Source organism: Prunus persica, chromosome G8, assembly GCF_000346465.2.
Source record: "Prunus persica cultivar Lovell chromosome G8, Prunus_persica_NCBIv2, whole genome shotgun sequence".
Taxonomy (NCBI): Eukaryota; Viridiplantae; Streptophyta; class Magnoliopsida; order Rosales; family Rosaceae; genus Prunus; species Prunus persica.
Window position 1 is genome coordinate 19,318,396 of NC_034016.1, and position 122,216 is coordinate 19,440,611.

The 122,216-nt window shown below is 37.8% G+C and overlaps 24 protein-coding genes, 1 long non-coding RNA gene and 2 pseudogenes across 33 annotated transcripts; 17 read left to right on the plus strand and 10 right to left on the minus strand.

Moving 5' to 3' along the window:
- On the minus strand, window positions 3,115-6,757 carry LOC18767163 (3-ketoacyl-CoA thiolase 2, peroxisomal). The gene is made up of 14 exons (XM_007200942.2): window positions 6,294-6,757; window positions 6,023-6,099; window positions 5,824-5,908; window positions 5,580-5,706; window positions 5,392-5,490; window positions 5,249-5,316; window positions 5,058-5,165; window positions 4,895-4,972; window positions 4,691-4,823; window positions 4,448-4,544; window positions 4,054-4,177; window positions 3,853-3,961; window positions 3,551-3,634; window positions 3,115-3,434 (listed from the first exon to the last, which is right to left on the minus strand). The coding sequence occupies exons 1-14, from the start codon at window positions 6,396-6,398 to the stop codon at window positions 3,325-3,327; spliced, it is 1,404 nt and encodes a 467-aa protein (XP_007201004.1). The 5' UTR covers window positions 6,399-6,757; the 3' UTR covers window positions 3,115-3,324.
- Window positions 7,010-14,281, minus strand: LOC18767493. Its single transcript, XM_020553705.1, has 9 exons — window positions 14,012-14,281; window positions 10,510-13,771; window positions 10,340-10,426; window positions 9,351-9,503; window positions 8,865-9,028; window positions 8,634-8,781; window positions 8,129-8,251; window positions 7,953-8,040; window positions 7,010-7,510 (listed from the first exon to the last, which is right to left on the minus strand). Exons 2-9 carry the CDS (start codon window positions 13,339-13,341, stop codon window positions 7,305-7,307), a joined length of 3,801 nt encoding a protein of 1,266 aa, XP_020409294.1. The 5' UTR covers window positions 13,342-13,771; window positions 14,012-14,281; the 3' UTR covers window positions 7,010-7,304.
- LOC18768799 (sterol 3-beta-glucosyltransferase UGT80A2) lies at window positions 16,537-22,220 on the plus strand. Its single transcript, XM_007201666.2, has 14 exons — window positions 16,537-17,007; window positions 17,220-17,410; window positions 17,555-17,797; window positions 18,012-18,123; window positions 18,312-18,482; window positions 18,816-18,879; window positions 18,999-19,056; window positions 19,175-19,352; window positions 19,773-19,903; window positions 20,479-20,581; window positions 20,731-20,807; window positions 21,111-21,158; window positions 21,249-21,398; window positions 21,799-22,220. The coding sequence occupies exons 1-14, from the start codon at window positions 16,854-16,856 to the stop codon at window positions 21,964-21,966; spliced, it is 1,848 nt and encodes a 615-aa protein (XP_007201728.1). The 5' UTR covers window positions 16,537-16,853; the 3' UTR covers window positions 21,967-22,220.
- On the plus strand, window positions 22,991-24,506 carry LOC18766790 (protein LATE FLOWERING). Its single transcript, XM_007200759.2, has 2 exons — window positions 22,991-23,512; window positions 23,604-24,506. Exon 2 carries the CDS (start codon window positions 23,606-23,608, stop codon window positions 24,236-24,238), a length of 633 nt encoding a protein of 210 aa, XP_007200821.1. The 5' UTR covers window positions 22,991-23,512; window positions 23,604-23,605; the 3' UTR covers window positions 24,239-24,506.
- Window positions 28,580-33,359, plus strand: LOC18766891 (probable pectate lyase 8). Its single transcript, XM_020570335.1, has 7 exons — window positions 28,580-28,838; window positions 28,937-28,990; window positions 29,587-29,652; window positions 31,590-32,232; window positions 32,327-32,430; window positions 32,535-32,673; window positions 32,878-33,359. The coding sequence occupies exons 1-7, from the start codon at window positions 28,717-28,719 to the stop codon at window positions 33,091-33,093; spliced, it is 1,344 nt and encodes a 447-aa protein (XP_020425924.1). The 5' UTR covers window positions 28,580-28,716; the 3' UTR covers window positions 33,094-33,359.
- On the minus strand, window positions 33,785-36,995 carry LOC18767518 (putative kinase-like protein TMKL1). The gene is made up of 2 exons (XM_007201652.2): window positions 35,352-36,995; window positions 33,785-34,710 (listed from the first exon to the last, which is right to left on the minus strand). The coding sequence occupies exons 1-2, from the start codon at window positions 36,775-36,777 to the stop codon at window positions 34,070-34,072; spliced, it is 2,067 nt and encodes a 688-aa protein (XP_007201714.2). The 5' UTR covers window positions 36,778-36,995; the 3' UTR covers window positions 33,785-34,069.
- LOC18766776 (pentatricopeptide repeat-containing protein At5g48910) lies at window positions 38,347-40,735 on the minus strand. Its single transcript, XM_007199688.2, has one exon. The coding sequence runs from the start codon at window positions 40,474-40,476 to the stop codon at window positions 38,569-38,571; it is 1,908 nt and encodes a 635-aa protein (XP_007199750.1). The 5' UTR covers window positions 40,477-40,735; the 3' UTR covers window positions 38,347-38,568.
- LOC18767052 (alcohol dehydrogenase) lies at window positions 40,838-43,945 on the plus strand. Its single transcript, XM_007199882.2, has 10 exons — window positions 40,838-40,991; window positions 41,190-41,326; window positions 41,741-41,787; window positions 41,980-42,305; window positions 42,407-42,489; window positions 42,584-42,659; window positions 42,768-42,829; window positions 42,926-43,021; window positions 43,305-43,466; window positions 43,566-43,945. The coding sequence occupies exons 1-10, from the start codon at window positions 40,955-40,957 to the stop codon at window positions 43,680-43,682; spliced, it is 1,143 nt and encodes a 380-aa protein (XP_007199944.1). The 5' UTR covers window positions 40,838-40,954; the 3' UTR covers window positions 43,683-43,945.
- On the plus strand, window positions 44,940-47,194 carry LOC18767103 (annotated as a pseudogene).
- Window positions 47,278-48,106, minus strand: LOC18767846. Its single transcript, XR_002272907.1, has 3 exons — window positions 48,060-48,106; window positions 47,873-47,961; window positions 47,278-47,587 (listed from the first exon to the last, which is right to left on the minus strand). It is a non-coding gene; the product is annotated as an uncharacterized LOC18767846 (long non-coding RNA).
- Window positions 49,764-50,876, plus strand: LOC18768465 (alcohol dehydrogenase). The gene is made up of 4 exons (XM_020570336.1): window positions 49,764-49,849; window positions 49,950-50,045; window positions 50,311-50,472; window positions 50,578-50,876. The coding sequence occupies exons 1-4, from the start codon at window positions 49,841-49,843 to the stop codon at window positions 50,692-50,694; spliced, it is 384 nt and encodes a 127-aa protein (XP_020425925.1). The 5' UTR covers window positions 49,764-49,840; the 3' UTR covers window positions 50,695-50,876.
- LOC18766308 (alcohol dehydrogenase) lies at window positions 51,576-54,464 on the plus strand. The gene is made up of 10 exons (XM_007199821.2): window positions 51,576-52,121; window positions 52,281-52,417; window positions 52,549-52,595; window positions 52,754-53,079; window positions 53,179-53,261; window positions 53,359-53,434; window positions 53,543-53,604; window positions 53,684-53,779; window positions 53,898-54,059; window positions 54,153-54,464. The coding sequence occupies exons 1-10, from the start codon at window positions 51,989-51,991 to the stop codon at window positions 54,267-54,269; spliced, it is 1,239 nt and encodes a 412-aa protein (XP_007199883.1). The 5' UTR covers window positions 51,576-51,988; the 3' UTR covers window positions 54,270-54,464.
- LOC18767227 lies at window positions 54,569-57,106 on the minus strand. Its single transcript, XM_007200537.2, has 4 exons — window positions 56,805-57,106; window positions 55,550-55,611; window positions 55,315-55,419; window positions 54,569-55,025 (listed from the first exon to the last, which is right to left on the minus strand). Exons 1-4 carry the CDS (start codon window positions 57,034-57,036, stop codon window positions 54,876-54,878), a joined length of 549 nt encoding a protein of 182 aa, XP_007200599.1. The 5' UTR covers window positions 57,037-57,106; the 3' UTR covers window positions 54,569-54,875.
- LOC18768605 (LRR receptor-like serine/threonine-protein kinase RCH1) lies at window positions 59,073-62,966 on the plus strand. Its single transcript, XM_020570665.1, has 2 exons — window positions 59,073-62,163; window positions 62,344-62,966. The coding sequence occupies exons 1-2, from the start codon at window positions 59,190-59,192 to the stop codon at window positions 62,850-62,852; spliced, it is 3,483 nt and encodes a 1,160-aa protein (XP_020426254.1). The 5' UTR covers window positions 59,073-59,189; the 3' UTR covers window positions 62,853-62,966.
- LOC18767963 (B3 domain-containing transcription factor ABI3) lies at window positions 63,730-68,611 on the minus strand. 4 transcript variants are annotated; one of them, XM_020569778.1, is made up of 7 exons: window positions 67,687-68,611; window positions 65,423-67,278; window positions 65,193-65,285; window positions 64,971-65,071; window positions 64,763-64,809; window positions 64,593-64,669; window positions 63,730-64,484 (listed from the first exon to the last, which is right to left on the minus strand). In XM_020569778.1, the coding sequence occupies exons 2-7, from the start codon at window positions 67,256-67,258 to the stop codon at window positions 64,326-64,328; spliced, it is 2,313 nt and encodes a 770-aa protein (XP_020425367.1). In that variant the 5' UTR covers window positions 67,259-67,278; window positions 67,687-68,611; the 3' UTR covers window positions 63,730-64,325. The 4 variants fall into 4 exon arrangements, with proteins under 4 accessions (XP_020425367.1, XP_020425366.1, XP_007200956.1 ...); XM_020569777.1 differs by having other exon boundaries at window positions 64,763-64,815; XM_007200894.2 differs by having other exon boundaries at window positions 65,423-67,577.
- LOC18767024 lies at window positions 74,815-77,235 on the plus strand (annotated as a pseudogene).
- LOC109950562 (glycine-rich protein 23-like) lies at window positions 79,627-80,461 on the plus strand. Its single transcript, XM_020569733.1, has one exon. The coding sequence runs from the start codon at window positions 79,720-79,722 to the stop codon at window positions 80,206-80,208; it is 489 nt and encodes a 162-aa protein (XP_020425322.1). The 5' UTR covers window positions 79,627-79,719; the 3' UTR covers window positions 80,209-80,461.
- On the plus strand, window positions 82,089-82,505 carry LOC18767933. The gene has a single exon (XM_007200763.2). It carries the CDS (start codon window positions 82,089-82,091, stop codon window positions 82,503-82,505), a length of 417 nt encoding a protein of 138 aa, XP_007200825.2.
- On the plus strand, window positions 83,599-84,048 carry LOC18766895. Its single transcript, XM_007199163.1, has one exon. It carries the CDS (start codon window positions 83,599-83,601, stop codon window positions 84,046-84,048), a length of 450 nt encoding a protein of 149 aa, XP_007199225.1.
- LOC18766253 lies at window positions 84,754-85,191 on the plus strand. The gene has a single exon (XM_007200002.2). The coding sequence runs from the start codon at window positions 84,754-84,756 to the stop codon at window positions 85,189-85,191; it is 438 nt and encodes a 145-aa protein (XP_007200064.2).
- On the plus strand, window positions 87,141-87,629 carry LOC18768730. The gene has a single exon (XM_007201050.2). The coding sequence runs from the start codon at window positions 87,141-87,143 to the stop codon at window positions 87,627-87,629; it is 489 nt and encodes a 162-aa protein (XP_007201112.2).
- Window positions 97,930-98,370, plus strand: LOC18766344. Its single transcript, XM_007200609.2, has one exon. It carries the CDS (start codon window positions 97,930-97,932, stop codon window positions 98,368-98,370), a length of 441 nt encoding a protein of 146 aa, XP_007200671.2.
- Window positions 100,656-103,758, plus strand: LOC109950645 (26S proteasome regulatory subunit 4 homolog B). Its single transcript, XM_020570311.1, has 6 exons — window positions 100,656-101,221; window positions 101,644-101,889; window positions 102,577-102,746; window positions 102,829-103,045; window positions 103,147-103,287; window positions 103,433-103,758. The coding sequence occupies exons 1-6, from the start codon at window positions 100,739-100,741 to the stop codon at window positions 103,514-103,516; spliced, it is 1,341 nt and encodes a 446-aa protein (XP_020425900.1). The 5' UTR covers window positions 100,656-100,738; the 3' UTR covers window positions 103,517-103,758.
- On the plus strand, window positions 104,482-106,915 carry LOC18768643 (zinc finger HIT domain-containing protein 3). Of its 2 annotated transcripts, none has more exons than XM_020570736.1 (7): window positions 104,482-104,728; window positions 104,842-104,873; window positions 104,981-105,025; window positions 105,315-105,401; window positions 106,220-106,342; window positions 106,452-106,502; window positions 106,632-106,915. In XM_020570736.1, the coding sequence occupies exons 1-6, from the start codon at window positions 104,655-104,657 to the stop codon at window positions 106,457-106,459; spliced, it is 369 nt and encodes a 122-aa protein (XP_020426325.1). In that variant the 5' UTR covers window positions 104,482-104,654; the 3' UTR covers window positions 106,460-106,502; window positions 106,632-106,915. The 2 variants fall into 2 exon arrangements, with proteins under 2 accessions (XP_020426325.1, XP_007200166.2); XM_007200104.2 differs by having other exon boundaries at window positions 106,220-106,308.
- On the minus strand, window positions 107,150-111,496 carry LOC18768438 (transcription factor PIF1). 2 transcript variants are annotated; one of them, XM_007201646.2, is made up of 9 exons: window positions 111,193-111,496; window positions 110,984-111,102; window positions 110,097-110,904; window positions 108,921-109,019; window positions 108,747-108,812; window positions 108,539-108,604; window positions 107,959-108,345; window positions 107,793-107,868; window positions 107,150-107,505 (listed from the first exon to the last, which is right to left on the minus strand). In XM_007201646.2, exons 2-9 carry the CDS (start codon window positions 111,070-111,072, stop codon window positions 107,501-107,503), a joined length of 1,596 nt encoding a protein of 531 aa, XP_007201708.1. In that variant the 5' UTR covers window positions 111,073-111,102; window positions 111,193-111,496; the 3' UTR covers window positions 107,150-107,500. The 2 variants fall into 2 exon arrangements, with proteins under 2 accessions (XP_007201708.1, XP_020426324.1); XM_020570735.1 differs by lacking the exon at window positions 110,984-111,102.
- LOC18766770 (chaperonin CPN60-2, mitochondrial) lies at window positions 115,131-119,270 on the minus strand. Its single transcript, XM_007201642.2, has 18 exons — window positions 119,078-119,270; window positions 118,934-118,958; window positions 118,712-118,843; window positions 118,371-118,530; window positions 118,105-118,280; window positions 117,915-118,010; window positions 117,661-117,765; window positions 117,408-117,494; window positions 117,235-117,324; window positions 117,048-117,128; window positions 116,867-116,935; window positions 116,681-116,758; window positions 116,480-116,575; window positions 116,227-116,326; window positions 116,037-116,140; window positions 115,776-115,881; window positions 115,582-115,660; window positions 115,131-115,474 (listed from the first exon to the last, which is right to left on the minus strand). Exons 1-18 carry the CDS (start codon window positions 119,113-119,115, stop codon window positions 115,369-115,371), a joined length of 1,728 nt encoding a protein of 575 aa, XP_007201704.2. The 5' UTR covers window positions 119,116-119,270; the 3' UTR covers window positions 115,131-115,368.
- LOC18766766 (two-component response regulator ARR22) lies at window positions 119,714-121,007 on the minus strand. 4 transcript variants are annotated; one of them, XM_020570763.1, is made up of 4 exons: window positions 120,775-120,937; window positions 120,578-120,698; window positions 120,232-120,490; window positions 119,751-120,139 (listed from the first exon to the last, which is right to left on the minus strand). In XM_020570763.1, exons 2-4 carry the CDS (start codon window positions 120,592-120,594, stop codon window positions 119,960-119,962), a joined length of 456 nt encoding a protein of 151 aa, XP_020426352.1. In that variant the 5' UTR covers window positions 120,595-120,698; window positions 120,775-120,937; the 3' UTR covers window positions 119,751-119,959. The 4 variants fall into 4 exon arrangements, with proteins under 4 accessions (XP_020426353.1, XP_020426352.1, XP_007201589.1 ...); XM_020570764.1 differs by lacking the exon at window positions 120,578-120,698 and having other exon boundaries at window positions 119,714-120,139; window positions 120,775-121,007; XM_007201527.2 differs by having other exon boundaries at window positions 120,614-120,937.

The window sequence follows — 122,216 nt, forward strand, 5'->3', positions numbered from 1 at the left end:
AGATGGTAAATTTAAAAGTAATGTTTTTCTGATGGTCCTGCATTACAATTTGATGGATGGAAAGTCATGGTTTTCTTTCAACAACATATCATATGATTAATTTGGCTAAACATCTCTAACCATTTATGGGGTTAAGCTTTTCTGGGTTGTCTTGACGGCGTGAAGGCTTGAAGCCTCTTACTATTTTCAGTTGTAAAAAATTCTCTTTATTTTATGGGGTTTTATAATAACATGTGAGCTGATGGCTTGAAAGATTGTACATGGACCTGTGATGGAAAACAACTGACAAGCAAACAAGGCCAGTCAAAAAAGTCACAAGGAATTCACTTGATTTGGTGGAATTATGGTGATGGTGGAACTTGAGTTAGAAAATTAAATTGCTAATGGCTAATCTGAGAGGTTCCCAAGAGCCAAAGACATGTACTAGTCATTTTTAACCTAGAAGCTGCCCTTTGTGGTAGTTTTTGCCATATGTGACCTAGAGCTTGGAGAAGGCCAATTAATCTGGGTCCCTCTTGACAAAACTGTTGGGATTTGGAAAAAATATGGAAGACCCTGATAATTAACCAAGGCACTAGTAAAGTTCTTTCTGACTTTCAAACCAATCTTCCCTCCAAAAAGAAAATCTCATGACAATGGTATCTTTCTTTCTATGAGAATATGACGTTGTTGAGAACGTGCTTGTGAAAAAGCGGTTTTTCATACAAGTCATGTCACGGCACAAACAATTTGGTATCTTTCTTTCTGTAAGGAAAAAGGTCCAAATGCCAATGCATTCACATCGTATAGGCCAGGCAGTAGATGAGATTTACAATGGTAACTATTCAATTGCCAGTGCCACACACACATGACGCTACCCAAAGCAATCAAGCTGTTTTCCACTCTCTTTTTTTCTTTTTTTTTTCTTTCTGGTTTTGTTGGATTAGTGTCCTGCTCAATTCCTCTTCTTGATTTGATTTGATTAGGTGTATGATATGATCCCATATATTTACTATAATATTCATTAGTATTGAAAAAGAAAAAAAGAGGTATAATGTATTAATGTTCAAGAGTTAAGTTCATTAGCATGCATGAGTGTCAACTGTCAAGCAGCAGCAGCAGCAACTAACACGCAGAAGGTCCAATTTCATCCAGACCTGTCACTCTGTTCTGCATATCTCTGTAGCTACTAGCTGGCGCCTAAAGGATGATGTCCCAGAGCAATTGCAGACTTTGATCACATGTATCACAACAATCCAGTCCAGTCCAATCCAAATGATCATGATTAAACTAAAAAATGGTACCATTAATTTAGAACTCTCTGCTTAATTTATTTGTTTTGATGGCTTTGTCCACCTAATTAAAGTTGAATTTCACAAATCCAACCCTTTCCAAAAACTGGTTTCCTGGGTTGCTTTAGTTTTATATATGAGAATTTTATTTTATTTTTTATTTTGGGTGTGTATCTGTCTGATATGGGCTTCTATGAATCTCATCGAAAATTGATGCACATTTTGTTAAAAACCAGTGAATCAAAAGCGACAAGTGTTGACACATTGAATCATTTACTAAAAGCAAAGCAAGAACAATCAGACCGTAGCCACAAAATACTATCAAAAGCAGAGACCTTGAACTATTAAATTAAAAACAGAGTCGAAAAGCCAAAAACAAAGAATTAAGTGGACTTGGAAAGAGAGAGCAAAAGAGAAGGTGCTAAATTATATGTATTACAACGGGTTTGGTGGGTAATGGGTATGTGATTAATTGTTCTTCTTTGGTGTTGGTGGTGGTGGTGGTGGTGGTGTTTGGTGTTTTAGGCTTGTGGGGTTTGGGAGGCCACTCCAACCGCTGATGATGAGGAAGGAGCAGAGTGAGAAACCACAGAGCCAAAGTAGACTACTAAACGATCAAAAATCATGCGTTTCACTGATTTTCTCTTGGCGGGAAATACACTTGCAGCTTTTGGCTTGAACCATGAGAGTTGGTGTGGCTCTTCCAGGACCATGATCTTCTTCATCTCCACTTTCTCTGTTGTGTCCAGCTTCAACTTCACCATTTTCTCTGCCTCTTTCTTGTTTTTCCCATCTGGGTTCTTCAGCTTGATCTTCATCAGCCCCTTCTCTGCCCCTTCAATATTTGCCCTCACTGCCATTTTGCTCTCTCTCTCTCTCTCTCTCTCTCTCTCTCTCTCTCTCTCTCTCTCTCTCTCTTTCTTCTTGTGTGTTATGATGTGATGTGTATGTGTTTTTGTTTGTGGGTGGTCTCTGTCTCTCTGTGTGTGTTTAAATAAAATAATAAAGAACTGTAGGTGAGAGGGAATTGGTGAAATCGGAAGGCAAATCCAAGATCAACTCAAGAAAGAACATACATGGGAATGAGGCAAAATCACTTATCCAAAATGAAATGGGATGTGGGATGTGGGATGTGCAGGTGACACGTGGTGTTGGTCGTCCACTTCCCATATTTTCTCAACATTTTCTGGCACTACCACTTGCCTAGATTGATTGGTATTGATTGGTATTTTCAAACCAACTTGTCTCTGGAAAAGTTAGAACTAAAAAGCACATGTCAATAAGAATATATGGAAAGAAAAATGTGGTTAAAGTCAGAGGAAAGTTACACTTACTATACTTCACATGATATTGATTAGTGAAAAATGGTCATTGATTTATATCTTTATTGATTTATTGTGTATCAAAATGAAGCTTGAAGAATGTTGACAAGTTTGAATTGATTCAGAAACATTCTTTTGACCAAAGAGGAAGCTTCCTAGACATTTCACCATTAAGGTATACTAAGAATTATCATGGTTGATAACATCTGAAGAAGTCATTGACTAGGTCCTCTCTTCACTTTTTTATTTTCTTCCTCCATCTTCTGAGTGATTTGCTTTATGACCATCAAACCAGTCTCCTGTCAATTATGAACAATGATTTTGATAAACATAGGAGAAAAGTTTTTCTTAGTGACTGGTTATGATTTGCTCTGCTCTGTTAAGACCTGCCTTTGATTAGGGTTATGGAAAATTGGACATGTCACTAAATAGAATAGAAGTGTAGAACAGTAAAAGCTGGTGCTTCTAGTTTTTCTTTTTTGTAATTTGTATGAGCTGAAGGGAAAGTAAAAAAGAAAGATGATTCAAAGACAGATTAGTTAGACAGCAAATCTAACTGCGAAAAGGTTTATTAAAATACTCATAACTTGACATTTTACAATCTCTCTCATTCTCATCATAGTTTTTTCCCTTTGGTTTGTGAGGAAGATCCATACATACTCTCGGAAACAATTTATTTTGATGATTCAACAAGCCAATAGCCCAAAAGTAGCAAGATGCACTTGAATTATCTACCTAGCATCATTTGATAAAAGATTGTTCCTTTCAACTGTTCTAACGTTGCACAGCTCATCAACTGAGTCCCCTCTCTCAAAAACTGCAGCAGCCCCCATACCCGAGCCTGCAACAAAGGACACACTCTCAGTCACGTCTTATATTATCACAAGCTCTCAGTAACCAGGAAGAAGATGTGTGTGTGTGTGCGAGAGAGAGAGAGAGAGAGAGAGAGAGAGAAACCTATGCACATGGATATCACACCAAAGCGGTGATCCTTGCCACGACGCTTCATCTCATTCAATAGAGTTGCAACACAGCGAGCACCTAACACACATAGATATCACACTTCTATTCACCAAACTTATAGAAAAATAATAATGTGATTGCATTTCCTCTTTGTTCACTAGTTATATTAGTAATTAAACCAGATGATAGCATTAAAGGAAATGTACATGCCTGTTTGTGTCATCACATATCCACTTGAATTCATAGCTTAGCAGCAAAATATGAGGGAATGTGTAATTTAAGACAATTTAATATACCTGTAGCGCCCAAAGGATGCCCTAGAGCAATAGCGCCTCCATTAACATTGACTTTTTCAGGATCAAGCTCCAATTTCTTGCAACAATATACATATTGAGATGCAAATGCCTATAGGAAACCAATTAAACAGCATAGTTAAGATAATTCAAGCCATACCATATTTATCATGAATGTTATGGAAATCATTAGCACTATACTACCTCATTTATCTCAAATAGATCAATATCATCAAGCTCCAGACCAGCAGATTTCACCGCAACTGGAATTGCAGCAGCTGGACCTATTCCCATGACAGCGGGGTCAACACCAACAGCAGCAAAACTCCTGCATGGAAAGGAGAAAATTGTAATCCAAGGTACAAATCACGCTTCTGTTAGTTCACGAACAAACTTATCACAAGGAAATAACACCAATTAACACTGACAAGAAAATTAATAAATGACCAAACCTCAAGCAGCTCATCTCTCCACTTATGGTTCATTAATTTGCTATGATTTTTTTGTTTCGATATTATAGTCATTTCAAGAGGCATAATAATCTTCAAAGTTTAAGTGATGAGTTAAATGTTATTTCACGGAAGTATAAATTTCATACCTGAAAACACCAAGAATAGGAAGCCCCTTCTGCATAGCTAAACTTCTCTTCATGAGGAGAACTGCTCCAGCACCATCACTCACCTGGCTAGCATTTCCTAAGAGACAAAAACAATGAACTGATTCACAATGCTTGATACAAGTCAAAAACATCTCACTCAAAGGAAAAGTTGTGTACAATTAAATGAAGATACTGTCATGGTTTACAAGCAGCGGGCATCATGAAAATCGAGTGATTAAATACCTGCAGTTGTAGACCCATCTGCTTTAAACGCAGGCTTCAGCTTTGCCAAATCATTCATGTTTGCATTTGGCCGGATCCCATCATCCACAGAAATTGTAACAGGCCTCTCCTCTCCAGTTTTCGGATCCACAATCTATGCATACAAATAGTTAATTACAGAAAAATGAAAGACAGTCACCCAGGAGACCAAATTTCTGTGTTTACCTTAGTAGATACAGGGACAATTTCATCTTGGAATTTGCCTGATGCTGTTGCTGCAGCAGCACGGCTATGAGATTCAACCTATACAAATAAATTCATGAAACTACAGCTTCAGCATTATGAGTTTATCAAATAGCTAATGCCTGTCAACAGATAGAAAACTCACAGCAGCTTTGTCTTGCTCCTGCCGTGTCACACCATATCGCTGTGCAACATTTTCAGAGGTAATACCCATGGGAAGAAGGCAGTCACGGGCTTGTGCAAAGATATCTACCTGTTAACAGCATATATTCATCTCAAAAGAACATTCTTCATGTAAAACAAATTATAAAATAAACAACTAGAGATGGAATATACTTTAGGGTTAATTTTGTTCATCCTGCCAAGTTTATCAACTGACATGGACTCCAATCCAGCTGCAACACCTGCATTCAAAACAAAGGTCAATTCCAATGATGGAGACCACCTAAAATAATACTTAATCCAGAATATTCTCTCACCAATTTCATAGAATCCGGCTTTTATAGAAGCAGCTACATCAGCAACTGCCTGAAGGCCTGATGAACATTGCCTGTTGACGGTTCTGATGGGAACCGTATCTGAGCAAAACAGAGGAATCATACAACTTTAGACTAAAACAAATATATAAATAAATTACTTAAAACACCAAATATAGTCTAAAACTTACCAGGGAAACCAGCATAAAATGCAGCCATCCTGCATTCAGTTGCTCTAAGTGAGCCAGGTGCCATAACCGTACCAACAACTATATCCCCTACTTCACCTGGGTTCAAATTTGTCCTCTCAATTAGTGCCTGCACAAAAAGTAAAACGAATGAAAATTCAGAATAAGATAACTACCACATAATTATGATGGAATTCAAAGAAACATATTCATTCCTCTGGAATTCAGTTGAGAAGTGTATGCTAACCTTTAAAACAGGAGCCAGTAAATCATCAGGTGAAGTATCCTTAAAGCCTCCTCGCTTTGCTTTGCAAATGGCAGTACGGTAGGCTCTATTTAACATGATTTTACAGCAAGGTTTAACATAGAGAAGGCATAAACTCCACCCAAATATTCAAAAAAAATAAAGGAATTAAAGAACTTTCTCAGATCAGTTAATTACTCACGCCACAATCACTACATCGTCTCCAAAAGCAGCTGTTCTGTGGTACGCAGCGCTATCCCCAGCAGCACATATTGAAGCCTAACAAACAAATTATGAAGAAAAAAGAATCAGCTACATAACATAAAGCAAAATTAGGTACAATCAAAGTTTCTATCTTTTTTTTATGAAACTGAAAAGGAAGAGAATTGAAGAGAAAATAAGCTGGAAACAAGAACACCAAGTAAAGAGTCACTACAATTAAATCCGATTATCGAAAATGGATATAAACTTACAGACAGGGCAGCAGATTGATGGGTTTCAGGAGGAGCAGCGGAAAAAGAACAATTGGGCAACAGATGCTGAAGCAGAACACGCTGTCTGTTATGCGCTTTCTCCATCTCTCTCTCTCCAAAATGAATTGCAGAAAGCTCTTTCAATCAATCAGACACTGTGGAGCAGTAACACATTAATCAATGGTTTATGCGTTTTTATAGTTGAAATGAGGTTGGCCTCTTGAATTTCCAAGTAAATATTGACCACAAGACGAACCCACTTAGTCAACTGCAAAGGGAAAGGCACTGAAACATTTGCTCGGTGGCTGCCACTGGGGAAAATACGAGGAAACAATACCCCACGTTTTTCACAGCAACCAAACGTTTGGCTTGCTCAGTTGCTGCTTCTCTCTCTAGTCTCTACCAACTTTTTATTTTATTTTTTTGTGGTGCCATGCCATAATCTTTTCATTTCCATTTGATTGGAAAACCATACGAATTCCCATTTGAGGCCACTTTTAAAACCATTATGAATCCTTTTCTTTTCTAGTAGAAAACAAAGCAAAATCATTGACTGAAGGCTGCGCTGCAAGTTCGCTTCTTTTTCCTTTATTTTCGCCTTTTGGAGACATCATTATCAAAGGTTGGTGAACGCAGGTCTTCGGTGACCAGATAATTTCCGATGCGCGTTTCTTTTTTTTACACTGAGCATCAATAATAAGAAAAGAAAAGGGGGCGGATAAACCAAAGCTCTATGAATTTCTGTGTATATACATATGGACAAACGTTTCTCCAGCAAAAAACATGGACACCAAACTTAGCAGAAAACTGTAGATGGTCTCTTGCTTGCATGCTAGTATGACCCGGTGTTTCTTTTACAAAAGAATAAAAAAATATGATCTCTTTATCAACAGAAGAACGAAGCAATCGACCATCAAATTGTGAGGATAAACTGATCAGCCTCAAAGTTTTGTTCCTCAACCATGAGGGTTTCCATTGGAGATACTAGAGAAACCCAATACCTGAAGAACGTCAAGCGTTGGGCTTCATATGTCTTGTCTGATTCTGAGGTACCTTTGCCTGAAGTGCATTAGACATAGCTCGCAATCTGTTAGTTATCTCAGTGAATGATGGCCGGATTTCAGGATCAGGTGACCAGCACTGTTCCATCAGATTCCTCCACTCGGAATCACAACGTTCTGGAATAGGAGGTCGAAGAGTGTTCTTCACGATTCCCCCTGTGTTCAAAAGTTTCCAAATCAGGTGAAAAAATTAAAATAAAGATAAATAGAATCCATACTAATTGTAATTTAAAGCAAGCGGAACATGCAAAAATAGAAGAAACTAAGTCTGCGGGCGTCAATGTTATGTTTGCTATTGAATTTAAAAATTACTAGCTCGAGGTGTGGTTGGAAGATATGTTCTACCTTGAGCTAAGAGACACATGAATTAATATCCTGATGCATACAGCAACAAATGGTCCAAATGGAAGCAAGGATTTACAGCACCAAGCATAACATTTTTGAAAAGGTAAAAAGAAAGCTAAAACTTCCACCAAGAGATTTTGAATCAACAAAATTTCTTTTATAAAAGAACTCATTTTATTGCCCTTCAGTTATCACATGGGACTTCCATTCAAAATCAATACTAATGATAAGAAGGTCCATGACATAATCTTACCAATGATGGCACCACAATGCATATTCGCGTATGGTTCCTCCCCAGTCAAGATCTCCCACATTGAAATTCCAAACGAGAACACATCAACCTGTCAAAAAATAATGCCAATTACATTAAAAAAAACAATCCGTTTTTGCCTTCTATATTACAGCACCAAGCATAACAGTTCTACTAACCTTCTCAGACACCCGGCTGCTGCTACCATTTAATAATTCTGGTGCCATCCAAGGAAGAGTTCCTCGCACACCACCAGATACCAAAGTATTGCGTTTGATTCTCGATAAACCAAAATCTCCAACCTAAAAGCATGCAACCCCAATCATCAGTATTAAAGGAAAATCCAAGCAATAAGTCTCCTGGGAAAACCTCAAAGAAAGAAAGAAACGTGATATTTGGCTGAACTTCCACATAAAAGGTCACACAAAGGATACATGGCTGTATAATTATGACTTTCCAGCCTCTTTGTGAGGGAAAAGAAAGCTCCCACTGGATCTCCCCAATTTCATGATGAGGGAAACTGTTGGCATTGAAATACTTACTATATGGTTTTGCTAAAATTTGCAGTTCTTTTAAGGCATTTCACAGTCTGGAATTGTATAAAGACTACAAAGAAAAATGCTTTCCTATGAAGTGCATTTATGTCAGCCCTTGAATATGAAACTTGGTTTCAATCTAATTTACCTTGCATATAGGTCGTTGAGAATCCCTCAAGTTGACTAGCAGATTGTCACACTTCAAATCAAAATGGACAATATTCTTTGAATGCAAGTATTCCATGCCGAAAGCTGCATCCATTGCAATTATAAGCTTTCTACGACGGTCAAGTGATCTGCATAATGAATCCTCATGTTCTAAGATATGCAGAAAAAACTGTAAGAAGCAAATAAAGCAAAGAAATGATATCAAAATTACCTGTCCTTTTTAAGTAGCGCATGCCTAAGTGACCCATTGACCATGAATTCAGCTACAGTTGCCAACGTACCACCAGCTCCATCGGGTACTACCCCATAGAATGCAACCACATTTGGATGATGAAGATTTGAAAGGATCTGCGCCTCTCTCCAGAAGTCTTTTGTCTGGTACAGCCAAATTCAACTATCAACTTCACATGTGTGTCAAATTACGATTAAAATTATTTGTATTCATAAAGAATTCAAATTATCACTGAAATTTATAGATAACTACTTGGCTGTCTATAAGGTATACAACATATTCCAGATTTAAATGATACCCTGTTTTAGGACAGGCATGTATAATATAACAAATGCCAGAAGCCAAAGAATCTTTGAATTAATCAAAATTTCAATGTCACGGCTTATTGTCCAAGGAAGAGTTCTAAGATGTTGACTTTCTTCAACACCAATGATGCAGGAAATGAGAAAGAATAAACGGACCCACCAGTCGATCTTGCTCTGATGATCTCCCTGCAAAACAGCTCTTTTTAATTCGCTTGATCGCAACATCTGTTCCCCGCCATTTTCCATGATAAACAGTTCCATATGTACCAGATCCTAATTCCCGTAATTCTTCCAGATCAGCATTTTTTATAATCTGGACATCATATTCAGAAGATTCAGTTGCATGAAGAAACCAAACTTCTATGAGTACCCACAAAGGACAAAATGACAGGAAGCTGGTCTTTCACAAAAGAGAGGGCATTTCAGTCATACAAAAGGAGCAACACACACCCCATCTAAAACAATCAAAGACAGTATGAGAATTTACACATGCATGAGTGATTTGTTGTTTCATGAGTAAGCAAACTGCACCACACATCCCTTTGTTTATCAGTGAATATAGTTCTCTCTCTCTATAGACTACACACACACGCATAAATATTATCAAGTCAGAAACTCGACAAGAACTTTTGTCACTGCAGCAAAGTATTGAGCTCTGTATCCCTAAAGAAAAATTGACCACAAGTCAAAACTGTATACTCCAAATTAAGTGGTTATAGGCGAGAGATGCAAGAACCATCTCTTCTTATTAGGCAAAACACAGTATTAGGAATTTAGGAGGCATGAGAAAGGTTGATAATGAGAATCATTATATTTACCAGGAAGATAATCTCATCATATGTAACCATCAGATTCTATAGATCTTTTTTAGAAAATAAAAAAGTAAAGAACTCCCTCTTCTTTAAAGAAATAAATAATCAGTTTTACACTTTCCAATCAACACAATTATTAATGTCCTTGGTGTTCACTGACAAGGCCAAGAAATCTCGTCAAAACATGTTATATAGCATGCTGCATCGTACGCTGGAGTGACAGAGGCTCCAGTCAGCAAACATACAATTTTGCCAAACATGAAACAAAATATGCATTTGCAATATGTTAAATGAAAACATGTCCTAATCAGGAAAAATTAAGACATTGGAGGAATACCTGCAAGCCATAGATGCTGGCTTCCATTTCAGCTATCATTGCGTCACTAAATGATTCATTCTTGTCTCCCTCACCGGCCCTATCATCCTACAAATAACAAGCTGGAATTCAAGCCCACGAGTAGATACATAATTTACAAAATCAGTTCCAGAAAATTTAATCAATTCTACCTCATATTCAGACTCTGGAATGATGCTCTCCACCTCTGTTGCAGTAGGGGACATGAGATCACCAATGGGTTCATCCACAGAATATGGGGAAACTACTGATGAAAACTGGATGCCAGGAGTAATAGTGTCGGTTACGTCTTCCACAATTATCACTGACTCCAACTGCTTTTTATCATTACTCAATGTTAGGGGTTTTGGTTGTCTCAGAGCAACATTTTCAACAACATTCGAGCTCAACTTCTCAGCATTCTCATCAGGGCAATTTACAAAGTCATCATCAATGAGAGAGACCCCTCTTTTAAATGCAGCATCTTGGATTGGGTTCTGCAACACCCTATGGTCACTGTCTTGCAACTCAGGGTCATCAAGAACTGTCAACGGGTACATCTTTGCAGAGTGTATTAGCAGGGGTTCTTGGAAACCTATATCATTTTGACTTGCAACAAGTTGCGGACGTGCAGATTCATGGTAGTTTGGGCCATCGGACAACCCTGAGATGAGATCTGCCAAAGAATTTTCATTACGAGAATGCTGTCTAGTACTTGGAAATAATCCTGCAACTTCAGAATTCCTGGCCCCTGAAACATCCTGTCCTTGTTCACCATTTGCAGTCCCTGTCAAAGCACAACCTTGATCATTGGCAGTTCTTGGGCTCGTGACAAGAATATTGACAGGGGTTTTGTCATGTTGGAAGTTCTTAGGTTCCTCCATCTTGTTATCTACCAAAGGTTTCAAACTAATGGCTGCAGGAATGACAACCTCAGACGCAAAACTAGATGTTGGGTTGGGATTTATATTAGGCAATCCATTCCGATACTCAACACCAGTGGCAGGTGATCTTGTCCCATAAAGGGTCTCATCTTGATGAAGGAAAGGATCCTTTTCATTGAACTTCTTTGTCAATTCCGAAGGCAAAGAATCTTTCTTTTTAGAAGTCCAGTATTTGTCAGGAATATCACCATTACCTTTGGAAGCATGTTCATTCCTGCCCAAAGATTCTAAACATGGAGAAGAATTTGGCAAATCCAGTCTTCTCTGCAATCCAATCGACTCCTTACCATGTAACTGATTTTGCAGCTGAGGATTGAAAGATTCGATATTGTCATGCAGTTGGGTTGGCTTTTCTTGTGAGGCACCTGAGTTCAGCAGCAATGACAATTGAGCTTTTGGGAAGTTTAAGGGGGAAGATGGGCTCATGCCTTCTTGTGAACAGTATATAGACCTCCCTCCATTCTCTTGCAGTTTTGAATCAGAAAACGCATGTGGTATGCCATGATGACAATCAATGGAATCATTAGATCCTGACAACATAACCTTTGGATGTTCTGGGTGTGAGATAGGCCTGTCAGGAGGAGTTAATGTTTCCTTATAGACTGGCCTCTCATGAGAAAATCCATCAAAATCACCTTCGTTTTGACCAAAAGCTAAAGCAGATGCGGCATCTTTGCTGGGATTGCGGTTGTGACTATGTCCTCCATAGTGTTGGCCAGGTTCCATAAAAGTTACTGTCCCCAGTGGATGATTTTTATAACCTGCAGTGCTGATGCTAGAGTTCTCTGGTGGTGGTTGAGAACTAACAAAAGAACTGCTGCTCTCATTACTACCCTGGCATGAGTTAACCCCACGTGATTGTAAATGAACACTCTTGGAATCTCCTCGTTGATGTGTAATTGGAGAAAAAGAAGGAGATTGAATGGCAGACCTAGCCATATTCTGGGATTCACTCAAAATTTGATTAGGATGCAAGACTTTAGAATCACTCTTAATCTCCATAGGAAATAGCGAAGTCTTGGTTCCCTGTTGACTTGCTTCAGTCAAATTCTGCCCTCCACCGTTTTTCCTAGGACTAGGATCTATCATGCCATTTACAGCAGCAACATATTGATAATCAGGGTTGCTTTGTTGTATGCTATCTGCCTCAAAGGAAGATGTATTTTCAGATTCACCTAAAGGAATCAAAAAGATCCGTGGTCTCTGAGAACCCTCATGCCTTTCAAGCCCATGGTACTCCTCTATCATATTTTGAAGATCCTCATCAGATGACACAGATATAAGAGCATCAAGATCCTCACTTGGGAGCTGGTACTTGATCGTATGAGGTTGGTTGCAAAAACCAGAAGTTTTTTCCACAAGCTCTTCCCACGAGATATTCTTCCTGAAGGAAATAATCCGTGTCTCCCCCCCAACATACCTGAGTTTCCCATCGCTAGGCCTGGGCAAAATTTTTCCACCAAAGCTGCAAAGAAATTTCATCTTCCCAGATTGAGAACCATCCAACACTCCTGACCCATTAAGGTTGTTGGAATGAGGGGACTCAGACATATAAATAGGCAGGGTAGTTGGCCCAAAACCAGCCCGGTCAAAATTCAGTTCTCCAAAAGCCTTCCTTGATCCTTGTCTGCTATCAACTTCCTCCCTGTTGCATCTGCTTAACTTGTCAACACAAATGTCGTTTTCAATCTCTTTACACGACCCTTTCACCGAGACAAAATCAGATGTATCAGATGCACACTCAGAATCCATCCTCCTCAACCCCAGAATACCAGTAAGATCCTGATAGCCCAGCTGATAATTCTGATTATAATTCAATCCAACCTTATTTTCACAATTCTCAACCCTATCAGTCACAGCAGGAACTCTTCTTGCTGCAAAACGATCCTGAAGAAACTCCATGGAAAATTCCTCCCCTGTCTGTACAGATACATGATTGTGTACATTCTTAACCTTGTTTGGAACAACTAAGGTTGCTTCTTTCTGGATCCATTGACCTGATGGGCCAGGCAACTCATTGGTCATGGTATCAAAAAAATGCTCGGACCTGCTTAGCTGCATAAGAACGGTGACTTCAGCTACCTGAGCTCCTATAACCCCCTATCCTCAAATTGGCAAATTAAGAACAGGCATACAAGTCACTCTTCATACCAGCAAGCCTCAACTCCAATACTTCTTTTCCACAGTCATCAAGAAGCTATCTTTTCTATTAAAATAACTTTCGTGGCAAATCACGATCAAGTTCATAAACCCTGTACATCTTCCTCCGGTTACTGATGCAGTATTTTTCTATGATCCGATCACCAAACCGGAAACTACCAAAGTCCACCGATTTCTACAGAAAAATAATCCCTCTATCTATATGTGTTTGTTCAATTGCAGCCTATACAATCACAAACATGAAATGAATATCATTTACAGATTGGACTAGTAGAAGCTGAGACCAGCAAACAAGAACAATCGAAGTCCAATTTCTTTAGCAAATCGTTTCCTGCACAGTCACAGATCCATAAAACAATTTCTCTAAGAACCCATCACACAAAATCAAAACCAACAACATATCGTCCAAATTACCATCAACATTTTCAAAGCGGGGCTAAACATATCACACACGGCATAAAACCACAAAATCAAAAGCGAATTTCAAGTGGGCATGCTTAATACAGAGATGGGTATCGATCAAAATGGAAAGGAACAAAATTGCAGAAGAAAAATTGAAAATTTCAAGTACCTGATGATGGGTGCGAAGGGGGGTGCGTTTGGCTCTGTCTGTGTGTTGCAACTGGGTTTTGGAGCTGGGAAGCTGTCATTGGGTGTGAAGAGGGAAGAAGAAGAATAAGGGAAAATTGGGAAAAAGAGAAAGAGAGGGGATTTGGAGATGAAAAGGGAGCGTGGCTTACGGCTACAGGTTCAATCTCGGGCGTCGGAGAGCGACATTGCCGAGAATTAAGCGGCATCGACCCACCCACGGTATTGCCTTTTTACTGTATCAATAACAAATAACAATATTATTTTATTTTATTTTATTTCATTTCATTAGTTTATTTGTTTTAAATATTCATCTATATCCTACGTGAACCCCCAATTTAAAATCCAAATTTGAAGTTTTTTTCCAGAATAATATTAACGATAATACCAATGATAACAAAAAAATAAAACAAAACGAATCATTAGTTATAAATTATAACAAATATAGCTTCTTTCTATATAAAATTTCATGATTCACTCATGAATATAACAATCACCGTTATATGATAAAATTTGCGTATATATGTAATTATGTGTGCATAAAAATACCTAAATTTAAAATTTGTCTCGTATTTACTCTAAGTCAGTTTATGAATATGAAATTAAACCATATATTAAAATAAGGTGGTTTTCGTATGTTTTTAAGGGAAAAAGAAATGTTACATGTGGGCCCTAGCCTCTTGCCACTAAAATCACTCTTCACTAATCAAAAGGGACATTTACCTTCTTTTTTTTTGTTACAACATTTACCTTTTTTTTGGTGTTTAATTTGCATGTAGTGTGGCGCTTGCCTGCATTGGCAACAATATATGGCAAAAATATTAACCAATTAGGGGAGGGGTGTGTATTAAATATGGTTTTAGGTTGTCAACGGTGCCTTTTGGTTGGCAAGACAGCTAATGGCTCCACCATGGCACCATGGCACCATGGCACCATGACAACATGACAACATGTCAACACTCAACACCGACTTCTTCTTTTCTCAAAGTTTGCTAAGTTTGATATTTGTGTTGACTTGTCTGTTAGCCGTTAGTTGTTGTCAAACATTCATAGACTCCTTCCTCTGCCGTCAAGATCATTGTAGCCCACTACTTGCAGACTTAGAGGTACCTATACGCCATGGATTTTGCTAGAAACAGTCCAGTGAGTGACTCATAGTCCTTGGTACAGTGAGAGCTATACATGTATCAACAATTTGAAATTATTCGATTGTCCGTAGAAGAAATTCACTTATTCGTTAGTAAATAATTGAGAATCACTCACGCACATATACAAATAAACACTGCCCACGTATTAATAGCGACTTTGATTTTGATAAAGACCAACCATGTGTTGAGTGCACAAATGTGACACCATATTATATATATATATGTGTGTGTGTCCTTATTGACTGTGGACATACATTGTCACCCAAATATTTGCCATTACTCCGAGTTACCTGCATATGGCAAGAAGAGTTGGTAATTGAAAAGGTGAGTAGGCAAATGGAGTGACCATTTTGTGGCATTGAAATCCCACCACGTCAAGCGGAAGTGTTGGTAATAATAATCACTAAGACAATAAAATAAAAACTCCATTGCTTGGGTCGAAAAGTGTCATGCTCATGCAGTTGAGAGTTATTGTCAGGTTCTCAGTGCAGTGAGAATATAAAATATAGCCGTAGGGGCTACTTCAATAACAACATTCGAAGTATCGATAATTCGTTATTTCAACAATATGACGAGTGTAGAATGTGACAAATATTAGAATAAATTAATAAATACGAAGTATGTGGAATGAGAGCGACAAATTTCTTTGAATGTAACCGTCGCGTTGTCACGTAATGTTACTAATCCACTTTTTTATAAATAAAATACAAATGTTATAATAATTCGTGTTAGCATTATCGTCACATTGAAAATTTATTAATGATAGTGAATTGTCCTGAAGAAAAGGGCGAATGTGTAATTAGCAAATTTCCTAATATTATAGATAATGGACTGGGCTACCATATGCCTCGATTGGGCAAGTAGCCCAATAAATTATTTGTATCTAGTTACTTGGACCTTGCGTACATGTAGAGTTGGGTTTGAAAGCAAGACCCGGTCTCCAAATCATCAACATGGCTGGTTCATTTTCACTTGGAATTATAATACGTACTCAAAAGAGAATTATTTCCTTAAAACCGAACTTACTAACTAGCATGCCAAATTTAACATCAATTGTGTTTTACTAAATAAACAATAGTATTTTTAATAAATAAATTAAAAAGTATATAGGGAGCCATTTCGATTAGCAATAGTATTTAACATCTATTTTTAAACCAAAATTACAAGTCAACAGTAAATTAACGTAAAAATCGTTTCCAAAATCGGGACGTGAAAATACTTTTGAGCAAGTCCCGTTAGCATTTTACGTACCACGGTAGTAAAATGAAAGCGTGAAAATTGTGTTTCTTGCTTGTCCTTTGGAAAAAACATCTAAACAGCGTGGCTGAGAAAAAATACAGGTCACGCGAACAGTTTGCATACGTGTCGCGTACTCAACGAAACGCACAACACAATCACCCCTTGCAGCGATTAACAGGAAGCAAAGCACTTCCACCCACTTTTTTCGAACGTGCTTTTCTCTTTGTTTTTCCTTTCGCCTCCTCAGCCTCGGCCTTGTGTTCCGGAGGACAGGAGAGCGTAAGATTCTCGCTCTCGGGAATCTTGGAAGACTTTCTCGGAATCCAAACACGCTCTACGCCACTCTCTACTCAAGTTTCAGCCTTTCTGTGAGGTTCGCCGGATCTGGATCACAACGAGCCACGCCACCCGGACTGCTCGCCGGATTCGGTGGCAGTCATGGCGGAGCCGACGGACAATAGACGGAGCTCTTCGGGGATTTCTGGAGAGGGTCCGGTGAGAATCGAGGAAGAAACTGGAGGCGGAAGTAGCGGGAATAGTGTAGAATTGGAGAGTACAGTGGCCAGAGGCCACGGTGGCAGTAGCTCTACAGGTTTGTAGGTTTCGCTCCAAATTTAGATTCTGTTTGGTTTCTGAGAAAATACAGGAAAATTTATTAGAATTTGCGCACTTACTATAGTGCGGAGTAAAGTTGAAGTTTATGTTTTTATTGCGTTCTAAACAAGCAATACTATAATTCCGGAGATTTGGTGTCCAATTTACAAATGCATCATCTGATTTTTTTTTACTCTCTTCTCAACTTAGGAATTTCTAGCGAGAGTTTGTCTAAAGGGAACACATTACCGGTGGAGATATCATCGAAGACTGAAAAAGTAGAATCAAATTCAGGTCCGCCTAAGCTAGAAAGATCAAAAACTGACAGCACCAGACATCAAAATATATTGCCCAAAGACGCGGCAAGGATTTTTAACGACAAAATTTCGGTACACCAGAAGGTATGAGTTATTATCAGAGATGATGTTTTTATTTTGGTTCCTTGTATCATTTGAAAATTGCAGGCTTAAGCTTGTTCCAGTGTTAGTCACAATTGATGTGTAGAATGAGGCAAATGGGATTACAATGCGTTGTTTGTTGTGCAGCTTAAGCTATTAAACAGAATAGCTACCGTGAAAGATGATGGGACCGTAGAATTTGAAGTTCCAGGGGATGTTGAACCTCAGTCTCTTGGTGGTGGGTACAAAGCTGCTCCTACTGAAGCTGCCGATGATGAACCTCTTGATGAAGCAAATCTTGAATACATACCGCCAATGCAAATAGTAATGCTTATTGTCGGGACGCGTGGAGATGTGCAGCCATTTATTGCAATTGGCAAACGTTTGCAGGTCACTGGACTTTTTATAAATGTCTTTTCATTTCTGAGACTAATTGTCTAAAGTGGTGACCATTATTATAACATGATTAGCTTTTATAAACTCTTATGATCTTAGTAAAAATAATTTGTGACTAAGAGTTTGATTTTTGTTTTGGAAAGTTATTGCTATTCAGGATGGTCATGTGCACATATTCAAACTTGTTTATGAAATAATTTTTGTGCAGGACTATGGCCATCGTGTAAGACTAGCTACTCATTCAAATTTCAAAGAGTTTGTCTTGACTGCTGGTCTGGAGTTTTACCCTTTAGGCGGCGATCCAAAAGTCCTTGCTGGTTGTATGTACCGAAATGCCCTATGTGTTGATTCGTTTGGTGATTTTGAGCAATCTATGTTTAGTCTTTTAGTATGTATTGACGTATATTGATTGTCTTGTACGAGTAAACTTGAAATATTTGTCAAAGCTGAATATGAATTCCATTTATAATTTCTGTGTAACTGGTTTACTTCTACGTTTCTTGAGCAGATATGGTTAAAAATAAAGGCTTCCTGCCATCAGGGCCTTCTGAGATTCCTATTCAGCGTAATCAAATAAAGGAAATTATATATTCCTTACTTCCAGCTTGCAAAGAGCCTGATATGGATTCTGGCATCCCTTTTAAAGCTGATGCAATCATTGCAAATCCCCCAGCATATGGTTAGCTCTCGACACTTACATAATTTAAGTAAGCATTTAAATTCTTTTGGTGATATAAATTGGATTTTTTGGTGACAATATTTGTCTCTGCATTTGGGCAATGGTAGGTGGGATCTTTGGTTGTAAATGTTATTTCCAGTTTTGTAACTCTATTAAAACAATGTTCCTTTCCCCACTTTAAAGAGTTTGTGGATTCTGAAGTGATTACACCGTCATCCCCTAATATACATGTGCATGTTATTGTTATATTGAAAGTTATAGTTATATTCCGTTATATTTCAGAAAGAGTACTTCGATTGCTTTTTTACCACTAACCTCACAAATGTTCTTTAGGGCATACTCATGTGGCGGAGGCACTAAAAATACCTCTTCATATATTTTTTACGATGCCATGGACGTAAGTCTCGTTTGGGTAATGGAATCTTACTGGGTTGTATAGCTTGTCAATGTTTTGTCATTGTTGTCATTCTTTAAAGTTTAAATATGCATTGTGGATGTTTTACCTTTTCCTACCAGGCCAACTAGTGAATTTCCACATCCTCTGTCCCGCGTCAAGCAATCAACTGGATATAGGGTGAGTCGTGTGAATTTCAACCTTTCTTTATTCTTTTTAAATGTTTATGAAAATTATATCCGATTTCCACTTTCATATTTATAATAAGTTCTAACTTTTGGCGTACGCAAATTTTCAGCTTTCATACCAAATTGTTGACTCCTTAATTTGGCTTGGTATACGAGACATGATTAATGATGTTCGGAAGAAAAAATTGAAACTAAGACCTGTCACATATTTAAGTGGTTCACAAGGCTCTGATTCTGATGTGCCACATGGATATATATGGAGTCCCCATCTTGTTCCTAAACCAAAAGGTACTTTAGTTCTATTTTATTTGCATGTTGTTCTTCTTCCATTTATAGTCATTTGGAGTTCCTCAGGTTAATGAGGTAGGGTTGTTTTGGAAACTTGTTGGGTTCAAAAAAACTGTGGCTGTAGGCTGAGTGACAATAATACACAGAGTGTTGTCTAGGATAGTGTATCAGACCCCTGCATCTATAGGGCATATCTCTTTTCTTTCTTAACATGTTTTTTTAAATCACCCCTTCAAAGCAAGTAATTGATTTAAATGTGTTTGTTTTCATGATATATACTTATATCTGTTCTCCTCAGTTTTCATTCAGTTTTTTCTGTTTAATTGACTAAGTAGAAAACAGTGGCTTAAGAAGGCATGAATCTTGGGAAGTATGCCAATGTCTGTCAGTCTTTTCTACTTAATAATACTTGGTTTGCAGATTGGGGACCTAAGGTTGATGTGGTGGGATTTTGCTTCCTTGATCTTGCATCAAATTATGAACCTCCAGAACTACTTGTGAAGTGGCTTGAAGCTGGTGACAGGCCTATATATATTGGTTTCGGTAGCCTGGTGAGTTTTTTTTATAAATCTTTTTAATCATTACTCGTTAATATACAATATATATGTTGAAGCATACTTGAGAAGCCTTGAGACTTGCTTCCAATCTTGAGGATGGACTCGATAATTATCCATCTATGATAGAATAATTGACTTTCTAAGGACACCATTAATTCACTTTAAAGTTGAGATCTTCTATGAGGAGAAATGCATTGCCATTTTCAATCAATTTGATTCTATGATTATATTGTATATAACATGAAATGATCTTCGAAAAACCTTAAGATACGCAATTGGGATTGCTATTTGTGGTTAGTTTACTGTGAGCTAAAAGATTAGATCTGGTTAGTAGACAACGGCAAATTATTTACTGTCTCGAGGATAAATAAAACTAGTGTTTTTCAGTAGACATTCTTTTACATTCTTTTTCAGTCACCCATACACTTATGCAGATCACATGCATGGACACGTGTACACACAAGTGCGCGCACACACACAATCGCACATTCGTATATATGAATGCACATACCTACATTCATGCATACAAATGTAGCTTTCTGTGACCAGAATTTACTGCCTTGCGTCAGCCTGTTCAAGAGCCAGAAAAAATGACCCAAATAATTGTGGAAGCATTGGAAAAGACAGGGCAAAGGGGCATCATCAACAAAGGCTGGGGTGGCCTTGGAAACTGTAAGTTTTTAGTTCCCACAAGCTTAGTATGATTTCATGGTTATTACAAGCGTGGTGCTATCCTAATTTTTCCCTTTTCCATTTTATTGCCTATCTAGCTGACTTCTGGAATGCACTAATTTATTTCACTTGATTTGGTTTCTTCCCAGTGGCTGAACCAAAGGACTTCATATACTTATTGGACAACTGCCCTCATGACTGGCTGTTTTTACAATGCAAGGCTGTGGTGAGCTGAATACCTTAGTTTTGTAGTTTTCATTCTGTAGTTTTAAACTGAAGAAAAGGGAAAATAGAAAAAAGGAACATCACCAATGAGTTCCATCTTTTATTCTTAGTATGATTTTGAGATCTATAGGAGAACGTTGTGCACTGGGCAAGAGGATGTGAAATATTAGGATGGTGGCTTTGTAACGTTTAAAATTTTATTCTACAATCTCTTAATATTTCCAGGCTTCAACTCTTTGTTTCTCGACATGCTTTAAAGTAGTTTTAGATCTTAGACAGTTCTTATGGTTTGATTTGGCTTCAGGTGCATCACGGAGGTGCTGGAACAACAGCTGCTGGTCTAAAAGCTGCAGTAATTGTTTTGTAACCTAATTTATTGTTGAGTGCTTTCAGCTCATTTGATTTAGTGTTTCCCTAAATGTACATTGTTTTTCTATCTTAGTGTCCAACAACTATTGTTCCTTTCTTCGGAGACCAACCTTTCTGGGGAGAGCGAGTACATGCCAGAGGAGTGGGCCCTGCACCCATTGCTGTTGATGAGTTCTCACTTCCCAAGTTGGTTGATGCAATAAAGTTTATGCTTGATCCGAAGGTAACTTTTTCTCTCTTTCCTGAGAAAAGTTGGATTTGCGAACTGACTGCATACATTTGAACATCTAGATTCTAAAATGAGTGACAAGATTTGATATGCAAGTTTGTAAATCTAGAATTTGTTGCCAGATGCATCCCAAAAGTTTTCAATCCAGCTGCATTAAGATATACGAAAAGGTTTTGTTTAAAAAAAAAAAATACACCATTATCAATGTTTCTATTTTAGAAGTTCCAGCATATAAGAACATCCAGAACATCAGTACTTATGAAAGTACAAGCAAGCCTTAACTTTTTTAGTTTGGCTCTAATAAGAAATCTTCATGAAATACTAAGAAGGTTTATTATCATGGTGGATACTGGGAAGAAAAGCACGTAATGAACTTACCCAAATATTATCCCAGGTGAAGGAGCGTGCTGTTGAACTTGCCAAGGATATGGAGAATGAGGATGGCGTAACAGGTGCAGTGAAGGCCTTCTTTAAGCATCTTCCTTGCAGAAAGCCTGACCCCGAGCCAGAACCAGGGCCATCAAGCCTTTTCTCTGTAAGCAGATGTTTCGGTTGTTCCTGAAAGTCTTTCTATGGCATTTTTGACTAGCCATTCAATCTGTTTATCACAGCATAGCATGAATAGATGTCCTGACTGCTTACAAAGAAATAGAAAATTCAGGCCCCTACTCATAGTCTTGTTCATAATTCTCGACCCTACTTGAAAATTTGTAATTATTTATTTTGTTCACTTTCAACATTTATTCAGAGAAAGCCATGATTGTTCTAATTTCTCCCCAAGGATTAATTGTACATTTTTTAATGCTGTTGCTTCCACCCTAATTTGCAATTGGAAAACTCCTTTTTTTTTTTTTCCCAAAGAAATATTCACTTGGAGGCCAAAGCGCGAAGAGGTTGTCTGTCTGCTGTCACAAGCAGTTCTAGGCTATAAAATGTTTAATTTTTATATATAATTATATTATGAAATGGTTGTTTGGCATTCAAGTTCTGTTCTGTGGTTCCGAGTTTGGACAATAAAACAAAACAATGGTTTGATTCTCACAAACCAGAAGATAACGTGGCATGGAACTCTGACGCAGTTCTGGCTATTTTCAGCTACTGGGTTGGTGACACGTGTAACAGAGACGTGCTGATTGGCAAGTATTGGATTCTCTTATTGGGCAAGTGACAGTGTGACGTGGGATTGCAGTGGAGGATTGCATGCAAATTAAAATGGGATTTAATGAAAATGACCAATTACAACATGGGATTGGCGGTGGAGAATAGAGAAGAGAAAACTAGTGGCCGTTAGCCCCATCACCATTTATAGAAAAAAGCAGAGGATTAATTTAGCAGAAGAAGCCATTTCCCCATCTGCATGCAGAGAGAGAGAGTCTCAGAACAAGTGGGGGACTGAGTTTAGCTTTTAAGTCACCCAATCGTTCCATATTGGCCTTTGGAGATCACAAACCTGATCATGTAAGCTTAGCTACTCTGACACTCTGTGACTTCTTCCATTGCTTCTCTCTCTCCCCCCCCCCCCCCCTCTCTCTAATTAATTAGCCACTTGACTTTCATTAATCTTGGGTTTTCTTAAAATTGTCAACTTGGCTAATTACCAAAAACAGAGTTGGTGAAGATAAGAAACCGCTCCACTCAAGAGTTGCAGGTTGTATCACACTGGTTTTGATTGGGGCAGGGCAGCACTGTCTTTTTCATAAATGTAGGGGACCTGATTAGCCAAAACCTTAATTGGGGAAAGTAAATTTAATTCAATTCAATCCAAGTTGCTTTTGCATGCTGAGGGTCAATTGAGTGATTGTTTAATTACAAGAGATGATTAAATTTGGAGTTGGGAAATGGAATCTTCTCTCTCTCTCTCTCTCTCTCTCTGTTATCTCTTCTGTTCCCAAGCCCATACACCCCTCTGTTTCAAGCACTCTATTTAATAATTATACTGACTCTTCACATTTTCCAACTCTTTGAGAGAAGTTGGCTTCTGAACTCCCTTATTTTCACTTTTTGATCAGATATACCACATTTTTTTCCATCTTTCTCATTCTTTCCTCTGTTCTCTCTGTCACTTTCTTCTTAACCCAACTCAACTATTTCTTCCACACTTTTTCAAGGTTAGTTCCTCGACACTATTTGGTTTTCTCAATTGGGTTTTTGTTCTTTTCCATTTCTCTCACAACATCAGTTTTTAATTTTTGTTTGCAGCCATGGAAGACGAGGATCAGAAAGGCACAACCCATGTCGATCAAGAAAGCAATGAAGAAGACAGAGATACAACAACCACCTCAAGAGTTTTTCCATGTCTCTTCTGTTCAAGAAAGTTTTACAGTTCTCAAGCCTTGGGAGGCCACCAAAACGCTCACAAAAAGGAAAGAACAGCTGCAAGAAAGGCCAAACGAGCTTCTGAATATGCATCCTCAATGAACTTCCCAATACTTTCACACACTACACAACCGCCAATGGTTTTTGCTCCAAACCATCATCACCCTCTAGGCCTCCTGCATCCTTCAATGTATATAACTGCTCATGCAGCCAACCTCAGATACTTTCCCAGCCCTCAGCAATTCTCATCCGACGGTTTCGGATCCAACGGTGGAGCCAAGTTTGAGAATTTAGCGTACTATGGTGGAAATTGCTCATCAAGCAATAACATTAATGGTTATAAGTGTGAGGAGGATGAGCAGAGTTTCTTGAATTGGCAAAGGAGCACAAGGTACAATGGCTTCAGTGGAGGAGGAGGAGGTTCCTCTCAACATTCTTCAGTGAAAAATGGCAATCACAGTCCTGGGATTGGTGATAAGGGTAAAGAGCAAAAGCTTGATCTTTCTCTCCATTTGTAGAAAATAGAGATGGTGTGGAATTGGATTATGGATATAGCAGCAGCTGCATAGAGATCAAGTTGCAATTTTTGGTCCCAATAATAAACATCTCTTTTAGCTTTAATTTGTCATTTTTTAGGTCTTGTACTTGCCAATTATAATGAGATTTTACCATCTGGCCAATTATTTTGATGTATTGCATGGCAAAGACTAGGCATAGTAGGTCATTGTTCAAGAATATCTTCATTTTAATTACAAATGTTGAACTCTACCCAAGTTTGAATCCCTTCTCTTCAGTTGATCAAAAACAAAAGAAACCCTGCCCCAACTCATATTTGGGTTAGAAACCCTGCTCTTAGTTCGCAATGTTTTGGTTAGAACAATATCTAACTCTAACCCAAATGTGACTTTAATCCCAAACCCCAACTCATATTTGGGTTTGAATTGAATCTAACTTGACACCGATATATGGATTTGAATATGACTTTTAGTTCCAGTGGAGCAACCAAATAAAATAAAATTCTTAGAGCATCTCCAAGGCTATAGGTAAACGAAGTAGGCAAAAGTGTACTATATAGACTGATGTGGCATGTTGCCTGTTCAGTTGCTTCTTGGAAAAACACTACTCATTTACCTACCAATTTACCTCTTTTCTTGGAGCATGAAAATGCTAATGTAGCAAGACAAATGAGGTTTGTCTACTCTTTTGCATCTGTCCTTAGAGATGCTCTTCGGCGCCATCATTTTGGACCAAAAATGTAAGAATTTGGATATTGCATTGGTTATGGGCTCATAGAGCAAAGCTTAGATCAAAGAAAAAAGCCCAACTCATACGACTGAGGCCATGAAACTTAGAGCGGAGGAGAAAGCTCAATGGCCTATAAAACAAATGTTGGGCCAGCATAAAACAACAGATCCATCCACACATTCACATACATATGAGTGTAAAAACGACATGCCGTATAGGTGCCTTGCATGGAAAGCATTGTGTTTAGGCATCATGAAGAATCCTAATGGAGAAAATGAATGGCCAACCCAAGAGAGTCTGCCACAAACCAACTTTTAAGAATAGTGAAAGACTCGAATTTGTTGGGTTTGCTTTTGCCAGCGGGAAAATAAACACAGGTCAGCACAACAATGAAGTAACATGGGTTGTGTAATATGGTGGGTACAAATAAAGCTCTCACATATATGGATAACACATCCCCATGTGGGCCAATAATGACATTCAACGACAAGTCTCAAACTCAAAAGGACACACAGTACACGCGTACGAATATGATCCTCTGGCTGCATCACAAGAAAGCTCAATTAGGCAATTGTTGTGGTCATTGTAGATGGATTTTTCTGATGCCATAGCTGTCGTTCAGTCAATCTATATGTTTGACAATTTTTTTGTGTGTGGGTATCCAGTCTCCCTTCTGTTATGCATTCTCGAGTAATTCCGAAGTTTGGGTACACACTGAAGAGAAAATAAGGTAAATTTTGGTCACATAAATTGGCTCTGTGTAACTCGTGAACTGAATGATGTGTGGATTTACAGTTCATTCCATAATCGTCCTACCAACCAAATTTTACTAACTTCCGGATAACTGGCCTTTTTTGGTGATGAATTATGAATAGGAACAAGGTTGAGACTTGGAGGATTAAGTTAGGTTTTATGGATAGACAAAGATGGGACTTGGATTTGGTGTGTATAGCAATAATGCAGGTGGGAAAATGAATTTTTCTGAGCGAAAAAAGATAGGAGAAGAAACAATACGAGGGAGGAAGAAAAAGTATATTGCAGAGTTCATGGCATTAATGCCGCAGTCCAATCATCCAATGTATGGCCATTGTAAACTATATACCTCTTGGCCCTAACATGTCCACAATAATTCTCTCAAATATGCATGTAACAATAATTATAAAAAAAATACATAAGAAAAAAAAAAAAGGAATAAATTTACCAGAAAAAAAAAAAAAGAGAAATTGAACTCGAAGATCTAACCCTCCATTTATAGGCGGAAATCATGGAGCAAACATTTGGGAAAGAAGTACAATATATGACTCCTTTAATTGATTGAATATGTTTTTATTTATTAGCTTTTAGAACATAAAATAGAAGAATATTCCAATATTTTTTTAATATAAAAAGAATAGGATTAACCAACTAATCCTAGGTTCTGATTGGCTACATTTTGATTAAGTAAAAGCATATGGCTAAGTAATATATTAATGTGCCTACCCCATGTGAAAATAATAAGACAGGCAGATTCTTTCGCTTATGATCACATGCCCATAACCTGCAAGGCCTACGTGCTGAGGAGAATGTATTTGACTTATCTTGGACACATCCAAATACTCAAAATGCAATAGCTTATACCACCTCTCATATCTCATTATCATCCTTCAATATTAATCCAAAAAAATATTGTACCAAACTAAATAATATATACCAAAAAGTATTCTACCATACTATATATCATTGACTTTATCAACAATTAACATACATACATGCACAATATATTTGTGTGTGTGTGTGTTTTAGTGGGTTGCACAACTTATTTTGGGGACGACTTTACATGCATGCACTAAAACATCAAAATCATTGGATCAATATGAAATAATAATTTTGCAGATGTATGTGAATTAGGTCAGTTAATCGAGATAATGTGCTTGTCACTTGTATATTTGAATTTGATTCTCTTTCTCATATAATAGAGATGTTTAGAATATCGTCTTTGTCAAAAAAATAAAAAAATCATTATGAGATAGAAATTTGCCATAATTTTTGCTTGTTATCGTGCAATTAAGAGGTTGACGACTACTCAAGGAAATAGAAAGACATAGATAGAGGCATTTATATATTAGGCTAAATATTATTCTACACAAACATGGGTTTACATAGATGCTTACCTCACGTCTGATCAATCAATGGGTCTGACAAAAAAATGCGGTTGAGTTAGGTACGTTTGATCTTGTTTAATCAAACTTCTATTTCAATCACCACCCTCAAATTCAGCTTATTTATTCTTGAATAGTTCATTAGATTATCATCTATTTACGCAAGGGTTTCTTCTTTGTATAGTGTTTGTTGGTTTGTAATTAAGGGAGAATAAAGCTGTTAAATGTTGTAACTAACAAAATGATTAGCTTTTGATTTTGATTGATATCGCTGGATCTGAATCCAATCTATCCAAATCTTGTAAGAACTGCCAAAGTTCAAAATGAGTGGATAAGATTGAATGAATGCATATATATACATATGATTAATGGAACGACAAATTTAGACACCTCACTCTTATGGGTTGTTCAGTGGATTTCAATGTCCAATCAAATGGGATTTTCCCTGTCACTTTACAATGGAAATTTTTTTAGTTTGGCGAGTGAATCATGTCACTTGTCTGACCATTCATAAATAAGAGAATTTAATTGTATTTAGATCTCACACAAAATTATATTGATCTCATCATACTTATTTATGTGTGTAATTGAACGAATGACATGATTCAATCGCCTTACCAAAGAAAGTCTCCCTTACTAATTTCACCACTATTAAAAGTTAATAAAGGCTCAAATTTACAGATAAAAGAATGGCACGTTATGAATATCAGTACGGTGGCTGCATGGGGACATATGATCCTTCCTTGAAAATGGTAATTAGGGAAACTCTGTAAATTGCCACAATAATAATGCCAATATTAATAAATAAATAAAAATAAAAAAGCGACAATGCCAACGTTGCCAAGGTGGAAAAATAATTTGAGAATATAAATCTATTAAAATAAGGGAAAGCCCATTAATTGGATTTGAGTACGGACGCTTACCGAAAGAACCGGTAACCTAGCAGATCGCAAAACTTTGATGCCGTACTCATTGGAATTTGGGAGGACACCTGTCAATTTCGTACCCTTTTATATTCGAGCCAGTTCATACACTTACCGAAAATTCAGTTACTCCCACGTGGCTGCGTGGCTCAAAAAGCCCGCGAGTATATTCCATTAGAACTCGCTGCGAGTACGCATGTGAACAAAGTAAAAGACAGCACGTTCAGTAAAAAAAACAATAGAAATAAATGAGCTGACGTGGGCCTTCGCGGTTGGCGGAGGCGTGAGCAGAGAGGGTGCGGCACGTGATGACCGACACACACACCTTCGACACGTGGCGGACTTAAAGAGTGATGGGAGGGAGAGTCTGTTAGCGACGGTTAAGGTGGCGGTAAAAGGTTGTTAAATATTGCTAAATAAACTTCAACTTTTGATATAAAAAAGAAAAAATTAAATTACCTGATCAAATATTAACTTAACCAGGGTTTTAAGTGAGTTTAGCGAAGTAATTAGGCCAGCCCATTTCACTATATAAAGACGGCGCCATGACAACTTTTCCTTGACTCCATTTTCCTTCTTCCTCCATTTTCCTCTCTGCAATTTTCAGAAACAGAGTGAGAGAGAGAGAGAGAGAGAGAGAGAGAGAGACATTGTTTCTCTGTGAGATATATACATAGATACAGAAAGAGAATGAGAGCTAGGTATTCAGCAACAATGGCGGTCGCTCTGAGCTTGTTTTCTTTACTTTCAACAATGGTGCTTCTTCAAGCTCTGTTTGTGAGCGCAGAGAATGAAAAGCTTGTAAATTCAAGGTATATTTATCTAAATTCAGCTGCATTTTAATCGGGTTGGCTCAATTTGGAGTCTTTGAATTTGGAGTGCTCATTGCATTATAATTTGTTTCTGGTAGGTTTGTCGGAACAGAGGAGTTACAGAGCTCCAAGAATTCATCAATGGCAGACTGGTCAGTTTCTGTACTATTTTTTTATTTTCAGTTTCAGCTTCAGTGTCAGATCTTCAGGTGTAGTTTACTTCCGATCTGGTCCGTCCAAATGGCTTAAAGGGTACAACGTTAAGCCATTGGGATTGGATCTGAAGAATCTAGGCCGTTTATTTGGTTATCATAGCTTTCCCCTGTTCTTGCTCTGTTCAAACTCAGAGCCTTTTAAATTGACATTGCTCTGAACTCTTATGATTTTTATTTTTTCACGTACGAAAGTACCCTTTTAATCTGAATGCTTGAAGTAATTAAATTAATTTATAGTTTATCATCTCTCTTTTCCCATAATCAATTCTCTCTCCACGCTTATCGGGCGGTGCCTGTCTCTTAGTGCTTATTTTATTAGGTGGTTCCCGTTAGTAACTTTTACTAACTCTTTCTTAATTAAAAAAACAAGAAGTAAACTTGTGTATGGGTATTATAGCTCAAGGAGTTACAAGTAGTTATTTATGTATTTGAGGTTTTGTGTTTGAATTCCTTTTTTTTTGATATCGTTTGTATAAAAAAAAAAAAAAGGATTCATGAAAATTAACTTGGTGGAAATAATTCTCTGTTTGCAGGTCGGATGAGGCTTTGAATGAGCATGCAGTGGATAATCCAGATGAGATTGCCTCTATGGTTGACATGTAAGTCTCTGTTTGCTCTCTCTTTTGTGATTTGCATGTTACCCAAAAAAATATTTAATGATTTTATGGGGTCACAGAAAAGAAGTGACACATGCGATTTGTGCATAATTAATTACATTAATTAATAAACCCCACTTGTTTTTTAACATGTCCTTTCCGCATGCCAATTTCTCCTCCTCTGCATGTAGATTAAAATTCCCAGTCAAATAGTCAAAATCAATTTTACCGCGCAAAAACTCCAGTCAAAATGGTCAACACTTCAGAGGGAAGCTACCCTGTTAGGTTAGATTTGGTCTTCTGCAATCTGTTCCTGCACATTAGGGTTTAGCATCCAAAAAGAATTGCCAAGGACCACTTTCTTGTAATTTTAACCCACCAGTCTGTCATGGTCAAAAAGTACTTGATTGAGTATTCAAAACGACATCGTTTTGAGGCATATAAAATATTCTCCAAAGCAATATCATGTTGAGTTTCTGCTCTTTCTGGTGATACTAATTCTGTGTCATTATATTCTATAATGACTAATCCTAGTCTATTACTTTTATATAATATTAATAGCATATTATTATGATACTATAATGGGAATTTGGCTTTGAACTTTTTTGTTAATCGATTGGGTGAACTTGTGCTTTTGGATTCTGGGGAATCAACCACCACGTTGGCATGTTCTTGCTGCACCATGCAGCAATCTTTCTTTCTCTCCCCACATGCCCATGTCCCCAGATCCGTCCCTCACGCTTTTGCATTATTATTTTCTTGTCTTTTTTTTTCTTTCCCATTCCTTATCCAAATCTCATTCCATGCACATTTAGCTTTATGTGCCAATACAATTGTTTGTGCACCTTCGGCTTGTTTTCCCATATTTCACATAACCCTAATTAATTGCCCTCTAAAGACCCTCCTCTCCATGTGTACCCATCCATTTTCTTCACGGCAGCGATTTTCGACACTCCTGATATAATTACTAAATTTAGAGTGCCGAAATCGTTATTATGTAGGAAACTCTACATATGTACTTATTCATTTTATTCAGGACAACAAACTCTCTATTTAATTTAAAGTGTCGAAATTGGAAAACTGCTATGTCGGTATCGATTTGAACTACAAACCTTTCCATATCCCAATCATGGGAACCAAACTTGCATAATTGACATTTCAGAATCCAATGTTTTTATATATATGATGAATACAATGCACTCAAGAGTCAAAACCTATCATGATTTCACCCATCTCCTATGATTATTTTGTCTGGTCTATAAAAAAAAAAAGCAGTGTGAAAAACTGTTCATTTCACTATTTTTCTGTGTCTACTGTTCCATTCACTTATGTACATAGATCATAATTTTACTTTCATGCAAATCCCACACAATTAGTGGGGTAGGCTAACATAAATTTTGCTCCCCATCACCAGCCTGGCAAAGAGGCAAGCCCCAAAAACCACAGATCACAGATCACAGATCTGGTTTTGTTCTGCAAGACTTTCTTTTTTCTCAGCAGAATTTTGCTTCAATTTTTTTAGCTGATCCAGCAGCTGCCCAACTGAAAGAAACTACGTCGTTCAATGGGTCCTCCATGACCTCATTAAATGTCTCATTTTTTCTTAAAAAATAATTTACCTCCACCGACGCACAAGCCTACACCTCACCATTTATTACTTGTCTCACTAAATTTAGGAAAATAAATAAATAAAAATAGGACAAAATAAAAACCCAATTTCCGTATGGACCGTAACCCTCTATCCGTATGTTTTATTTAATTGGCAATATTTTATGTCCCTACCATTTATTCACATGGCCCCTAACACGTGTGTGACAATATATTATTTGGTTCACATGCTTTTTCTCAACCGAACATGTACACTATAATTGCAATGCATAATAATTACAAAAAAGTTTGATTAATAATGGGATTATTTTGTTCTTTTTTACTATTTTCAGGAGCATTCGGAATAGCACGGAGAGGAGAAATTTAGGATTTTTTTCATGCGCAACGGGGAACCCCGTTGATGATTGTTGGAGATGTGACCCCCATTGGCAACTCCACCGCAAGCGCCTAGCCAACTGTGGCATTGGGTTCGGGCGCAATGCCGTGGGTGGCCGCGATGGCAAGTACTACGTCGTGAACAACCCTCGCGATGACGATCCGATCAACCCTAGGCCCGGAACCCTCCGCCACGCGGTCATCCAAGACCAGCCGTTGTGGATTGTGTTCAAGCGTGACATGGTGATCACACTAAAGCAAGAGCTCATAATGAACAGCTTCAAGACCATTGATGGGCGTGGGGTCAATGTCCACATTGCATATGGAGCGTGCATCACCGTTCAATTCATAACCAACGTCATCATCCACGGGCTGCACATCCATGATTGCAAGCCCACAGGAAATGCCATGGTCCGGAGCTCACCGAGTCATTATGGATGGAGGACAATTGCTGATGGGGATGGGATTTCCATTTTTGGGTCGAGCCACATTTGGATAGACCATAATTCTCTCTCCAATTGTGCTGATGGGCTTATTGATGCTATAATGGGCTCAACTGCAATTACCATCTCCAACAATTACTTTACCCACCATAATGAGGTGCACCCATTTACTTAATTCACCCTAATTTCTCAAGGTAATTAGTAGCTAATTAGAGACTAATTAACTTTTTAATGTTGGTAATTTGGAACAGGTTATGTTATTGGGTCACAGTGACTCTTACACAAGGGACAAGCTAATGCAAGTGACCATTGCCTACAATCATTTTGGTGAGGGGCTAATTCAAAGGATGCCAAGGTAAATATTTTTGAAGTATTATATTTTTTTAAAACTCTTATTTTCTTCTTGGTTTTTATTTTTATTGTTTTTCTAATTGGTCCCCAATTTAATTAATTTTGCAGGTGTAGGCACGGGTATTTCCATGTGGTGAACAATGACTACACACACTGGGAAATGTATGCCATCGGTGGAAGTGCTGAACCCACCATTAATAGCCAGGGCAACAGATATCTGGCTCCCAACAATGCCTTTGCCAAGGAGGTATAATTTTAAATAAAATAAAATAAGGAAGTTATTTTTTTTTTTAAAATACAAAAATAATCCAAACTACAAGGAGAGGGGGTTTCGAACATAAGACAATTGATATGCAAGTTTTTATTGGACTAAACCCCGTTTAATTTTCATATTGATGAGGATGATGAGGTTGGAATTTGACAATATTTACAATTTACTTGATATTTTCAGGTGACACATAGAGTTGAAACAAATAACTGGAAGCACTGGAACTGGAGATCAGAAGGAGACCTGCTACTCAATGGAGCCTATTTCATTGCATCAGGAGCTGGAGCTGCAGGCAGCTATGCCAGGGCCTCAAGCTTAGGGGCTAAGTCATCTTCCATGGTTGGCACCATCACAGCTGGTGCTGGTGTTCTTAATTGCAGGAGGGGTTACCAATGTTAATTATCAATCCCATGAAAAAGAAACAGAAAAAAAGAAGGAAGAAAAGAAATTATTACTCATTCTTTCTTCCTTTAATTATTGGTGAGTTTGCAGCCATTATGTTTACATCGCTTCCCCACCCTATTTGTCCCCCAATCCAATATTTGAAAAAGTGTACATTTTTTTTCTTCTCTATTCTAGCGATCACATTTCTACCTTTTTGCACTCTGTCTTCTTTGGTCCATACAAATGAACTTTAGTCAATTAATGTTTGACAGTTACTCTTACACTCGAGTTTCTGTGTTTGAACCTCCCAACCCACTCGAGGTTATGTGTTCAAACCTCCTAACTCAATATCGCTTCTATAAAATGTTGGTGCTCTGTGTTTCCCTTGATTGCAACAAAAACTTTATCAATGCATAATTCGCGTAGCCATGATGACAACAAGGCCACATTGTTTGCATGTGATCTAAAAAACATCAGCACATTTGATCCAACTAGTTTGTTTCAGACTTGCATGCAAAACCTAATGAAGCTGTCACCTCTTGGTTCTTGTCATGTGGTTAGGCAGGAAAACAAAAACAAAAACAAAATAAAACCCAATAATCTGATAAGCTAAAATAATAATAAAGCATGAAAAATATAAAATATGTAACTTGGACCTTCTTGATTCTTACAAAGATGATTATGTGTGTTATGTCTTAACAGATTGTTTTATAGTGAAACATTTATCTTCTGCATCAAAATTGCAGCATAAACATAAATATATTGAGATTTCATAAATTCCAGCACACTGCTTGAGAAGGAGACTAAGAGAAAGCATTGTCATAAAATACATTTAGACCAAGAATTGATTTTCATCCTAGAAATATGACCACCATATGAAAAAACACTATCACCACCATCAACTACAATGCCCTACTGAATGAGAGAGAGAGAGAGAGAGAGACAAGATTATCAATTAAAGTCATAATTTTAACATTTGGGAAATGGAAGCTCAAAATGGGGTGCCAATCTCACTCCTTGTCTCTGTGGGGCTGTACAAAGTGGACCTATTCCTTGGTCTGTTCTCCTCCAACTGCTTCACAACTTCATCCATGGAGGGTCTAACCGAAGCAACCGGAGCACAGCAACCCATTGCAAGTTTCAGTGCCTGAACCAAACCTTCTTCCATGGGACTCCTTACCCCCTTCAACACCTCCACATCGAAAACCTCCAATGTTGTCTCCTCCAAAACTGCGACTTTCACCATCGAAGGCAAATCCACAAACTCACCACTCCTCCCAGTTTTACCAGGCTTCTTGCCTATTAAAACCTCCAGTAGCAAAATTCCAAATGCATAAACATCTGTCCTGGAATTACATTTCTTCATCTTTTGAAGTTCTGGTGCCTTGTAACCATCATTCTTTGCGACGGTCACCATTTCATCAGCTACGGAAGGGATCATAAGCTTGTCAAGCCCAAACTCAGTGAGCCTAGCTACAGAAAACTCATCCACAAGCACATTCTTAGATCTTACAGTCCCATGAGTAATAGGCGTTTCAAGACCAGTATGAAGATATGCTAGTCCTCTAGCTATACCCAATGCAATCTTGTGACGCCGAGCCCAGTTCAGCACAGGTTTGCCTGCTCTGGTTTCTGCATCCAACCAAAACAAATGAAAAGTTAGTTAAATGAATCTGCAGTGAGTGTCCACAAGTAACCAAATAGTAGAAAATAACCTGTCGATTCTTTCCCTACAGGTCATTGATTGTGCAAGACCAGGTCCAAAGAGATTTTGAAGTTGCTTAAGTTGAGTGAGCCTAAAAATAATATGTTACTGCTAATTCTTCTAAAGTAAGTGGGCTTCTATGAACTTTGGAACTGACTCTTACAGAACAGTAAAGTGAGGGTTCCTGTAATTAAGTTTCCACTCTTTCATATCCATGGAAATTGTATAAGTAATCCTATGGTGGTTGTGGAAATCCTTTCAGGTATGACAAGGGCAGTGAACCATGTAAACGCTTGTTTTTTCGTGTGTAATCATGCTACAAATATCTGTCGCTCCAAACTAACCAAATATGAGACAATTGATGTTTTTTAAATGTTTTAACAATCACAAGAGGCCAAAGACATACAATTGGAAGTATTTAGAGATCTATCAGTTACAAGACAAAAAAGACTCAAGTATTTTAAAGCTCATTTCTTTGTAAAATATGGCAAAGACCATTAACTATTCAATCTCACAGGATAATTGCATAGCAACAAAGTAGAGAGAAAAGCACGAAAAATATGCATACCATGTAAAAGATCATGAAGGGTTCTGTGAGGAAGATGGTCATATATCAGAAGCTTCTCCCCTCTCTTCCCCTGATAGAAAGCTCTCAGTGGAATCAAATTCTCATGGCGAATCCTTCCCAATTGCTTTACCACAGGTACACAAGAACTCCCATCCTTGCAACTACCTTCCCTCAACAACCTCAAAGTAATGGTCCCTCCATCTGAAAGTTTTGCCTTATAAACAGTCCCATAGCTGGTCTTCTCCAAAACTTGTCCTGTGGCATTCAACACATCATCTAATGTCAAATGCTCGCCGCCCTGAAACAAGATAAGCCTTCCCTGATCACCAGCTCCACCACCACCGCCACCACTTTCCTCATCTTCTTCTTCCTCTAACTCATCTTCACTCTCTGCCCTGCTGTTCTTCTTCTTGTTTTGCACATACCCAATTAACAATGAAACAAAAACCACAGTTGCAGCCATCAACCCAATAACAATACCTGCAATTGCTCCAGGGCTCAACCCAGAGCTTCCACTGCAACTTTTCAAAGGTAACCCACAAAGTCCAGGGCTGTTTCCCTCAAAATCCTCCACACCAAACTTTGATCCACCAAAAACTGGCAACACTCCACTAAAATTATTGTGTGAAAGGTTCAATTTTTCGAGGTTCAACTGAGCTAAACTCGCAGGAATTGGACCCGAAAACATGTTATTCCCAAGATCAAGTTCTTTAAGCCCACCAAATTGGGTAACAAATTCAGGGAAATTCCCTGAAAACTTGTTCTCGCCAAAATCAAGAACCTGCAAATTTTTGCAGGTAGAGTTTGGCAATGCAGGTTCAGGAAGAGACCCAGATAGTGAATTAGCATGAAGCCTAAGTGAAACCAGATTATCACACAAGTTCCATATAGATGGTGCAAAATCCCCATTCAACAAATTGTTGCCCAAATCAATGTCAGAGAGGGAAGAGCTGTACCCAAGCTCCAGAGGGATAGTTCCACTCAGAAAATTGATGTTAAGGTACAAACTTTCGAGCATAGAGAACTCACCCAGCTCTCTGGGGAGTGAACCTGAGAGATTGGCAGATGGGAGCTGAAGAGAGAAAAGGTGAAGAGATGGGTCTCTGGAAAGAGAGAGATTTGTCCATTGGGGTGAAGAGAGGTCGTTGCAGAGCAATGGGGAGCCATTGGAAAAGACCCATTTGAGGCCTCTCCATTGGCAAAGAGGAACAGAGGAATTCCATGAAGATAAGAGTAAGTTCTGAGTGTTACCTTGCAGTGAAGCTTTGATATTTCCCAAGAGAAGCTCAACATCTGCAGAGTGAGAAGAAGAAGAAGAAGAAGAAGAAGAAGATGTAGAAGCAGACTCAGTGGGTGAGCTAATATTCAACCCTACAACGAAGTAGAAGAGGAAAGTGTGGAGAAAGAAACGTTTCAAAATCTCCATGAATGAAGCAGAGACAGAGAGAGAGAGTGAAAGAGGAAAGGTGGTATTGTAGTGGTGGGCAGTTCAAAGAAGCTCTCTTTTTTTTGGAAAAGCTGACAGAGTGTTGACTATGAGCAATCTCCTAGTCTATTATCTATAGGGCCTTGTTTTGATTACACAGTCATATGAATTCGTACCATGTTGATTATCCACCGTCGGATTTATGCAAAAAGTTTCAAACTTTATCAGAAGGTAATCATACTGTGAGCACCATTACAGCTGATCTTTACTCTCATTCTCAAAGGATGACAAACAAAACACTTCTCACTTCATTCAATAAATTATTGGGTTTGCTTTTGATATTTAATCCTGTTCTGCACGGTGCACGCCCACCTTTGGAATTAGTTGGTTTTTTTAAGTTCATAGGGTTGCAGGAGGTTGCTTTGTTTGAGGGAAAGAAAGCTTGGCTGTGCAAGAAGCCACCAAGTCTTGTCTTTTCAAGGCAAAGTGTAAGTGCAGGTGTATGCAAGTTGTCGTGGTCCTTAATCTAGTGCCATACACGTGTCCATCGTCTTTGACTGCGAATTGACTCGTTGACTGAAGGGTGGAGATGGTGAGTGAGTGTCGGCTTTGATGGTCTTTGATCCGCCGCATCCAGTGGGTCCTCATGCTTGTGGTTGACAGGTTGTGGGTCAGATTTCACAAAGCAAAGCTACAAAAGTTTAGCAGAAGTAGAAGAGGTTAACATGAAAATGGATAAAGGAGGGGTGTTAAAGGTGTTGTTCACATGTAGTGAGTTCCACCTATCCATCCTGTGGGTCATGCTGAAATTTAGTATTGATTTTTCCCTTCAATTGTTCAGAATTTTAGAATATACTAGAATCCAATGTACTAGCTTGGGAGTTTCCTTTGACCGAAAATCATATTCTCTCTTAGTAGACAAGCAATATTAGACGAACCTAGAAACTCGGGTGCATGGTAAATACTCTTAACTAATTAAGCTATAAATTTTTTGTAAGAAGTAGAAATTTATTTCAGGAAATAATTTCATGGCATTTCTGTTCAAACTCACGCCAGTTTATGCCAAATTAATCATTCATTTTCTGGCATGGTTTTATCATCCATCCCTTTCTTAATTAGATTCTTCTAAGATAATTAAGTTTATTGGAAGTTGTATGTTAAGTGGTGGGCAGCCAATGAAACTTAAAGTATCAAAAGAGATTTTGTTATCTTACCCAGTCGACCACTTGTTCAGCATGGTGGAGACACACTGATTGCTTCTTTTCGGTTGCACCCTAATGATGCAACGAAGCAAAGATACAGAAATCATTCCTCCAATTTAAATTTAAATGTTCACAGCAGATTGAGTTCCTTGACTATTCATAAGTAAATCCAGATTATCACCATAAACTCTCACTTTTTTTGTTTCCCCAAATTGAATTGCTTAATCATTCTGTTTAATGATTCTGCTTTCTGAAAACCCCTTTCGTCTATGCTTGCATGCGACTAGGCTGAAGATTTTGGGATTTTGACTTTCATGTTATGCTAATGAAATGTGTCTTGCTCTGGACAAAGTGTGGAAATTAAAGGTTCACTCATAAACTCTAGGAAATTGTCCATGGCAATGAGTACGCGTGCACCATTCTGAGGAAAACTTCATGTCACACATCACACATTTGTACATTTCATCAAGTAACACAAACAAGGGTTAGCTTAGGAGAAGAATCTAAATACAGTTGAAATGATTATATGTAGGGTTCTTTGACAGACAATTGCAAAAAATAACTGCAAATTGCATTTCTGGTTGACAAATTACCAGTAGTCCATGCAAGAGCATAACCCCTGCTCGAAGTGGTGGAAGCGCTTGCGGTCGCGGACGATAATCATGCGTTCATAAATTTTTGAAATCAACTTTAGAGAAGAGTGACAATCTTCACATATGCGCAGGTTCTTAACAATTCGAAGAGGGGTTTGAGGGGCTGTACTGATTAAGCCAAAGGCAGTTGCAATCTTCTCACTGTGATAATGCAAAACACTTTGTTTTTCTTCTTCATCCATGTTGAGCAACACTTGAGTGGTGTCAGGCCTATGGCCTTCTAAGCTCAACTGGTTGGAGATTTCCTCTAACATTGAATGGATTTCTCTGGCTCGAGGATGCGATTCGTCTTCCACCACAAACTCATGAATCACTCCATCAAGCTCAATCGAACTGCCTCCCGGGTCTTTCCTAATGTCCATATCCTTCATCTGCAATCTAACCTTTGCAACCGCCTCCCAATTTCCCAAAGAGGCATACATGTTTGAGAGAGCAACGTATGATCCACTGTCATGAGGAGCCAAGTCCATCAAAACCTCTGCCACTCGTTTGCCCATGTCGATGTTCCCTTGCTTCTTGCAAGCTCCGAGCAATGCCTTCCATGTAACATCATCCGGCTGAATTGGCATGTTTAGTATAAGCTCTTCAGCTTCTTCTAACAGTCCAGCACGACCTAACAGATCAACCATACACCCATAATGCTCAATTCTAGGTTCTAAGCTAATTACATTAACCATGCGGTTGAAGAATGATCTGCCCTGCTCCACCAAACCTGCATGGCTACAAGCACTCAAGATACCAATATATGTTACATCACTAGGCACCACACCAGCCGGTTCCATCTTTTTAAAATAATCTAGAGCATCTTCCACTCGACCATGCATAGCAAGTCCACTAATTATGGCATTCCAAGTAATCACATTCCTTTTAGGCAGTTTCTCAAAAACTAGAAGTGCCTTCTCAATGCTCCCACACTTAGAATACATATCAACCAATGCAGAACCAAGCACATCATCAATCTCGATTCTGTTCTTACCGGCATACAAATGTATCCATTTCCCTAGTTCAAGTGCACCTAGCCGTGATATCGCAGGTAAGACACTAACCAAAGTCACATAATTTGGATATACATTCTCAATCTGCATATCACGGAACAAATCTATGGCCTCCCTAAAAAACCCATTTTGCGCATAACCAGATATCATCACATTCCATGACACTACACTTCTTTGAGGCATTTTATCAAACAGCACCCTAGCAGCTCTAACATCCCCAACTCTCACATACCCATCAACTATCACATTCCACAAAACCACATTACCCTCTTGCTTCCTCTCATTCAAATGACCACAAACAACAACACTCCTAGAAAACAATAAATGTGCATCCTCCATAACCTTACACATAACATACATCCTCACAAGATTGCTAACAACAAACTCATCGGTATCCAATCCAAACTTCACAACCATCCCATGAACACACTTGCCCACTCCAAGATTCCCCATTTTAGCACAGGCTTTCAACACAGAAGGGAAGGTGAACCTATTGGGACCCACAAAACCATAAGAAACCATTTGAGAAAACAAAAGCAGAGCCTCAAGTGGGTGCTCATCAACAGAGCTCTCAGCAAGAGCTCTGATGATGGTGTTCCAAGAAAAGCAATTGGGTCTTTGCATATGGTTGAAAACAGCGCGAGCCCATTCGATATTGCGGTGAGCTGAAAGCGCATAGAACCGGAGGATTTCGGCGGCGGCAAGAGGGTCGTGGATTTGGCGGGTTTTGATGAAGAGGGCGTGGACTTGATGCAAGTCTCTGATGGTTTTGCATGCTGTGATTTGTGGGAAGAGTGAAGATGGGTGGGACGGTGGTGGAGTTGTGGGCTTGAAGATGGTGGAGTTCATGGGATTTTGGTCAACGAGAAAATTTGAGCTCAACTCTCTGGATAGATTGCAATTTTCATGAAGCTTGTCATATCATCCAGTTGAGCTTTATTAGTTTTCAGATAATTCATATGAACGATCTTAATATTTTGGAATATTTTAAGGTTTCTAAGAGAAAGGCTCAAGTTTTTTGAAGTTGGTCCAATTCTATTCATAATTTCATATCCAATTCTTATCATATACACAAAAATACGAGTATTTCATTTTCAAAATATCTTCTAAGGCTACAAAAGTAATAAGCTTTGATGGGTAAGATTTTTCCGCTGGACTCTTCTGTTTTTCTGTTTTAACAGAAACAGACAAATGAGTTGTCCTGTGTACTGATTACACGTATTGTATATACAACCACACCAGACTGAGAACTTTACCTTGTATACAGTGTGTTCATTTCTAAAAGAAACTGGGAAACTTTTGCTTCATTAACCCCCATTTCTACAAAATGTCGTCTACTGCTGGCCTTGTGATCCCCTGCAAAGGTACCAACAAAAAAGTTTCTTAATTTTTAAGCCATTTCAGTTTATTGATCATCTTTTTGGTTCACATCTTGAATTGGGTAGGTAGCAAAATTGATGCTTTTTCTTACTATCGTTTTTGCTTCCTTTGGGTTTCTCAATTTCATAGCAATTTATGATTTTGTTAAAAGATGGGAGGCTTTTTGTCCTTTGCTTTTGTAGCTGCGGTTGCATGGGAAGCAGGGAAGCCATTGGTGATAGAGAAGGTGGAGGTTGCTCCACCCCAGGCCATGGAAGTGAGGGTCAAGATAATGTATACCTCACTTTGTCACACTGATCTCTACTTCTGGGAAGCCAAGGTCAGTAATTCATCTAAGCATGTATATATGATTCTAGGGATTAATATTTTCATTTACTTTATTTAATTAGAAAACAATTGCTAGGTTCTGAAAACTTCACATGATTTCATTTTAGTGTTGGAGTGAGTTGCTTGTGGTTTGAAATTAAGGATACAGTGGTACAGCTAATTTAGTCATTTTTCTTGGAGAAATGTCATGAAATCGAAAATGGAATTGGGATGCCGTTCTAGAACAGTTACAGGATAATTTTTTCTTTGCCCCTGTGAACTTTGCCAACAAAATCTAAAGCATATGTGAACTCTGACAACAAAATGCACTTTTCTTCTTTCCTTCTCTGGCATGTGGCTGATCATCTTCCTCCTTTATAAGTTTAAATTTATTTATTTGTTTCATCTTTCTCTTCTGGGATTGCAGGGTCAGACACCACTGTTCCCTCGAATCTTCGGCCATGAAGCATCTGGGTATGTTGTTTAATGTTAAGTTTACCTTATGCTCTAACTTAGGGACGTCATGTTTTTAACTGAATATTGTGCTCCAAAACAGTTTGAGAGGTGTTTAATTGCTTTCTAGTCGTGATTCTCTTTGTTTCTTTGTTTTTCCTTGCTTGCAAGTCTGAGTCCAAATTAAGAATCCAAATGCTTATTTTTTAACAGAATTATTGAGAGTGTTGGGGAAGGAGTTGAAAACCTCCAGGTTGGTGATCATGTGCTACCAGTTTTCACGGGAGAATGCGGGGACTGTGCGCATTGCAAGTCTGAGGAAAGCAATATGTGTGACCTGTTAAGAATTAATACAGACAGAGGGGTCATGCTTAGTGATGGGAAACCAAGGTTTTCTATCAAAGGGACTCCCATTAATCACTTTCTTGGCACATCCACCTTCAGTGAATATACTGTTATTCATTCAGGCTGTCTTGCCAAGATCAATCGCCTGGCACCTTTGGATAAAGTTTGCATCCTTAGTTGTGGCATCTCAACAGGTTTGGTGTCATACTCAAAGCATTATGGTCATAATTTATGTATCCGAACATTCCATAATTAATCATTTTGTGTGATACAGATTTTTCTTTATAAATTTCAGGCTTGGGTGCCACCCTGAATGTAGCAAAACCGAAGAAGGGATCTTCAGTTGCTGTCTTTGGACTTGGGGCTGTTGGCCTGGCTGTAAGTTTTGGGAAAATTTTGTTCATCAAATCCTTAATTCCAATAGTTGCATTTGTTTCCTTTTCCGTATTTTTACTGATATATTTTTGTCTAGGCTGCTGAAGGTGCAAGAATTTCTGGGGCATCACGGATTATTGGGATCGACCGAAATCCCAAGAGATTTGAGGAAGGTATTTACAATGTTGTCCATTGTCATTTACCATGGTTTTAACAGGTAGTTTCATGGAAAAACGTAGAAACAAATTCTTGATCAAAACCTTTTCTTTTTCCTGGTTTAGCCAAGAAATTTGGAGTAAATGAGTTTGTGAATCCAAAGGACCATGACAAACCAGTGCAAGAGGTGAAAAACAATTCTTTATTTGTATATGTTGCCACATCAATCCACATAGATAGTTAAGTTATATCCAACCTTCAAATTGATCTTTGAAATCAACAGGTTATTGCTGAGATGACAAACGGTGGAGTTGATAGGAGCTTAGAGTGCACAGGCAATATTAACGCCATGATATCGGCTTTTGAATGTGTTCATGATGTATGTTTTCTGGATTACAGCAGCTACATTTTGATTGCTAATATTGGAGATACAATTTGGCCTAGTTGTGATGGTTCCATGATGAAAATTTAAATAATTGTGTTTTGGGTTAGGCTTCAGACTTTGGTGGCTCCAATTCAGAATTCATGAAACTCTAGGTTGAATTGATTGTACCAATCATTGATGACCTGTGTGTGCTAGTTTCTTTAACACTTGTCTATCTACATTCTACCCTCAGCTGCATCTGCAGTCATGAGCTTATATGTTTTGATTGGTATCACAGGGATGGGGTGTGGCTGTGCTTGTTGGAGTTCCGAACAAGGATGCAGTCTTCATGACTAAGCCGATTAATGTGCTGAATGAAAGGACGCTTAAAGGAACATTTTTTGGGAACTACAAACCTAGGACACACCTTCCCTCTGTTGTGGACATGTACATGAACAAGGTAACATCATTTTCTTCTAAGATTCTACTTTATCAGTGTTCAATTTGTCTGTCATGGATTCTAATGAACAAAACATTTCTCCTTTTCACCTTCCAACAGGAACTGGAGGTAGAGAAGTTCATAACTCATCGAGTTCCTTTCTCCGAGATCAACAAAGCCTTTGATTATATGGTGAAGGGGGAAGGATTGCGATGCATCATTAGCATGGAAGAATAGCTGCTATCAGTTCATAATTAAACTTCAATAAGTTTCGTTGATGAACAGCTTTAAGTATTCAACAAAGGGAGCAGTTTCACACTGCTTAAGCAATATTTTGTGTAACCTGACATGGAAACTATGAACAGCTTTAAGTATTCAACAAAGTGAGCAGTTTCACACTGCTTAAGCAATATTTTGTGTAACCTGACATGGAAACCATCAGCCTCCATTCAAAGTCAAGTTGGGTTCAATAATTAAATTGTAGAATACATTTTCAATAAGACGAGTTCGAGTACAATCTCCAATTTTCCATATTTGATAAAACAAATATATAAACCAACAGACCTTTTGAAAAAACAGAACAGGGTCTCTCTCTCTCTCCAAAAAGTTATATTTTAGCCAAAAATTTGAAGACGTTACTAAAAAGTTTAAAATGCGATTTCCTAATCAAAATCAAACAAAGTCATCAAATTTGTGCCGAGTGCAATCCATCACATTTCGGGTTAATGCATCGAAGTGGGTAGAGAGCCTCATTTTCTCTCCCCTCCTAGCCACATGTGGGTGTGGCCAGTCCATCTTTGCCTTCCTCGCAATAGAGGGAAAGAGAGAGTCCTGTGAAGTGGTTATTGGAGGCCATTTTTTCTCAACAATCTCTCTAAAATAGACAGAACTTGTGTTGTGTTATAAAATTAAAGAGATTGTAGAAAGAATTTAGAGAAGTCAAATAGCAATAGGAATGCTGTTCTGATGCTTTCATTGATTCTTTTGTTCTATATTTTACAATGAGGAGGATGCCTTATTTTATAAGCAAAGATTATTGCCTCCCGTGGATGTATAGTTTGCTCTCAAGGAATGATGGCAGCAAGCTTCATCATGATGTCCTTTATTATTTCCAAATATGTGGACTCCACTCAAGACTTTACAACATGTTGCTCTTGAATATAATGGATTCTCAATATCACCTCTTTGGTTGCCAATTGGCATTTTCAATTGGTTTTGAAGTACAAAACTCTAACTCCTGTGCACTCATTACATATATGTACATATATAAACACACACAAAATGTATTCGAGGTTTAGAACTTTGTGTGCACAATGACCATTTCTTAAAGCTCCTAAAAAACCAAAATTTCGCTTCATCAGCCCCGAACTCTACTTCGGCTTCCTCTGGTCGTGTGATCACCAGCAAAGGTATACCAATGCAACATTTCATACTTTTTAAGCTTTTTTATTTTATTTTAAACTTCTTGAATTGGGTACATTTATTTGCTTCCTTTTAGAATGTCTTAATTTTGAAAGATGGGATTTTTTTTCTCCTATTGTTTGATTTTGCAGCGGCGGTCGCATGGGAAGCAGGAAAGCCATTGGTGATAGAGAAAGTAGAGGTTGCTCCACCCCAGGCTAATGAAGTGAAGGTCAAAATCTAATATACCTCACTTTGTCACACTGATGTCTACTTCTGGGAAGGATAGGTCGGTTCTATTTTTATCAGAATGCTTTCCATTTCTTTGGGGTCTTATTTTTTTTCTTCATTTTTTTCTTTCCCATTTAGCATAAGTTTGAATCTTTTACTTATTTGTTATATGTTTCTTTATGAAAATTCAGGGACAGACACCATTCTTCCCCCGAATATTCGATCATGAAGCAGCTGGGTACGTTGTTGCTTTTACGTGAATCTTACTTCCTCTGGCTTCATAATGGACTATTTTTCACAGTATTGGTTCCTTTTCTTTCTTCCTTTCCCGCTCCCTTGGCTTCCATAACCTGGTTTAGTTCACATTATGAATGCAAATGCTGATTTTCATAACAGAGTTGTTGAGAGTGTTGGGGACGGCGCTATTAAAAACCTCAAGCCCGGGGATCATGTGCTTCCAGTTTTCACAGGGGAGTGTGGGGATTGCGTGCATTGCAAGTCTGAGGAAAGCAATATGTGTGACCTGCTGAGAATCAATACAGATAGAGGAGTTATGATTGGTGATGGGAAACAAAGGTTTTCCAAGAATGGGACTCCTATTAATCACTTTCTTGGCACGTCCACCTTCAGTGACTATACAGTCATCCATGAAGGCTGCCTTGCCAAGATCGATCTGTCAGCACCGTTAGACAAAGTCTGCATCCTCAGTTGTGGTGTCTCAACAGGTTTAGTGTTACACTCTCAGAGCATAATGTTATTGCATATTTGATGATATGTGTAATAGTAAATGTTTTTCTCGCCAAAAAATGGAAATAAAAATTCAGGATTCTGTGCTACTCTGAAAGTGGCAAAACCAAAGAAGGGATCTTCAGTTGCTGTCTTTGGACTTGGGGCTGTTAGCCTGGCAGTAAGTTTGGGATAAATTTTGTTGACATATCCTGAATTGTAGTAGTTTGCCATTTATTTCCCATGTGGTATTCATAATTATTTATATGTTTCTTTAGGCTGCTGAAGGTGCAAGAATTTCTGGGGCATCAAGGATTATTGGGGTTGACTTGAATCCCAAGAGGTTTGAGGAAGGTACTTGTAATTTTGTACATCTTCATTAGTTTGTCATGGTTTACATTTACTTGGAAAACATAAGAAACAAATTCTTGCTTGATACTTTTATTTCCCCTGGTTTTAAGCCAAGAACTTTGGAGTAAATGAGTTCGTGAACCCAAGGGACCATATCAAGCCAGTGCAACAGGTGAAAAATTGTTCTTAATAGAAAAACCCCTTAAAGATAGCAGTTATAACCACTAGTAAATCACCTTTGACACCAACAGATTATTGCTGAGATGACGAATGGTGGAGTCGACAGAAGCTTAGAGTGCACCGGCAACATTAATTCGATTATCTCCGCTTTTGAATGTGTTCATGATGCATGTTGTTTTTCAGATAACAGCAGTTACATTTTCATATTTTGTAATAACTGAAGGCTTAAGTTACAGGGTAGGGTTGGTTCTGTTTTGAATAACTCTTTTCTGGGTTTTGGATTGAGACAGGATTGGGGTGTGGCCGTTCTTGTAGGAGTACCAAGCAAAGATGCAATCTTCAAGACTAACCCCTTCAATTCCCTTGATGAAAGAACCCTTGAGGGAACCTTTTTGGGAACTACAAACCTCGGACTGATCTTCCCTCTGTTGTAGACATGTATATGAACAAGGTAAAAGAATTTTCTTCTAAATATTCAAATACATTTTCAGGTGTTCAAATCTTCTGTAGGCGATTTTAACGAATGCCTTTTGATCACTTTCCGACAGAAACTTGAAGTAGAGAAGTTTATAACTCATCGAGTTCCTTTCTCAGAGATCAACAAAGCCTGTGACTACATGTTGAAGGGGGAAGGCTTGCGGTGTATCATTAGCATGGAAGAGTAGGATTAATATCAGATATAAATAAATAAAAACTTCAATTATTTTCTTTGCTGAAAAAGTTTAAAAATTCAACAAGGTGTGATAAAAAAAACTAAAAAAAAACTTCACTCCTTATGATTTTAAACTTCTTTTTTAATTGCTTGTTTCTTGAGGGGAAATGCGAGAAAATGGAGGAGAGGTGGAGAGGGGGCTTCGAAGTTTGAAGCTCCATTTTCTGTGGAAGCTTGGTAAATAGTCGAACCAAGGCAAGCTAAATCCAAGGATGTACAGAAGGGTCAGTAAGCAAGCAGATCATATTCTTCCACAAATGAGGCAATGGGTAAATTCTCCATGCACACTACAAGATTACAAGTAGCTTAAGATCCACTTTCTGAAATGGATGCCTCACACACGGTCAGGTTAGCTATGAAAATGAGTGAATGAGCCCTACCAGTGAGGATGTTACTTATACTTCTCCATGATTCTTCTGGCTTCTTCTAGACTGTCCTCCATCCCCTCCTCCTTTGGTGTAGAGGTGGTGCCTCCACCCCCCTTTGGTCCTTCATCCTTATTCAAAGCTATAAATGTAAAGTATACGAGTCCCATCGTAGCCTGTTATCATACAATGCTTAGTTCATTAGAATTACATAATATTTATGTACTTCAAAAATAAGGACTGTCTATACAAGAATAATGCTCTCTTACTGACAAGAGGAAACTTGCCCTCATTGCATCTCATTTCCTTATAGAAACTAGTAACGCAGAAAAAGAAGTTGATTTTAAAACACAAACACACAAATGATAGCACAAGCATACTTGATATACATTTTGGAAAAAGCAAGTCAAATAACATCATCGATCTACTGTTCTTGCAGGAGGAGAGAAATAGAAACATACCAGCACAAAGAAAACTTGAGTACAAAGAGTGAAGGAGAAAATGCAACTACCGTCACAGAAACCCTTGCTATTGATCTTGGCACAGAATCCTAGCACCCAAATGCAAAACACAAACAGAATATCAAAAATCTTCAATTTGTACTAAAAGCAAGAAAAAGTTTGAAAGGGTAGACTAAACATAACTTACCGGCACAAGATTGGTTCCTGCCTCAATTCCATCTCTCCCAACCCTATTTTACACAATTCAAACCAGTAGTCAACACAAATGTAAACATAAAACTCAAGGGTAAAACTATTTGCTCTCTTGTATGAGCAGGAAAGCAGCAAAAGTAATTCATGTGATTCAGAAAGGTAGAAACACTGTGAATTGGATGTAAACAGCCAATGTCGTCCATATATAATTTAACTCAAAATCTCAACCAGAAAATTAAAATGTTATCCTAACAATTCAAAATTCTGACTCAAAATTAGCCTGCATGAAAAATACTTGAAAAGATTTCTTGACCTACTTTTAATGCATAAGAAAGACAAATTTAAAATAACAAAAATTGCCCTGAGAAAATCACACTTGCTGCACATGGCAGCACGTCAGCTAGGTTTCACCCACCAAATGGTAAGTTCCCATGGATTATGGTATGGATGATTAGCCAGTTCTCTCAACTATCCGATTAACGGGTGATCACTCTTTAACGTAAGAAGATTCAAGCTTTTCTAAACGGTTCCATTCTCTAGTTACAGCTTCACTGCTTCTACAAAAGCGCCTTTACCTTTCATGCCTGATTGAAATCTTTACAATAGCTTTTTATTTTTAGAGGCCAATCATTTACAATTTCATTCTACTAACCACTAATCACCGGAGTTCCAAAGCACTGAATTGAAATCCACAATCAATGTTGAAAATCGCTAGGCGGTAGGCGGGCGCCTAGGGCCTTTTTTTTAAATTTAGAATTATTTTGTACTAATCGCGGCCTGGTGGTGGTCGTCGCGGGTGGAGGCCCGGTGGTGTGGTGGTGGTCTGTCGTGAGAGAGAGAGAGAGAGAGAGAGAGAGAGAGAGAGAGAGGCAGCGTTAAACTCAAGGGATAAAAAAAATTTTAAAGGACCCGACCAGGCCGCCTAACTCCCGCCTAGCCGCCTAGGTGGCCGCTCTCGCCGCCTAGCCGCCTAGGTGGTCGCTCTCGCCTCCTAGCCGCCTAGGTGGTCGCTCTCGCCGCCTAGCGCAGCCTAGCAGCCTAGGTAGCCGCCTAGCGCCGCCTAGGCAGATTTTTCGAACACTCGACAATTTAGTGATGGGAAACCAAGGTTTTCTATCAAAGGGACTCCCATTAATCACTTTCTTGGCACATCCACCTTCAGTGAACACACTGTTGTTCATTCAGGCTGTCTTGCCAAGATCAATCGCCTGGCACCTTTGGATAAAGTTTGCATCCTTTGTTGTGGCATCTCAACAGGTTTGGTGTCATACTCAAAGCATTATGGTCATGATTTATGTATCCAAACATTCCATAATTAATCGTTTGTGTGATAGGGATTTTTCTTTATAAATTTCAGACTTGGGTGCCACCCTGAATGTAGCAAAACCGAAGAAGGGATCTTCAGTTGCTGTCTTCGGACTTGGGGCTGTTGGCCTGGCTGTAAGTTTTGGGAAAATTTTGTTCATCAAATCCTTAATTCCAATAGTTGCATTTATTTCCTTTTCCGTATTTTTACTGATATTTTTTTGTCTAGGCTGCTGAAGGTGCAAGAATTTCTGGGGCATCACGGATTATTGTGATCGACCGAAATCCCAAGAGGTTTGAGGAAGGTATTTACAATGTTGTCCATTGTCATTTACCATGGTTTTAACAGGTAGTTTCATGGGAAAACGTAGAAACAAATTCTTGCTCAAAACCTTTTCTTTTTTCTGGTTTAGCCAAGAAATTTGGAGTAAATGAGTTTGTGAATCCAAAGGACCATGACAAACCAGTGCAATGCAAGAGGTGAAAAACAGTTCTTTATTCGTATCAGATGTTGCTACATCAATCCACATAGATAGTTAAGTTATATCCAACCTTCAGATTTGATCTTTAAAATCAACAGGTTGTTGCTGAGATGACAAACGGTGGAGTTGATAGGAGCATAGAGTGCACAGGCAATATTAACGCCATGATATCGGCTTTTGAATGTGTTCATGATGTATGTTTTCTGGATTACAGCAGCTACATTTTGATTGCAAATATTGGAGATACAATTTGGCCTAAACAGACGAACGCTTGAGGCGATTTCCATTCGCCTTGCTCCTACGCATGCACTGGGGCGCGATTAGGCATGCCTTTGAAAACACTGGTACCAATCATTGATGACCTGTGTGTGCTAGTTCATCTTTAACACCTGTCTATCTACATTCTACCCTCAGCTGCATCTGCAGTCATGAGCTTATATGTTTTGATCGGTATCACAAGGATGGGGTGTAGCTGTGCTTGTTGGAGTTCCGAACAAGGATGCAGTCTTCATGACTAAGCTGATTAATGTGCTGAATGAAAGGACGCTTAAAGGAACATTTTTTGGGAACTACAAACCTAGGACACACCTTCCCTCTGTTGTGGACATGTACATGAACAAGGTAACATCATTTTCTTCTAAGATTTTCGTTTACTTTATCAGGTGTTCAATTCGTTTGTCATGGATTCTAATGAACTAAGCATTTTTCCTTTTCACTTTCCAACAGGAACGGGACGTAGAGAAGTTCATAACTCATCGAGTTCCTTTCTCCGAGATCAACAAAGCCTTTGATTACATGGTGAAGGGGGAAGGATTGCGATGCATCATTAGCATGGAAGAGTAGCTGCTTGTTAAAGTTTTGAGAGTGTTTGCTAGTATTCTAGCTGATTTATCAGAGAAAGGAGTGAGAGGAATAGAAGGAGAGAAATCTGTAAAAACTGCTCTGCTTACTCTCTAAGTCAGAGAGCAAGGATATGTATATTCTGTTTTCTCTATTCAATCACGCACACACACAAAGCATGAAGTACATGACCGTTAGCCTTAGCTGGATGCACACACATAATATTGCATCTCAACCTTACACTTGTCATTTTCTAAGACAAAGTGAATACACAATGAAATACTAGGCTAATTAACACTGAGCTCAAATTAGCTCAATGCTTATACACTAACACTGCTATCAGTTCATAATTAAACTTCAATAAGTTTCTTTGATGAACAGCTTTTTTCTTTTTTTTTCTTTTTTTTTTTGGAAAAGGTTGAATTCATTCCATTAGAAGGGAGGAATAAAAGGCATGTCATGCGTGGCCTCGTTAAAACCTTCCCAGAGAAAACCACAAGGGAAAAACTCCGGGGTAGGAAAGAGTACCACATATGCCCATAACGTACACAACAGGAAAATTACATTACATCAATGAACAAAACATCTTGTAGGAAATCTGGGGGATCAGTAACCCAGATTTAAGTATGAACGAAACATCTTGATGAACAGCTTTAAGTATTCAACAAAGTATGCACTTTCACACTGCTTAAGCAATATTTTGTGTAACCTGACATAGAAACTATCAGCCTCCATTCAAAGTCAAGTTGGGTTCAATAAGTAAATTATAGAATACACTTTCAATAAGACGAGTTCAAGTACAGTCTCCAATTTTCCATATTTGATAAAACAATATATAAACCAACAGACTTTTTGATAAAACAAAACAGGGTCTCTCTCTCTCTCTCTCTCTCTCTCTCTCTCCAAAGATTTAGTTAATTATGCGATTTCCTAATCAAAATCAAAGCAAACTCATCAAATTTGTGCCAAGTGTAGTCCATCACATTTCCGGTTAATTCATCAAAGTGTTTGTAGAGTGCCTCATTTTCTCTCCCCTCCTAGCTACATGTTGGTGTGGCCAGTCCATCTCTGCCTTCCTCACAATAGAGGGAAAGAGAGAGTCCTGCGGAGGGGTTATTGGAGGCCATTTTTTCTCAACAACCTCTCTAAAATAGACACAACTTTTGTTGCTCTTGAATATAATGGATTCTCAATATCACCTCTTTGGTTGCCAATTGGATTTTTCAATTGGTTTTTAAGTACAAAACTCTAACTCCTGTGCACTCATTACATATATGTACATATATAAACACACACAATGCATTCGAGGTTTAGAACTTTGGTGCACAATGACCATTTCTTAAAGCTCCTAAAAAACCAAAAATTTCGCTTCATCAGCCCCGAACTCTACGACACTTCGGCTACCGCTGGCCGTGTGATCACCAGCAAAGGTATACCAATGCAACATTTCATACTTTTTAAGCTTTTTTTTTTTTTTTTTACTTCTTGAATTGGGAACATTGTAAAATTGGTTCTATTTATTTGCCTCCTTTAGAATTTCTTAATTTTGAAAGATGGGATTTTTTCTCTCCCGTTGTTTGATTTTGCAGCGGCGGTCGCATGGGAAGCAGGAAAGCCATTGGTGATAGAGAAGGTAGAGGTTGCTCCACCCCAGGCTAATGAAGTGAGGGTCAAAATCAAATATACCTCACTTTGTCACACTGATGTCCACTTCTGGGAAGCCAAGGTCGGTTCTATTTTTATCAGAATGCTTTCCATTTCTTTGGGGTTTTTTTCCTTCTTCATTTTTTTCTTTCCCATTTAGCATAAGTTTGAATCTTTTACTTATTTGTTATATGTTTCTTTATGAAACTTCAGGGCCAGACTGGTCTCTTCCCCCGAATATTCGGTCATGAAGCAGCTGGGTACGTTGTTGCTTTTAAGTGAATCTTACATCCTCTGGCTTCAGAATGGACTATTTTTCACAGTATTGGTTCCTTTTCTTTCTTCCTTTTCCCCTCCCTTGGCTTCCATAACCTGGTTTAGTTCATATTACGAATGCAAATGCTGATTTTCATAACAGAGTCGTTGAGAGTGTTGGGGACGGCGTTAAAAACCTCAAGCCTGGGGATCATGTACTTCCAGTTTTCACAGGGGAGTGTGGGGATTGCGTGCATTGCAAGTCTGAGGAAAGCAATATGTGTGACCTGCTGAGAATCAATACAGATAGAGGAGTTATGATTGGTGATGGGAAACAAAGGTTTTCCAAGAATGGGACTCCTATTAATCACTTTCTTGGCACATCTACCTTCAGTGAATATACAGTCATCCATGAAGGCTGCCTTGCCAAGATCGATCCGTCAGCACCGCTAGACAAAGTCTGCATCCTCAGTTGTGGTGTCGCAACAGGTTTAGTGTTACACTCTCAGAGCATAATATTATTGCATATTTGATGATATGTGTAATGGTAAACGTTTTTCTCACCAAAAAATGGAAATAAACATTCAGGATTAGGTGCTACTCTGAAAGTGGCAAAACCAAAGAAGGGATCTTCAGTTGCTGTCTTTGGACTTGGGGCTGTTGGCCTGGCAGTAAGTTTGGGACAAATTTTGTTGACATGTCCTGAATTGTTGTAGTTTGCCATTTATTTCCCATGTGGTATTCATAATTATTTATATGTTTCTTCAGGCTGCTGAAGGTGCAAGAATTTCTGGGGCATCAAGGATTATTGGGGTTGACTTGAATCCCAAGAGGCTTGAGGAAGGTACTTGTAATTTTGTACATTTTCATGAGTTTATCATGGTTTAACATTTACCTGGAAAACATGAGAAACAAATTCTTGCTTGATACTTTTATTTCCCATGGTTTTAAGCCAAGAACTTTGGAGTAAATGAGTTCGTGAACCCAAGGGACCATATCAAGCCAGTGCAACAGGTGAAAAATTGTTCTTTATAGAAAAACCCCTTAAAGATATTAGTTATAACCACTAGTAAATCACCTTTGACACCAACAGATTATTGCTGAGATGACCAACGGTGGAGTCGACAGAAGCATAGAGTGCACCGGCAACATTAATTCGATTATCTCCGCTTTTGAATGTGTTCATGATGTATGTTTTTCAGATTACAGCAGTTACATTTTCATATTTGGTAATAACTTAAGGCTCAAGTTACAGGGTAGGGTTGGTTCTGTTTTGAATCTCTTTTCTGGGTTTTGGATTGAGACAGGGTTGGGGTGTGGCCGTTCTTGTAGGAGTGCCAAGCCCAGATGCAATCTTCAAGACTAACCCCTTCAATTTCCTTGATGAAAGAACCCTTAAGGGAACCTCTTTCGGGAACTACAAACCTCGGACTGACCTTCCCTCTGTTGTGGACATGTATATGAACAAAGTAACCGAATTTTCTTCTAAAAATTCAAATATATTTTCAGGTGTTCAAATCTTCTGCGATTTTAACGAATGCCTTTTGATCACTTTCCGACAGAAACTTGAAGTAGAGAAGTTTATAACTCATCGAGTTCCTTTCTCACAGATCAACAAAGCCTTTGACTACATGTTGAGGGGGGAAGGCTTGCGGTGCATCATTAGCATGGAAGAGTAGGATTAATATCAGATAGAAATAAATAAAAAACTTTAATTATTTTTCTTTGCTGAATAAGTTCAAAAATTCAACAAGGTGTGATTAAAAAAAAAAAAAAATTTCACTCCTTATGATTTTAAACTTGTTTTTTTTAATTGCTTGTTTCTTGAGGGAAAATGCGAGAAAATGGAGGGGTGGAGAGGGGGCTTCGAAGTTTGAAGCTCCATTTTGTTTTAATTTGTCATCGTTACAATTTTCTGTGGAAGCTTGGTAAATAGTCGAACCAAGGCAAGCTAAATCCAAGGATGTACAGAAGGGTCAGTAAGCAAGCAGATCATATTCTTCCACAAATGAGGCAATGGGTAAATTCTCCATGCGCACTACAAGATTACAAGTAACTTAAGATCCACTTTCTGAAATGGATGCCTCACACAGAGTCAGGTTAGCTAGACCTTTCCTAACAGCTTAATTCGGCAAAGCATAGAAATTGGTACTGAAAACTGAATTGACATTCATTTGAAGATTCTAAGCATCAAGACACCAGATATATTTCTTCCATTAATCAGAATTCTAAGCATCACCACAAATGATATGAAAATGAGTGAATGAGCCCTACCAGTGAGGATGTTACTTATACTTCTCCATGATTCTTCTGGCTTCTTCTAGACTGTCCTCCATCCCCTCCTCCTTTGGTGTAGAGGTGGTGCCTCCACCCCCCTTTGGTCCTTCATCCTTATTCAAAGCTATAAATGTAAAGTATACAAGTCCCATCGTAGCCTGTTATCATACAATGCTTAGTTCATTAGAATTACATAATATTTATCTACTTCAAAAATAAGGACTGTCTATACAAGAATAATGCTCTCTTACTGACGAGGAAATTTACTTGTCTACATTGCATCTCATTTCCTTATAGAAATAAATAACGCAGAAAAAGGAGTTGATTTTAGAACACAAACACACAAATGGTAGCACATGCATACTTCATATACATTTTGGAAAAAGCGAAGTCAAAATAACATCATCAATCTACTGTTCTTGCAGGAGGAGAGAAATAGAAATATACCAGCACAAAGAAAACTGTAGACAGTAAAGACTTGAGTACAAAGAGTGAAAGAGCCAATGCAACTACTGTCACAGAAACCCTTGCTATTGATCTTGGCACAGAATCCTAGCACCCAAATGCAAAACACAAACAGAATATCAAAAATCTTCAATTTGTACTAAAAGCAAGAAAAACACCCTGCTTTGAAATTGCACAATCGATAAAAGTTTGAAAGGGTAGACTAAACATAATTTACCGGCACAAGATTGGTTCCTGCCTCAATTCCATCTCTCCCAACCTTCCAAACTGTCTGTACAACTATTTTACACAATTCAAACCAGTAGTCAACACAAATGTAAACATAAAACTCAAGGGTAACTGTTTGCTCTTTTGTATGAGCAGGGCAGCAGCAAAAGTAATTCATGTGAAGCAGAAAGATAGAAACACTGTGAATTGGATGTAAACAACCAATGTCGTCCACATTATAATGTAACTCAAAATCTCAACCAGAAAATTAAAATCTTGTCCTAACACTCTAAAATTCTGACTCAAAATTAGCCTGCATGAAAGGGTCGTACTTGAAAGGACTTCTTGACCTACTTCTCATGCATAAGAAAGACAAATTTAAAATAACAAAAATTGCCCTGAGAAAATCGCACTTGCTGCACATGGCAGCACGTCAGCTAGGTTTCACCCACCAAATGGTAAGTTCCCATGGATAATGGTATGGATGATTAGTCAGTTCTCTCAACTATCCGATTAATGGGTGATCACTCTTTAACGTAAGAAGATTCAAGCTTTTCTAAACGGTTCCATTCTCTAGTTACAGCTTCACTGCTTCTACAAAAGCGCCTTTACCTTTCATGCCTGATTGAAATCTTTACAATAGCTTTTTATTTTTAGAGGCCAATCATTTACAATTTCATTCTACTAACCACTAATCACCGGAGTTCCAAAGCACTGAATTGAAATCCACAATCAATGTTAAAAATCGCTAGGCGGTAGGCGGGCGCCTAAGCGTTTTTTTTTTTTTTAATTTGTAATTATTTTGTATTAATTGCGGCCTGGTGGTGGTCGTCCCGGGTGGAGGCCTGGTGGTGGTGGTCTGTCGTGAGAGAGAGAGAGAGAGAGAGAGAGAGAGAGAGAGAGAGGCAGCGTTAAACTCGGGGAAAAAAAATATATTTTTAAAAGGAACCGACCCGCCCAGGCCGCCTAACTCCCGCCTAGCCGCCTAGCCCCGCCTAGGCGGATTTTTCGAACACTCGACAATTTAACGTTAAAAATTGTCATAATCTAACAGAAATTAGCATGCTTTCGACAGATATTCACCAATACAATGCTATTCAGTTGCAAAAATACCTTTTATCCAAATCCAAAAACCAAAAATATAAAAACACGATTCATAAAATAGCAAATTCGACGAACCCATTAAACAACAATGTTCAGGGATCATAAATACCAAACAGAAGAAGAAGAAGAAGAAGAAACGCAGGGAAGTGCAGCTAGCTAACCTTTTAAGAAATTGGACTGTGCAGCGAACACAACAGGAACAGAGCGATACCTCCGAGTCCTCTGCCTCTTATTAATTTGAAGAGCTGAGACCAAAGACTGCTTCTTTAACCTTAAAAATGAATTAGAAGAGAAGAATTGAGAGTGAGAGAAAGCTAGGGTTTGATTCTTGTAACATCTTGGAGAGTGTGGAATTATGCAGCAGAGGCTCTGCAACATAACTGAGCCAGCCATCAATATCTTTCTCCAATTTGATTACTTCACGCAGACTAATTGAGAGCTTGAACCGCCATTTTAGCTTTTACACAGAAAAAAACAAGAGAGACTCTCTCTCTCTCTCCCAGCCTCACAAGCAGCTATCGCTAAATGCTAAGCCCAAATTGAATTTGGATCCTCTCGACTGTAAATACGAAGAGCCCCATAGAGTTATGGACCGCGAGTTTTCGTTCTTCTGGTTTTTGATGGTCTAGTAATTGGGCTTGAGTTTTAAGGGCCTCCTGGGCTATTTTCATGGAGTCCAAATCATAATTTGAAGCTATGGAGATTGATTTATTTTTTGTCTGTACAAGTTTAGTACGAGGAGAGGGACTCAAACTCAGGTACAGTGGAACAAGCTCGTTGTCTTGGCCAATTGTTCTAATTGATCCATTGATGAGAAGAAGCTTGTTGCATAGGTTTGCGAAGGTTTTGTCAACACTGAAACGTGGATAGATTCCTTAGTGGGAGTTTCCCAAAACCATGCCTTAGAACTTCGGCCCATGGCCAACATTGTTCTCTGGCCTGTGCTATATATAATTATAACTTTTCTTTCTTGTTTCCACATTAGTAAGTTGTGGTATTTATTTTATTTTTAAATTGACTTGTTAGAACATTTAACAAAATTTAATATATTTATAAAAAAAATTAAACTATCATAATGTGAATTAGGTCAATTGGATGAGATAGTGTATTGTCTTTTGTAGGCAATAATACTTTATATTCTTTTAAAATGTATTGACTCACTAACCAGTTAACGCTTGACTAAATTACAATACTTTAGAGCATCCAAAATGGGCTCCTTAAACCACCTCATTCGACAAATTTTAGAGAGGAATTATAAAAGTACAACTCCAACTATACTCCCTATCCGTCTCCTATAATGGGGAGACCTCTAGAAGCTATTAAATATGAGGAGAGAGAAAGGACTCCTAATGGCTTCCTATAATTTAATGCTGCTTTATTTAATGAGTATTTCAAACCTTTATTTAATGCTAACTTTTTTAAAAAAAAAATAGAGATGGACTAATGAAAAAAGAGTTATAGCATTTATGAATCCCTAAACTAGAGAACACAATTGAAGTTTAAATTTTATAGAGAGCTCCTAAAATAACTTTTATATGTTTTTAGCTCAAATTTAACTAAAAAATAAAGGGCATAATTATAGATGCTCTTATATTATTATAAGTTACCAACAAGGCTGCATCTCTAGCTTATCAACATATGAAGAGCTTCTGACCTTAGTAGTCGACATAGTTTCCCACTCTATGGTTTTCTTATTTTGATAATGGTGTACTAAATTACAAATTAATAAGCCTACAAACAAAAAAGAAAGAAAAAAAGAAAAAGAAAAAAAGAAGTGCAATGATATGCCTTGCATTCAGAGATGAATTTGTCATAGAACTTAGAAAGAGTAACTGATGCCTATCTTGTTAACTGTGTCACATGGAATTCCTTTGTGTTATATTACATATAATAGTAATTCTTGCCATTGCTGCCTGTTTTTGTCTTCGGGAAGGGAAAAATCTCAAATGAGAAGAATTTGGCATGGCCAGAGAGATAGTTGACAGACATAATTAACAAATGCCTCTCCTTATTTTAACACTCAATTACACCACCTTCCTCTTCACTCTATAGCCAACAACAGCTAGCTATAATGAAAATTTTGAAACCAAATCTGTAGCTCTCTCTCTCTCTCTCTCTCTCTCTCTCTCTCTCTCTCTCTCTCTCTGTGTAGTCAAAAAAGCAAAGAGAGAATCAAAGATAATGTGGCAAATGGCCTTCATAAGAGGGGCTCTTTTATCAAAACCAAAAACAGCCCATTTCACTGAACCCATTGAGGAAAACAATGCAAGACACATGGTGTAGCAAACAGCCCTATTCAATTCAAAAATATGTAGCAAAGAAACAGAACCCCGAGGTGAAGGTGGTGGAGCTGGTGTGCCTGCTTTCTTTATTCTTTTAAAACCTCTCTGTCTTCATCTCTCTATCCTTTTCTTGCTTGACTGCGAAGGATGTATTAATTATAGAAAACCAGTAGAGTTTAAGAAAAGAATCAAGAAAAGAGAGGGAGAGAGAGACCCAATGCAAAACCAAGTAGAGTGTGGTTAGTGTTTTGAGGCAGTTTGGCAATGCCAATGCTGCTGATCAGGAAGTCTTGTATCTCCCACAACCACCACCAAATGCCGAGGAAACTCTTCCCAACTCACCTCCACCTCCACCACTTCCTCTCTCACTATTCTCTCCTGCTCTTCTTCCTCCTCACACTTCTAACTTGTTCTGCTTCTGCTGCAAATGTTGAGGTTCTTACTCTACATTCATGGCTTCAAAGCTCTCCCTCCCCCTCACCCTCTTCTTCATCAGATTTCTCCAACTGGAACCCTTCAGACCAAAACCCTTGCAGCTGGTCCTACATAACTTGCTCTCCCCAAAATTTTGTCACTGAAATAAATATCCAGTCTGTTGAGCTAGCCCTTCCCTTCCCTTCAAATCTCTCCTCCCTTGCCTTCCTCCAAAGGCTCATCATTTCTGGTGCCAACCTCACTGGAACAGTGTCACTTGATATTGGTCATTGTAATGCACTTACTGTGATTGATGTTAGCTCAAACAGTCTTGTGGGTTCTATTCCTTCAAGCATTGGAAAGCTCCAAAATCTTCAGGACTTGATTTTGAACTCTAACCAGCTCACTGGGCAGATACCAAAAGAGCTCGGTGGTTGCATCAGCCTGAAGAATCTCCTTGTATTTGATAACTATCTCAGTGGGAGTGTTCCTGCTGAGCTTGGCAAACTATTAAACGTGGAAGTTATTCGTGCCGGTGGCAACAAAGACATTTCAGGAAAAATCCCGGATGAGCTTGGAAACTGCAAGAATTTGCAGGTGCTTGGTCTTGCTGATACTAAAATTTCCGGTTCCATCCCTGCATCATTGGGTAAACTAAGCATGCTTCAGACGCTTTCGGTTTATACTACCATGATATCCGGTGAGATTCCACCGGATATTGGCAACTGTTCTGAGCTTGTCAATCTATTTTTGTATGAGAATGACCTCTCTGGTTCACTGCCACCAGAGTTGGGTAAGCTTCAGAAGCTGGAGAAGATATTGCTGTGGCAGAACAATCTTGTTGGCAACATTCCTGAGGAAATTGGGAACTGCAGAAGCTTGAAGACTATAGATCTCTCTTTGAATTCTGTCTCTGGAAGCATACCCCAATCTTTTGGAAACCTCTCAAATCTTGAAGATCTTATGCTTAGTAACAATAACATTTCTGGTTCAATCCCATCAGTTCTTTCCAGTGCTACAAAACTCTTGCAGTTGCAGCTTGATACTAATCAGATATCAGGCTTAATCCCAACTGAGCTGGGAATGTTGACAGAGCTAAGAGTCTTTTTCGCTTGGCAGAACAAACTTGAAGGTAGCATTCCATCAGAATTGGCTGGTTGTAAGAGCCTCCAAGCTATTGATCTCTCACACAATGCCCTCACTGGTAGCTTACCTCCTGGCCTGTTTCAGCTGCAAAATTTAACGAAGCTTCTCTTGATTTCGAATGAAATTTCGGGGTCCATACCTGCAGTGATTGGAAACTGTAGTTCTCTTATCCGGCTCCGCCTCGTAAACAATAGAATCAGTGGAGAGATTCCAAAAGAAATTGGGCTCCTTGACAATCTTAGTTTCCTTGACCTGTCTGAAAACAATCTTGTTGGTCTAGTGCCAGATGAAATTGGAAAATGCAGTGCATTACAGCTGCTGAACTTAAGTAACAACAGCCTTGGAGGTACTTTGCCTAGCCTTTTTTCTTCTCTCACTAGGCTTGAGGTATTGGATGCCTCTGTGAATCGATTTGTGGGTCAGATTCCTGAGAGTTATGGTAGGCTTGCTTCACTTAACAGGCTCATCCTCAGCAAGAACTCACTCTCGGGACCAATCCCCTCTTCGCTTGGTCGCTGTTCTAGCCTTCAGCTACTTGATCTTAGCAGCAACAAGCTCACTGGCACAATCCCGGAGGACCTGTTTGAAATTGAAGCTCTTGACATTGCTTTAAACCTGAGTTTCAATGCCTTGTCTGGGATAATCCCACCACAGGTTTCTGCTCTTAATAAGCTATCCATACTAGACCTCTCACACAACAAGCTTGAAGGTGACTTGTTGGCACTATCCGGGCTCGAAAATCTTGTTTCTTTGAACATCTCATACAACAATTTCACCGGCTATCTTCCTGATGAAAAGCTGTTTCGGCAGTTGTCAGCAACGGACCTGGCAGGAAACGAAGGACTGTGCTCTAGAGGTCATGACTTTTGCTTCCTCAGCAATGGTACAACAATGAGCATGCCAAAAAGTGGCGGTTTCAGGAGGTCATGGAGGCTTAAGTTGGCCATTGGCTTGCTGACAACCTTGACCGTTGCCTTGACAATTTTTGGGGCTGTTGCAGTGTATCGAACACGAAAGATGATGGGAGAGGACAATGATTCCGAGATGGGAGGAGACTCTTGGCCTTGGCAGTTTACTCCATTCCAGAAGGTAAATTTCACGGTTGACCAAGTCCTGAAATGTCTGGTGGAAACCAATGTGATAGGAAAGGGATGTTCAGGAATTGTTTACCGGGCAGAAATGGAAACCGAAGACATTGCTGTAAAGAAGCTATGGCCAACAACAATAGCTACACGATACAATTGTCAAAATGACAGGTTCGGGATCAATGCAGAAGTTCGTGATTCCTTTTCTGCTGAGGTGAAGACCCTTGGCTCAATTCGCCACAAGAACATTGTTAGGTTCTTGGGTTGCTGTTGGAATCGAAACACAAGGTTGCTAATGTATGAGTACATGCCAAATGGGAGCTTGGGTGGCCTACTTCATGAAAGAAGTGGTAACTGCTTGGAATGGGACCTGAGATACAGGATAGTACTGGGAGCGGCACAGGGCCTGGCTTATTTGCACCATGACTGTGTTCCTCCAATTGTTCACAGGGACATCAAGGCCAACAACATCCTCATTGGTCCAGACTTTGACCCCTGCATTGCTGATTTCGGGCTTGCCAAGCTTGTCGATGAAGGAGACTTCGCTCGATCCTCCAACACCGTTGCTGGTTCTTATGGCTATATTGCTCCTGGTTAGTACAAATTCTTATGGCTACGTTATAAATTTCAATTAGTATGTATATAAACAAAAAGTGGCCATAAACTGCATCATGAATAACTTGACATTTGACTTAGTTTGACTGCTGGTTATGAAGTTTGACCACTTCAAACGACATTCCAGTGCTCCACATTTTCTTGGATTTGATTTACAGAATACGGATACATGATGAAGATAACAGAGAAAAGTGATGTGTACAGCTATGGTGTAGTTGTGCTAGAAGTGCTAACAGGGAAGCAACCAATTGATCCAACCATACCAGATGGCCTGCACATTGTGGATTGGGTAAGGCAGAGGAGAGGGGGAGTTGAAGTTCTGGATGCAAGCCTACGGGCCCGGCCTGAATCCGAAATCGAAGAAATGTTGCAGACACTAGGTGTGGCTTTGCTCTGCATAAACTCAACCCCAGATGACAGGCCAACCATGAAAGATGTAGCAGCAATGCTCAAAGAAATAAGGCAGGAGAGAGAAGAGTGCATGAAAGCTAACATGCTTCTCAATGGTTCTGCTGAAAATGAAGGGCGAGAAAATATCAGTTGCAGTGTAGGAACCTCATCAGCCATGGTGGTGCAGCATTCTTCTTACCCTTCAAGTCACAGCACAAGCTTCTCTGCATCCTCATTGATATACACTTCTCCCCCTAATGTCAAAAACAACAGTTAACTGATCAAATAAGAAGTTATTTCAGACTTCAGCTTAGAAATTTGTTTTCTGCTTGAGTTTTTGTTTCAAATTAGGCTCAGGTTTTTCTTTGTGTAAAATTGAGGAGAAGTTTTAATAATCAGAAGCAGCGAAAGTCACTTCTTGGTTTTTATGTAGAGGTGATCCCTGTCTTGGTTGACATTTGACTTAGTTTGACTGCTGGTTATGAAGTTTGACCACTTCAAACGACATTCCAGTGTATGTCGTTTGGCCACGTAGTGTCATATGGATTATGGGCCATATCAAACAAGAAATATGTGTGGACTGGACTATAGGGAATGTAGCGAAATTCGATGGTGAGAACAACATATATGACCGCTCATGTGAACATTTATATTAGTCACAAGATCATTTCATTAAATTTAAATGAAGTTACTATATAAGATCATTTTAAGTGAAATTACTATTCAGATTATTCCTATAACTAATATAAAGATCCATCTCTCACCATAAAACGACTGAGAGAATGTAATTAGTTGAGCTACTGCTGAAAGCAGACCATACATTGTAGAACTTTCTAAATTTCCAGAAGAAGAAAAAAAGGGAACTTTTTACCAAGAAAAAGTTACAAGATGGTCAATTAAATGGTTTACAAGCAATTGGGAAGGGAAATTTACACAAATATGCATTGAGTGTCCAGAAAGTGGAAGTGAAAGAGCTCGACGACTTCAGCTATACCCCACTAAAGTCAATTAAATGGTTTTAAATTTTAAAGAAAAGATGGAAAATTTTCCCATTACATATTCTAAAGACCTTTCGAAAACTTTAAGAAATGGCAAATATTATACAATAATTGCATGTAACACAAACATTTCAATATGATCAAATATCAGGCCATCAATTTATAATTAATTTAACCACATGCAGCAATGCAAACATGATTTTGAAATTTTTTTAGTACATACATACATATACATAATGAATGAGCGAGCATTATACATCCCTTCTCATATACATGATTTACGAATTAAGTTCTACAAAATACAACATCAATAATTAACAAAACACAACACCCACTAATTAACACTTAATTGGGGTCACATTTTGACACTGCAACCCCAAAACACACACACACACATATATATATATATATATAATCATACACTATTTTGAACCCTCTATACGTCAGATGGTTTTTTTTTTTCATCTCTAAAACCAAAAGCCCTGCCATACCGACTGAACCAACCTGCGCAAAAAAGCTTGAATATTTTCAAAACGCAGTGTGATCGCTTTTGGAGACAGTAATCTACATTGACTTTGACTGGAGAGAAAATCGACCAATTAACGATGAGGAGGAGCTTCAACAATCCCCCAGGCTATTCTTTACCGTCCATCTGCCCATCCATTTTCGAGCATGGAAGAGAGAGAAAAACAAAGTAGGAAGATGTGGCCTTCTGTTTCGATTTCGTTTGCTTGCTTTGCTTGTCTCTCACTTTACTGTTTCTTGTGTGTGGCTGAGGCTGAGGCTGAGGAAGGTGACGAACCATTAGTGCCAGCTGGAGTGCTTGCATGCTGGTTCCTTTGCGACTTTCCCGGCCTTTTGTTGCCCTCTGATTTTGCCCCGGCGTGCCGTACCTTCACTCCTCGTATCATCTGTATATTAATGTATAAATACACATAAAAAATTAACATTATACGAAAAATTAGTCACTAACTAATTCGTAGATTAGTGTTTGATTAGGATAATACTAATAAACATACATATTTGTTACATTTCACGTCTGAGTAGATGACTATGAAGTCCCCTTCTTGGAGTCCATTGGCTCTCACAAAATCTCCTTCAACCACATAATAATAAATCCATGACAAGTTCAGAAAACAAAACAACAATTCATGACAAATTAAGAGCAAGAAAATTGCGCTATGTGCACCTGTGTTTTCTAGGAGATACATCCTGCTTTTATTGTTGGGCCAGTACCTGAAACTCCACATATAGATAGAAAAAGAGGAGCAAAATAATTACTTACAATTTCTCGGACGACCGTATCGAAAACAATTAATTAACATTGATAAACAAAAAATTTGTATTGAAAAATGAACATGGCATGAACATTAATAGACTCAATATTTGTAGAATACCTGTAGCGCATGTTCCACACGTGAGAAGTCCCAATGTCTTCCATTGGGATGGAAATCCCATCTCTTGCCTCCAGTTCTGGAAGATGGGTTTCTGCTTCCTTCTAATTAATCATTAATTAACAACACCACCAACAATTGCAATTAACAAAATGAGTATAACCAATTTCAATTAAGTAAGTGAAGAGTCAGTTCAAATGATGATTAAGGAAATTAATGACGCACTTTTGGTAACACAATCCTTCCAAGACTACCCACATCGCTCTGCTTCAACACCTTCTGCAGAAGAAACTTCAAATTCTTCTCAGATTTCCATCCCTAAAAAAGAAAAAAAAAAACAATGGCAAGCAAGTATTAATTAGTTGATCAAAATTGTTTTCTATATCATCCCCAATCAATTAATATTGTACCAATTAAGAATGTTGAGCATAACTGCACCAAATTACACAACCCACCTGGCGCCTCTCCTGCCTTTCCTGTGCAGCACTACTACGCCCCTGATTGTAATTCTGTGCTTGAGTACTAGCCGGCCGATCCATCTGCTGCAAGGGAGGAGGCGGTGCAGCCTCTTGTGTAATGCTAGGCATCATGGCCGGGGATTGGGACGGGGCCGCAGTAGCAGTGGGCCAGTAAAACCAGTTGCCCGGATTGGCTTGTAGTGGCACAGTATTAGTGCAATTCAGATCGGCTGCGTTCCCAACAAGCCTTGTGTGCTGCTGATGAAGGAGATGATCCGGCATTTGAGCATTAAGGTGCTGCTGCTGCTGATGTCCATGCCTATGGTGTGACACAAGCCGTCTCTGCCTCGCCATCCTCTTCTTCCTCGCCTCTTTCGTAGCTGAAGACCCTAACCTCATCAATTGATGCTCACCATTCAATGGAAAATATTGGTAAGGCTGGTATTGACTTCCATACCCGGCAAAAGCCTGGGGATGATGCTGTGGAGGAGGGGCTAGGTGAATGTTATTGTCCGGGAACGACCCGTAATGGGCCGTTCCCATGCCGAACGGAGACGACGGCCAGGTAGGTTGCCCAGAGTCAATCATGTGATGATATTCCGGTGATGGTTGGTATGGACCTGGCCCGTTAACATACTGGTCAGGCGCTATGTACCCCATCATGGAAGGGTAAGCTGCCGGAGGCGGAGTGGGGACAAGGATTCCCCCGGCCTGATCATAGGCTGCATGTGGCGGCGGTGCCATCCAAGGAGTTTGGGTGAAACTACAAGAAGGGTTTGATTCAAGAACTCTAGGGCTTGTGTTAGGGTTAGGGTTTTGAAAAGGGTCTTGGGCAACAATATCGGCGTCTTTGGTGGTAAGACTATTACTGCGCCTCTTTTGGAGATGGTTGGTCTGAACCCACTCAAGCACAAGTTTAAGCAACTGCTTCATGGCCTCTTTACCTCCCCCCAACCGCCTGGCCGCGCACTCGATTGTCGACTTCTTGATCTTCACACTTCTCAAGTCTTCAGCGGAGACCGTCTCTCTGTTTGACCTCAGCCACTCCAAGAACACCATGGCCATGTCGTCCGGCTCCTTGTTCTCATTCTGATCATCCTCCTTGTTATTCTCCTCATCACGAACTGCAACTTCCTGTTCTTGTTGTTGTTGAGGAATAATTGCAGTGGCTTCATTAGGGTCTTGTAATTGGTGGGGCGCTAGTAATTGCTGGTGGTCGTCATCTTGTTGAAACTGCTCCATTAAAAGGCTGTCACTTTGGAAAATGGAGGAGGGGTCAAAAAACTCATTGGACTCGAACAGATCCATGTACCCAAAAGTCTCCATCGCACCCATGCAATCCATGGCTCCGCCTTCCCTGCTGAGATCCGACGGCTGAGAGATCTCCATCGAGGCGGTGGAGGACAAGGCATGCGCATCAACCGCCTGATCATCACCCTGTGAGTACTGGTGGAGGTGGTTGTAACTGTTATGGTGGTGCCTTCTCTCCCCATCTTCCTCCGCGTCCGATCTCAAGATGGCCCAGGAGGCCGCGGAGGAGGACGAGGAGACCGAAGACGAGGTGGACGATGAAGTGGCCGACTTGACCGGTGCAGGGGTTGAAGATGAGGAGGAAGAAGATGACATGCATGGGAAGTCAGGGAGAGGAGGGAAGTGGTCATTGTAGAAAATGGAAGGGTCATTGACATCAGCAAGGAGAGCAGTTTCTTGGTCATTGTCATCAAGCCACATCTCACTTGGGTCCACACCCAAATTATCCTCCTGATCTTCCAGTTCCTCCATGGCACCACCACCACCAAACCCATCTGAGATTGGAATATTTGCATCTTTCATGTGGTGATGATGAAGATCTCCTGCATGCAGATCTTGATGATGATGAACTTGAACTTGCTTCCCCTTCATTTTTTTTACTCAAATAACTGATCTTTTTTTCCCTTTCTGTTGGTATCAGATATTTTTGTGAAAGAGATAGTGGAGAGAGAGAGAAGGGTTTAAGTTATTTTCTGCTTCTGTGTACGGATAAGTGCAAAGAGATAGAGAGAAAGAAGATTGTATTGGATTATGGAAGCAAAAGAGTGAAAGGGCCCGCTTTTGGTATCAAACCCTCACACAGAAGCAACATAAAGAAGCAACATAAAGCATCTGATACTCTCTGCGCTATCAACAACACCATCAAAGATAACCACACAAATAATAATAATATCAAAACAACAATTTTATTATTATATAAAATAAAAAAAACCTATTTTAAGTCATCTCACCACCACAGAAGGCGACGTCACTGCTCTCTAACCCATGAATCTGTTGATATTTAACTGGGTCATTATCTCAGAACATCGACCTCTCCAAACACTAAATCTCTGCGCTAAGACCGAGATTAACAGAAAACCAGAGAGGAGATTACCAAAACCACCGACTCTTTCTGCAAAAGTCCGGCGAGGGCAAGACAAACAGAGCAGGAGCCTCTCCAAGAATGAGAGCACGCACGCTTAAATGGAGGGAAAAAGCTCAACAGCCCCCATGTGTGTTCTGGTTTGTTCTGGGAGGTTTCATTGTATTTGCACCCACTTCTGTTTATTTCTTTTTCTCTCTTTTTATTTTTTTTGGGTTTTTTTTATTTTTTATAGATAAGTTCAAATGGTTTTTTCCTCGGGTTTTATTTTATTTTTCTGAGAGTAGTGGGGTTTTAATCCGAATCTCATCCCTCATTAAGTAAGAGAGAGATAGGAAGAGAAAAGAATCCAAAGAGATGGAGAGGCAGTTTTAGAGAGAGTGCAATAAAGGAGACGGATTAAAAGAAACAAGAAAACAAAACCGCGTGCCGCTACTTTCTTAGCCCTCACTCCGGATTTTGTGCCACCCGCCATACGTTCCCACCTGAATGGTACCACCATGCGGTGCCTCAGCCTTTACCCTTACTATTTACAACTTCATCATTAACCCACATTTCACATTAACAGCCTCTAATTAGGGTTTTCTTCAACATACTTTTGCTAATTAAAAAAAGAAAAAAAATTAATCAATCCAAGCGATAGTCCAAATTACCCTAATAGCACATTTACTAATCCGTAATCGGGTTAGGATGAATTGAACTGAGGAGTTGGAATCCGAATTCTCATTAAAGTTGTTTATTAAATTATCATGAATTGGAAATGAAAGTAGTTTTATTGCCAAAATACACTTATTCTAAATAAATTATTAGGTAAAAGTGAATGGCAAATTTGGAATTTTAAAATTTTTGTGAGGATATAATGAGTAAAAAAGATGGATTCCGGACTAGTTCTCCATAAATTAGAATACCACATCCCACTCAAGAGTTCAATTACTTCTAAATTTGTTTTATGTGGGCTGCGCTTGCTTATTCATTCTTTTATGTGTAGTAAACACATGAATAATTAGTAATATGAATTCAACTACTTATTTTGATTCTCATTATTGATTAGTAAACATACCATAAATTGATCTAATTTATGGTGAGAGGATTCGAACTTTTTTTTTTTTGTTGATCTAATACTCAAACCTCTTATTCAGCATCTTGAAGGACTCGTACTCAGACTAATAATACATCTTCATCGTGCAACGGCAAAAACGACAGATGTGGATTGCAGTCGAAAACTAGAATACAAAACATAGCAAACTCCTATAGAGTTCCTGAGAATTAAAATAAAAATTATAGCAAACTCATAATACTTAAAACAAACAGAAACATCGCTCCACATCCTCTTCGGAACTGAAGAAATCCATAATGCCATACCGGCTAACCTTAGTGTCGCACCGGCTAAACCCCAACCCACACAAATAGGTAACTTTCATTGAATTGGAGCAAAAACCATGTATATGTGGGCCAAAAGTGGCAACTAAATCATGGCAACAATGGTGTTTCGAGGTGTCTAATTCCACATCACATACAAATCAACATAGCAACCGTTACTACCTCTACCAACATCGACGCCACCACCTCTGCCAGGATATATAACACTACCGATAACTCTTATTATAGCCAAGTAAAAAACACTCAAACCAAAAAAACCTACAATCAAACCTGCAGCCAGAAACAACAAAAACAAAACCGAGATCCACAGGAAAAGAAAGGGAAGGAAAGAAAAGGAAAACAAAAAAAAAGGATATAGAAAAAGAGGGGGGTTGAGAGGGAAGAGAGAGACTGACGTCTTCATATAACCAAAGTGATCAAAACAGTTGCATAAAGCACGTAATAAATTCATTTTAGGGAGAATGGAATGGTCAAAATTCTTTGATATTTTTTTCTCTATGTTTCCTCCATAAACTGTAGAGAGAGAGAGAGAGAGAATGGACCCAATGGGTTTGTTTTCGATTTTGTAATTTCTATTGGTTAGAGTTAGAATGATAATTGATGTTGAGTTTAAGAAATTTAAACAACATAAAAAAAGAAGAAGTTGATAATTGACATAACAAGGTTTGTCTTGATTCGTGAGTGAAGCGGCAGGGATTACCATTTGCTACTACGTGTCCATGCACTTCTGACGTATCCCTTTTCTTTTTTTTTCCCTCTCCCCCCTTCTGCACTGCCAATAATCACGCTCGTTCTTTCAACTCACCATGTCTTTAACCTATTTCTAACGTCATTCTCTGGCTCCAGTTAGATTCACACCTAAACAACCCAAGCAATCATGACAGACCAATCGAGTATCACCACGCATTCCTAATAAACCGTAGCGGTCACATGACCTGTTTTAGTTTTCGTATATGGCTGCTTCTTATTAGTTTTTAGGATGAGAGAGTTGATGACATTCGTCACAACTTTAATGGGCTTCTTGTTTCCGTACATCACAGTCGCTTTGGCTTTGCTCTATTACGACTTTTTGTTTGTGGGCACTCATGTGGATTTCGGTGAAGTTGCCCCACATTTGAGCTTTTTTTCTTCTTTTTTTCATATTAAAAAAGCAGTTTATCCTAAAAATTTAAGACTCAATTAACACGATGGTTTAATAACCCTAATAAATTTAAGATATGTTCCTCTTTTAATTGTTCACACGCTTAAATGACAAATGATAATCATGTCGCGATGATGCTGTAATTCAATGAATAGATAATATATTTCATCTTTTACTCTTATAATAATTACAAATGATGCTTTTGGCAACCAAACAAAACATAATTTTCACTAAAAAGAAAGATAATTGAAAATGATACTTATGTTTAAATGACACATTAAGTATGATAAAAAACGGTAAATTTTATTTTTCATCTTTTACCTTTATGATAGGTGACATATAATCACGAGAAAAATCAAATCTTAATGGTAAATTAATTACGAAAAAAATCCGTAAAATTGTATCTTTCATTTTTTACTTTTATGACAATAATAGGTTGCACTCATGTAGCGAGGAAACCAAATCTCAATGGCAAATTAATTATGATCAAAATTCATAAACTTTTATCTTTCATTACGACAATGACATATGATACTTATGCCATAAAGAAACTAAACCTCAACACATTAATTGTGATAAAAACTCATAAAATTTTATTTTTCATCTTTTACGACATAAGACACTTACGTTGCGAGGAAACCAACCTCAATGACACATTAATTGGGGAACAAATCGTAATTTTTTTATATATATTTCATCTTTTATTTTTACGACAAAGACAAATGACACTCATGACGCAAGGAAACAAAACCTAAATACACTTTAATTATGATCAAAACTCGTGAAGTTCTATCTTTCATATTTTGCTTTCAAACCGATGACAAATGCCAATTAAATCGTGAGGATATGATTACTCAGTCAAACATCAAATATGATGAACCCACAGATAATATATTTCATCTTTCTTTTACGACAATCACAAATGAGTGCATTTTTGCTTACCATTTTAACCCCAAGTGTATCTTCATCATCCTTCTCAACACACGTCCATTAGTATATTCATAGTTCCACAAATACAAAGCAAATAGTTAATTATGGTTATACCCATAAATACATATCAAGTATTGAGAATAATATTTTGAGTTAAAATAGTAAGCAAAAGTATTTCCATTACAAATGACCCTCGTATTGTGAGGAGAGTAAAACTCAATGGTACATTACTTATGATAAAATCTTTAAACACCTTAATTTTGATAAAATTCTTGATGGAATATGAATGCTACAACATATGTACGCGTATAAGTGCAAAGCGATTGGGAGAGAGAGACTGTATTGAATTAAGGAAGCAAAAGAGTAAAAGGACCCGCCCTCAGACAGAAGCAACATAAAGCATCTGATACTCTCTGCTCTATCAACAACACCATCCAAGATAACCAGACAAATAATAATAATAATAATAATAATATCAAAATAACAAGTTTTTTATAATAAAAAAACCTATTTTAAGTCAGTTGATTTTTTGGTTCATGTTTTTTTGTCTGAGAGTAGTGTGATTTTAATTTGAATCTCAACCCACAATCCAAACACATAGTAAGAAAGACAGAGAGAGGGAGAGGAAGAAAAAGAATAAAAAAGAATCACTCCGGATTTTGTGCCACCCGCCATTGTTCCCACCTGAATAGTGCCGCCATGCGATGCCTCAGGCTTAACCAATTTTATTCACAACATCATCATTAACCCACATTTTACATAAACCGTCTGTAATTATGGTCGTTCGTTTGAGACTCAAACTTCAGTGTAAAAAGACGAGCTCATTGTTCTTATCAACGAATCTAACTCACACTTGCATATAACCAAAGTGATAAATTGCATAAGCATGTAATAAGTTCATTTTAGTGAAAATTATGAAATGGTTAAATCTCTCTTTAATATTTTATTCTCCCTATTTCTTTATGTTTTCTCTATAAAATGTAGACAGAGAAAATGAACTGACTGGTTTGTAATTTGTTATTTTCGATTTGATAATTGACTTTGAGTCCAAGAAATTTAAACAATAAATAAATAATAAATAAAAATAAAAAGGAAAAAAAGGGGGTTGATAATTGACATAACAAGGTTTGTCTGGATTCGTGGGTGAAGCGGCGGGCGTAACCCTTGTTTCTCTTTCTCTCTCCTTCTGCATCTGCCAATCAAGCTGGTCCGTTTCAACTCACTTGGTCGTTTCCAATATCTGACGTCGTTCTCTAACACCAGTTTACATTCACACCTAAACAGCTCAACCATTCATGACAGACCAATCGAGCACCACCACGTATTTGTAATAAGTCCTAGTGGTCATGAGACCCGTTTCAGTTTTAGTAGATGGTTGCTTCCTATTGGCTTTTGGGATGGGAGAGTTCATGCCATTTGTCACTGCTTTAATAGGCTTTCTCTACTTCCGTACATCACAGTCGCTTTGGATTTGTTCTATTACGACTTTTTGCTTGTGAGCTCCCATGTGGATATGGGTGATGTTATCCAACCTTTGAACCTTTTTTTCTTTTTAATTTCTTTTAAAGGTTAATGTGGAAAATTTAAAACTCAGTTGGTACTAGTATCGTTTAATAAATTTGAAATTTATGAAGACACTCATGCTTCGAGGAAATTCATTCTCAATGACACATTAAATATGATTAAAATTCATAAATTTATCTTTCATATTTTACTTTTACAACAATGCCTGATGACTCCCATATCGCGAGATTATCAAATCTCAATATAACAATAATTACGATTAAAATCCGTAAACTTTTATCTTTCATCTTTTACTTTTACGACAATGACACGTGACATTTATCCCACGAAGAAACCAAACCTTAATGACACATTAGTTATGATCAAAAGCCATAATATTTTATCCTTCATCTTTTACCTTTACGACAAAAACAAATGACATTCATACTTTGAAGAAACCAAACCACAATGAAACATTAGTTGTGATCAAATTTCGTAAAATTTACCTTTTATCTCTTACTTTTACAACAATGACATATGACAATCATCTCTTACTTTTATAACACATTGATTGTTATAAAACCCATAAAACTTCATCTTTCATTACTTTTACAACAATGAAATATGAATCCTCCATGTCCAATGCAAATACACAAGTTAATCGAATATGAATGCTACACCATATGTCTGAGATAATATAGGAATGAGGTTGCTGTATTGAACAATGTAACTTCAAACAAGCAACACTGAAAACCATACATAAAACTATATTAAAAAAACCCCAAAAAAATCGTGAATCCAAATTAAAATAAAATAGTATCATTTTTGTAATTTCCTTCTTCCTTATAATCTTGTCATCCATTCATTTTATATCTGGTCCTTTTTAAATTTGTCACCACCGCCGCTGACTACGAAAACCAAGCTATTATTTTATATCTGAAACCTACATGAGACGAATGTTATCCTCTGCAACTGTGATGTCAAACATTGCGTCCCCGTCTATGAAATCAACTCTTATTGGTCAAAGATTCAATTGCAAAGACTTTCATGCCCCTCAAAGAATCACACATACGTACGTTTCACAAGCACCCAGCTGCTGCCAGCTGAAATGCATAACTTGTATAACCAATGATGGTTCATTCTTCTCAGGCTGACTGAGAGAACATATGTGTGAGCTTTCAAATTTTAATGTTATCTTTAATTTGGTTATATAATTTGTGCAACTAATTAAATTGTGTACCCGTCAATAGAACAAATATGGCATAATGAACAGTTACGAGTATGATGAGTGGTGATGGAGATAATTGAAGACATGTAACACTACAAAAGTTAATATAACAAATAAAGCATAAGGATCGGTGATGAGAATGATGAGTGGTAATGAAGATAACTGAGGGGCAACCTAATTAATTAGACCTATACAAAACAGCAGCAAGCCGGAGGTTGAGTCCCATATCCCATACACAGGCCCCCCTTGGGAAATTTTTTGGATATGCAAGTCCCACGGCAGTCTGGGAAATCAGAACATGGACCCTGGCAAATTTCTGTTATTCTTAGCGCCCCTGCTGGCCCTGCCACTATTAATCCATTCAAATTTAAATTCATAATTACGACATTAATTTTAAGCGGCTAAATTGATGAGAGGTTGAAGGTCTAATTACCTGAAGCCAAAAGCAAAGCAATGCAGAGAAACCCTACAAACGGAGAGACCTTACCACCAGCAGCCATCTCTCTGATTCTTTTATTTGTTCATGAAATGACTTTTTCTCTCTTCTTTTTGGGTTGATGATAACTTGCATGCTCTTAAAATTTATATATCGTGCAATTGATTTGTGAGTCATACAAAAGATAAGTGGCTGTGGAATTTGGATGACTTGGTGGGAACAAATTGCATAATGGATTCCTTCCATGGGATGATCTCTCTGGCAGTCTAGTCTGTGTAATGTGAACATGTCCTAGTTTCTTTACTGCCAAGGCCCTTGTCTCTCTATATAATCAATGGAGAAAACTGCCACAAAAAGTTAATAGAACAAATAAGGCATAATGAACGGTGATAAGGATGATGCGTGGTAATAGAGATAATTGAGGACATTTAACAATAGCTCATCACAAAGAGCTCTACTTTTTTTTAGTTTGGGTATTTCCAAATTAATAAATGAACAGTGATGAGTATGATGTGTGGTAATGGACATAATTGAGGGCAATTGACAATAACTTTTGAGTGCTGCTATTTACATCTCTCTGTCGTATTTTCTCATTTACCTTATCTTCAAAATTTTAAAGACAAATTTATCCCTTTGTCAAATGACTTCTAAGAACTTAGGAAAACATTTATCTAACAAGTTAGACAATCTATATGCAACTTCACTCTCGACATAACCCAACCAATTACCCAGACTCCCAATCCCCCTACAAAATTCATACCTCTTAAGTTTTCTGCTTCTATCTTCAATTCTTGCAAATTACAAATAGAAGACTCATAAGATAATTAAAAAAGATAATGAGTAAGTAGTTGTTTTTCCTTTTTGCAAATTACAAATAAAGATGATGAGTAATTGTGTTCCATAAAAAACTAGAGAATGAATCAGAAAATACCTATTATCTATTTTAATTCTAACATAAAATAAAAAAATTTATAAAAAAAACAAATTGGCACACGCTCACGCTAGTATATATATAGTAAGGATTTGTCGTTTATCTTGCTCAGCATTTTTATCGTGCAATTGATTTTTCAGTCATACAAAAGGTACGTTGCTGTGGAATTTGGATTACTTGGTGGGAACAAATTCGCATTTTTAGGATTAATTGGTGGAAACAAATTAACATTTTAGGAATGGCTCATTCCATAAGTATATATAATGGATTAGGAGGTGGTGGAGTCGTTGTCAGAGTGTGTTGGAATTTTGATTATGCTTAGCACTCAAATGAACAAGTACAAAGTAATAATAAAGGAGAAGAAAACTATAAGGAGAGACTTGTTATTTTCTCCAAACTTCTCGCATAGGCTTGCTCGGTTCACACTTTCTTTAATTGAAACATCCTTGTGGTATGGGGACCCTTATCATTTCTGATGTTTTAGTTCAAGTGTAGTTTGCTTTGACATCAAACATATGATCGCTTGTTCTATATTAAAAAAAGAGGTGCAATGCAAGAGTTTAAACTATCATTGGTATCGAAAAGGCAATCGGGCTTATTTGTATGGAACTTAGTTTTATTTTAAAAAGATGGAACAAATTCAAGTGTTTTAAGGCCCCAAAGAGGCCATCGGGTCCTGATCCAGTCAAGAAAACAGGGAGAAACTCAACCGCTAATTGAACCCGCGTTTGAATTACTTGAACCCCAAGAAAGACAATCCTAAACGCGCGGGGATCAAAACGCATGTTGTATAAAGAGATATAAAGATAGAGAGGCCTTAGGTCTTCGTTTTCTTTGACTTCTCTTAGCTTTGCGTGGTACTGGAGCAGAGCATCCATCGGGTGAGTTAGAGTTACTCCTTCCCTCTTCTTAGCCCGCGTTTGGGAGTGCGGTGCTTCTTTTAGAAGCAGCTTATTTTTAAAAAATTTACACATTAGGTGTTTGGTAAAGTAGAAGTAGGCTGCTTTTTTCGAAATTACCCACATTGCCATATTTGTTTCATACAAGTACACGCCTTATCCTGTCTTTTTCTCGATCAAAAGTTCAAAACCTAAGCTCGTATTGGACAAGAGGCCCGCGACAACCATGTTACCAAGACAGCAGAGCTTGCCACAAACCTTTTTATTGATCCAGCCACCAACCAGCCCAATGTTAAAGGATTAATACTGGCAGGATCAGCTGATTTCAAAACTAAGCTTAGTGAGTCAGGTAGGTTTGATCCTCATCTGCAGGCCAAAATACTGAAAGTTGTGGATATTTCTTATGGAGGGGAGGAAGGTTTTAATCAGGCTATTAAGATGTCTCAAGAGATTCTGTTCAATGTGAAATTTATACAGGAGCAGCACTTGTTAGGCAAATACTTTGAGGAAGTTAACCAGGATACAGGAAAGTATGTTGTTGGTGTAGGTGACAAAAGCTTTGGAGATGGGTGCTATTAAGATACTCATTGTGTATGAAAATCTGGAGATCAATAGGTATGTGTTAAAGAACTCCAAGACTGATGAGATTTTTGTTAAACAGTTGAACGAGGAGGAGGAAAACAATGAAAGCAACTTTCGAGATCCTGTCACCTCCGACAAACTAGAGATTCAGGAGAAGATGTCACTGCTAGAGTGGCTTGCTGATGAGTACAAGAGCTTTGGTTGTACTCTTGAGTTTGTCACCAACAAATCACAAGAGGGGTCACAGTTCTGTCGAGGTTTTGGGGGGATTGGAGGAATTCTGCGGTACCAGCTCGATATGAGGTCATTCGATGAGTTTGCTGATGATGAAGTTGAGGAAGATGCGGAAGTTTACGATGTTGGAGAAGCTGAAGATGATTCTGAATAGGAATTAATGAAGTATTCCCCAATGCTGGTGCAGAAAGGCAGGGGTGAAAAGGCCTGCACCAGTGCGCATGGGGCTGTGGCGGCTGCTGCTACTGCTCCTGAGTGGTGTTCAAAAAATTTCTCAGGCTCGACCAAGGTTTCTATATATTAATTCTCTGCTAGCTTCTTCAAATTGCATCCTTTTATTTATTTTGTATTGACTAGTTCCTTTATCATTTATTTCTAAAAGGACATTGCATCTTCATCTGGTCCTGGAAAGTTTGATATGGTGATTGGATTTGAATCACAAAAAGGTGGGGTTGGAAAAGTCTGCACCAAAGTTGTTGCTGCTCCTCCTGAGAGCTGCTCAAAGGATTTCTCAGGCTTGATCAAGGTTTATATTTCTACTCTCTCTACATCATATGACATTATTTTCTTTTTCAATGACTGGTTGCTTAATCATAGTTTATTTCTTGAAGGGCACTGCACTGTTATCTGATCCTGAAAAGCTTGATGTGGTGATTTCTTCTGGATCACAAAAGGGGCTGGACAGAACAATCATCCAGAATGAGGAAATTATGCAGAGAGCTGCCTCTTTTGGATGATCAAGACTTGGCAGTGGTTTTCTTACAACTTAATTAGTGTTTAGCCAAACAAATTATGCAGTGTTTAACCATTTGGTAGTACTTTTCTTTTTTTAATTTCTGTCTAACAATTAATTTCCTACTCTGAGATACTATATAATTATGTGATGACTTTTGTTGGTTCTGGTTTGCAAATAAAATTTTCCATGCGATTTAAACTGAATCAAAGCTCCCCATATATAATGTATCCTTCAATCGAGAAATCCCTCAAATATCAAATGTCTTGTAAATAAATAAAAAAGCAGCAAATTAAAAGAAACCTTCTAGAATAGTGGACATGGTACTAGTCCAGTTGTAGAAAGGTTCCCAAAGTTTATTAGTTCAAAATTTTGAAGGTCACAACTTACAGAGCTGCATGCAATTGGGTAAATTTGATGAACCCAATAATTTATTTGTAAATTAAAACCTAAACATTAATATTACAGCAGCAAGTCGGAGGTTCAGTCCCAAATCCCATACAGGCGCCCCCCTTGGGATGCTGCTTGGCTATGCAAGCCCCATTGCAGTCTTTGAAGTCTGAACATGGTCCCAGGCAAACAACTGGCGCTCTTATTGCCCCTGCTGGCCCTGCCACTATTAATCCATTCAAAATTAAGTCAAAAATTACAGCATTAATTTTAAGTAGCCTAGAAAATTAGTGTGCATTAGATACATGATTATTATTAATTAAGTAGTTCATAAGAGATTTGAGGAGCCTAATTACCTGAAGCCAAAAGCAAAGCGATGCAGAGAAAGCCAACCAAGTTCTGAACCGCAGGAGAAAGCTTGCCAGCGGCCATCTCTAATTCCTTTGTTGATGAAAAATGAAATAATTTGTATGTTTTTATTTATACAAGCGACAGTCTAAAAGGCGATATATAGAGACTTTCCTACATTGATATCAGATTTTGTTGCTTTTGGAGCGTTTCTTTTCCTATATTATATGGTAAGGTTTTAAAAGTCCATAGACAATATCCAAACTTGCCTAAATACCAAATTAAAATATCAATAGGGTATGAGTTGGATTGGCTCATGCCTTTTCTGTACTCCCAAGTAGTCTTAGGTTCAAGCCCCCACGATACCCGTGTGTGAATTTTCCTCCCTCTCCCTCCTAATTTGGCAAAAAAGATTTGAAAAAAAAAAACCAATTTAGAATGTGGAGGTTGGTTTAGAATGTATGGTTAATGGTTGAAATTCAAAGAATACAAAAACAGTTAGGAAGATAAAGTAAAAATTGACAGAAAATCTGCACTCTGACTCTGAGTTCTGGCAATGCATTCTTCTAACTTCAAACCCAAGCCATATATATGATGAATGTGGTGGTCAATGAATTGTTTATGTATTTATAGCAGTCAGTCCAGACTTGGCCCTTGTCAGTCAGCTAGCTGTCTTTGTATCAGATATACACGTGTCATCATCTGATTGAATCTGAACAAGCAATATTATATATCCACGGTCACAAGCTGGAGTAGAAGCTGCTACTCTGTTTGCTCTGTATTGATGAAAATTCAAACAGCTAGAGCTAGCCTTCAATGCATGCCATTAGTCTTGCTGGCAACAATTGGAACTGATTTTTGTTCGAAATATATTGTGGTTTGTTGATTTTCTTGTGAACTTTTAAAAAAAGCACTTTTAGGCTTAAGCTAATGAAGGCTCTAGCTAAAGTAAATCATAAACAGTGATGAGCCTGGGAAATATTAGACAGCTTTAGAAAGCTAGCTACCAAAGCCGGCATTTAACCTTATTTACTACACCCAACTGCCCCTCACCGCTGTTTTTGCCTTTATAAGCAAACCCTCAAACCCTTCTCCACAAACCAAGTGACCTAAAGAGACCACAAGTACTGAAAAAACAAAGAGAGCAGAGAGAGAAGAAACAGAGAGATGGCAAGGTGGTGCATTGTGCTGGTTCTTGCTCTAGTTGTAGCTCACACTACAGCTAGAAACGTGCCTACAGCGAATGACGCTGGTTTCAAAGACCAAAAGAACTTCCTCGGTGGCGTTGGTGGCTTCTCTGGTATTGGCAGCAATGGGCTTCCATTTGCTGGAGCAGGGGCTGGTGTTGGTGGTGATCTTGGCGGCGGACTTGGTGGAGGCGCTGGGATAGGCGGAGTTGCCGGGCTTGGTGGTGGTAGTGGTGGAATCGGTGACTTGGGTGGTGCAGGCGGCTTGGGTGGTCTTGGTGGTTTAGGCGGCGGCACCGGAGGCTTGGGTGGTCTAGGGGGCTTAGGAGGCGGCACCGGAGGCTTGGGTGGTCTAGGAGGCTTAGGAGGCGGCACCGGAGGCTTGGGGGTTCTTGGTGGAGTAGGCGGTGCTGGTGGCGGCATTGGCGGCGGTGTTGGTGGTGGAAGTGGTGTTCTTCCCTACCCTTGAAGATGTAGTTCAAATATGGGATTGATTGTGTTGTGTGTTTACCTCTTTATGGGATTAATTTGTTGAAGTTTAGCTGTTGAAGTGTTTAGCAGTTTAGTTGTGTGAGGTCATCACTCATGAGCTGAGGGTATTTTCTTAAAGATTTCGTTTGTGTCTTCCTAATCCTAGTTACTAGTCAGTCAAACAATATTATATCAAGAAAATGTTTCCTTGTGCCTTTTTAATATTATATCAAGAAAATGTTTGATCTTTATCTTTAGTATTAAACCAGTAAATGTTTCTGTTCTAACAGAAGTTCTCCCAGAAAGAAAACAAAGAAAAAACATTCCGAGAATTCATCTGCATAAATATTTCATAATGGAAGCAATCGTAGTCGTGAAGGTCATGATCATTAGAACCATCACCAAAAAAGTCATTTACCAGAATCCAGATAGAACACCATTAACGATGACCTCTTAGGAAGTTCTCATGTTGCGTCCTTTTTTTTTCCTTATTAAAAAATGAGAACATCATTAACTTGACCAAGAAATGGACATTATTTCTTCTTCTTCTTTTCTTGCTACAATAAATGAATGATAAATTGTTCCAGAAAAATGCAGCATTTCTCGTACGTCTACTTTTGATTGTGGCAATCTTGCCTACCATCAATTCATCAAAGCAAAATCACCCACTTGACCAACCTAGCATTAACTTGGTCGATTGAAAGAGCTCTAGGCCATGAATGAGTTTATGTGTTGCAATGCTGGGTTTGAGTCTGGAGCGTCAGTGAGCAATAACTCTCCATCTCTCTGTCACCTGACAAAAATGTGTGGAACTCAGTAAAGGTCGAGACTGAACACATAATGTGTGAAAAATTTAATACGTCTGGTCAATTTTTTATTATTTAAAAAGAAATAAAACCATAAATGAGGTGACCCAAGTGTTAGCTTGGATGGCAGCTCAATTTATTGAGTGAATTGAATTAGTAACCCGAAAAGCATCCACCCTCTACAGAAAACAACCACCTTCTGCTTCTACTATAATGCATGGCCAAAGTGAGGAGAAAGACTAACATGAAATGGGGATATCACTATTTTATTATTCAAGTCAATAACGCTATGACACGCGTGATAACACTTCTACAAAGTACATTAGCCGAAGATAGCAAAACAGTGATATCCCCACTGCAACTAAGTTTTTCTTCGTAAGTGGCCACGTTGATCTCCCAAGTGTTTTGGTTGTGATTTTTTTCTTTTTTTAGTTGAGAAGCTATGTGCAGTAAAAGAACATGCATGTAGATGTAGTTGAGAGATTGAGCGCGTATATAATATATACATGTTTCCTTCATGATAGCACAAAAAGCATTCCATGGACCCATGTTTTTTGTTTCCTTAAATCTGTCTTCATTTAAACAAAAATGTATCAATTATCAACACCATTAGTGTAATAAATAAATACTATTCTCCCTTTCTCTTGAAACTTAATTTAAGAGATGCGTGACCACATAAGGATAAGGTCATGAATATTTTGTTTAATATAGGCTCAAAAAGCACTTTTTGTGGGGCAATTGATCTGGGACAAGCACTTGAAGATAGGGTTCTTTCTACAGGCTAGCTTCATCAGTAAGAGCATATCCACAAGGGAAAAACAAATTGGGTCAAATTTATAAGTCCGTGTCCAACTTTCCTCAATACGTTTGTGATTATCAAAAAGTTTATTACTTACTGTTACTACTTATAATTACCTGAGACTAATTATGTCACAAACTGCACACAATTAAGTTTAATTTCCAGATGTTACACTAATCTCTTACTGAACGTATATAAACACTCATCACCCGCCTATAAAAGCTATAATAAGAAAGAATAGGCCATATCAAATCAAACCAAACCATGAGCACCATGTCGGGCAACGCGGTTTTCTTACTTGTAACGACGCTGTTAGCCATGGCTGCTCAATGCAACGCTAACTTTCCTTATTATTTTGGTGACTTCAAAGTAAGCATTCGAAACGGATTTAGCGGGAACATCAAGTTGGAGGTGAATTGCACATCATTTGACGATGATTTGGGCAGGCATTGGCTCCGAAAGGGAGAGACTTACAGCTTTACTTTCCACACAGACATTTTGGGCACAACAACATGGGATTGCCGTTTAGCAACACAAGATGCTCCTCTTGGCACCTCCCAATTGTTCAAGTGTGACTATGATTTTCTCAAAAAGTGCGATTTCAGAGAGTGCAAATGGGATGTCAGGGACGACACGGAATATTTGCTAGACATTCCCCAAAACAAATATGTACGCTGGGCTCATACTTAGTTTAGATGCTTTTCAAGATATCAAATTCAATAGCTAGCCCCCTGTGCCAATTACAAGTACAAGAAGATTTCGTTTGAACCATCCCTATAATATGAGATTTATATTTATGTTTATCACGCACCCTATGTCCTTATTGAATGACTTGTGATGTTAAAGAAATTTTGTTTTGTTTTTTAAAGGAATCAAGACGTAATACTTGACAACAATTACATTATTCTGTCTCTCCATGAATATCAGAAAACTTGGACTATGACGATGATTGTGTTGATATTGCAATATTCATTGATACTTTAGTATTACTCATCAACTATTAGTTTCTCATTATAACTTCTCAATACTCATCAACTCTTATTTTCTGATTATACAAACACGCATCTCCATCAGATTTATTTTTAGCCTTATTATTTCTTAATATTGTGCATGCAATCGATTTCACAAGGTCTTTCTTATGAATTAACATCTCATTAAATCTCAAGTCAAATGTGCTTTTGGATTGTCATATTTTCATGTTGTGCGTGCCAAAACATAAATACTAACATTTCCCACGCCATCATATTAGTTAAAATTCCAAGTATATAATGAATGAAAAGAGCTAAAAAAATGGGAAAAAGAAGGGAAAGCTTTATTGAATACTAGAAATTGAAAGGGAAGACGTAATACCCGACTTTAATTACATTATTCGTATCTCCACGCATATCAGAAAACTTGGACTATGACAATGATTGTGTTGATATTGCAATATTCATTCATATTTTATCCACACTCATCAACTCTATTAGTTTCTGATAATAACTTATCAACACTAATCAACTCTTATTTTCTTATGATATAAACACGCTTATCCATTAGATTTATTTTTAGCGTTATTATTTCCCAATACTGTGCATGCAATCAATTTCCCAAGACCTTTCTTATGAATTAATATATCTTATTAAATCTCAAATCAAATGTGCTTTTGGATCGTCATAATTTTCATGTTGTGCATGTCAAAACATAAATACCAACCTTCCCACGCCATCATATATTAGTTAAAATTCCAACTACATAATGAACGAAAACTTGGAGCAAAAGGGAAAGAAAAATAGCCACGACAATGAGCCCGATCACCAAAACCCACCTACTTGTTCTTGCTTTTGCAATAGCAATAAGCCCCATCTGGTGCTCTCCTTCATCTAATAGCGAAGTGTTTCCAGAATTCACAAACTGGCATGTCTACGTCGTCAATGGGTTGAACGACAACCAGACTATGTCGGTCCACTGTAAATCCAAAGACAATGATTTGGGCATTCAAAATCTGCCGCAAGGGGCAAATACGACATGGAGTTTCAGAACAAACTTCGTCCACTCAACTCTTTTTTGGTGCTACATAAGCAAGGCCAAGGCCCATGCTGCCCTAAAAGTCTTTTGGCAAGACATCTATCTCTTTCAGAAATGCAATTGGAAGAACTGTATTTATACAGCAAAAGATGATGGGGTTTACATAAAAGATTTTCCAAACGATTGTGATGTGTTTGCCAAGAAATGGGAAGATGGATGGCGATGATAATAATCAAGATTTCAATATACAGTCCAATTTATTCAGAATTTTAATGTTTATTAATAATTGAGGTTGTATATGCATCTTCTTTAAAATATAATTTTCGTTGTTTTTTTTAATAAAAAAATCTTTGTTAATTATTCTTTCGTGCTTATCCTCTTTTGTTGTATTTAATTTGTATCCAAAAAGCAATAAGGACCACATCATCGATACAATACAATGAATTGAATTTTATTCAATTAAATAAGATGCTACCAAATATAATTTTGAAACTTTTTTGAGATAAAAACGATAACATGCATTTATAGACATAAACGTTCTCAGTGAATCAATACAAATACAGATAACCACACAAGGTTATTACAAATACGAAGGACTCCACCGACAACATTAGGTGCACAAGTGTACCTCCACGCATAGTCATAAATTGATCGTCTTTAAGCTTCAAAGTATTTCATAATTTTAGAAAATAGGAAAAAAAAAAAAAAACGGATGGCAAAAAAACCTTATGGATAGGAAAGAGAGGCAGATAATTCCTTAGTTAATTCAATGAATCTACAGTCGAACGTCATTAATATGCTTCCGTTTATGAAAATATGCAAACTTGGAAAAGAGTTATATGGATATAATCCAAAGTTCCATAACCAGATCAATTTGGCAATATAAAACAAGAAGAAAATGACCTTAACGTTACATACAGAACACAAAACAATGAGAGCTTTCAAAGGATATGTGGTTTTCTTCGTCTGTGTAGCAATATTAGCCCTCAGTGCCCCATGTCTTGGAAGCCCTGGAATTCGTTATAATAAATGGCATGTGCACGTGGTTAACAACTTGGGCGCCGGAAAAACATTGTTTGCGCATTGTAAATCCAAAGACGACGATCTAGGCGAGCGAAACCTTGCACCGGGGACTGAGTTCAATTGGAGTTTCAAAGAGAATTTCTTTGGAACGACGTTGTATTGGTGCTACATGAGCACGGACCAGAAGCATGCAGCATTGGATGTGTTTTGGGTGGAGGGTGACCATAGTTGGCTTCAGTATAGATGCAATTGGAAAGATTGCATTTGGATTGCGAAAGATGATGGGATTTACATAAAGATTATTCCTGAAAATCGTGATGAGTTTTCTCATAAATGGGAGGTGTAGGTGACGCTTGATGATCATGGCAACAACTATCTGATTGTAAAAGGAATTAGGGTGTCCAGTTTCCAGTATTGATGCAATAAAGAATACAGCCCAGAAAATTATGTGAAAGTGTTACATGTATTCTGGTAGCATTTTCCTGAGTTTCGGTGACAATTTTCCTCATTTTCCCTATTAAACACATTTTTAATAACCAGATAATTCTCATACACGAAACATTAGAGACTTTGGTTGATAAGAAAGAAATAGTCACGAATTTTCTGAGCATTAGCAAAAATAGTCAAGATGGCTCTCGGGATTTCCTTCCAAACAAAATTTATTTCCATCCATAATGCTATTAATTCGCCAAGGTATATAAGCATTTTAGAGTGCCCGTTTTATTTCCCCAGACATGTACATGTACCGTACCTCCCACTCACCATTATTCCTAAAATCGTAATATTTAATCACTTATATTTTCACAACCAAAAGAAAGTTCAGTTCTATATATGTTCAGACTTTTATATAGACATTTTAAAAAACACTTCTATGAAAATTAACACAGCAAAATCTTCAATTTATCTCCAAGTGTTCCTATTTTATACAAAGTTTATTTCTTTCATATGGTCTTTTTTTTAAACTAAATTTATTTTCATGTAGTCTAAAATGCACCCAGACATGAATTTCTCGTTTTATGATTAATTTCTTGAAAACTTCTTTAAATCACCCTTCTAGTGCTTTCCCTTAAATCAAGAATAGTTTATGATATATTTGCACTAAAAATTCTCAATTTAAAAAATAATAATAATAATTTCTTTCTCTTCCTCTTTTGTTTAACATTGGGATTTATGAACATTTTTGTATTTCTTTTGAGTTTGAATAGTGTAGATGATGAGATTAATCTTCAACCATTTGAACATTTGAATTCATAAGAACTATGATTATAATGAATGTATATATTATCAATAAATATGAAATGATAGTATGAAGTGGGCCAAAACGAGTAGTTAATGTAGTATTAACTAATTAACTGGTTAGCGCTTGAGCCCGAATAAAATGAGAACCTTCTAACTATTTTTTAAAATTTTGTGAAGGGCCCCCTCTAATGTGAAATCATAACTCTACCACTAAAAGTGGGTGTGCCTATCTTAAACAAAGGTTCATCCATTGCTATCTAAGACCAAAGGATTTATGGATATCCATCAACAAAGCATTCCCTAAATCCTTTTTTTATGCAAACATTTTTCATAGACGAAGCTACTTGCATGTGAGCTCAGCACGAAGAGTTGTATAGCGGGGTTGGTGTTCATAGTGATCTGGATTTGAAGGAGAAGAAGACGAAGGTTCATGCTTCCCTGAGTCCTTGGAAGTCATTTTATAAAAAGATAATTTTATCTTAAAATTTTTAAAGATAAAATAAATAAGAAAATATAAGACAATGATGAAAATAACAACGTTCGCATTTTATCACTACCTAGCCATCTTACATTTGATTTTAGATTAATTTATTCCTTTATTTGCATTTACAGCCATATATTTAATTTCACTAAAAAATGAAATTTGAGTTAATAGAAGAGTGAGAAAAGTGGTCGCCAAATTTGAAGAATGAAAAATGGAGTGCAACAAAAAGTTTATGGGAGTTGCCAATGTAACTCCTCGTTTTCTCTACATGCATGTGTGACAACTCACAAAAGAGGCAGATAAGTTGCAAACGACTCACTAGTGTAGTGGTTTGGAGTAATTATTCTCCAAATAAAATTCTGAGTTCGAGTCTTAACATCCATATCGTGTGTGTGAGTTTAGAAAAGATCTTTAAAAAATCAAAAAATAAAAAGAAAGAGGCAGATAACTCCTCAAATAATTAAATGAATAGTACAAACTTCCATTAATGATTAATAAATACCCAAGTTTGGCTACCTATATATAAACCAACAAGAAAACTGAGTTTGCAGCTCAAAACCAGAGATAAAACAATGACTATATTTCCTTTCAGTTTCAAACCCAATTACGTGGTTTTCTTTGTGTTTGCTGCAATATTTTTAGCAGCCTTGGCTCTCCCATATCATGCAAACTCAGCTAATCAGACCAACTTGGGTTATCCGATAAATAAATGGGTTGTTCATGTCGTTAATCAAATGGGGGCTTCAAAAACGTTGGTAGCTCATTGTAAATCCAAGGACGACGATCTGGGAATCCGTGACGTTCTGCCCGGGAATGAGTTCAACTGGGGTTTCAAAGAGAACTTCGGTGGAACAACGCTTTTCTGGTGCAACATCCACAACAACCATCAACACGCTAATTTTCAGGTGTTTTGGCATGAGGATGAGTCTAAGAGCAGTTGGCTTCACTACAGATGCAACTGGAAAGAGTGCTTTTGGGTTGCTAAAGATGATGGGATTTACATCAGAAACACTCCTGAAGGCCGTGACGAGCTTCAGCATCAATGGGAACCAGGGTGGTAATTAATTAATTAATTAAGATGATGATCCAAGGAGTTGCACTTCCTATATGTAGTTATGATCCAAGGAGTTGTAAAGGAAGATGTCAAATCACTACCCATATGCAATAAAGAATTTGAGACCAATAAATTATGTGAAATTGGTTTGCAATTTTAACAAGCTCACGCTGACCCAATTCGAATCTAAATTGAAATTTGGACGAGTTTAAATTGGTTATATATTGGAAAATAAACTAAAGTTGGGCATATGGTTTGATAATTACTTAAAGTGATGGGATTTTTATAGAGCCTTTTTCACTTTGAGGGGGGAAGAAGTCACTGTTCTTCCCTCCTCTCCCTTCTTCTCTTCCTCTCTCCCTCCTTTCACCTCTTCCCCATTTTCAGAGACAAATGATTTTTCCTATTTGTCTTAGTTTTGTTATGATTTTCATCCAACCATTATAGGCAGCTGCGGCTCAGCGTCGGATCTTCACATGCATTTCGGCATCGGATCTCCACCACCATCTTTTTTGCAATTTTTTTATATTTGGAATAAGTTGCAAAGACTCTTTGGGTTCTCTGTGTAGTTTTCACCTCTCCTTTTGTGAGAGTTTTCCATCTCTCCTTTGTGAGAGTTTTCCATCTCTCCTTTGTGAGAGTTTTTCATCTCTCCTTTGTGAGAGTTTTGTTTGTATTGTTATGGCTTGGTTTTTTCAAGCTTTATCTATTTTTTATTATTCTAAGTTTGCAATCTTAGTTGGGATGCCTATGCCAAAGTTTCTTCTATCTTGCCTGATCGTTAGTGAAGACATACATGATTTTCTTAATTTTGATATTAGACCGCTCCGTTATTGTAATAGCCCTTTTGTGGCTAGTTTGTATTAGCCCTTTGTAGCTAGTGGTTTTTTTGACTGAATTATGAATGCAATCATAGAATTTCTCAACAAAAAAAAAAAAAAACTTATACCTCAGTTTCAATTTGTCAATTTAAAGAAAAATTTAAGAGAAATGTCACCTTAATTTGTCAAAACCCATGATTTGTCATATGACTTTAACACCATCCAATTTTCCATCCATTTTAAGGGTATTTTAGTTTTTTCCATTTTCAAGGGAAAAAAGAGAGAAAAACCTTTTCTCCTCCACCCCAACCCCCGCCCCAAAAAACACATCACTAGGAAAATTACCAAAAAGAAAAAAGAAGAAGAAAAAGGTGGACTTGGTCTAAGTTGGCTGAGGGAATTTGTGTGTGAAGGGTAGGTGTTCCATGGTAGAGAGAGAATGAGGAAGGGGTGGGGAATGGAGGAAGGGACTGTGAAGAGGGAAGGGAGGATGAATTTCAAGGTGGGTGAGGTTGGTCGGAGCCGCAAGTGGAGCACTTGGGATGGAGGAAGATGAGATTTTTTTTTTAAATACAATTTTTTATATAATGATTTTTTCATTATAAAATATTCTTAAAAATACCCTTTTAAATGGAAGGAAAATTGAATGATGTTAAAGTCAGATGACAAATCATGGATTTTGACAAATTGAAAATGAGGTATAAGTTCAAGTGACATTTCTACAAAAATCTCTAAACTGATCTAGGATTTAGGCTAAACCATATTGACTTCTTATTTTTAATTTTAAAATGAAGAAATTAGTTGAATACAAAGTTGAAAAGTCGGTATAATTATGGTAGATAGAGAGAGAAGGAGGGACATAGAGAATAAGACATGTCGTATTCAATTTGAAATTTCCATTTCCTGAGGCACCTTAATAATAACCTAATAATTCTTATCCAGAAACATAAAATAAATATGACAAAATAACAAATTTCCCTATATATCTTGATAATTCAAAAACAATACTAGATGTTGAGCAACTCAACTTATGTAAACATATAACATCCCGAGATTCTATATTTAGTGTTTGTGCATTTACTTGTATTTTACAAATATATGAATAAATGAAATATTATTCTATCGGTCGAGATTTTTTATTAAAAAAATACAATTGGTGATATTATTGTAAATTATAGGAGTTTCTTAATTTTAAGGAACTAAGACGCTTGAGCAATCAATGCAGTCTTTGAATTTTGATTGCATGCATGCCTCATGGCATCCATTAGCACCCTTTGGAATTTGCATGCCCTTCAAGTGTAAGAGATACTATTTTTCCATAACTCAGCATTAATTTCCATTATTTGGCACCAAGCAATATAAGAAAAAAAAGAAGAAAAAAGAAAAAGGTTGGACTATGTCTAGTAATTGATGGCTATTTAAACCACTGGACATGTAATCAGAAATATTCAACCAAATTTACAGCAATCAAGTACAGAAACAATGAATCCAATGAAACCATCCCTATCCTCCATTTCTATGCTCTTACTTGCCCTACTTATCTTCCTGAGCCAAACCCAAGTCACCTATTCACTTTTCAACAAGTACAGGGTGCATATTATCAACGGATTGACGAATGAGACTCTTACAGCTCATTGTAAATCCAAGGACGACGATCTTGGAGTTCATGAACTTGCAGTGGACCAGGAATTTTCATGGGAATTTCGCATCAACTTTTTTGATAGAACACTTTACTTTTGCAATCTGGTGTGGAATGGTGGACATAAAACTTTTGATGCGTTTCTAGTCGATGAGAAAGCTTTGCTGAATTCTTGTAGTTCTTCTGACTGTATGTGGAGAGCAAGAGATGATGGAGTTTACTTGTTTAATTATCCGCACAAACAATATAGACTAAAATATCAATGGGAAAAATGAAATTATTGATGTAAAAGAGTAGTCACATTTTCGCTAGGAAAATAATCTTGTGAGTTGCTGTGATCAACATCCAATCAATGAAATTATTATAGCATTTTCTCACAACTTGTTTCATTTGATGCTATATCTTACATTTTATTTTTGCTAATTTGTTAATTTGCAACTTGTGTAAGACCAAATGAATCTCTACACCCAATGTTAGAGTTTGGATTTTTTTTTCTTTTCACAAAGTGATATTCTAACTAATATACTGGGTGGGGAGATCTAATTGGGATGCAAAGGAGCAAGAACATTAGGGAGAACTCAAATTTCTCAGATCGATAGAAAGCGAAAAGTAGAAGAAGAAATTGTAGAAAACAAGAATATTATGTATTGCAAATTTAACTGTGCAATTAGGCAACCTGTTACTAATTAAGATGTCAATCATACAAGTCTAGCAGTACAATTTTTAAATTTGTGAAGGCAAATCACTCAACAAGCAAAGGCCAAAAGAGTGGTACCAAAAATATGGCACACAAAAATGTCCTGCTTAGCTCACACACAAAGAATAGCAGCAAGCTAAGCTCAATCCCCTGCATAGCAATCATCCAAAACTGAGATGGAAGAGATTCATCTGCATATTGACTTCATCTTTTTTTTTTTCTTTCTTTTTAATACAAGTCATAATGTAACGTATAACAGTATAAAGGAGACAGGGGTTTCTCACACACACAATTGTTGGCAATTCCTTACTTAGTTAGGATTTTAGTTACTTACCCATTTATCTAGTCCTATTATAATTGAGATTTTTTTCCTATTGTAATTTAGATTTATTTCTTATTTTATTTAATGTTGTACTTCCTTATAAATACCTCTATATATATCGGAGAAGAATACATAACTGAATATTTGCCCTACTTTGTTTGACATGATTTTTTTTTTTCATCAAGGTGACATGGGGTTCGAACTTGAGACCATTCATTTGCAAATCGAGGCCCCTTTTCACTCGGCTAAATCCCGTTGAAAAATTGACTTCATCTTAATATTGGTAAAATAAGGAATTAATTCTTAACTAAATTGCCAAATGGCGTTAATTCTTATTCTTTGGCACCAAGCGAATACATTAAATTTTCTGTTTCAGTTACATATCTTCTTTCACCCAATAATAGGTATGAACTAATACAGTGAACATTGACCCCAAAAAAAGACTAATACAATGAACGCAAACTTTTTTTATTTGGTAAGTAAATGAATTGAAATGAATTTGACCTTATCCACTGGTTGGACTAATCAGTAAATGATAGCTATTTAAACCCATATACATAATTAAAAAAAATTCAACTAAATTTACAGCAACCAAGTACAGAAACAATGAAGCCAATGAGGGCGCCATGCCTATCCTACATTTCCATGCTCTTACTTGCCCTAGTTATCTTCCTCAGCCAAACCCAAGTCACGTATTCACTTTTCAACAAGTACCGGGTGCATGTTATCAACGGGTTGTCAAAAGACACTCTTACAATTCATTGTCAATCCAAAGACACCGATCTGGGAATCCATGAACTTGCAGTGAACCAGGAATTTGAATGGGAGTTTCGCACCAACTTTTTCGATACAACTCTTTTCTTTTGCAACCTGCGGTGGAACGGTGGACATAAATCTTTTGATGCGTTCAAAGTCGATGAAAAAGGTCTGTTGAATGATTGTAGCGCTAATGATTGTATGTGGTTAGCAAGAGATGATGGGATTAACTTGTTTAATTATCCCCACAAAGAATATCGACAAAAATATAAATGGGATAAATGAAATTGATGTGGAAAAGTACTCAATTGTTCGCAAGATGATCTTGTGAGTGGCTGTGTTCAACATCCAATATATAATATTATAAGCATTTTCTCACTACTCGTTTAAATTTCTTTTTTAATTTCTCGCATTTTGTTTTTGGATTAATTTGTTAATTTGCAATTTGTATGTAATGCCATGAATCTATGCATCCAATTGTGAGAGATTGAACTCTGCTTCGGGCACCAATATTATTTGTGCTCTTTAGTGTAAAAGGCATAATTATTTGTGCTCTTTGTTAATAGCTACAGTGCAACCACCCAAAAAAGTATATAATCAAATTAAAATTGTGGAGACAATATTTCAATACAACTAAAGAGTAAAATAAAATAAAAAACTAGAAGTCACACCTTCAACCTTAGCTCACGCTTTGAGTCTTCAATTTCAAGAGCAGACAAACAAAAAAACACTCCAGACCTAAGTAGCAGATAATCACCTTCAAAACACAAAAAATTCATATCTAAGTGAGCCAACAATGGTATGGATAAAAAGAAAAAACTATTAACAGTAACAGTAGTAGAGTTGAAATGGTATAAATATCCCAGATCTATGATATAAATTAAAAGGAAACAACTTCTTACAAAAAAAAAAAGGAACAAATTCTTACCAGCCACATGTGCAAGAAATATATAAAACAAATGGCTTTTTTGGGGGGTCAATGTTCTAATTTTCTTGCTTGTAATGATACACTTTGGACCCACTGGCCCCATGCATATCCCAGAAACACACAGAGAGAGAGAGAGAGAGAGAGAGTGCACTGTGCAAGGGTGCCTGGAGAGAGAGAGAGAGAGCACCGTGCAAGGGTACACCGTACCACACAGAGACACAAAAATCTCTCTGCCTGGTCATGGATTGGTGCACCCATTGAGAGTTTTTGCGACGCCAAAAAGAAAATTTCAGAGACACAGCATCAAATCTAACAAATTTACTTGAGAGGTCAACATGTTGTGGCCTTTTTGGCCAAATGTTACCTCCAAGATTGAACACCAGCCAGCCATGTCCCATGTGCAAAGCAAAGCCCTCCACGGAGCCTCAAGGCCAGCTGTGGAGTCCACACGCCAACTTGGTCTGATTGCATTTGGCCAGGAAAGTGTGGCCAATGACAACAGAGGACCAATCTCTATTTAAGCACACTAACACATACGGAAGGAAGCACACATTCACAGAGAGAGAAAGAGAGAGATGGCAATGAAGGAAACTGCAGATGCAGCAGAGAAGGCGTTGAAGCACTTGAACCCAGATGGGGAAGAAGACCTCCTCTGCCCAAAAACAAAGCACAACCCAAAGGAGCCCATAAAGCTGAATTTTAGCCCATCTCAAGATCAAACCCAGGCTGAGCCATGGTTGTTCAAACCAAAACCTGGCAGTGTCTTCCCTGTGAAGAAGAGGATAGTGAAGAGGATGATGTTTGATAAAATTGTCCAATGCTTTTGCTCTGTTTCAGATGATACTAATAGTCCTTCAGCTTCTTCTGGAGCCTCTGAAACCACATCAAACGCCAACAAGGTCATCAGCAACCACGTTTACCCAAGCCCTTAGCCCACCGCCATAGATATGGATACAGGAGCCGATTTAGTCTGTTTCTTTCTGGTACTTCCAATGGTGTTGTTGCTGTAGTTTTTTAATGGCTTTAATAAAATGCTACTGGGTTTTCTTTGATCTCTTTCTTTCTGGTAATTTGAATGGTGTTGTTGCTGTAGTGGTTTCATGGCTTTCATAAAATGTTGGGTTTTCTTTGATCTCTCTCTCTCTCTCTCTCTCTCTCTCTCTCTCTCTCTCTGGGATTAACAAACAGAGTTTTGTTCTATTGGACATATGCCATGGATGATGGACATATCTGAATATGTTAATCTGTGTTACTGCTGTGTGTATGTATGTGTGGGCTTTCATGGTTGCTCTTTCATACTTAATTTTGAACCGGCCAAAAAAATATGGTGAGCTGTGCTGCTGCTGCTGCGGGGTACTGAATCCATCGTTATGGCTGCAAAGTGAAGATCTGCAAGCCCACAAACTGCTATATTTTCATGTCATTTCAGTACTTTTTCTTCTTCCCCACTCCGCTATGCAAAATGTCTTTTCCTCTTCTCTGCCACATGGTCCTCTACAGCCGTAGAGAGATGGCCACCATTTTACAACTGAAAATAGTAAGAGGCTTCAAGCCTTCACGCCGTCAAGACAACCCAGAAAAGCTTAACCCCATAAATAGTTAGAGATGTTTAGCCAAATTAATCATATGATCATATGATATGTTGTTGAAAGAAAACCATGACTTTCCATCCATCAAATTGTAATGGAGGACCATCAGAAGAAAAACATTACTTTTAAATTTACCATCTCCTGGCGTTTCATGATATTGTTTTTTAATTTATTTTTATTATTCAAAATCCCATCATCACCAAATCAGTGTCACCAAATCAGTTGGTCAAAAGTCACCAATGAATGACTAGGAGACTTGATTTTTATAATTTTTTACAGCTTAATTTCCATCTTCTTTCTTTCCCTAGAAAAATGATATGTACGGGGGTTCCACCCCTAATATGCGTGCCCTGCATGCATGGATATTCTTCTCAGTGGTTTAAGAGTTAAAATTACTTTCTCCCCTTCTTCTTCCCCTCCTCCTTCTCATTAGTTTGTCTTTTTTTTTTTTCTTTAATAAATATATTGTTAAATGAACGATGATTTTAATATAATGCCTCTCTACAACTATAAACATTACTTTAAATATTTCCAGGCGTTCCAATCTTCCTTGTAACTATAATCAGTTGGTCAATAGTACAATTGAAGAAGACTTTGTGCCCAAGATAAAGTTGTAATAAAGATATGGTCAAATTGCATGCTTGTAGATTGGAATAATTCATGTGTGAAGTGACACTACGGAATTTTGCTCCCATAGTTTTTCAGTGTCGTGTGGCAGTGCGGCACTGGCAGACAACACACACACACACACTTCTTCTCTCTCTCTCTCTCTCTCTCTCTCTCTCTCTCTCTCTCTCTCTTCCTTTTTGTTTGCAAGTTTGCAAAATCTACCACAAAGGGCAGCTTCTAGGTTAAAAGTGACCAGTACAAGTCTTTGAATTCATATCCAGACCATAAACAAACACATTTTTACCATAAACAATCAAATAAAGAGAATTGACATGCATGCAGAAAAAGTATTTATCATATATGTAAATATATGAGTGATCTCCTTTGCCTCTAAACATTACTTAATAATAAGCAGACCTTATCTTCTACAGAACAGACTCATATTTATTTACATTCTTTGTTTTACACATAATCTTTAGCATCAATTGAAAAGCATTCATGCTTCTACAAAAAAAAAGGGTTACCAGCACTAATTCTGAATTAGCCTTTTAATTGCAGCCATTAACAATTTATTTTTCTAACTTAAGTCATTCCACCAAATCAAGTGAATTCCTGGTGATTTTTTTGACTGGCCTTGTTTTGCTTCTCATCAGTTGTTTTCTAGCACAGGTCATGTACAATCTTTCAAGCCATCAGCTCACATGTTACTATTATAAAACCCCATAAAATAATTAGAATTTTTTCCTGTCAATGGGGATATATTAAATGACTTTTTCTCATTTGATTCAATTTGATCACTGTGGAAGTTGGAGGAAGAAAGAAAAGTGAAAAAGAAGACAATGAATTTGAGAGAGAGAGAGAGAGAGAGAGCAAACAATGAATTTAAATATTGAACTTTTTTTTTCTTTTTCTTTCTTATAATCCAATGAAGAAGTTGATCCTTTCACCCCTGTCATAGTGTGTTGAGAGAAAGCTCTTGGAAGGTGCAAGGAAAACTCCTGGAAGGTTGAAAACTTACCTCCTCAATGCTGCCATTCATAGTGTTGAGAGAAAGCATAGCTTCAGTCAGCGTATCTTCTAAATCATCTGTGTAAAGAGAGAGAGAGAGAGAGAGAGAGAGAGCAGATAATGCGTATCACTATGGAAGTTTGAGGAAAAGAAGAGTGAAAACAAGACTTGGCATCCAAATAACGGGTGTCCTCCTCATTTCTCAAGCTCATGCAAGTCACTCTAACAATAATAATGGCAGTCTATATCTTTAAATATTGAACTTTCTTTTTCTTTTTCTTTCTCATAATCCAATGAAGAAGTTGGTCCTTCACCCTTATGGGAAATTGCCTATGAAGCTTCCCTCTTTGATCAAAAGAGTGGTTCTAATTCAATTGAAAGTTAGTTCTCAATAATCATAACATTTTTGGTAAATGTAAATAATTTTCTAAAGCAATTTTAAATCACTCTTCTTTTCCTCAAACTTTACTTCGAAAAAAAATATATTAAAAAAGTTACTAGATATGTACATTTTTATAAATTGTTAGGCACAAAATGGTTTTTTCGTCTGGTATGTCACATCAGTCAGATAAAGACACAATTTTTGTTTGTTTCTGTCTAAATAATCACTTACTTTTCCTTTAAAAAAGTATCAGATAATAAATATATAATATTTGTGCCACGATTTTTTGCCCCCAATGTAAAATCGTGTCCCATGTGCATGAATTTAGCACCATTGTTCGTGTTTTATAAGAAATTTATAAGAAATAAGTGCAAATATAATTTATTTGTGTCAAATATTAAAAAAAACAATATTTTATTTGTGTCCTTATTCCTGTGGTCTTTGACCAGTTACGCAAAAAGAATATCAACTCAAATATAAATGGTGAGTATGAAATTGATGTAAAAAAGACTCATTGTATGGTTCACATTAGGGCTTCGTTTGTTCAACCTCGGAAAGATTAATATAATAAGAATTTTGTGGCTACTTTGTTAATTTTTAATTTTAGTTTTTTTTATTAATTTGTTGATAGTCCGTTGCAAATCGGAAGATGATGAATTTGGTGGAAATTGCGTTGGTAATTATTTAGGAATTTATCCTGTTCGGTTCCACACAAACATTTGGGCCTGCACTAAATTAATTAATTTATCGGAATTCAAATTTAAGTGTAAAGGAGTTTTTATTTTTTTTTTATCGAAATGTAAGGGAATTTAGACATGTCGTTTATATTATCATCAATATCAAAAAGTGGCTCATAGAAATGCAAAGGTCTAACTCCTTATCAATCCATTCTAGCCAGAAATCAACACCGTTGAATTTTCAGAAATTTCAATACATTAATGTTCTTTCACTACTACAATATCAGGCTTTAGGCACAAATATTTTTTTTGCTCTGTAGTGTAAAAAAGGCATAATTATTCGTGCTCCATGTTAATAATCACAATGCAACCACAACAAATTGGTCGGTTACCTCTATTGAGTACATTAATTGGATATATGAATTCGTCACCTTCCTAATCCTATCATTCTTCTCCACTTCCCCTTCACCAACCAAGTTAGTCCCAAAGGCTTTTTCATTTATTCTTTTCATTGCTCAATTTGTTGTGTCTTTTATTCCATCATTCTTATTCTTGTTAATAGCCCAAAGTCACGAGAGCCTTCTTCAGCTACTCGGTTTCCTTGCTTGCAATAGCATTCACTATGAGTTGATCTCAATGCAATATTTCAACTTTCACCTACTCCATCTATTTCAGTATTTCTTCTACTACTGCAACAGCATTTCATGTTAAACCATGCTACCACCCTAATTGACCAGATTAATCATGGCATAAATTCTCTAACCCATCTCTCTCTCTCTCTCTCTCTCCCCGCCTATAAAAATGAAAAAAAGAAGCTTATAATATTCACATTTTCAAGCATAAGAAAATCCATCTATCGAGCTAGAAAAATCCCAAACCATGAAACCCTTCTTTAGCCACTTCATTTTCTTGCTTGCAATTTCAACACTTGTCATGTCTCAAGATTCCTGTACTGTTGGTCTTGGTCCTCAGTCTGGCAACTACCATGTGGAAATTCGAAACCACTTGAGCCATGACACCATTTTGAAGGTTGGCTGCAAGTCTGGTGGTGGAGATCTTGGTGACCATTGGATTGTAAATGGGCAGCGTTTCACTGTTGGTTTCCACAATGACAAATGTGTCTCGACCGAATACTGGTGCAAGCTAAGTTGGGGTTCCAAATCCAGCCATGGCGGCAACTATCGCTTCTTCAGCTGTGAAGAATCGTTTCTCAAGTTCTGTAATTTCCAGGACTGCAGTTGGAAGGTTAGGGATGATGGGATATATTTGCATGACATGCATGGACTAAAAGATGTGAAATATTATGACTGGGAGAGCTAAATTGGTCTTTATACCAAGGTCAGAGGCTCAGATTGGCCTGTGGTACAAGAGGACTTATGGAATAAATAAAAAACCATGGACTTTATATTTATGGTTGTAAGAACTGTTTTTTCTTTTTCTTTTAAATGGCACTTGAGATATAGCTCATGGGCCTTTTTTTTATAAAAAAAATCTATAATAAATTGACTGTTGTTTGATGGATTTGAAACACCCGAGCCTTCATTTTGGTGGGTTAATCACCATGGTTTACTTTGTGGGTTTCGTACCAAGGTATTTTTTTCAATAGATTTAACAACCATACGATCCATGGATATATTTCATCCAAATAATAATTCATGATCAAGTGAAAAAATTTATAGGTTTTATATCAAATAATGAATTTCTCATTCAAGTAAAATTTGTGGGTTTCTCACCCAATGATAGATTTATCACACGAAGTATTTGATTGAGGATTAAGTACCCATTTAAGTGAGGGTTAAACACCCGTGACTTTGATTAAGAGTTCAACACGGATATTTGAAAAGAGACAACAGAGCAGCTAGCTCGTAGGCTGTCTTTTGGCTTCTTCATTCTCGGACCCTCCTTTTGTTACCTGCTGTCATGCTATTTATAAACTGGGGTTTGGGAGAACTGAGGATGAGGATCACTTCAAATTTGAAAAGCCCAACAACATGATCTGATTATCCTCTTCTCCATTTGTCAAAAGCTTGATCCCTTCCTTTTCTTTAGGTATAAGATCAGAGGCGATTTGATTGTAACAACCAAAGATATCCAACCCCACTTTTTCTTTTTGAATTTTGAATTTTTTTCGATTCAAAAAATTAATCATATATCAGTTAGTCTTGGATAATATCTTCAGCAGTAAATGCATTGCATGCTATTCCAAGTGTAGATATATATGCAGAGGCTATAACATGCTGCATGCATGGCTTAACTCGTGTCAACCTGCTAATTCTACCTTCTTCTTTTTTGTATATGTCATCTTTGACCACCCAATACCCTAAGACTATATAAAACTAGAGAATCAAAAACATTCAGCCAAATTAGCAGCAACCAAAATGCAGATCAAACCATGCCAATCCTACATTTCCATGTTCTTGCTTATCTTTCTAGTCTGTCTGATGAGCCAAACACTAGTCACTGATTCACTATTCGACAAGATACGGGTGCATGTTGTCAACAGCTTCCAAAACGAGACTCTCGAAGTTCATTGTAAATCCAAGGACGATGATCTCGGGCTTCACCATATCCCCGCGAATCAGGAATTCAATTGGCATTTTCGGATTGCCATTTTTAAGAGAACTCTCTTCTTCTGCGATACGTGGTGGAGGGGTGGAAAAGCTAGTTTCCATGCCTTTTCTGCCGAAGAAGGTTTTCTCAAGTTTTGTGGTGATGGAGATTGCATGTGGAGAGCAAATGAAGATGGGATGTCCTTGCTTGATTGTCACCACCAACAATATCATCTCATGCATAGATGGGAATCATCCTAACTTCATAGATCATGTATAAAATGATCATCTTGCTTGTAGGTGGTGATGATATAGATAATAAAAAACATATTCTCATTACTTGATCATGTTTAATTTCTAGCTATATTTATCTTCAATTTGGTTTCTCCACGGTTTAATTTGAAATTAGACGATGTATGGGCTCACATGTGATCGATAAATGAAAGGGCAACCCTATATCACCTGTATGGGAAAGTTGAGAAAAGAATTGGATCCTAAATAATTGTATAACTCCTTTCTTATTATAATCCCATTCAATAAATTTAAATGCTTATAAATTGTGGATCTTTATTCAATATGACAAGAAACGATTTTATTTATTTTTTCTTTTTGAAAGTCAATTTTTTTTTAATAATTGAAATGGAGGTTTCTCTCGCACATGTGCAATGAGAGTTCGAACCTAAAATCACTGATCTGTAAGTCTTAAGATTTTTTTTCCACTTGACAAGACCTCATTAGCTCCAAAGCCAACTTTAAGACGAAGAAGCAAGCAAAAGATGACTAACAATTATAATAAAGGGTCCTTAATAGTCACCCGATCAATTGCAGAACTATTATTGGACACGTGGTTAATGTAGACCCAAAGGAACTCACAAAACAACTAGGCGATCTTAGGCGTACGCACCTTGGGCTCACTTAAAACTCAAATTGAATTTGGATAGATACCTAATTAAGAGGCCTATATTGGGCCTCAATAATCTTATTTTAATTGTGAAGGCCCAATTAAAATCCCGAATAGAAACACAGCCTATTCTCTATAATATATAGCCGCATCGCATACACAGATTCAGTGACTTGTTTCTAAAGACAACTTCGCACCCTTCAAAACTTTCACACTCTCTCTCTCTCAAAACCAAGAAATGGGTCAGGGAACTCCGGGCGGGTTGAACCGGCAAGGCCTACCGGGCGACCGAAAGCCCGACGGGAACGATAAGAAGGAGAAGAAGTTCGAGCCGGCGGCTCCGCCGGCACGAGTCGGTCGAAAGCAGCGCAAGCAGAAGGGTCCGGAGGCTGCGGCTCGGCTTCCGACCGTGACGCCGCTGACCAAGTGCAAGCTTCGGCTGCTGAAGCTGGATAGAATCAAGGACTATCTGCTTATGGAGGAAGAGTTCGTGACGAACCAGGAGCGGCTCAAGCCGCAGGAAGAGAAAGCCGAGGAGGATAGATCTAAGGTCGACGATCTCCGAGGCTCGCCGATGAGCGTTGGGAATCTGGAGGAGCTAATTGACGAGAACCATGCGATTGTTTCGTCTTCGGTTGGGCCTGAGTACTATGTTGGGATTTTATCCTTTGTAGATAAGGACCAGCTCGAGCCTGGTTGTGCCATTTTGATGCATAATAAGGTAATTGGGGTATTGGGTTTTTAGGGTTTTTGATTGGGCTGTCGTTATTTGGTTGTTGATGCTAGTTTTGTTAATTTTAGCTTTTGTTGATTGGAAATTGGAATTTAGCTTGTTTGGGTTTCTGATAAATGGTTAGGGAAATGTGGGCAATTTAGTTTGTGATTTTGTTGCACTCGAAACCTAATCAGACTGTGATACTTAGTTGCATAGACAGTCTCCATTCGGCTGCTAAAGATGATACTTAGTCATTTACTGTTAAGCGGTCATCTGGTCTATATGAAATAGCTACATTTATGGTTCTACCCGTGTTTATAAACCAAACTATATTTGTTTGCTGTTGGTATAACTTCAGCTGTTGTTTTTTGATTCATCTATTTGTGTGGGTTTTGATTGGTAGTGTGTTAAATGTTGTTCCTTGTCAGGTGCTTTCTGTTGTCGGGCTTCTTCAAGATGAAGTTGATCCAATGGTGTCTGTCATGAAAGTTGAGAAAGCTCCACTGGAGTCTTATGCTGACATCGGTGGATTAGATGCCCAAATACAGGAGATTAAAGAAGCAGTTGAGCTCCCACTGACGCATCCTGAACTATATGAAGACATTGGTATCAGGCCTCCTAAGGGAGTCATATTGTATGGAGAGCCTGGAACTGGCAAGACCTTGCTTGCAAAGGTGTGGATCCAATTTTTTATTTTTCCACTTGGCCACAGCATGCCAATTCACCTTTTGCTTGTATTTATTTGTTCTTTTTGTATCCTTGTTTTGTCTTGTTCACTAGAATATCCTCCCCACTTGCACATGTTACAAAAAAATTAGGGTGTGTCACCTGCTTCACTGTTTTAACTAAGTTGCAAGATTTCTGATGTTTCCCATGTTGTTTTCCAATTTGTATCATATTCTGTATGCAACATGCCATAGGGATGCTTTTGTCATTAGTTGGGTGTCAAATATCATCAAACTGATATTTTCCTTCCTACAGGTTGCTGCATCTATTCACATTCTGTGATTTTATAGTTTGCTCTCTATTTCTGTCGCCATTTTTGTGTATTTTGCAATGCTGACACCAGTAGCAATTGCTTTTGCTAGTTTTCCTGTTTGTTTGTATGTTTGTGGGTGCACCTCTATCTCATGCACCCACCGATAGCATACTCACAATAGACGTTTGGGTCAGAGCGGGCACCAACAAAATTTGTTGCAAGGACCTGTCTAGTTTCAAAGTTTTACTGTCACAGTTACGAAAATTATGAGTGCCCCACAGAGTTCCTTTCAATGATGTTTGCTTATGGCATATTTGTTGTATCTGCACTCTTCTTGTCAAATTATCTTCTCAGCTTGTAAGCTTATTTTCACTTTTTTCAGGCAGTGGCAAACTCAACATCTGCAACTTTCTTACGTGTTGTTGGTAGTGAGTTGATTCAGAAGTACTTGGGAGATGGTCCAAAATTAGTGAGGGAACTCTTTAGGGTTGCTGATGACCTCTCACCCTCCATTGTCTTCATCGATGAAATTGATGCTGTTGGTACAAAGAGGTGAGCTGCAAGCCCCTGAACATTGATGAAAAGATTGTAAATTACTGTTAATCAAATGTTCCTGATGATCTTTTGTCTGCAGGTATGATGCCCATTCAGGTGGTGAACGTGAAATTCAGAGGACCATGTTGGAGTTACTGAACCAGTTAGATGGTTTTGATTCAAGAGGAGATGTCAAGGTGATATTGGCAACAAATAGAATTGAGAGTCTTGACCCAGCCTTGCTTCGCCCTGGCCGAATAGATAGGAAGATTGAATTCCCTCTTCCTGATATCAAAACAAGGAGGCGCATCTTCCAGGTAAATTGACACGACTGTTTATAAGAAAGAAACAAACTCAACGTTAAACGTGCTAAGTTTTTATGGTTGTGACTAACGATGATTGGATCTATTGATTGCAGATTCACACATCAAGGATGACATTGGCTGATGATGTCAACTTAGAAGAATTTGTTATGACTAAGGATGAGTTCTCTGGGGCTGATATAAAGGCAATATGTACTGAAGCTGGTTTGCTTGCTTTAAGAGAGCGCCGTATGAAGGTGAGAAAGACACTTTGATCTTCCAACCTCCGTTCCCCATCTCGAATCTCTGAAATTTGTTTATCTTTTCTTACTGTGTTTGATTCAACTGGTTGCTTAATCATTGTAATTAACGTGGGTGTTACATTTAAATTGTGTGCATCAGGTGACACATATAGACTTCAAGAAGGCAAAGGAAAAGGTGATGTTCAAGAAGAAAGAAGGGGTTCCAGAAGGGCTATATATGTGATGAAATCACCCCGCATGTACTTTTGAAGACACAGCCGTTCTGTTTGTGTTCTGTATTACAACTTAAATTCTATTTCAAGTTTCTTGTGTTTTGGTTGGATTCAATATTAAGTAATGATTAGCATCCTTAATTGAAAGATGGTGGTTGTAATACTTCAACTATAGAATCATGAGTGCCTTCCCTTAGGAAACCAACTAAGGAAACTCCGATTATTTACGTTTATCCATATGCTTCATTTCAAAGCTGGACGTGTCTCTTGATGATGCCTGTGAAAAATTGCACAAAATATCAAATCTGCTTAAAGAAAATGTGGGATGTGTTTAAGCTTGGGTTGCCGCGCGATTTGGAAACTCATTACGTTAGCCTTTGTGTGCTTGTCAACGCGTTTACTGAGTGAATTTTACGTTCTTGGATTCATTCAAGCAACTAAATTCTCCAAAAGAGGGACGACAATTCAGAAAATTGGGAAAAAGAAAAGAAAAATTAATCGTAATAACTTGACATTGTGTTTTATTTATGGACACTGCTTTTGTGAAAGGAGGCATTCATGCTTCATACAAATTGACACGTGTAGAAATAATTCATCAAAATTACCAAAAGAAAAATCTCTACACATGTCAATCTGTGATTGACAGGAAAGTAGGAGCCCCTACTTCCAAGATAGGAGGCAATTATTTTCCTTTATTTATAGAACACCCTATAATGAAATTAATGAAATTTAGGGAAAATCTTGATAACTAAGAGAATTTATAATTTCATGCATTATCTTGCTTCCAATGTTTTATTTTCTCTATAAATTTGAAGTGGGAAAATAAATCAGGATTAGTCTTGAACCCTTCCAATTTAATGAAAGAAGTTAACTACAAAGAAAATTGAACTTTTTTCAGGGAATAATTTAAAGTTGAAGTTTTTAGGGCTTACTCAAATGTCATAATTCGTTCTTTGATATTCTTTCCTTTGTAAACCATTTAATTTAATTTTCGTAGCCAAAAATTAAAAAAAAATACCTTTACAAACAAAACGGTGCGTGGGCTTTCATTCATCCCCTTAGCTTCTGTTCGTTTTCCTGGAAAATCTTTTCTTGAAAACTTTCCGTCTCAATCCTCGAAAGCTTTTAGAAGCGGGACTGAGTGTCCAAATGGGTCCTCGACTGTGCCAAGTCTGCAACGAAGCACAATCCAAGTACAAGTGCCCTTCATGCCTTGCGCCTTAGTAAGCTCATCGCAGCTCACCAATATCCTCAGTTTTATCTATTTTGAAAACCCTTTTGATTCTTGCTGGTATCTGATTCGTTAACGAAAAAGATAAAATTCTTTTGCTTGCAGTTGTTCTGTAGCCTGTTTCAAGAAACACAAGGGTGGGGCGTATTAGTTATTATCATTAATTATGAATTTCAAAAGCTAGTTAATTGCTTATTCTGTTGTTAATCTGGGACTAATTTGAGCTTATATACGAATTTTGCAGAAAACCCATGTGCTTTGCCAGTGTCTTCCTTGGAAAATTCACCAAGTAAGAATCTGGCACTCTAATTTCATTAAATTAATCTGCTTTCATATGCCTAAATGCTAATTTGTAGTTTTTTGTTGATACGTATTAGAGAAAGTATTGTATGGGATTCAATTTATGTCTGTGATCCTACCTCAATAAACACACAGCTTATTAAAAGGAAATTTTGTTATGTTTGTGTTGTTGATTATATTTTCTTCATGTTGCATTGCCTTTTGGGATATTTTCATGAGACATTTGTCCTCTCTGAGGATTCTGAGAATTCTAGTGTTGTTGATTTCTTATTCTCCAGCCACAGGTCCGGAATCACGGGTAGATAGGCCATTAACTGTTGAGGAACCGAGTGAAGTGCTGCAAAGGCTGCAACTAGAGGCTGTAGGTAAGGATTTTATAACTAAGCTTGGAAATGCATTAGAGTTTTTAACGTAGCTACACAAGATGGCCGTTGGGGAACTTTGAAAGTGGAGGGTTATCCCTTCACCTTTCGGAAAACATTGACCCTTTTATGGGGCATACTAAGACCTAGGTTCCAAAATAATTAGAAGTATAAATGATGTTCATGCCAGATTTAATCTGACGCCCTTAAGGTAAAACGAGAGAATGAAAGAGGCTGTTGTCATCTAGGCTGAAGCCAAAAAGAGGTTATTTTATTGGTTGAAACCAAAACGAGGATAACCAAACCTGTTAGAACTAAGGAGGTTTCTGCAAGTAGGCTGTAACAGAAGACAAGCCAAGGTTTATTGTGTTGGTTATTCTGAACCTTTTTCACCGTGTTATCGTTTCTTGTAAACTTTTCTTGTTTCTTTCCATCATTTGGCCATCATCTGGCCATCATCGTTCCCCGAAACTCTTAGAAGGCTCCTTTGAGCATTTGAGGTAATCCCCAATGTGGTGACTTATAGTAATTTACGATGGTTCCAATTATGTTAACTGCTGGTCTTTTTAGGGAATCTATATGTTCAGTAGGCTAGATTAGGCAACAATTTATCTACATAATCCAAAGCTGTTTTGCCGCACGGTTTGACTCCAGAGAACTGTCCCACATCTACATGTTTGATGGTAATTATCCCGCTTAGAATCTCTGGTTGAAGGAAATTGTTGGACTAGGCAACTAATAAGAACATAACAGTTTTCAATCTGCAAATGTTATGATTGCTCCCCCTGATTATCCACCCTCGTTTTTTTTCCCTTTTGTAGCTTCTTCCAGTGAAATTTGCAGTGCTTTGAAAGATGAAAACCTTCAGAAGCTCATTCTAAATATAGATTGTTCACCAGATGCAGAGAAAGTGAGTGGGGACATTTACTTCAATCAAGACCAAAGTATTTCCTTTATCAAATGTTTTTCATTTAGGCATGATACTCTCAAATCAAACTGTCTTGACTAAAATGGAGAATAATGTTTGGTAATCGTGTTCTATACTATCATCAGGAACTTGAGAAAGCTATGGGTGTGGATGTGTTTCGGATATTTACGGACAAGGTGATGCCCTCTGTTACTACTATTAGAGAATACTCTCTGCTATAAATTGTTTTGGTTGCCATATGATCATCATCGGTTCACTTGAATAAAAGCCTGAGCTCTAAATACTGTTTGGATTTCTGTCTTCAGATCCTGTCTACCCTTGGCTCATAACTACAAGCACTTCGTGAAGGACAATTTACACAGGGAAGAAATCTGATTTTAAAGCTCTCCACTATCGAGACATCTTCAACCTTCACGAAACGCATTAAGAATGTTGTGCTTCCATCTTGGACATGGTCAGGAATTTTGTAATCGGGTTCCAGGTTTGAACTATGGAAATTTTAATGTGCAATGGCTGATGTAAGTTGAAGAAAATCTCGTCAAACAATTTATAGTTAGAATATAAATGTCTCTCGAGTTTCCTGCGGGCATCTTTTACTCTTTGATGGTTAACCAGTAAAATAAAGCAAAGAAAATAGGATTTCTGGTTAAAGATATTCTCGCATCTTTGGTGGAGGATGTGATCAATATGCCTTTGCCAGATATTGAGCACAAAGTTGTCCGAGGTAGACTTTTGCCTTCGACTTATATAGGTTGTCCTCCAGTGTTATGGGGGATTTTGATCATATCTTCTTCACCAAGAAAAAGACAACTCAAGAAATGAATTGATGGGCAGACACCTTTATTTTTATCTTGGGCTGCTTTTGCAAATCACATGAAAGCAGAAAACGATACCAGAAGGATCTATCAGCATCTTCCATCTTTAGATCAGGTCCCATGAACTTTATGATCACTCATTGTGAACTTGATACCCTTCACAGCTTCTGAGAGCGACAAAATCCAAATAGGAAAATGGTAAATATATTGCTATGGGGTTGTAATAATTACATGTTAGCTTTGTTATATGGCATTTTAGCCTCACAAGAACTCAAAAAGGAGAAAAAAAACTACTCTCAGAGCTTAGACTACAAAACTTAGCAGGCAAAGAGCCTTCTGTTATCCATCCACTTCCAACTTCAACCTGCAATGCACAAAAAGTTTCACCATCAGTTCTTCCACTTTCCATACGATTACAACCCTCGATAATTTAGAACGACATTAAAACCACAATGCACTACCATTCTAATGGCAGTGGACAGTTGACTCTACCTACTGATGGGTCATATGTCTTTAACAAATTATCAGGTAAATTTAATGATGAAAGTATTTACTTTTGTAAGATTGTAAGAATTCACTGGGGTCAAGGGGAGAACCGAACTAATCTTGAAAATTACACAAAGTAAAACACAAGCTAAAAAGTATTTTTACCTGATTGAGGGTTTTCGTGAGTTTCAAGTCCCTTACTGGAACTTGGCTTGCTACTAGGCTGGGCCATTGCTTGATTCTGTAACAGGAAATGGAGCCATGAATACAGGTAATTTTATGTGAAGAAAAATTTGTACGTAATAATTTTATGTTAGAACCAAGACCATACCTGCTGTAGTGGCAACTGCATCTGCTGGGGATTGAAAAACTGCTGATAAGGATCTGCAAAATTTGGCATACGTGATTGGTTCGGATTTTGAGCAGCAAGCGCGTTTAGCATTTGATCTGACTGATTTGTTGCTTGAACTCTGGCAGGATCATTTGCAGGAATAGGCTGCATATGAAATGGTGGCACAGGGAACCTAGGTCCCAAATGTGCAGCTGCTGTTGGCATGGATGAACCAGCTAGCACATTCGGAAATGGCATCATAGGCCGGGTCATGCCTGCCATTTCCATTCCTATGCCCATTCCCATTCCCATACCCATCCCCATCGGCATATACTGCTGAACACCAGGAAACATCATAGGTACCATGCCGCATCCCATGGACATCATCTGCAGAAATTGGTTACAATCTAATTGGTATCATAAATAATGCATGAACTCGTTATTGATCTTTTCTCTTCTCACTATTTCTTTCTCGGATATTTTTCACAGTTAGAGTGACAAAAGATTGATTCTCCATTAATTTACCACTGTCTTCAGCTTGAGATTATATATAGCAGTGGAAAACGAGACAAGAGCATACCTGTACTTGTAACTGAAGTGATTTCAAGTACTCAATTGCTTCATCCAGCATTGACGCTTTGTCTGACTGATGATACAGAATACACAAAAAAAAAAAAAAAAAAAAAGTATTTTTAGAATGTGAAAAAAGAAACCGCATTTGGATCTAATGGAGAAAGCAATTCAAAATGCTTGTGAAATTCCATAAAAGATTTAATTAGTATGAAAACCTTGTTGCAACGAGGTATTAGTTCTTGTAAAGCCTTCATCTTTTCATTTATCCTATCTCGACGTCTCTGCACATAGATTCAATCCTTAGCCATTTTCAAGAGAAATAACGTCACCTAAGGAAGGTGAACAACTTGCTTTATCAGCGAAGCTATAGTTCAAGCTAAAGTACAGACCCTCTCGGAGAGATTGTGGACCTCGGCAGCACGGGATCTCTTTGTAGACGTTGATCCTCGAGCTTGTTTTTTTCCGTTGGCAGATTCAAACTCAACATCCTGTTTAAAATCATCAGAGAAAAGAACAATTACTTCAAATATCCAATAGTAAATTGCAATGAGTATAGGAAATATCATCATCTGAAAGGTACAATACAAACATGAATGCCCTGACCAATCCCACCAACTGAATTATACATGGCATTATAAACTTAACATCTTTACATTTTTGTAATGGTTTCACAATTAACAAAGGCATCAACATATCTAACCAAACAAAACCAATTAAACATATTTTCTGTCAATGCATGCATACACACCAAGTACCAATTTGGCTACTCTTTCTACTGTCTTACACTACCATGAACTGATTTTGAATCCTGATAAATAAATAAAAACCCCATTTCCAAGGCCCTATCAAAAGTAATAGAACTATCATTTTTCTTGTTGAATATAAATAAATAATAAATAATCCCACATCAATAGTATATTTCCAGATAATTTACCAAATAAATAAATAAAGTTTCCAGATAATGAGGGAAGGCTACTTTATTTTATTTTATTTTATTTTTATCAGAAGGAAGGCTAATATGGGACGGAGAAACAAACAAGTCCTGTGAAAAGCCACGTGTAGCCCATGATGATTAATAAATCATTTTCGGAGGGTATATGCAGTTGCACTAGAAATTCGCTGCCACCTACACCATCTACCAATCATCTTCCATTCAATTTTATTGTCAGAAAAATTTATGCTCCTCCTTCCTACTGTACTGTACACGTGCGAAACTTTAATCATAAGCCCAGAACTGCCACGTGTACGGCGCACAACTGAAGTGACGGGGCCCAAAAAACACTAAGGCACATATTGGATGTAGAGTTTCTATAGGGTTATAGCCTAGGGCACTGGGGGACGCAGTGCGCACGATTACCGACGTTACCCCCCTCCACCTGCGCACGTTAGCCGAGACCAGGCAACAAACAACACCTTGGGAAAGAGAAGAATGGATTTTATTTATTTATTTATTTATTTTCCATTTCTGGAAACTAGTTAATTTCAATTCTCACAGAAAATGTTATCGTTATCATCACTAATTAGTAAAAAAACAAATTTGTGCTGACTCAGACTCACTCACTCACCTCGCTCTGAAACTCGCCGTCGTCCTCGGCTTCTCTCCCTTTCCGCTTCCGATCCTCGCCCGCCCGCGGCTTCTGAGACGATATCGGCTCGGCGCTCACGCTGGCACTCGCACTGGAGCCGCCGGGCGACGAAGTCAGCGACATCTCACACGTCATAATCTCTTTCCCAGTAAACGACGTCGCAGCATTAGCAGTAGCGACAGTAGCAAACGACGTCGCAGCACCGGCAGTCACTCCGCCGCCGCCGCCGCCGCCGTCGAGCCCGGAATCCAAAGCCCTAGAGCTGTGGCCCACCAGCGGAGTATCGCAGGAGTCCACCACCGTCGTCGACTCCCTCACCACGCTCTTGGAGCTGGACGGTGCCGTTTCCGAAACCCTAGCCGTGTTGTTGTTGGTCTTGGCGAAGGGGAGAAAGTTCTGGAGCTCGGTCCTCCTCGGCGGATGAATCGGCGGCTTGGACGGCGGTGCAGAAATAGGATTAGGCCGGAGTTCGGCGGCGGCGGCGGTGTTGGTGTTGGTTTGATGAACGGTGGAGGAATCGGGGTAGAGGAGGTCGGCGCAAAAGGGGTCGTCGACGAGAGGGTACTGAAGCCAAGAAGCCATTTCGTCTTCGTGCATAAACAGCTGGTGGTTTTGAGGTGTGGGATGGGGTTGGGGTCTGGGGATGTCTCTGTCTTCGGGCAAGACGGCGGCGTATTTGGATGGGGCCTGTGACGACTTTTTGTTGTTAGGCGAAGGCCTTTGGTTCTGGCTCTGCATCACAACTTGACCATTTTGCCATAGCAGCTCCATGATCTCATCATCTGGCCTGCAACATGTCATGTATGTCATAAATAAATTGCGATTAATAAATTTGAAAAAAATTGAAAAATAAGATAAATTTTTACAGGGATGATTTTCTGAGGCGGTTCGGGGCAGAGGAAGTGGGAATTGAATAATCATCCTCCATTTCAAAATCGGGGACGCACCGATTCATCTTTTCTTTTATTGAATCACTAAATTAGTCCTGAACCCAATCAAAAATTAAACTTGGAACCAAATTTAACAAGAAAAACAAAAATTACTATAAAAAGGGGATGAAGATGAAGCTGCTTACGGATTCAAATTATACAAAGGAAGAGGAAGTACTTCTTCTTCCCCATATCTGGACCGACCAGAGATGCAGAGATTGAGGAAGTACTTTGATGGAATAATTGGGTGGCTGGGAATTTCCAACTGTGGAAAACGCAGATGGGTGGTGATTGGGAAATTAATGGAGCGAAATCTAAGAGAAGATTTGGTGTTGGGGGGGTCTCTGTCTCAGTGTGTCGCGGGGCTAAGCAGCCTAACACTAACACAACTAGCTAGCTACTTCCACAAAGATAAGGTCCTCTCTCTCTCTCTCTCTCTCTCTCTCTCTCTCTCTCTCTCTCTCCGAATAATAATAATAATAATAATAATAATAATAGCCAGGAAAGAGACGAAATGAAATTTTGACGCTATGCAAGACTCTGTGTTTTCCCAAGCGATGAGCCCCATTTCTTTTTTCATTTTCGCCATAACTCTCTCTTATGTTATGTTATATGTTAATGTTTTATAATATAAAGCAAGCAGTTAAACGCAAACGCAAACTCGGGTTTTTGTTTTTTTGTTTGTAGAAACAAAAGGGATCAAATCCAATGAGGCGTACATATTATCGTAGACAACTGATCTAATTCATATTTATTACAAACTTAAGTTATTATGATTTTTATTTATTTACATAAACGATATAATTTAAATCAGAGAAACTCGAACTTGTGTGCAAGAAGACAACATCACTTCCATAGTCAGCTGGCATAACCTCGACTTCTCAAAGGTTTTAGCTTTTTGTTAAGCTGAAAATGACTAATTACAACCGTCCGTTGTTAACTGCCACTTCAATTTTTGGTTCATAAGAAAAAGACTGCATCTTCTGGCACACACCATCCCACTTGCGGTCTGTCCTTTTCTGTTCTTTTCTCTCTCTCTCTCTCTCTTGTTTTTTTGACGTATGGAAATTAATAAATGAACAAAACGGATGACGTACGGTTTTAATTATTTCATCTGCGTACTAATTTTTGATTAGGACCATGCTTTAGATTATGATGGAGAATCTAACTCGTGCTTCTTTCTTTGTTTGGACAGGGTTTCGAGATGCAAAATTGAATCGATAATCATTATTTTTTCCAACTGAAATTCATTCACCCTTGACTTTTTTGTTCATTTTACCTGAAATGTGGGTTATGTAACTTATGTATGTTTGCTTTGTCTTATATTATTGACGGATCATTACTTAGGGCACGTTAGGTATCTTATTTAAATAGAAAATTTAAAAACTTTGATTAAAGAGTTCTTAAATCTATTTTTAAGATTCAAAAATTTTTTTAGTATGCAACTTGAAAAATATTTTCAAATTTTAAAAATTTGAAAACTTGTGGGTTGTTAAAAAAAACTGAAAAAACAAATATTTTTTGTTTTTAATAATTGGGGTGTTTTTTAGTTGTTCTTGTGTTCGAGTTTTTAAAATAGGGCGACTAAACAGGTTTTTTTTGTTTTGGACTCAAATTATGTTTTTGAGTTTAAAATGTTGAATTCAAGTTAAATATCAAACATGCCCTGAATTGCTTAGTCAAACATCCCAATCAACTCGTTATGATGCTAAGTTAGTTTTCTTGGTGAAATCTTGGCAGAATTTTAGCGTGCAAAAATATATTTCATTGCTTAAGAACACAATATAACGTCAGTAATAAATTCATGCTCTGATGCGAGTAATTGTAGGTATTTATTCCCTACTACTCCATGCTCCCCAATCAGAACCATCTATGTGTACTTTCTTCCTCTAAATTTAATCTTCTATCATCTCACTATTAATTCCAGATTATATTTGTCGCAGTCTGCACGCATCACCATCCTAATTCTAATTAAAAATAATTAAAAGATTGCAAGGTTTCCCATCACAAAATATCTATAGAAATATTATATAGCATGATTAGGCGTGAGTGGGATTGCTTTATTTGGAAAATGACAATTAACGGTAAACCGTCGCCAAGTTTAAACTTTAATTCATTAGCGGCTTCCTCTCCTCTCTAACAGAATCTTAGACCAACAAAGCCATACTTAAATATTTGACACGTGGACTTTAATTTCCATTGCCCATGTCATGCCATGTAATCATGTTACATGCCTGCATGCATGCATGGCAATCGTCAAACTGTATTGATTAAAAAGAATAATACACGAGGATTTAGGTTAATGGCGTGGGCCCGAAGAAAACAATTGGAGTTGTGTTATCAGTAACCTAATTTAGGGATTTGGTTGTCGAACTTGTTTAAAATAAGACCAACTTGTGATGGAACGAAGCTGTTGGGTATAAATTAATGGACATGGAATAGGAACATCATTCTACTGTTTTCTCATATGCATTGTCTCTCTCTCTTTCTCTCTCATGAATCAAATTAAATCCGTGATGATTCATTGATTCGGTATGATTGAAGCCATGAATTTTAAAAAAGGTGGGCTATAATTTTAAATGGCTCCACCCTTGTCGGTGTTTAATTTAAAACCTAAACCGAACTAAATCAGACCATACACACCCTAATTGTGATCACTAGTAGTAGTACTGCACATATGAATTGGAAAAGTATAAGACGAAATTACATCCTTATGTCTTGTTCCATTGGCAGGTAACATCAGACCTTACTAAAAGAGTCCAAAAACCTGCAACATTTTTCGAATTAGTCAGCTATAATTATATAAAATAAATATTAAAATAGAGGCCTACCATAGCATCCCATGTGCTGCTGGCAGCATATCATAAGGATTCTTTTCCCATCATAACTAGTAGCTAATATTAAGTAGGAGGAGGGCTACACGACAAGTCGTCTTTGGCACCATTCAATTTTTAACACAACGATGTCACTGCTTACCTATTAGTATTACCCTATATAAATTCCTTTCAGCACTGGCTCAGAAATTTATGTCAATCAGATTAATTATTATCATGCAATTCCATACATATTTTTTATTTATTTCGAATTATCAGTTTTTTCTTCTTGTGTATTTTTGTCAACGAGTATAATTCTGAAAAATAGTCTTGACTTATAAGCTAGAGATCTGAGTTTAAAACTCTCATAACACATTAGTATTGTGTGTGAGAAACCCACTCTTTAATTTAGACTATTACTTATATTTTTTATTATTATAATAATTGAAGGCCGCTTTTATTACAACTCATTACAAATATATACCGTTCTTGAAAATCATGAAAATCGATCTTGAGTCCTTTACCTAGTTAGTCGTCTAATATTTATGTGAAGGATTTAGTCCAAATTATTGGTTCTAATAAGTGGGATTTTTTAGGCCAACAAAGAAAGGACCCTATGTATTTCCTTCATTCGGCTCTCCTCAATACGGGCCCTAAATATATATTGTTAGGATCGAATACAGGAGCGAAATAGAAGCATATATATATGGAGATTGTAGAGGAATCTTCTTCGTAAGGCGTGCAGACGTGGCAATGAGTGAGCATTGCCATGTTGGCCAGTTCACCGACATTTGAGTACCACCTTGGGTGACCCACGTATCTTCCTTCCTCACCAACTACTTTGCTTCTTTGCCTTTAACAAGAAGTGGTCTCCCGTCACGAAGTGGCTCCATAACCACATAACAATCTTTGCTTCTTCTCAAATTCTAATTGGCTCCTGGGTATATTCCAATCAAAGAGCATCATAACTTCAGTAGCCTGAGATTCGAACCCACGGCACTGTTAAGTAGTCTGAGATTCGAACCCACAACACATTGACAGCGTGTATGTGAGAAAACATCTCCCTCAATATCACCTTATCCTATACGTTTTCAGTTTATTTAATGTATGCCTTATAGAAGAATTTACACGGTAATAATCTTATTATTATTAATAATACCATTATTTTCAGTTTTTGCACAGAATCTTATAAATCACGGGTTAACCCAGTATTTTATATATTTTATTATCAAGATTAGTTTTTTTTTTCCCCTCACTGCAGACTAAGAAAATAGAAGGTGAGAACAACAAAATCATAAATACCACCAGAGACTACACCTGGTGTAAAATGTTCCTGCACAATTAACCTCTCTCACTATGATTACATTCATGTTCAGCCTCCAATACCATTGAAGAAAAAAAAGAGTATAAAAGCGAGAAATTGGAGAACTCAATTTGAATAAGGATAAACGAGCAAGGTGTGAGCCTGAGTAAGCAGCCTCTACTGAATCCAACATGTTGATAGAACTTCTAGTAATCCATGCCTCCCATGCCACCTCCCATTCCAGGGGTTTCCTTCTCATCCTTGGGAAGCTCGACGACAACTGCCTCTGTCGTGGTCATTAACGAGGACACGCTGCAAAGTGACAAGTTTCAGATGCTTGCTTGAAGAATTGCAGCAAGTTCTTAAAGAAAGAGAAATTAACTTTAAAAAGAAGGGTCTTATAAAGAACTCTGAATTACCTTGCGGCATCGACCAAGGCGGTTCTGATGACTTTCAATGGATCAATGATCCCTGCCTTTATCATGTCTACATATTCACCTGAAAGGAGCAGAGCAAGGATAAGTTTTCATCTAACTTTTTTCAATGCTAGAACTACACCTGAACTGAAGCCACCCTTTTCTGTGATTGTTCAATGGTTAGAAAGATGACCAACCTTTTGCTGCATCATATCCAAGGTCAGGATTGTCCTGCTCCAATAGTTTGCCAACAACAACTGCCCCCTCAACTCCAGCATTAGAAGCAATTGTGGATACAGGCATCTATAAGAATGGAACCAAATGGTAAGATAGATAAAATGTAGATGAATAAATTATAAAGCTGTGCCTCTAAGTTAAGAAATTGTATTATTTGCAGTACAGAAAGAACCCAAGAGCATGAGAAGAAACTATAAAGGAGAACAGATTTTTATTGAAACCTTAAGAGCATTCTGAATAATTTGAACACCAATCTTCTGGTCAAAGTTTGCAGTTGCCAACTTGTCCAGCTCCTTTGAGGCATATAGCAGTGCAGCACCACCACCTGTACATTGGAAGCTCTTGCTTACTATAAGATATAAACCAATTCAAACAAGACAAACAAAATATGTTTCTGGATAAACGACTTACCAGGTACGATTCCTTCCTCTACAGCAGCCTTGGTGGCATTTAGAGCATCAGTTACTCTGTCCTTCTTTTCACTAACTTCTGCTTCGCTCGCTCCGCCAATCTACAAAGTAGGTCTCAATCAGACTTGTTTTCAAGAGCTGGCACCAGTATATTGCAAATGGTAATTACAGCAATATGCTTGCAAGATGTTCCAGAAGTTAAACTTGTCACCCCGGACGAATAGAAGGGACAGAAAACAATAAGGAAAACCAACCTTTAAAACGGCAACACCACCAGAAATCTTTGCCAACCGCTCTTGTAACTTCTCCTTGTCATAATCAGAAGTGCTCAATTCAATTGATGATCTCAGCTGTCACAAACAATCAAAGTCCACATATCTGGTTAACAAATGCACTGGAACCCAGAATAGTTGTTAGTTGTTGGAAGCGATTAATCAAGAAGAATCAGTATAAACCTGTTCACATCTTTCTTCAATGGCTTTCTTGTCACCAGCCCCATCAAGAATAACAGTGTCATCTTTTGATATCGTAACCTACAATACCAGACCATGCAAGTCATAAAATATTTCAACTTATTTAGAGCAGACATTGTGTCACCAAGATTAGGAACATATGCTAACAAATCACTTGATATATCTCACCCTTTTGCAGGTTCCAAGTGTTTCTACTCCAACTTTGTCAAGGTTCAGACCAAGCTCTTCAGTTATTACCTAGAACCCCCGAAAAAAAAAGAGGGGGAAAATGAAAACAAAGCAGTTCACATGTCAGTCTCACAATAGCTTAAAGTTTTCAAGGAAAAGTGAAAACACAGAATGAAACTACCTCGCCTCCCGTAAGAATGGCTAGGTCCTGCAAATTTGCCTTCCTGTTTTCTCCAAATCCAGGGGCTTTAATTGCACAAACCTTCATTCCATTAACAGAATCGTATCAAAACAATGAAATAATAGTCGATCAACAATTTTTGACAGTGGACACATAGTCAGTAGATAATAGAAAATACAAGGATCACCTTAATTCCAGCACGAAGCTTGTTTATAATGAGTGTAGCAAGTGCTTCACTTTCCACATCTTCAGCAACAATCAAAAGAGGTCTTTGTTTCTGAGAACCCACAACAAATCAGTCAAAGCAATAAGAGAAGTATATCCACCAGATTTCAATAATCCCCTCAGAGAAACACTTACCTTCAATGCCAGCTCTAATATTTTCACTATCGAATTTAGATTTGAGATTTTCTTCTCGTGGATTAAGACGAGTGGATCTTCTAATTCCTGTTAAAATTAAAACATCTAGTTATCAATCACAATGGAGCAGCTTCAAAAAAAGTGGGATAACTAAATAATCCCAACATAACTTAAAGAAAAAGCCTTCCAACTGAAGAACCATGAAACATAGGCTTATAATAAAACAGTGACAAATAATGACAAAAATGCTTACACATTTTTGGTTCTTAGGATTGGTAATAAAGTAAGGGGATATATATCCCCTATCTAGCTTCATTCCTTCAACAACCTCCAATTCATTATACAATGTTTTTCCATCCTGAAACAATTCAAAAGCAAAACAAAATTCACATCAGATGCATATAGAGAATGAAGAGAAGCTCTACTGTGCCCCACCACATGTCAGAATAAGATACTATTCACAAAAAATGATTGAAAACAAAGGAACATTCTTAGGAAACAACTTACAGCAATGGTAATAACACCCTCTTTGCCAACTTTCTCCATAGCCTTAGCGATTAGTTCACCAATTTCTCTCTCTCCATTAGCTGATATGGTCCCAACCTTTTCAGGAAAAAAGGATTTCATAAAAAACGTCATTATAAAATTTAGACATTCATATTATTTCTCTCAATTCCCAAATTAAAACAAACCAGACCTGAGCTATTTCTTCAGATGTGCTGATCATCCGAGCCCTACTCTTCAAGTTTGTCACAACAGAATCAACTGCCATTGAAATGCCTCGTCTTAGGTCCATAGCATTCATTCCAGCTGCCACTGATTTGCATCCTTCAGTAAATATAGCGCGGGTGAGGACTGTAGCACAAGTGGTACCTAAAAACACAAATAACAACCTTCATGTCACTGTTTTCCTGATCACCCAAAGTTTTACAAACACTTTTACATAGTGTATGGAACTCTCACCGTCCCCTGCGGCATCATTTGTAGCATTTGCGACCTGCTTTACAAGACTAGCACCAATGTTCTTGACTTTATCTCTGAACTCAATGCTCTTTGCTACAGTGACACCATCCTTTGTCACTTTAGGGGCCCCAAAGCTTTGTTCCAGAACAACATTGCGTCCCTGTGGAAAATCAAGCAATAAGTCAACCATTCGAAACAACATCAATGCATCAACAAGATGTAAATATAAGCATATGACAACTAAACGCAAAAAATTACTATCAATATACACATCATTGTTCCAAAGTCATAGCACGCAATCAATCAATAACAAATAAATCAAGAATGACAAAGCCACTCACTTTTGGCCCCATTGTGACTTTAACAGCATCAGCGAGCTCTTCCACACCCTTGAGCATCAATGCCCGGGCTTCCACACCGAATTTGATATCTTTGGCCGCATAGTTCCTTCTCGAAATCAAACTACTACCAATCTGTACAGGAAAAAAAAAACTAAGTCACATCAAAACACAATTAAACAATACCAAATCACAACTTTAAAAGGGAAAAGGAAGAATAAGTACCTGTTGGGTACAGTTCCTAGCCAACCTACAACCACAAATCAATAAAAAATGAGAAAAATGAGAGAGACCCAGATGAGAAAACAATTTTAAAAAAGTGACTTTTGGCCACAAGTCTGAATTTTTAAAGAGCCCAGATACGAGTACCTGGCTTTAGAGGCGAGGCTGCCGGCGAAGCGGTACATGATGAACTTGCAGAGAAGAGAGAAGTAGAATGAGAAAGTACGAGCTCTCAGGTAAAAGAAAGAGACAGAGAGAAGGAGAGTATAAATTGTGGAGCACAGAAAAGTCTAGAAGGAATTGGTTTATGTTAGGGTTTAGGGTTTTGGGGGGTTTGGAGAAGGCAAGATCCATTTACTAAGGCCGAAAGCCACGGACCCTTCTGTTGACAATGCTGGACTGTGGGCTTTCATTTGGACCCTCTGTAGACCAATTTTCTCTGACCCAATATTTTTCTCGGGTCGGATTCTCTAACCCAATATTAATAAAGCTGAATTTTTAGTCCAATGAAATAAATAATTTCGTTCAAATTATTAATCTTATGATCTTGTTTTTATTTTATTTTTTAAGAATATATCATTTATTTTTTAGATGAGTAGTTCTCCTAGATTTTATGCATGCAAAGACTTTCTGAATGCTACACTATGCATGAAAACCAACCTCATTTGGTAGGGAAAAAAAAATTTAATCACATTTGTCTCATCAAATCGCAGACTTTTTTTGTGCCAAAAGATTTTGACAAGAAGTAATTTACCATTTTCTAACAACTAATTAGATTTTCTTGGAATAATAGTAATTAGGAGCCAAACCATTCCACCAACACACCAAAAGGAACAAAGTGTAAGAAAGTACAAGGAAGAGGAGGTAAAACTTTCTCATATTGATTACATGAATTTTTTGATGGGAGCTTTGAATTGTTAATTAATCACACCCACCACAACATCTCAAGAGCTACTTGATGGTCAGAGGGTTACATTACATGGATAACCTGACCTGTCTGTTTTGAGTCTTAATACTAATCCATGAAATTCAGACATGGAGATTAACCTTATGGAGGATGGCAACTAGCTTATCAGGGGTTAATGGTTTCTCTTGGTAGTCATCTAAGCCTGCCTCTATAAATTCTTGTGTGTCTTCACTGAGGGATGAGTGTGACGAAACGCCTGCGATTGTGCTCTGAATTCCCATTGCCCGCAGTGTTCTTGTTGCCTATAATTCAAAAGACAGCACAAACAAATTCAGAAACATTAACAGGCAACATCAGTTGTGAATTGTGTCTTTATTTTTACTTAATTTCATACCTCAATGCCATTCATGATAGGCATGTCCATGTCCATGAGAATAAGGTCAAAGTGTTTTCCAGAGCAGTGGACATCAACGGCTTCTTTCCCATTCCCCACAACTTGGTTTTCTATGCCAAGATTTTCCAACAGTTTGTGGTGAATTCTTTGGTTGATCATGCTATCGTCTACAACAAGCGCGGTTATCTTGGTTGCTGCCTTTGTGTTCTTCAACATTGTTTCCCTTCTTGGTTTATTCAGAACCCACAAACTTCTTTTCCTGCATACACAACAGCCAGTGTGAGAAGCTTGTGTTAATTTGAGGCAGGAAAAAAGAGATCTGTATATACATAGAGAGAAAAGAAACCAATATATTTTCAGCATTATGTCCCAGAGAGGTTACTCTTATGAGTGAGAGAATTTGCAGCCATGAGAATTCAAATTACTTCCTCATTATGAGCTTGAAAACCATTGGTTAATTGTTATCCCTTGCAAAAAGATGAACTGAATTGCAGTAAACTTGAGAAAGAATTAAAGTATTCAAGCAAAAGGGTCAGAAGGTACCTTAAGATGCTGCTGAACGCAGATATTTCAAGAGATTAAGAATGGTATTTCTGCTAACTCTCCTTCCCATGCTGCAATTTCAATCTACTTATAAAAAGCAGCAGCAGCAACTGGAAAAAGGATACTCCACAACAAAAACAAAAACAAAAAGAAGGAAAAAGGATAAAAGTGGCCATGTGGGGATACACAGAGTATCACTAGGATTTAATTGAGAATCTGAAAATCTAACAATGGCTGATTTTTTCCTTAATTGTTGATATGCAAAAATCAGACGCCTCTGCCTTCTTTCAGGTCTTCTTTGCAAAATTGAAATATGGATGACAGCAGCAAAGGTAAAAAGGTTGAGGCTACTTGCTCTCTTTTTTTCACCCTCCAAGTTCAGCATTTAATAGCTCCAAATTTGTTCTTTTTTTGGTCCAATTTAATAACCCAAATTAAAAGTAGAAAGAAACTTATACCATGTTATCCAACACGGCACACAACTTCCATACTTTGAAATATTACCTTTTTTGGTTCACTTCTTAAGGAATCATATTAGCTTCTCGACTGCCAAATCAGTGTCCAAATTCATTGACATTGTAACTTTGCAATCAAGAATCTTGTTTATTTAAGTTCCAGTTTATTTATAAGATCTATTCTCTTTGCTTACAACAAGACTCAAAATCTAAAACTTATCGCTTTACCCGTTTTTCTAATTACTTTCTAACAAATTGTTTTACGAGCGATATTCATGACATATAGACAGATTGAGTGTAAGTGGAACACGTGATAGGTCTTGTAAATAGTAACGTTTTGAGCGTTTAAGTGTAACACGTGATGAGTCATGTTAACAGTAACGTTTTGGACGTGAAAGTGGAACACATGATAAGTCATGTAAATAGTAACGTTACGAGTAAAAATTAAAAAATTAAAAAGTGGTAGGTTTTTCAATTCCATGCTGACCCAACTCTGAAAAAAGACATACACAATTATGCCCGACCATTATGTGACATAATGGTGATGGTTATATGTCACTGTAATTGGACTAAATATACATATTGATGCCAGAAACAATTAGGCACCTGAAAAAGAAAAAAACTGATCTACCCGTGATCACACATAATGCTCATAATTATTGTGATTATAATTAGCTATCAGGATGTACATACATATACATATATAGATATACTTACTTAAACTGGTTACATGTTTTAAGTGAGAGAGCCAGCACCACATGGGGATTTAGAGAGAGAGAGAGAGAGAGAGAGAGAGAGATTCTTCTCTTCCCCTTTCTCCCTTTTATTTTTTTTTTTATCCTTTCTTTCTTACCCCCCCTTTCTCTCCCTATCCTTCCTTTTTTTTTCCCTCTCCCCCTTCTTTTATTAATTCTTTCTAACATATTTCTCTCCTCACACACACCCTTTTTTTTTTTATTCTTCCCCCTTTTTTTTCATTTTCTTCCC

Excerpts from the sequence above, each read along its gene's own strand:
- LOC18767163 (XM_007200942.2), bottom strand. The coding sequence starts at position 6,398 with ATGGAGAAAGCGCATAACAGACAGCGTGTTCTGCTTCAGCATCTGTTG. Across the intron at positions 3,635-3,852 it reads GCATCCTTTGGGCGCTACAG|GTGCTCGCTGTGTTGCAACT; the intron begins GTATATTAAATT and ends TATGTGTGTTAG. Across the intron at positions 3,435-3,550 it reads TGTGATATCCATGTGCATAG|GCTCGGGTATGGGGGCTGCT; the intron begins GTTTCTCTCTCT and ends CCTTTGTTGCAG.
- LOC18767493 (XM_020553705.1), bottom strand. The coding sequence starts at position 13,341 with ATGCAGCTAAGCAGGTCCGAGCATTTTTTTGATACCATGACCAATGAG. Across the intron at positions 8,252-8,633 it reads CTCAACGACCTATATGCAAG|GTTGGAGATTTTGGTTTATC; the intron begins GTAAATTAGATT and ends GCATGCTTTTAG. Across the intron at positions 7,511-7,952 it reads GCATTGTGGTGCCATCATTG|GGGGAATCGTGAAGAACACT; the intron begins GTAAGATTATGT and ends TTTTGAACACAG.
- LOC18768799 (XM_007201666.2), top strand. The coding sequence starts at position 16,854 with ATGGCGGAGCCGACGGACAATAGACGGAGCTCTTCGGGGATTTCTGGA. Across the intron at positions 21,159-21,248 it reads CTGCTGGTCTAAAAGCTGCA|TGTCCAACAACTATTGTTCC; the intron begins GTAATTGTTTTG and ends TTTCTATCTTAG. Across the intron at positions 21,399-21,798 it reads AGTTTATGCTTGATCCGAAG|GTGAAGGAGCGTGCTGTTGA; the intron begins GTAACTTTTTCT and ends ATATTATCCCAG.
- LOC18766790 (XM_007200759.2), top strand. The coding sequence starts at position 23,606 with ATGGAAGACGAGGATCAGAAAGGCACAACCCATGTCGATCAAGAAAGC.
- LOC18766891 (XM_020570335.1), top strand. The coding sequence starts at position 28,717 with ATGAGAGCTAGGTATTCAGCAACAATGGCGGTCGCTCTGAGCTTGTTT. Across the intron at positions 32,233-32,326 it reads ACTTTACCCACCATAATGAG|GTTATGTTATTGGGTCACAG; the intron begins GTGCACCCATTT and ends AATTTGGAACAG. Across the intron at positions 32,431-32,534 it reads CTAATTCAAAGGATGCCAAG|GTGTAGGCACGGGTATTTCC; the intron begins GTAAATATTTTT and ends TTAATTTTGCAG.
- LOC18767518 (XM_007201652.2), bottom strand. The coding sequence starts at position 36,777 with ATGGAGATTTTGAAACGTTTCTTTCTCCACACTTTCCTCTTCTACTTC. Across the intron at positions 34,711-35,351 it reads CCTTCATGATCTTTTACATG|AAACCAGAGCAGGCAAACCT; the intron begins GTATGCATATTT and ends GGTTGGATGCAG.
- LOC18766776 (XM_007199688.2), bottom strand. The coding sequence starts at position 40,476 with ATGAACTCCACCATCTTCAAGCCCACAACTCCACCACCGTCCCACCCA.
- LOC18767052 (XM_007199882.2), top strand. The coding sequence starts at position 40,955 with ATGTCGTCTACTGCTGGCCTTGTGATCCCCTGCAAAG. Across the intron at positions 41,327-41,740 it reads TCTACTTCTGGGAAGCCAAG|GGTCAGACACCACTGTTCCC; the intron begins GTCAGTAATTCA and ends CTGGGATTGCAG. Across the intron at positions 43,467-43,565 it reads TGGACATGTACATGAACAAG|GAACTGGAGGTAGAGAAGTT; the intron begins GTAACATCATTT and ends ACCTTCCAACAG.
- LOC18768465 (XM_020570336.1), top strand. Across the intron at positions 50,046-50,310 it reads CTTTTGAATGTGTTCATGAT|GGATGGGGTGTAGCTGTGCT; the intron begins GTATGTTTTCTG and ends TCGGTATCACAA. Across the intron at positions 50,473-50,577 it reads TGGACATGTACATGAACAAG|GAACGGGACGTAGAGAAGTT; the intron begins GTAACATCATTT and ends ACTTTCCAACAG.
- LOC18766308 (XM_007199821.2), top strand. The coding sequence starts at position 51,989 with ATGCATTCGAGGTTTAGAACTTTGGTGCACAATGACCATTTCTTAAAG. Across the intron at positions 53,605-53,683 it reads ATATCAAGCCAGTGCAACAG|ATTATTGCTGAGATGACCAA; the intron begins GTGAAAAATTGT and ends TGACACCAACAG. Across the intron at positions 54,060-54,152 it reads TGGACATGTATATGAACAAA|AAACTTGAAGTAGAGAAGTT; the intron begins GTAACCGAATTT and ends ACTTTCCGACAG.
- LOC18767227 (XM_007200537.2), bottom strand. The coding sequence starts at position 57,036 with ATGGCTGGCTCAGTTATGTTGCAGAGCCTCTGCTGCATAATTCCACAC. Across the intron at positions 55,420-55,549 it reads CAGGAACCAATCTTGTGCCG|GATTCTGTGCCAAGATCAAT; the intron begins GTAAATTATGTT and ends TTTGGGTGCTAG. Across the intron at positions 55,026-55,314 it reads CTACAGTTTTCTTTGTGCTG|GCTACGATGGGACTTGTATA; the intron begins GTATATTTCTAT and ends GTATGATAACAG.
- LOC18768605 (XM_020570665.1), top strand. The coding sequence starts at position 59,190 with ATGCCAATGCTGCTGATCAGGAAGTCTTGTATCTCCCACAACCACCAC. Across the intron at positions 62,164-62,343 it reads TTATGGCTATATTGCTCCTG|AATACGGATACATGATGAAG; the intron begins GTTAGTACAAAT and ends TTTGATTTACAG.
- LOC18767963 (XM_020569776.1), bottom strand. The coding sequence starts at position 67,327 with ATGAAGGGGAAGCAAGTTCAAGTTCATCATCATCAAGATCTGCATGCA. Across the intron at positions 65,072-65,192 it reads GAAGGATTGTGTTACCAAAA|AAGGAAGCAGAAACCCATCT; the intron begins GTGCGTCATTAA and ends ATGATTAATTAG. Across the intron at positions 64,816-64,970 it reads GTGTGGAACATGCGCTACAG|TTTCAGGTACTGGCCCAACA; the intron begins GTATTCTACAAA and ends CTATATGTGGAG.
- LOC109950562 (XM_020569733.1), top strand. The coding sequence starts at position 79,720 with ATGGCAAGGTGGTGCATTGTGCTGGTTCTTGCTCTAGTTGTAGCTCAC.
- LOC18767933 (XM_007200763.2), top strand. The coding sequence starts at position 82,089 with ATGTCGGGCAACGCGGTTTTCTTACTTGTAACGACGCTGTTAGCCATG.
- LOC18766895 (XM_007199163.1), top strand. The coding sequence starts at position 83,599 with ATGAGCCCGATCACCAAAACCCACCTACTTGTTCTTGCTTTTGCAATA.
- LOC18766253 (XM_007200002.2), top strand. The coding sequence starts at position 84,754 with ATGAGAGCTTTCAAAGGATATGTGGTTTTCTTCGTCTGTGTAGCAATA.
- LOC18768730 (XM_007201050.2), top strand. The coding sequence starts at position 87,141 with ATGACTATATTTCCTTTCAGTTTCAAACCCAATTACGTGGTTTTCTTT.
- LOC18766344 (XM_007200609.2), top strand. The coding sequence starts at position 97,930 with ATGAAACCCTTCTTTAGCCACTTCATTTTCTTGCTTGCAATTTCAACA.
- LOC109950645 (XM_020570311.1), top strand. The coding sequence starts at position 100,739 with ATGGGTCAGGGAACTCCGGGCGGGTTGAACCGGCAAGGCCTACCGGGC. Across the intron at positions 101,890-102,576 it reads GCAAGACCTTGCTTGCAAAG|GCAGTGGCAAACTCAACATC; the intron begins GTGTGGATCCAA and ends CACTTTTTTCAG. Across the intron at positions 103,288-103,432 it reads TAAGAGAGCGCCGTATGAAG|GTGACACATATAGACTTCAA; the intron begins GTGAGAAAGACA and ends TGTGTGCATCAG.
- LOC18768643 (XM_007200104.2), top strand. The coding sequence starts at position 104,655 with ATGGGTCCTCGACTGTGCCAAGTCTGCAACGAAGCACAATCCAAGTAC. Across the intron at positions 105,026-105,314 it reads TTCCTTGGAAAATTCACCAA|CCACAGGTCCGGAATCACGG; the intron begins GTAAGAATCTGG and ends CTTATTCTCCAG. Across the intron at positions 105,402-106,219 it reads GCTGCAACTAGAGGCTGTAG|CTTCTTCCAGTGAAATTTGC; the intron begins GTAAGGATTTTA and ends TCCCTTTTGTAG.
- LOC18768438 (XM_007201646.2), bottom strand. The coding sequence starts at position 111,072 with ATGAATCGGTGCGTCCCCGATTTTGAAATGGAGGATGATTATTCAATT. Across the intron at positions 110,905-110,983 it reads CGCCTCAGAAAATCATCCCT|GCCAGATGATGAGATCATGG; the intron begins GTAAAAATTTAT and ends GACATGTTGCAG. Across the intron at positions 107,869-107,958 it reads TGCAGTTGCCACTACAGCAG|AATCAAGCAATGGCCCAGCC; the intron begins GTATGGTCTTGG and ends TTCCTGTTACAG.
- LOC18766770 (XM_007201642.2), bottom strand. The coding sequence starts at position 119,115 with ATGTACCGCTTCGCCGGCAGCCTCGCCTCTAAAGCCAG. Across the intron at positions 118,844-118,933 it reads CTAGGAACTGTACCCAACAG|ATTGGTAGTAGTTTGATTTC; the intron begins GTACTTATTCTT and ends TTTCCTGTACAG. Across the intron at positions 117,495-117,660 it reads ATCCTAAGAACCAAAAATGT|GAATTAGAAGATCCACTCGT; the intron begins GTAAGCATTTTT and ends TAATTTTAACAG.
- LOC18766766 (XM_020570763.1), bottom strand. Across the intron at positions 120,140-120,231 it reads CTATCATGAATGGCATTGAG|GCAACAAGAACACTGCGGGC; the intron begins GTATGAAATTAA and ends TTTGAATTATAG.